Source organism: Lithobates pipiens, unplaced genomic scaffold, assembly GCF_037356315.1.
Source record: "Lithobates pipiens isolate NorthernLeopardFrog02 unplaced genomic scaffold, aLitPip1_a1.2 Scaffold_25, whole genome shotgun sequence".
In the NCBI taxonomy this organism is placed as follows: domain Eukaryota; kingdom Metazoa; phylum Chordata; class Amphibia; order Anura; family Ranidae; genus Lithobates; species Lithobates pipiens.
The window spans coordinates 129,510,607-129,654,785 of NW_027507787.1; the positions used below are offsets into that span (position 1 = coordinate 129,510,607).

General features: G+C 43.4%; 1 protein-coding gene across 2 annotated transcripts; it reads left to right on the plus strand.

Annotated features, from left to right (window-relative positions):
- The first annotated feature begins 31,571 nt into the window (after positions 1-31,571).
- Positions 31,572-95,066, plus strand: GPRIN2 (G protein regulated inducer of neurite outgrowth 2). Of its 2 annotated transcripts, XM_077454869.1 has the most exons (4): positions 31,572-31,774; positions 72,744-72,962; positions 89,949-90,144; positions 92,336-95,066. In XM_077454869.1, the coding sequence occupies exon 4, from the start codon at positions 92,358-92,360 to the stop codon at positions 94,173-94,175; it is 1,818 nt and encodes a 605-aa protein (XP_077310995.1). In that variant the 5' UTR covers positions 31,572-31,774; positions 72,744-72,962; positions 89,949-90,144; positions 92,336-92,357; the 3' UTR covers positions 94,176-95,066. The 2 variants fall into 2 exon arrangements, with proteins under 2 accessions (XP_077310995.1, XP_077310993.1); XM_077454867.1 differs by lacking the exon at positions 89,949-90,144.
- Positions 95,067-144,179: the final 49,113 nt, after the last annotated feature.

A 144,179-nucleotide genomic window follows, 5' to 3' on the forward strand; every position in this document is an offset into this window, starting at 1 on the left:
ATAAGCACTATGTCATCTGCGAACAGACTTATTTTATCTATTTGCCCAATTTTTATACCAGATAGTTTTGTGTCAGATCGTATACGTTCTGCTAGAGGTTCGATGGCTAAATTAAATATTAAAGGAGATAAGGGGCAACCTTGTCGTGTTCCATTCCAGATGCCAAAGGGCCTAGACATCATATCATTTGTGTATACTCTCGCTGAGGGGCCCTTATACAGTGCAAAAATTTCCGATAAAATATTTCCACGAAAGCCAAATTTTAAAAGCACTGACTGTAAATAGCCCCAATGGACCCTATCAAACGCCTTCTCTGCATCCAAAGAAAGGAGCAGAGAAGGCGTTTGATGTCTCTCAGTGAAGTGTATAATATCAATGAGACGTCTTGTTGCATCTGAAGATTGTCGACCTTTAGTAAAGCCAGATTGATCTTTGTGAATGAGGTCTGGTATGTAGTTCATCAGTCGATTCGCTATTGCTTTGGCGTATATTTTGATGTCAATGTTCAATAATGAAATCGGTCTGAAATTTTGGGGAGCATTGGGATCTTTGCCTGGTTTCGGCAGTGTTATGATCAAGGCCTGAAGCATCTCAGCCGGAAATTCTGATTTGGATGCCGCTTCGTTAAAAAGTGAGCATAAGTGGGGAGCCAGTATATCTCGAAGTAATTTATAGTATTCTCCTATCATTCCATCTGGGCCCGGAGATTTATTGTTGGGCAGGGAGTCTATAGTTCTAGCAATTTCTTCCACTGAAAATGGGACGTTAAGATCAGAGATTTGATCAGTAGTTAATGATGGGAGACTAATAGTATCTAAGAAATCACTTATTATCTTTGGGGTAGGTGTGGAAGTTTGAGAATCATCTTTAAGATTGTAAAGGGAGCTATAATAACAGCTTAAATGCATTCGCTATGTCTTGGGGGTCTTGCAATTTTTCTCTAGTAATAGGGTGGTAGAGATATGGAATCTTTGATTTGGAATATCTGCCTTTGATCCGAAGTGCCATGTTTTTTCCTGCTTTGTTGCTAGTATGGTAATATTTAGCTTTAAGTTTTCTAGTATGTTTTTCAAATGTATCCAATAAAGTCGTTCTGAGTTCCTGTCGTAATATTTGTAGTTTAGTTTTCAGTTGTTGTGATGGGTGAGATTGGTTTTGGGAATCTAATGTTTTAATGTCAGCAGTAAGTTTCTCAATGAGTTTCGTTTTATTTTTGGTTTACAACCATTTTAATAATCATAAAAGAAACATTATATATATATATATATATATATATATTGCGATACTGAGCCGGCTCCCTCAGTATGTTGGACCAGCGCTGCCTTAATTGGACTTTGGACCGTCTTACCCCAAATTTATGCTCGAGTGTTCACAACTGTTGTTATGATTTGGTCCTTTCGCAAATTGGGATGGGTGTACGGACCGTTTTCCCATCATAATACTCCCTCTGCAAGATCTCCACCATTTCATTAAAGGCCATGTTGGTGGCCTTAAATCTCCTCCTCCTGGATCCAGAAGTTTGGGCTTTAGGCTTTTCTCCTCACTTGATGAGAAATTGCCAACCATCTGTGTCTCCGCCAAATTGATCTTACTGTGCACCGAAGAGAGAAGGGGCGGGGAATATTCGTGAAAAAGAACGTCAGTGGCGGGCGACGCGGGCAGAGTTTGACATATGCGCAGTGTATATAAAGCTAACACGCATCTGTCGTACGTACCATCTGTGTGTGGAGGATGAATGAACAGAAGTGGCGAGCGTGCTAAACAAAGGTAAAATTTGAACTTGGCCCATCACAGTGGCCTATACTGGTTCAAGATTGAGGTCTATATTGGGATAAGATAATGAGAGTTTAGGCTGACATTAATGTTTTTGTCTTTTTTATTGTCTTACAGCAAAGATGAATCCGCTTAAGGACCCAGAATTCATGGGCAGTTTCAAAGACACATACAGGGAGATGAGGAATTTGTGGGAGGTGAAACACAGCTTATATTATAATAAACAAGCTAGGAGGTCATCGCTGGAGAAACTGGAATTTGTGAAGACTCGGGTCCCCGAAGAAAACATGGCGTTTTTGGAAAATAAAATTGGGATCTTGAGGAACATGTATAAGAAGGAGCATAATAAGATCCAGAAATCACTCTGATCAGGAGCATCAGCAGTGCAAGTGTATGTCCCCAGGCTGTGGTACTTCAACAAACTGTGGTTTCTGGATGACCAGACTGAAGCCAGGGAATCTCTTTCGACCCTTCCCTGCAGGCTTCCCTCCACCCTTCCCTCAACCCCAGCAGAGGCTGATGAAAACAACCTGGGCCTTCCATCCTGGAAGAAGTGAAGCCAGATATATTTATTGACATATTTATTGTCCTAATATTAATGATGTTAACTAGATGTTATAATTGATTACAAATCAATGATTTTAACCAAAAAATTAGGTATATATATCACTAGACAGTACCCTGTTTCCCTGAAAATCAGATCTAGCGTGATTGTCGGTGATGACTGCAATATAAGCCCTACCCCCAAATAAGCCCTACCATGTTTTCCCGAAAATAAGCCCTACTCTGAAAATAAGACCTACAAGGACTTTAGGGCTTATTTAGGGGGTAGGGTTTATATTGCAGCCATCACTAACAATCACACTAGGTCTTATTTTTGGGAAAACAGGGTAGTGGCCAAAAATGTTTGGGACCAGCTTGAAAAATGCTGGTGTCAGAATACTAGTCTTTTCTATTTATTAACATTCAATTTGCAAGTCATGAGCTGAAAATTGTGTGTGATTTATGAGCAAAACCTACAACTATGTCCCTTTTTTATACACAGGATGAGCTCAGCCAGGAGGAGGGTCTGGAAAGCGTTAGCCAGGAGGAGGCCGTGCCTAGTGTCAGCCAGGAGAAGGCCGTGCCCAGTGCCAGCCAGGAGGAGGCCGTGCCCAGTGTCAGCCAGTAGGAGCCTCCCCTCTGCCTTACCACCAAAAGGCCCAGGAAGGGAACAATGACGGAGGAGGCAGCACTGGGCCTCATTAGGGAAGCCAGCCATTTCCTCAGGAGCCCCCCCCCCAAAGCTGAAGAGGCCTATGGCTGCTATCTAGCCACCAGGTTGCTCGAATTGGAGAAGGGCCAACGTCTCCTCTTTGAGGGATTTTTTTTCTGTTGCCCTTCAGAAGGGGTTGAGGGGCCAGTTGACTGAGCCACATACATGAGCTGACTCATCCTCCTCCTCCTGCCACAAGTCCACCACCAGAGTCACAGCCTCCAGGGAAGACTGCGGGGAAGAGAAAAAAGTGATGGCCTGGGTTAAGTCTGGTCTGACAGAAGATGCAGGCTGTTGTAGTACCACAAACTGGGGACAGATATGTCATCTGCTGCTGGTCCTGATCTCTGACATTCCTAATTGCACATAGACGCAAAACAAAACACTTCATGATTTTCTCATAAGCTGATCCCAGACATAAATATGCCAGAACTATACCGAGAATTTCCCAGAAGACCGGCTGCTACAAATATACAACTCTACAACTGCAATGTGTGTAATTTCCCTATATGTGGTGAACACTTTATTCTCCCACGTATGGAGTAACCACTATCACATTAAAATGTACCTGAACTGTAACACTGACTACTGTGTCTACATCCTCAAATGCCCATGCGCACTCACGTTGGTGTAAAAAAAGTCTTATAAATTGCTATAATAAAATAAGCTTTCAATTAAGATTGTGAGACGAATTTCCTTAATTATTTCTGAGTCAGCTTAAATCAAAATGTGTGTTTTACTGTACACACCAAAGTAGAAAAAAAATACTAACAAAAATAGTATAATGATACAAAAGAATGTGTTGCTTCATATATAATTAAAGTTCTAGTATAATTTGTTCATTCGTTTCAAAGAATTCTTAGCATTAGACCATGTGCTCATGGAATCTAAAATGGCTGAATAACCCTTTGTATGCTGAAGAGAAGCTGTAGAAAGTCTGTGTGCTGCTGAAGATGGATGGATGTAATCAGAGCTGTGTGTAGGTGATCAAGAGATCGTCTTCAAACAAACTTTTGCTTATTATGAACTCAAAACTTCTAAGAAATACACACACCCCTCTTCCTATTAACATCACCTCCCCTTTTGTTTCTCAAAAGGGTGAGGGCTAAGGAGTGGATACCTGAGCTTTTCAACATCTGGTACCATTCATAGTATAAGCTGCCCATTCATCTCACAGGAAATAGGGGAAGGGACCTTGCAGTAGAATTTACCAAACTCAGAAACTTAATATGAATCTACAGAAATCATACACTTTCCATATATATATATATATATATATATATATATATATATATATATATATATATATATATATATATATATATATATATATATATATATATATATATATATATATATATATATATATATATATATATATATATTTTACAATATCCATATAAATCCTGACAATTTCTAGATTTTACCAATCCAGTTCATAATGCCACCATCTGGAGATTATTAATTCAAAGTCTGTCATTCACACAATTTATAATAGGGAAATATTCACTCTGTATATTAAAGCCAATTTAAATTTTAGATATTAAGAATATAACAGTTGGCAAAACAACCGCCCTTTTAAAAGGAGGTTTCAAAAACACAGAGTCAACATTAGACTCGCCCTGTCTAAAACAGAGAAGGATATGCAAATAGATCTCAATAAACCAGTGGCAGTGCATTTTGTCAAACGCAGACATCAAATACACGAAATAAGGGGCATAGTCATTGAACGCGTCCAACAGCCCATTAGAGGCGGTGAGCATGACTGTCAACTGCTACAACGTGAAGCCTATTGGATCCATACCCTGGGCATGGTCCATTCTGGAGGACTCAATGCCAACCTATCATTTGCATGCTTCTTAAATGAGAGATAGCTGACCTGTGTTCTTGACTTGAATAATGATCAAACTAATTTCCTTTGACCATGGAGTTTCCTTCCTGTTGTCCTCTTTCTCTTTCCTTTTTTCTTTTAATTTTTTTCTGTCTGTCTGGGAGATGGCCTGATGACAAACTTATGGCAACTAATTATGGGATTACTTTTTAAATGCTGTAATCATTTCACTTGTCTTTTCCTGCATATAATGAATCTTGAGATTCATTTTGAACGTAGTAAAATAGGTCTCTTGCATCCAGGTTCTCCCTCCCCTCTTTTTTTCCCTCCCTATTCCCCCTTCCCCCTTTCCTCCCTCCTCCCCTCCTCTATTCACCCCTCCCCCACTTCTCTTCTTCCCCCTCCCCCCTAATTTTCCTCCTCCTTCTCTTCTTCTTCCCCTTTCTTATCTTCAAATTTTTTCCTCTTTTCACTCTTTAGTATTTATTTTTATTTTTTTCTTCTTTCCTTTTCTTTTTTTTTCTTTATCTTTTCTTTTTCTCTTTTCTCATTTCTTTTTTTCTCTCCCTTTCTTTTTTTTTAATTCTTACTTCTATTGTTTATTGATTAATATTTTTTTTTCATTTGTATTTATTTTTTGTTTTTATTTATTTATTATCACTTATTTCTTATCACCGTCATGGATATCTCTATTCTTTTCTTCTCTCTACATCCTCCTCCTTTTCTTGACCTGGTTTACTAACCTATATTTATTCATACCTCTCTTTGTGTTCTTTTACTCCTTGGTCCCAGTCTTTTTCTTCCTTTCATGTTTCTCTCTCTTTCTTTTGTCTGTTTTCACTTCCTGTTTGCCTCTCCTTTTTCTACCGCAGCTTTGACGGCTGTGTTTCTTTCCACTCAGTCACGTCCCTCACTTCTCTTCCCACTTCCCTTGATTGGACGCAATCTGTCTCTATGACATCAGTGGCCCCAGCACTGCAGCGTCCCTCATTACTTGGCTACTGCTGGCGCATCGAGAATGCATGGTTGGCGATGGCTGTTGTAATCCAAGCTGGCCTGCAAGCATTGATCCCCACACTGGCACTGATCTGGGTCTGGCCAGGGTTTGCCGATGTCACACGTTTCCATGGCATCGGTGGCCCCAGCACTGCAGTGTCCCACATTGGGCATGCACGCCCACCGATCGTCCTGCAACTATTGATCCCTGCACTATATCCAGATCATGCACTGTATACAGATGCTCTCTAGCAACAGGTCCGTTCTCACAGTGACTTATGCCATGTACACACGGTCAGACTTTCCAGCAGAAAAAGTCAGACGGAATCATTTCATCAGATATTCCGATCGTGTGTGGGCTTCAGCGGATTTTTTTATCAAATTCTGACGGACCTAGAAATAGAACATGTTTTAAATCTTTCAGACGGAATCAATTTCTATTGGGAAAACCGTTCTGTTGTATGCTGTTCCGACAGACCAAAAATGACGCAAGGGCAGCTATTGGCCACTGGCTATTGAACTTCCTTTTTCTAGTCCCATCCTTCATGTTGTACGTCACCGGGTTCTAAACCATCGGACTTTGGTGTGATCGTGTGTAGGCAAGTCCGTTTCAGCGGAAAAACCATCAGAGTTTATTCTGACGGAAAAAATGGTCGTGTGTACACGTCATCAGGATCCACATCAAGTCCATCATGACAATACACAGTTAGTGATAGTATGTTATTTGGTAACCCCCCTCTTCTCATATGTTTTTTTTCTCAAATCTGTGATATTGTGCTAATTTTTTTGAGTCTTTTGGCGGGATTTGTGAAATACCTGTCTGGGGGCATGAGGAGTTTTGGTTTTCTTTCTTTTATGATTGTTTGATGGTTATTTAAATTCTTTTCACTGTTACCCCACATTTATCACATGCCTGATGAAGGGGTCCTGCTTGACTCCAAAACTTTAATTTTTTTTTTAAAAGGCACTCTCCTTATGTTGTGATCATGTAATAAACTATGGACGCTACTTTGTGTCGATTCAAAGTGTGCTGGCAAATATCTACTTTGTGACTTGAGCCAGTATCCAGCTAGTTGTTGCTGCAGCACCCACATTTTGAGAGCTTATCCAGGAACGTGTGTGATGGGAATATGAAGTATCATATCATAAACAGACAGTCTCTTAAGGATTTAAACATTTAGTAGTCATAACAGCTTGAGGAAGATTTTGCAAAATAATGCAGCACAGACAAGTAAATCAAAGTGAAACATCAAAAATATTTCAGTGAAAATTATCCCCCCCCCCCAAAGAAAAATACTTGCTCTAAAACACATCTGTTTTGCAAAAAAATAACAAGCAAATTACAAAGAGAAAATACTTGGTACAAACTCTTTAAGGGCACTCAAATGTACTCCAGTTTCCCCAAGCAATACATCATAATATTACACTCACTCATCTTCACTCCTTCGTTATTTCTATCAGATCTTGACTCACATCTTTTGCTACACCACACCCCCAGAACACATGCTCACTGTCTTCTACACCCCCCATAATTCATTCTTGGACAAATATCAGACACATACAAATCCCTCCTTTTCATAAATAGCCTTGTAGCTAGACATTCATTCAAACTCATCCATACTATCTGGCTCTGCACATCTGTCACCCCTTACACACTCATTTTCTTCCATACTTCCACAGCCACTGATGCATTAACTCCCTTAAGGTTACACACATACTCCTCCTTTATCAATAATGCATTAACAAAAACACTCTCACATTCGGAAAACCCAACCCACCATTACATTCACTTCTACACACATATTCTCTCTTGACTCTTTCCATTTTTGACCCCCATAAAAAATAAACAATAACTTATTAATTTTTACTCAATCTTATCTCCCCAAGAGGGTGGATATTGCTTGTATACAAAATTAAAGGTAAGATTACTGCCTTGACTACTAAAACGTTCTCATAAATTGACAATTTTCTTAGACACCAAGACCTCAACTTTTGGCTCTTTTCTCCCGCTTCATTCCAGTACACTTCCCCTTTCATTCCATGGTCAAACACAATACCCCAAATCCTCACTCCATCCTCAACCTTCCCATTCTGATCATCCACGCATTCCACTTGTCTCCCATACACACCCAAACTACACTTATTCCAATTCACGCTCATTCCCGCAAATACACAAAAAATAGACAAAAGTAACTTCACCCTTCTTACGCCCACCACCGACTGACACACTACCACCATGTCATCCATATAACCTAAACATTTCACAGTTTTCCCCCCACTCCCAGGCACCAAACAGCCCCCCGCCAGCTCATCCCTCTGTATCATCCTTAACAGCAGATCAATAAAACAAATAAAGAGAATAGGGGTCAGGGGGCAACCCAGACTTAACCAAAAAAGCCCACTAACCATCTCACATTAACCAGAACCTGACTACTGATAATGAGCTGCTGTGGTATGCCCATCCACTTCAAAACCTCCCACAAAAAGCCATGATTCTCTTTATTATATGCCTTCTCTAGGTCAAATGATGTCAGAATAATAAAACTATTCCTACCTTTACAACGATTTATTATATCCCTAACTAAAATTAAATTCTCCCAGATCATTCAACCTGGCACTGCACAGGTCTGCGTCTCACTAACCATCCTACTAATGACCTTAGATAATCTTGCCGCCACCAATTTTGCAAAGACCTTGTAGTCTGAATTTAACAAGGAGATATGCCTCCAATTTTCGAATATCCTTCCTATCCCCCTTCTTATAAATTAATTCCTGCTCCAGGTGTTTTACTCTCGCTATAAAAAAAATTTTGTTTTCTCTTTCAGTCAATACCTCTTTAATCCTCTTCCTAACATGGTCATGTCAAAGCCCATATTCCTAAATGAATATAATGTAGCCAACCTGACTTGTAACCTAGAATATATCCTTTTCTCACTGCTACTTTTATCCCTACTCTTTGTTTGAAAAAAATAATGGAAAATTCCTATCAAAATACTTACCGTAATTTTCCTTTCCTGATTGACTCCATGGCAGCAACGTGTGGGTTAAGTCCCGCCTCCACTACCCTATAGGACACTACTCCCATAAATCTTTGCTCCCTGCCCCTGGCCGTGTTCAGTAACTAGCCTACTCCAGCCATTTGGGAGGGAACTCCTGCTGCCATGGAGTCCATCAGGAAAGGAAAATTACGGTAAGTATTTTGATAGGAATTTTCCATTTTCCTGACAGACTCCATGGCAGCAACGTGTGGGAAATAACTCGCCAAACACACCCGGGTGGGAAAATGCTGAACAAAAGATTTATTTAACACTGTCGGCCGACAGGACTTTCAAACCAAAATCAACAGAGGATAAAGATGCTGGCTCAACACAATAGTGAGACATGAAGGTATGAATTGAAGACCAGGAGGCCGCTCTGCAGATTACATCAGGCGCAACATGACGCGAAGCCGCCCATGAGGTTGAGAGACTTCTGGTAGAGTGAGCTGTAACTGCCTCAGGAGGAGCCAAGCCCTTCTCTCTATAAGCCCATTGGATTGCCTGGACCACCCAAGCAGCGATGGATCTTACGGAGGCCTTAGCGCCTCTATTTTTCCCGTTAAATAGCACGAAGAGGAAGTCAGATTGATGAAAAGAAGCTGTAACATCCAGATATTGTTTTAGAGTAACTCCTAAATCGAGTGGATGTGGATCCGGACTTCCAGCAGAATTTTAGGTAGGAAGAGTGATTTCCTGGTTTTCATGGAAAACAGAGGTAACCTTGGGATTTGTCCCCAACATCGGAATTAGGACTACCCTATCTGGAAAGAAGGTGAGAAAAGGTTCCTTTGCGCCTAGAGACTGAATTTCGGAGATTCTCTTAGCCGAAGTTATGGCTACCAGAAAAGAGGTTTTGAGGGTTAATTCTCTGATTGAGAGCGTTTTGTCAAGTTGAGAGAAGAAATCGAGAACCAATGGAAGGTCCCATTTGAGGAATCTAGGCTTCCTTTGTGGCCTAAGCCTGACTGCTCCTTTGAAGAATTGTTGGACCAAGGGATGATTGGCCCATGCGACTCCAGAAAAAGCTGAAATTGCTGAAACCTGGACCCGGAGAGAACTAACCGAAAGGGAGATATCCAACCCTGATTGTAAAAAGCTTAAAATGTCCCGGACTGTCAGGGTATTACAGGAACTGGACCTTGAAGACAAGTGATCTACAAACTTCGCCCAAATTCTCTCATATACCCGGTTAGTACTACTTCTTCGAGCACTAAGAAGAGTGGGAATGACTTCTTCAGGACAGCCTAAAGCCTTCAACCGTCCCCTTTCAAAAACCAAGCCTTTAGGCGCAGGTGATCCGGGCAAGGATGTAATCTCGACCCTTGAGACAGAAGGTCTGGCCTGGATGGTAAAGGAATTGGATCCCTGACACTGAGGAGCATCAGAAGCGGAAACCAGGGTCTGTTGGGCCAATAAGGGATTATGGCTATCACTTCTGCTGTCTCTGACCTGAGTCTCCTCAGGAACTGATGAATGATAGGAGTTGGAGGAAAGGCATAGGCCCTGTGGAACCACCATTTCTCCGTCAAGGCATCCACCCCGTAGGCTTGAGGATCCCTGTACCTTGAATAATACTTCTCCAGTTTTTGTTGCAGGGAGAGGCAAACAGGTCGACTTCTGGGGAGAGCCCCATTGTCAGGATCCAGTTGAACACTTCCTGGTGAAGAGACCACTCGTTGTTGTCCAGAAGAATCCGGGAAAGAAAGTCTGCCTGAACGTTCTGAATCCCCGGGACATAGGTTGCTGTCAGATCCTTCAGGTTCCTCTGAGCCCAGGTCATGATCGGTTCCGCCTCCTGGAGAAGGGATAGACTTCGGGTACCCCCTTGCCTTCTTATGTACGCTACTGCTGTGGTATTGTCTAGTCTGAGTAAGACCGAGGCTCCAGAAATCCGATGCCGAAAGGCTAGCAGAGCTTGAAAGGCTGCCCTCAACTCCAGGATGTTTGACACCGTCCCTCTGGAGGGAAGAATCCAGGTGCCCTGAGCCACTTCCGCCAGACAGTGGGCGCCCCAGCCTCTGTTGCTGGCATCCGTTGTTATGGTGACCCATGAGATGGGGTGAATGGAATGGCAGTTGCAGAGATTTTCCCGTTGGAGCCACCACGGAAGGGAATTCCTCATGGATAGGGTGATCCAAATCAGCTGGGTTTTTCTGCCTGACCATTGATGAAGGAAACCCTTCTGAAAGGGCCTCATCCTCCACTGTGCCCACCTCACCATCGGAATTGTCGCTACCATAGTGCCTTTAATTTTCAGGTACTGGAGAGCCTGGAGATGAGAGGCAGAGAGGGCTGGACGGATTCTGTCCCTGACCACTGACAACTTCTCTTCTGGTAATGAGATGGTGCCTCTGACAGTGTTGAATAGGGCCCCTAAGAACTCCAGCCGCTGAGATGGGACCAGCTGGCTCTTCTCCAAGTTCAAGATCCACCCGAACTACTGTAGGGTGGAGATGACCTGCTTTCTGTGTACCAGAAGTTGATCCTTGTCTTGAGCCAACAACAGAAGGTCGTCTAGGTAGTGATGTAGACGAATCCCTTTGGTTCTCAGAAGAGCTACCACTGCCAACAGTACTTTTGAAAATACACGAGGAGAAGTTGATAGCCCGAAGGGAAGGCATGTAAATTGAGAATGGTTTTCGCCCACGGAGAAGCGGAGATGCTGCTGGTAATTTTCTGCAACTGGGACATGAAAATAGGCGTCCTTGAGGTCTATGGAGACCATCCAATCCCTTGCTTGAACAGATTGTTGAATTGTGGATAATTACTCCATCTTGAATTTTTCTTTTTTGATAAAACTGTTCAAGTGAGTTAGATCTATGACCGGCCTCCAGGCCCCGCACTTTTTCTGGACCATAAACAAAGGAGAGTAGATTCCCATGCCTCGCTGAATGACTGGAACATGGATAATGGCGCCTTGAGCCAACAAAGATTCCACGTAGGCTAGAAGAATTAGCCTTTTTTCGTCTGAAGCCGGAAGAGAGGTGGGGACCCATCTGAGCCTGGGAGATTCCTTGAAGGTCCAAACATGACCTGAGGAGACAGTCTTGACGGTCCAGAAGTTTTGAATCGAGGCCGCCCAGACATGGCGAAAGTGGAAAAGACGAGGCCCCCACCTGCCCTGTCTGAGAGGGCCCAACCTCAAAAGGATTTAGTCGGTTCCTTTTCTCCCTTTAAATCACTCTTTGTAGATTTTTTAAAAGAGGATTGTCTTGATTTCCAGGACCTGGAAAACTCACGGCCCGGTCTGTAACTGCGAGTTTCCCTGGCTCGTTCCTGGTACTGTCTCTTTGGAAAAGACCTTCTCTGGGCTTGCAAACGCCGGTCCTGGGGAAGGAACCCCGACTTCCCACCAGTGGCTCGGGTAATAGCCTCATCCAACTTATTGCCAAAAAGGGAGGACCCTTCAAAGGGGATACAGCACCATACTTGTTTTGAGGCTGGGTCCGCCAGCCAAGGGCGGAGCCACAGAGCCTGTTTGGCCGTAACAGAAGAAAGCATCACCCGAGCCACCAGGCGTATGATGTCGATAGAGGCCTCCCCAAGAAAGGCGGAGGCCAGCCTAAGTTCTTGGATAGGCGAGCTTTTAGCCCTATCTTCAGAGATATTTCTAAGCGTCTCATCTACACTATCCGTCCATATCTCCATTGCTTTGGACATAGCGGCCAGAGCTAGCGCTGGCTTACAGGCCATTCCTGCTGTGAGATACACTCTCTTCAAATCGCATCAATCTGTCTATCCAGAACATCCTTAAAAGACACAGTATCCTCTAAGGGAAGTGTGACATGTTTCACCAGCCTCATGACTGCTGCGTCTACCAACAGCGCTGATTTCAAATGCTTCACCTCTTCTTCATTGAAAGGATAGAGTTTCGAAACCTTTGATAGCATGGAATTTTTCTTTTCCACCTTGCCCCATTCATCTGTGATAATCTCACCTAGCTCAGAGATAAAAGGAAAATTAATCCGTTCCTTCTTTAATTGCTTAAAGAATTTTCTCTGTTTGGAAGGAGCAGCCACAGAATCTTCCCAGTTCAGTGTCTCTCTAACAGCTCTGACCAGAGGAGGAAGTAGAGCGAAATCAAAACCCACACAGGGATCACTTTCATCAGAGTCACTGTCAGATATGGCAGCTGAGGGGTGGCTATGCGCAGAGGATTCCCAAGTATCCTGCAGCTGAGTCTCCCTTCCTGGAGAAAGTGGCGGCTCTGCGGGGGGAACATAGGACTGGCCCTCAATATCTCTGAGGGACTGCTTAACAACTTTTTCCACCAGGGTTTTAAGTTGTTGATCCGCGTCACCCCTTTCATTGGAAGCCTTGGCGTAGCAAGGATCGCACAAAGATTTTCCTGCCGGTACAAGAGCTCTGCACCCCCAACAGGCACTAGCTGAGTGACTAGATTGAGTCCTCGAGGAGTGCGACCGTTCCTCACTACGGTGTCCTGATCCTGAGGAGGAACCATAATGCTTTGATTTGGAAGAGGAGTGCCGGTGATGCGATTTGGAGGAGTCGCTCCCTCTGTGAGATCTGCGATGCTGTTCTGACCTGGAAGGGCTGAAACAAGAACAAGACAAGAAACCACAAGAGACAGGACATCAGGACAGAGCTAACAGATAAATACCCCTCCCCCACCAGACCTTCAGGTGATCATTAAAAATACCTTTTATGAGAGGGCTGGCCACAAACAGGCGGTAAAGAATCCATGTCCTCAGCGATATCCATATGCGCTGAAAAGATGACAAGGGATCAGTGCAAGGACAGGGAAAGGATAGCCACCCTGTCCCAGAATGCCACTTACCAGTAGATGCAACACAGAGGCAGGGGGAAGTCACCGCAACAGCCCGCAAGCATTCCCAAAGCTTACAGACTAATTCCCCGTTTAAACAGCCCGCCCCTCTGATGTCACCGCCATGCCTGTGCGCATGCGCGAAATAGCAATGCGCGAAACCAAGCCTCGATCTCAACCGCATTCGCGCATGCGCAGTACTGTCGAAAAAACGCAAACCGGGAAGTAGAACGGCGGCTGGAACGCGGAAGAACCAGCCACCATGCCTGCACATACAAACAAACAGAAAAAACGAAGACAGATAAAAGATACAAAAACTGCTGCCATAATGAACTTATAGAACCTCTCACCACTCCCACCATGATCGATCACACGGCCGAAGATAAGGTAAGATGACACCGGACTTTCCAGGGGGCAAAAACAGGTCGCCTGCTAATAGCTGGCTATCCGACCAATGCGCAGCCTGCCTGCCAGTGGCCAGGACATGGGCTTCTTCACAGCGCCTCTTCCACTGCCCACTCCATACCCTGCTAATAGCTAGGGCTTAGCGGAGTAATGCGACTTTCCAGACCCAGAGTCGCAGACCGGCCAACCTCGATCGTGGGAATGATAAATCTTCAGGTAGAAAGACCACCTCTGGGTCCTTCGGAGGAGGACAAAAAAAGAACACGGCCAGGGGCAGGGAGCAAAGATTTATGGGAGTAGTGTCCTATAGGGTAGTGGAGGCGGGACTTAACCCACACGTTGCTGCCAATGGAGTCTGTCAGGAAAATTACATTTTCCTTCGTTGATTAATACTTAATGCTTAATACTATCCCCCATACTCAAATCATACACTTCCACATGGTCTGAAAAAATTATCGGCCTGTGCTTAACATTAGCACATTTGAATCAGAAAACAAACATAAATCAATTCTGGATTTGGTGCGCTCACTCTCTGAAAAAAAAAGTAAAATACGGATTGCCCCATTCAGCATGGTGCTACCTACATCTAACTTAGTCTCTGCTACTCTTGTCTTTCACAAAACAGATCATATTAAAATCACCCATTATCACACTAGGTCTCCTTCCCACTACACGTCATTTCAAAACTTCAAAAAACAAAAGACGTTCCTGTCTATTCACAGGGGAATATAAATGAAAAAGTCTAAACATCTGGTTAAACAAAGCTAAATAAATCTGCCATAATTAATCTTCCTGGTACTAACACAACATGTGACATAATGCATATATTTCTATTTGTAATGATAATGCCTTCCTGTTGTCCCCAACTGCCGACCATATGTAATCCACCACCCACTCCGGAGGCTTGGGTGGTCGATTAAAAAAAACACGCTGCAGACAGGTGATGTCTCCTCCATTGACCCTTAAATCCTCAAAAACCGCACTCTGGCTAGCAGGAGACTCAAAACTCCTCACATTGAGGGACACCGGCTTGATGCTCATTCACATGAAGATGTGCATCATTCACCCCCCTTCCTATCACTTAAGCCATAAAACTGACATACATTCCTCAGGGCCACAATGCTTTCATCATCAAGAAGATCCTGACAAAGGATGATCTGAACACCCCCCCCCCCCCCCCCCCGGTTCGGTTCGCACCAGAACCTGCAAAAAGACCTAAAATTTACATGACCTTTAGAACCCTATTAAAGTCTATGGGACTCGAACGTTCAAAACGAAAAGTGCTAATTTTAAAGGCTAATATGTAAGTTATTGGGACCTGGGTCCTGCCCCATGGGACATGTATCAATGCAAAAAAAAGTTTTAAAAATTGCCATTTTTTCTGGAGCAGTGATTTTAATAATGCTTAAAGTGAAACAATAAAAGTGTAATATTCCTTTAAATTTCATACCTGGGTGGTGTGTATAGTATGTCCACAAAGGTTCACATGTTTCCCGTGCTTAGAACTGTCCCTGCACAAAGTCTCTTTTCTGCAGGAGAAAAAGTAATTTAAAAGCACTCACGGCTATAATGAATTGTCGGCTCCCCGTAATACAGATAACATTCATTGAAAGTCATTGATATAAATAAAAAAAAAGGAATGGGGTTCCCCCAGGTCTGGTATGGATTTTAAGGGGAACTCCACGCCAATTTTTTTTTTTTATGGCGTAGAGTTCCCCCTAAAAATCCATACCAGGCCCTTTATCCGAGCACGCAACCTGGCAGGCCGCGGAAAAAAGGGGGCGAGAGAGTGCCCCACCTCCAGAACCGCACCAGGCCACATGCCCTCAACATTGGGAGGATGCTTTGGGGGTATGTGACCCCTCAAAGCACCATGTCCCCATGTTGATGGGGACAAGGGCTTCATTGAAAGTCATTGATAAAAAAAAAGCGTGGGGTTCCCCCAAATTCAATTACCAGGCCCTTTAGGTCTGGTATGGATATTAAGTGGAACCCTGCATCAAATTTTTTAAAAAAATGACGTGGGGTTCCCCCCAAATATCCATACTAGACCCTTTATCCGAGCACACAACTCCTCCTCCTGAACTGTACCAGGCCACATCCCCTCAACATTGGGAGGATTCTTTGGGGGTCTGCCCTTTACAGGCATACTATAGACACCCCCCAGGTATGAAATTTAAAGGAATATTACACTTTTATTGTTCCACTTTAAGCATTATTAAAATCACTGCTCCCGAAAAAACTGAAGTTTTTAAAACTTTTTTTTGCATTGGCACATGTGCCCTGGGTCAAGACTCAGGTCCCCAAACACTTTTTATGACAATAACTTGCATATAAGCCTTTAAAATTAGCACTTTAGATTTTTCCATAGACTTTTACAGGATGTTCCACGCCATTTCGAAATTTGCCGCAAACACCCCAAACTGTTCACTGTTCGGTGAACAGGTGAACAGGCAATGTTCGAGTCGAACTCGAAGCTCATCCCTACTCCTGTGTGTACTCACTGGCATTATCTGTGCAAGGTTCCAACCTCCAACTCCAACTTCTAACTGGCATTTGCTTTTGCTGAAAAAGGGTTGCATTTCCTCTCTGAAAAAAGTTCTCATTCCCCCCCCCCCCCCCCCGGTACAGGTTGGCATAGGATGGGGCACATTTGGTCCCCATCATTACCCCCTGCACCTGGAGGTAGTGGGAATGCCCAAACAGGAAGATATTGTTGGATAAAATGATTCTAAGCAAATAAAGGATACATCTATTGTATGGTTACATAGGCACATTGTAGGTGAGGTTGAAAAAAGACACCAGTCCATCAAGTCCAACCTATGTGTGTGATTATATGTCAATATTACATTGTATAGCCCTGTATAGCCCTGTATGTTGCGGTCGTTCAGGTGCTTATCGAATAGTTTCTTAAAACTATTGATGCCCCTACTGAGATCACTGCCTGTGGAAGGGAATTCCACATCCTTGCCGCTCTTAGTAAAGAACCCTCTACGTAGTTTAAGGTTAAACCTCTTTTCTTCTAATTTTAATGATTGGCCACGAGTTTTGTTAAACTCCCTTTGCGAAAAAGTTTTAGCCCTATTGTGGGGTCAGCAGTATGGTATTTTTATATTGAAATCATATCTCCTCTCAAGGGTCTCTTCTCTAGAGAAAAAAAGTTCAGTGCTTGCAACCTTTCCTCATAACTAATATCCTCCATACCCTTTATTAGCTTTGTTACCCTTCTTTGTACTCGCTCCATTTCCAGAACATCCTTCCTGAGGACTGGTGCCCAGAACTGGACAGCATACTCTAGGTGCGGCCAAACCAACGTCTTGTAGAGCGGGAGAACTATCGTTTTATCTCTGGAATTAATCCCCTTTTTAATGCATGCCAATATTCTGTTTTCGTTGTTAGCAGCAGCTTGGCATTACATGCCATTGTTGAGTCTATCATCTGCTAGGACCCCCAGGTCCTTTTCCATCCTAGATTCTCCCAGAGGTTCTCCCCCCAGTGTATAGATTGCATTCATATTTTTGCCACCAAAATGCATTATTTTACATTTTTCTACATTGAACCTCATTTGCCATGTAGTTGCCCACCCCATTAATTTGTTCAGAAATGTTTGCAAGGTTTCCACATCTTGTGGAGAAGTGATTGCCCTTAATAGCTTAGTATCGTCAGAGATTGAACTGTTTACCCCATCCTCCTCGGTCATTTACGAAAAAATTAAACAGGATTGGTCCCAGCACAGAACCCTGGGGGACCCCACCACCCACCCCTGACTATTCTGAGTACTCCCCATTTATCACCACCCTCTGAACTTGTAGCCAGCCCTTGTAGCCAGTTTTCAATCCATGTACTCACCCTATGGTCCATGCCAACGGACCTTATTTTGTACAGTAAACGTTTATGGGGAACTGTGTCAAATGCTTTTGCAAAATCCAGGTACACCATGTCAACTGGCCTTCCTTTATCTAGATGGCAACTCACCTCCTCGTAGAAGGTTAATAGATTGGTTTGGCAAGAACAATTCTTCATGAATCCATGCTGATTACTGTTAATGATACCGTTCTCATTACTAAAATCTTGTACATAGTCCTGTATCATCCCCTCAAGAGTTTACATACTATTGATGTTAGGCTAACTGGTCTGTAATTCCCAGGGATGTATTTTGGGCCCTTTTTAAATACTACATTGGCTTTTCTCATATCGCCTGGTACCATTCCAGTCGGTAGAAATTATAAACAATGGTCTGGCAATTACTTGACTGAGTTCCCTAAGTGCCCTCGGGTGCAAGCCATCTGGTCCCGATGATTTATTAATGTTAAGTTTCCCAAGTCTAATTTTAATTCTGTCTTCTGTTAACCATGGAGGTGCTTCCTGTGATGTGCGATGAGGATAAATACTGCCGTTTTGGTTACTGAAGCCCCCCGATTCCCTCATAAAGACTGAGGAGAAGAATAAAATGCAATACCTTCGCCATCTCCCTATCCTTTGTAACCAGATGTCCTTCCTCATTCTTTATGGGGCCAATATGGTCTGTCCTCCCTTTTTTACGATTTTGTTTTGTTCTCCTCCGCTATGTGTCTTTCATGTTCTATCTTAGCCAACATTTCTTGTTGCATTCTTTATAAAGTCTGAATGCTTATGCTGATCCCTCAACCTTGTATTTTTTGAAGGCCTTCTCCTTTACTTTTATATGCATTTTTACATTGGAGTTAAGCCATCCAGGACTTTTGTTCACTCTTTTAAATTTATTACCCAATGGGATGCATTGGCTAATGCCTTTAATATTTAATATGCTCTTAAAGCAAACCCATCTCTCCTCCGTGTTCTTTGTTCCCAAGATTTTATCCCAATTTATCCTATCCTTTTCCTCAATTTAGCTCCCAAGTCCCTAAAATCATTCTTTAGGACACTCCATCTGCCTCTGACTTTGTCATTGGTGCCACCGTGCACCATGACAACTGGGTCTTCTCTAGCCCCTCCCAGTAATCTGTCCACCAGATCTGTGATGTGCCGAACCTGAGTGCCCTGTAGACAACATACTGTTCGGAGCTTCAAGTCTTTTTTACAGATTGGACTCTCTAAGAATTGAGTCCCCTACCACCAGAATCTTTCTTTCCTTTCCCTTCACTACCCCCCCCCCCCCCCCGCTCTCCCTCAGCTCCAGCAGTGCTGGTCGATGACTGGTTTCTCCAATGTCACTCAATGGAGCATACTTATCGGGATGCTCCAGCCCTGGATCAGCCTCCCTAGCACTTCCCTCTCTACCCTTCCTACCTGTAACCCATCTACTCTTTCCTAGTGCCTGCACCTGTTTGTCTCCACCTGTACTGGCACCTGCCATGTACGTTCCTGGCTCTCCTTTAGTATGGAGGGACTTCTCAGTGCTGACAGTTGCTTCTCCAGATTCAGAACCTGGGCTTCCAGAGAAACAATGCGCTTACATTTTGCACAGCAGTATTTCTCCTCGATCGGATGATCAAGGAATGCATACATGCCGCAAGATGTACAACGAGTCCCCTCTGCACACCCACCGGGCATCGTACCTATTAAATTTAATGAGGATTTGGGATTATATCCTGTCCAAATGACCTAACAACTAGCTTCCTGAGTTACTCAACAAGACAATACACAGGTGCTCAACAAGACAATACACAGGCACTCGCAGACCTACGTGCACTCACAGAACTATGTGCACTCACAAACCTACGTGTACCCCCAAAATTACTTGCACTCGCAGACCCACGTACACTCGCAGACCTACGTGCACTCACAATACACAAGTACACAATACACTAACGATCTACATACACTACTCAAACACTCAGGTACACACAATACACAGGTACAATGACCCCTGTTATAACCTCCTGTTTTCAACTCTAGATTTTAACTCACCACTTAGTCTGGTTCCACTAACTTTGGTTTTTATCTTTCCACTTAGTCCAGTTCCATTGGACAGAGTTCCAGCAGACTCAAAGATGAGCAGGCTCACAATGAGTTCTACACGGTTACAAAGGCCTGTGACCAATTAACCACTCCCCTTAATTAGTAGGCTGAAGGAAGCAAAGAAAAAAAGCAGTTTAAAAAGTGTCAGAAAAGGTGTTAAAAAGCTACAAGGAAAAGCCCCAAAAAGAACCTATGAATGCAACCAGCAATCCCCAGCAATCAAAAAGCAAGACTTGTTCATTCTCCACTCAAGGTCCCCACTGTTTAGCTTCCAACCAGCAGTCTGGCCAAGGTCTAGAGGTTCGATCTTGTTCATAGATGAAGCCCTCCACAATAGACACATGTGAGGTACTGTTCTATCTGGAAAGCCGAGCAGGGAAAGCTAAAGCTATTCACAAAAGAAAGAGTCAAAGCAATCACAAAGGAAAATGCAGACACACATCATGAAGTGGCACTTTTAACCACTTGCCCACCAGCTGCCGTACTTAAACAGTGGCAGGATGGCTCTCCTGCGCAGACCGACATACCTGAACGTCGGTCTGTGCATGTGAGATTGCGAGCGCGCCTTTCCACCCATTGCACGCCACAGGATCTGCCATTGTAAACAAGGGGGATCCCCATTCTGACAGGGGACATCTCAGAGATCTGCTGTTCCCAGTGATCAGCAACAGTTATCTCTGTCATGACCCTGACAGCCCATCCCTCTTACAGTTAGAACTCGCTGAGGGTACACATTTAGCCCCTTGCTCGCCCCCTAGTGTTAACCTCTTCCCTGCCAGTGTCATTTATACCCTAATCAGTGCATTTTTATAGCACTGATCAATGTAATAATTTCACTGGTCCCCAAAAAGTCTAATTTGGGGTCAGATTTGTCCACAGCAATGTCGCAGTCCCGCTAAAAATTGCAGATCACAGCCATTACCAGTAAATACAATAAAAAATAAATAAGAGTCCCTAAAACTACCCCATAGTTTGTAGACGTGTCCCCTCTGCACACCCACCGGGCATCGTACCTATTGCAAAAAAAAAAAACTATCAATATATGCCTATTGCGATTTTTTTTTTTTTTTTGCCAAAAATATGTAGAAGAATACATATTGGCCTAAATTGATGAATATATTTGTTTTTTTATATATTTTTTTGGATATGTATTATGGCAGAAAGTAAAAAAAAAATGTTTTTTTTTTCAAAATAGTTTTTTTTTGTTTATAGCGCAAAAAATTCAAAAAACGCAGAGGTGATCAAATACCACCAAAAGAAAGCTCTATTTGTGGGAAAAAAAGAACATCAATTTTGTCAGTTAAAGTGAAGCAGTGTCGTATCGCAAAAAATGGCCTGGTCATTAAGGGAGCAAATCCTTCCGTTTCTGAAGTGGTTAAAGTAACACGCAGCTGGTGCAACAAGCCACATGACTAGTGATGAGACCTTCTTCACAAACATTGATTACAGTGCAAAAGACAAAGTTTTCCTAGCAAACGTGAAAAGCATCATATCGGAAGGTAAAGGCCAGGGCTTCCTGAACTGCATTACACCACAAGGAGACAAGTAGAGTATCCTTGTAAAGAAAGTGCTATATGTTCCAGAACTAGAAGGCAGCCTTCTATCTGTGAAAAGTCTTGCAAACAACCTTTGTCTCACAGTTTAGTTCTGGGGTGACGAATGCACAATTCACAATGATAAGCGAAGCCTCGTGAAAGGAAAACTGGATGATCACCTATAGAGGCTCATCATCACAGACCAGCAAGCCAATATAGTCTCCAAAGACATACACAGCAAATGTATTCACTTATGGCACAGAAGTCCAGAAGCTATGCAGGACATTATAAAGTGAGGCTTATCAGAAGATTTGACAATAATGCCTTGCAAAGTGCGCAGAAAATGCAAGTGCTGTATTTAAACAAAAGCCACATGTGTTCCCCTTCCATAGGCATCTCAAAGAAAAACCACCCACCAGAAAAAAAATCATGTCAAAATTGGCATAAATTGCTGCCACACAGATCTCTGTTGTGACAGCGTGGCCTCTCGTTATAAGTTTCACCCAAGGGTTATGGACCTTGCTGTATACACTGGTGCACAGTCATGTTGGAACAGGAAGGGGCCACCCCCAAACTGTTCCCACAAAGTTGGGAGCAGCAAATTGTGCAAAATGTCTTGGTATACTGATGCCTTAAGAGTACCCTTCACTGAAACTAAGGAGCAAGCCCAACCCCTGGAAAACAACCCCACACCATAATCCCTCCTCCACAAAATGATTTGGAGCAGTGCACAAAGCAAGGTCCATAAAGACATAATGAGTGAGTTTGAGGTGAAGGAACTTGACTGGCCTGCACAGAATCCTGACCTCAACTCAATTGAACTGATAGACCACCTTTGGGATGAATTAGAGCGGAGTTTGTGAGCCAGGCCTTCTCAGCCACATGAGTACCTGACCTCTCAAATGCACTTCTGGAAGAATGGTCAAACATTCCCACAGACACACTCCTAAACCTTATGGACAGCCTTCCCAGAAGAGTTGAAGCTGTTATAGCTGCAAATGGTGGGCCATCTCAATATTGAACCCTACGTACTTGCTAAGGTGCTGACGTCAAGGTTGGCCAGGGTCATTTTGACTCTGGTAGACATTGATCAAACAGGCTTTATGCCGGGTATGTCAACTGATACAAATCTTAGAAGGTTATTCACACATATAAATTTGGGGGACGCAGACTTTATGGAGAAAATCATTGTCTCTATTGTCTCCGTCGATTGGCAATACATGCATAAGGTGTTGGAGACCATGGGATTTGGCCCTGATTTCTGTCAGTGGATTGCACTGCTATACAGTGCCCCAAGGACGGCGATCAGGTTGGGTAACATGGTTTCGGAATACTTTGAAATAGGGAGGGGAACTAGACAGGGGTGTCCGCTCTCCCCTTTCTTTTTTCATTAATGATGAAGCCTATAGCTAGAGCCCCCAGGCAGTCTCCAGAAGTGGGGGCGATCCGGGTGGGGAGTGTAGATGAATGTATAGCTTTATACGCTGACGACTTGCTCCTGTTCCTGAAAGACCCGGGGCCATCGCTTAGGGCGGCATTAACGGTTCTGGACAAATTTGCTGTTTTCTCTGGGCTCAAGGCAAACTGGAGCAAGTCGTCAATTTTGCCGCTAGAGTCCAGAGCAGATAGCCAGAAGGACAACACCCTTCCACTCCAATGGGTCTCCTCAATCACATATCTTGGGGTTAAAGTAACAGCAAATATCTAGGATTATATGTCGCTCAATCTTCTCCCATTAATAGCTAGACTCAAGCAAATTACAATGACCTGGAAGAATCTTCCCTTCTCTGTAATGGGACAGGTCAGCCTTATAAAAATGAAATTTCTCTCAGTAATCCTATATTTCCTGTGCCACTCCCCGTTATGGGTCCCAAAGTTGTTTTTTAAATCCCTGGATGGCATCATAGAGACATTTATATGGTCACGGTAGTCACCACGCATAAGCATAAAAACGTTACAAGAACCACGGGACAAGGGGGACTAGCGTTGCCCGACTGGTAGAAATATTATCTGGCAGGACAGATGGTGTTTGCCAGGAAATGGCTGACGGCGGAGGACGATGACTCCACTACAGTTGTTGAAGCAGCTATATTGGGGTCATATGAAAGCTTGAGATTGGCTCTGTACAGGGGTCTGAAATCCTGCCTACCCTTAACAAAATCAATAAAAGCTACAATTAAGGCTTGGGAAACTACCACCACTCTGATGTTGCCTAGTTATATGGGGGTCACACCCTCAGCCCCAATATGGATGAACCCGAAGCTCCCACATTTTTTTACACATCCCGATCCCATGATATGGGCATGTAGGGGTATTAAGGTCCTAAATGACATTACTAGAGAGGGGGAACTCTGTACCTTTGATCAGTTGAAAGCCAGACACGACCTACCCAACACCTATTTTTTTGGCTATTTGCAGTTGCGTCATGCTTTTCAAACAGAGTTCTCTAGCCTACGAATAGAATGTTTACCATCTGCTTTGGAGTCTCTTCTGACTTCGGAGGACCCGGCTAAACCTCTTTCAACCATCTATAAATCTCTTTTTAAAAAGACCGCCCCTGGAATATCCAAGTGTAGAGAAAGATGGGAGAGTGAGATCACTGACATACAAGGAGAAGATTGGGATGACATGTGGGATCACCCATTTAAACACCTGGTGTCGGCAAGGGATCACCTGATACAATTCAAATTTTTACACCGTGTATACTTCCCCCCTGCCAGGTTGGCACATATGTACCCTTCTGCCAACAGTCATTGTTGGAGGTGCGATTACACCCCAGCCGGTGCAGAGCATATTTTCTGAAGCTGTTCGCTGATACAAACATTCTGGTCCAGTATTACGGACTGTCTGGCTGAGGTACTTAGTATCCCCATACCCAAAACTCCCAGAGTTTGTCTGATTGGCCTAGTGGAGGAAATAGTTCCCTCCCGGGCACACCGCACATTCCTGAACATTGGTTTCTTCTATGGAGAAAAGGCTATACTATTGAAATGGAAGAAGGCGTAGGTGCCTACTTTGTCTTTCTGGAAAAGCTTAATTAATAAGGTCCTTCCTCTGTACAAAGCAACATATAGGTCCAGAGGCTGTGAGAAGAAATTCAGCAAAGTTTGGCAGGCCAGGCTAGACTCCCCAGCTACAGAGGGCTAAAACAAGAATAAGATATAGAGGTGCATGATTACTTTCTGTGTATATTCTGTGACTTCATGACATATATGGGTTCTTGCACATGACCATTCTGCAGCAGGCATTTCACCTGCCAGTGATAGGGTTGTCAGTGCAAGGTACAAACAGAATATCTATAACACCACTAGGTACACTCATCCAAATAGCGTTATACTCAAGGCAAGGAACAGGGTGGGGTGGGGGGGGAGGGAGGGAGGGGGGAAGGGGAGGGGGTAAGTTGAACTATGTTAGTTCTTTTTCTCCACTGGTCTAGTGGAAGTTTGCTCACAAGGGGCTATGTTTGTCTGTATAGTTCATACTGTACTGTTTGAATGTATGTTTGTACTATATTGTCTTGAAAATGAATAGTGAATAATGAAACAGATTTAAAAAAAATAAAAATATATTGAATCCTACAGACTAAGACTGGAATACCATTAAAGTTCATGTGCGTTTAAAGGCAGGTGTTCCAATGCTTTTGGTAATATAGTCAGGGCTCAAGTCCTGCGGGAACGCATGGGAACGGAGTTCCTGTACTTTTTCCACAACGGGAACTCAGTTCCTGTTAGCAGCCACGTCCTGCATATGTCTGAGTAACTGGTTGCTAGGCTGAGCAGCGCCTCCGAGAGAGAGCAGCCAGCCACAGACACCACACCAGATAGAGCCACACTTACTGCTGGTAAGGATCCAGCCTGTGCCCACTGCCCAGTCAGTGCCAGACAGTCCCGGGGCCGCCGCCGACTACTCCCGCAGCCGCTGTAGCACATTGCCAGCAGTGCAGCCCAACTCTGATCTGCCAGACTTCTCCAGTTCAACTTCTCCTCTCCTGAGGTGAGCCTCTGAGTTCTCCCGCCCACGAGGTCCACCGCGAGTTTGCCGCCCACCAAAGTCATTGACAAACTTCCAGGTAGTGTGTTACAAACACTTTGTTAGCTCCCCCTCCGTTCTGCTGCTGTCCCCCTCCAGTTTTCCTCCGTGTCCCCCTCCATTCTGCTGTCCCCCTCCATTCTGCTACTGTCCCCCTCCATTATGCTACTGTCCCCCTCTAGTTTTCCTCCATGTCCCCCTTCGTTCTGCTGTCCCCCTCCGTTCTGCTGTCCCCCTCCGTTCTGCTGTCCCCCTCCATTCTTGTGGTGATTATTCTGTTAGTTTGACAAGTTAACTTATTTTGTTTTTGTAAACTGGCACTTTACAATAAATGTTGCACTGTATTTTCTGTGAAATATATATGCATACGAGCGTATCATTTTTTATTTTATTTTTTGGTGGGAAAGTGGATCTTGGGTGGGAGTTCCCACATTTTTTTCCCCAGGACTTGACCCCTGAATATAGTCTATATTCTATGAGGCATTATGAGTCTTTTGACAATGTCACTTTTTTCCTAAAGCTTTTGGAAAAGAAAATGAAAACTTATTATTTTTTTTATTGTATTTTTTACAAAAAGTTGTAAATTTATAAGATATTTCTAAAACACAGCATAAATATAGCAAGAATTACACCCCAAAATATATTCTGCTACTCCTCCTGAGTATGGCAATACCACATATGTGATACTTTTTAACAGCCTAGCTAAATAAAGGGTTAACAAAGATTTTCTGTGGTTGAAGTAGAGTAGTTTTCCACAGAGGAGAGTATTATTAGTCCAGGAAGGAGGCAGAGATATGGTCAGCAACAGACAAAGGAATTGTCCAGGCAGCAGGCAGGAACATGGTCCATAAAAAAGTCCTCGGTCATTACAGGAAGCAGGCTAAGCTATGGTCAGCACAGCCAAAGTATTGGTCCAGACAGCAGGCAGAAACATGGTCCATAAAAAAGTCCTGGGTCATTGCAAGCAGCAGGCAGAGATATGGTCGGCACAGCCAAAGTATGGGTCTAGGCGGCAGGCAGGAACATCAAGCTTAGATCCTCAGTCAGGAAAGAATGGGTACAGTGGTAGAGGCTTCTTCCCATTTAAACCTCTTCGGGGTCTCTAGACCCTCATTTGGGGATTGCAAAACCAGGAGAAAACCAAACACTGGTTTTCTCTACTCAGAACACTATTCTAAACCCCCGTTACACATGTGAGGGGCTTTGTTATCTTGCCTAAAAACATGGTCAGTGCAGGTGGAAGGCAGACACATGGTTTAGAAACAATCCAGACGGCAAGCAGAGGCATTGTCAGTAAACAGGCCAGGGTCAGTTAAGGTGGAAGGTAGAAATGTGGTTCAGAAGCAATCCTGATGGCAAGCAGAGGCATTGTCAATAAACAGTCCAGGGTAAGTTAACATTGAGGGTAGAGGCATGGTCAATCGAGGTAGCAGGCAAATGATCAGCGCAGGTATTAGAAATGAGAAAATGCCAGGCTGTTAAAAAAAAGGGGAACTAATAGTTTCTGCTAACTCCCCCTGCATATATCCAACATTTATTTTTTTTGATTGCTGTCTGATTCTGTGGGTGGAGTGTTTTATGGAAAATGTTGCTCATGAACACTTCTCACACAATCAGATAAAATGCTTCCTGGTGGAGATCCTTGCTGGTAGATCAGGACAGTGACAATTTCTTCCATAAAATTGAGGAAGGTGCTGGGTCTTTCTGTTGACTTTTGATAGACAACATACTCATTATAAATGGCCAAATGGAAGAAACAATTTGCAACTTTTTTATCCCAGTAGAGGAACTTTCTACTTGATAAATAAGGCTGTAGCATCTGATCATTTAAATCCCTTGCTCCCCCCCTATGAACTGGTTATAATCGTGGATACACTCAGGCATTTGGATGGGACCATGTTAGGCATTAGAGGGATAAGAGAGGTGTATTCATCCTGTCCACCATCCACAATGACACCTCAGTGGAAATTTACAGAACATGAGGTCTAGGGCTGCCATCTCATCCCTTTAAAAAAGAGACACATATTAATTACATAGGTTCTGTGGCTGATTAAGGTGGTAATTTAACTCACTCAGTGCCATAGCTGCAATAAATTAGCCTCAGAACCTGTGTAATTCATATGTGTTCGAGTTTAAAGGGATGAGATAGCAACCCTAGACCGCGTCTATCATGAATTTCCGCAGAGGTGTCATTGCAGATGGTGGACAGGATGTACACATCTCTCTTATCCATCCACTTCATGGCCAACACTTTCTTGTTTCTCAGACTTGCTGATTCCCCCCCTTCTAGCCTTATGGTGACCAGACTTTGTGGGAAGCCCTTCCTGTTTTTTCGGGTGATACCGCATGCCAAGTTTTTTTCATGGTTCAGGTGGCAGAAAAGGGGCAGACTTCTTTAAGTAGTTATCAAGGTAGATATGATAACCTTTTTTGAACAGTGGGAATGCCAAGTTACAGACAGTTTTTCCGCTTGTGCCAATGGAGGTTGGCCACTCAGGAGGCTGGAGCTGGAAGTCTTTGCCTTTGTACATGCGGAAGGCATGTACATATCCTTTGGCTCTTTCACAAAGCTTGTTGAGTCCCAAGCCATACCTGGCCCTTTTACTGGGAATGTATTGCTTGAATTGCAGCCAGCCAGTGAAGTAGAGAAGGGATTCGTCCACACAAATGTTTTGGTCAGGGACATAAAGGTCAGAAAATCATTTATTAGTGGACGGATTTTATATAGTTTTGTCATAGTGGGGATGAAATCAGGGAGGGCACTGTGAGTTATCATTGAAATGCAGGAATCGCATGATCATATCATAGCGTGACCTGGACATTACAGCAGAATAAATTGGCATGTGATGGATGGGGTGGGTGGACCAATAGGCATGCAATTCATTTTTCTTGTAAGCCCCATGTTAAACTTAAGACACAAAAACAATTTAAACTCCTCCACTGTGAGATGGCTCCAATGAAACAGACAGGCATAGGACGAATTGGAGTTGTTTGCAATATATTGCTCTGCAAAAAGGTTAGTCTGGTCCATGATGTATTGAAGTAAATAGCCAGGGAAAAACAAACAAAAAAATCTATTTTGGAAAAATTGTCAGTATTGACCTGCACACCTGACTGTGTGGTGAAGGGGGTGGTTGTAGCTGACCTTGAGCTAGAAGGCAGCCATAATGGGTTTTATAATTGAGCCCTGATTATTTGGGTCTGGTGTGATATTCCAGTGCTGGTACTGGGCCTTTCATCCTTGGCTCTAGCGCCATTGGTGTGGGCGCCTTTGGGGTGTATGGTGCTACTGGTGGTTGTCTGGTCTTCTGAGCATGATCCACTACTTCCTAATGGCTCGTATTGACAATCAGAAATGGATGGTGAGGGCTCCCTGCTGCTCTCATCCAACATACTAAGGATTGTATATGCCTCCTCACTAATAAATTATCTTTTGGACATGACGGCTGATTGAGGATGTATGACGGGTAAACTGCTGATGGACGGCTGTGATGGGTACACTGCTGATGGGTGGCAGCGATATTGGCTCTGTGACGGGTGCACAGATTAAGCAGCACTGATGGCTGCACTGACAGGTCTACTGATGGCTGCACTAATGGACTGCACTGACAGATTCACTGATGGCTACACTGATGAGGTGCACTGACAGGTTTACTGATGAGCTGCACTGACAGATCTACTGATGTCTACATTCACGGGTCCAATGATGATCTGCACTGATCAGTCCACTGATGGCTGCACTGATGGGCTGCACTGACAGGTCCACTGATGGCTGCATTAATGGCCTACATTGACAGATGCACTGGTGTCTGCACTGACAGATCCACTGGTGTTTGCACAGATGGGCTGCACTGACGGGTTCTATTTATTTGGGGGGAAGTGTGGTGCACAGTAGTGTAGGTGTTAAATGGTCAACCCACTGTTCCCAGGTTCTCTTCCTCACACGGGAACCGCTGTTTGTATAAAGTTGTGACCAGCTGTGCTTGGACACAGCCAATCATGTGGTAAAGAGCCAATTTCATTGGCTCTTTACCATAAGTGGGGAAGCGATGTGTCCGAGGGACATAGCTCATCCCGTATCACTGTGCTGCACGCCCCACCGGGGGCGCATGTGAGCAGCTCGATGTGAAGAACGTCATATCATGTCCAGCCAGAATGGTAAATCTACAAACTATTTAAAGGGGTTGTAAAGGTAAATGTTTTTTCAGCCCCCTCGAAAGTCATGCGCTCGTCCCCCGACGTCCTTTCCACCGTTCAGCCTGGCCGCTGATTGGCTGGAGTGGATGGATGGAAAGCAGCACAGCCATTGGCTGCCGCTGCTGTCAATCACATCCACTGATGCGGAGTGCAGGGGGGCGGGGCGGTGTGATACAGTGAGCGGCTATAGCCGCCAGCTGTATCACGGGAGCGCGCCTGCAGATGCTTCTCACCATGCGAGGGAGCTCGCATGAACGTGAGAAGCACCTGCGGGAGGAAGCAGAGACAGCCGCCGAGGGACCCCAGAAGAGCAGGTTCGGGGCCACTCTGTGCAAAACGAGCTGCACAGTGGAGGTAAGTATAACATGTTTGTTATTTAAAAAAACAAAAAATATTCACTTTACAATCCCTTAACACTGTCAGGGGTGCTTACAATAGTCAGCTTTTATTTATTCATGTTAAACCTTTATCTCAAAAGAAAAAACGGTACCTGTAACTGCTTATAAAGTATTAGCTGAGGTTTGGCTTAAATTTGCTAGTATGTTTAACACCTTCCCGGATGGCCTATAGCAGAATGATGGCCAGGTAGGAAGATATTAAATATACTAACAAATTGAAGCCAAACCCCAGCTAATACTTTATAAGCAAATACAGCTACAGTTTTTTTCTTTTAGGATAAAGGTTTTTACATGAATAAATAATAGCTGACTATTATAAGCACCCCTGACAGTGTTAAATAGTTTGTCTTATTCTTGTAACTGGTGCATTTGTTCTTTTGAAAAACAACAGCCACATTTTGTATGAGCAGGCTGCTTGTTCAAGTTGATCTACGTATCTTGCTATAGCTGGCAACACTGATCACTATATTCTGTCAGTGAGGAAAGCTCCCCACTGTCAGAATACAAAGGCTCAGCAGGCATTGAGTGTGTGGTCGGGAGAATCGGCTCATTTTGTATACTGTATAGCCAGCCTTACTGGCTGAATCACAAGATGAAAATAGAAAGAAAGCCTAGAAAAGAAAACAAATGCAGCCATCCCTGCTTCAGGTCCGATTTCAGCCTGAATTTTGGGCTGAATTTGGATCTGAAACGTATCACAAGACGCACAGAACTCATGTGGACCGGCTCCACAGAAAGCTGGTCTCAATCTCCTTACATACAAATTGGATGCGGAGGAAACCCACATCCAATTCACAATAGTGTGAGCCCAACCTTGTTTAACTGGTATTGACAGACTGAAATAAAAAATGTTGGCAAAACAAATTAGAAAACATCAGTATGCCCTAACATTAATGAGTATTCATGAAGCACTAGCAAGGCTTATTATACAATTTTGTTTTTTCAATAGAGCTTACGGCATATCAGTTTATTTTGCACTAGAAAATAAAATGATACATTCATAATAATAATAATTTTGAAACAAAAATAATAATAATAATGATAAAAAAATAAAAAATTAGAGAAATTAATGAAACACGATTATGACATAAATAGAACTCTGTAATATTGTAAATAATCAAACATGTTCCAACTACTCAAATTCAACAATCGATTAAAGTAATTGAAAAGAGCTTGCATGTGTCAATGTTTTGTATTTTAATGTGATAATGTAATGTGTGTAATTGCTGTCTTCTAATTTTTTAGACTGCCAAACTAGTGTCTCCCTGACCTCCACTTTATGCTCGTCCGCATTTGTCTTTATTCCACGCTCCTCCCTGTAATCAGCTGAGACTGCAGCTTATCTCCCCTCTCCTCCTCCTCTAACACCATCTTGTCCCCTGTAACACAAAGGGTGGGAGAGAGGAGGAGGGACAGGGGACACCTGTGGAGGTACTCTGCCTGATGTCCATTCCTTATCTCCTCCTGGTTCACCAGGACAAAATCAGTCACATCAACATCACTCAACCTGTCACAGAGAACATCCTCATCTACAAAGACATTCAGCATCTCTGATGTGGCAGGCTCTGCGGTTTCTTCAATAAAACTCAAGGTAAGAACTATCATTTCTATAATATAGAGGTCATGTAGTCAATCACACTTTCATAATATTTGATTTTGTAAATTCAATATTTCAAAAATTGTTAATATAATTTGCATTTACTCTGCACTTTATTTTACATACTTCTAAGGGTGATGAGAAATATTTTATTACAAATCTTTTCCTGCTCGTTCACACTGAGAATAGCAAAATAAATCTTTACATGTATAATAAAAATCCGGCACTTATTACAGTAATCAGCCTTTTAAATTAATACTAGACATTTTTATATTAGATTTCACAATGCAAACTAGGCAGCCGCGGTGTGTTATTTATTTCATATATAAATGCATCATCCCTGAAATATACACCTATATACATTCATACACACAGATTACTTGCTCTAGCAATAGTGGAAAGAAATTAGAGGAAAGTGCAATAAACAAAATACAGATCCCCTGATATTGCTCTGCAAATTTTTTTCTTTGCTTCTTTTACTATGAGCAAAAGTTCATTAATATTAGGTGGTAAGTTAGTTTGTTAAGATGTACATAAAAGAACTCTGAGACCTGTACAGGCTCAGCACTGCCCAAGGCTTAAAGTAAACCTGACATGAGAGTAACGTAGGTAACTTCTTTCTGAAAATATTAGCTGCCTGACCATTATACTAACCCTTAACTTTAATACTTTTGAAGTCAATGATAGAGAATCACGATACATATACAGATCAGGAAAATTGATAAAAAAGACAGGTGTCCTCTTCTGCATACTTGATTTAGATCATCATTTAATATAGTTGAAGCAGCAGTGTGCAACGGGCATTTTCAAAATGAGTTCAACAATGGAAGCTTTCATGACGGAATTTTGTGAAGTTTTGGTAATGTACAGGAATGCAATGCAAACATATAGCTTTTTATTGAGTCATTTAGCTCATTATGCCTGGTCTGACCAAGTGTCAGAAGCACACACTCAGGAAGAGTTAAAAATTAGAATTAAAGCAGTATTTAACCCAAAACCAATATTGTAATATATTGCAGCTTACCAGCCCTTAGATGTGGTGGCTGTATTAGTTTTATTTTATTTAGGCTTTTTGTTCCCTTTCTGTTTTTAACTGGTGATCTGGCCAGTAACAAACTTGCCATATTAGAGTACCAACAGCCGTGGCCAAAAATTTTGAGAATGGCACAAATATTAATTTTCACAAAGTCTGCTGCCTCAGTTTTTATGATGGAAATTTGCATATACTCCAGAATGTTATGCAGAACGATGAGATGAATTGCAGTTAATTGCAAAGACCCTCTTTTGCCATGAAAATGAAGTTAATCACATAAAAAAACACTTCCACTGCATCTGTAAAGAAGGCTTCAGAGCGGCCAAGAAAGTCCGGCAAGCACCAGGGCCTTCTCCTACAGGTGATTCAGCTGCGGGATCGGGGGCATCACCAGTGCAGAGCTTGCTCAGGAATTGCAGAAGGCAGATGTGAGTGCATCTACACGCACAGTGAGGAGAAGACTTTTGGAAGATGGCCTGGTGTCAAGAAAGGCAGCAAAGAAGCCACTTCTCTCCAGGAAAAACATCCAGGACAGACTGATATTCTGCAAAAGGTGCAGGGATTGGACTGCTAAAGACTGAGGTAAAGTCATTTTCTGTGATGAATCCTCTTTTCCATTGTTTGGGGCATTCGGAAACAAAACCTTGTCAGGAGAATAAAAGGTGAGTGTTATCATCAGTCCTATGTCATGCCAACAGTAAAGCATCCTAAGACCATCCATGTGTGGGGTTTCTTCTCAGCCAAGAGAGTGGTCTCACTCAAATTTTTTCCTAAGAACACAGCCATGAATAAAGAATGGTATAAACACATCCTTCAAGAGCAACTTCTCTCAACCGTCCTAGAACACTATGGTGATGAACAATGCCTTTTCCAGCATGATGGAGCACCTTGCCATAAAACAAAAGTTGATAACTAAGTGGCTTGGGGAACAAAACAACATTGACATTTTCGGTCCATGGCCAGGAAACTCCCCAATCCCATTGAGAACTTGTACTCATCCTCAAGAGGTGGGTAAACAAAAAAAAAAGACTCACAAATTCTGACAATTTTTTTTTTTTCATCCTAATCCTTTGAATTTTTTCATCACAACAATCAGAAACATTTGTTATTTGACCCAAAACACCATTAGGATAATTATGAACATGATTTGTTTTTTACTTCTGGATGGCCAGCTTTAAAGTTATAATGTTTCTTGAGCACTCCCCATCCCTTCCTGTGCCTCAGTATTGATTGCTATGTTCATCCAACCAGTTTAAAGGATATGTAGGTGCACTTACTGTATATTTAATTCACTGCAACAGGTGCCATTTCCTTATTTTAAAACTTAACGACTACCATTTTACATAACTGTGTTATATTTCAAAGATGCCAAGGGAAAAATATATTGCCTTGCTAAAGATCTGTGTACTAAAAGTACACTTATCCTTAAGCAGGAATAGTGAGGTGCAGGAGGCTGCAGGTCAATCATTAATTATTGAGTTTTGGGGCTACCAGAGAAATCAGGGAGAACCTGGGAGGTTGGTGCCTTTTCCTTTATTCAGGGTGCCACTTTGCATTGTTTTTATTATAAAGCAGTTTTCAATTATAATAAGCATTCTGGTAAATGTCATTATAGAAATGAAGAAAAATGACATATTAATGTAAATGTAGCTTATGGTAAGCTTAAAACATATACTATTATACTATAATTTTAATATAAGTGGACAGGAAGGTTTACTTTACATGCATGCTGTATGAGCAGCTGAGCAAATCTGATATCCTTCTGGCTTAAAGAGACTTTCTGGCTCCCCTGAGCTAGTGCTTTCCCTCAGCTGTATCTGACCTTCTTACAACTGGCTAAGCTGACAATCACCTGATAGCTTTGTACAGAATTCCCCGCGGCTCAGCCTTCACTGCCAGTTTCTACAGTTCTTCTGGCTCAGTGTAATACCATCTCCTCTGTGTAAGGAATTGGGTTATTTTCTGAACTGAGGCTTGCACAGGAAATTCATAGGAATCTATAACAAATAAAAAAATCTGTCTCTGCTCATTAGGATGTAGGCAAACATCAGTAAAAAAAAAGACAACGAAGAGATGTTCACCTTGTGTTATTAAAGGAAAACTCTGCTGACTAATATTTTTATTTAAGTTAATCACATAATCCTTTCAGTTTAAAAAAAAAAAGATTTTTTTTTCAGAATACACACTATTAAAGTCGCATACAAATAATATATTAAATAAATAAAATTGGAAATATTCTCCTCAGTATGTTATACTTTAGCGAGATTTAACCTGAAATAAAGCAATTGTTATCCCATGAACAAAGAGGGGCTTTCTTTTCTATGTTTCCTGCATTAGTTAAAGATGGAGCGTGGTTCCTATTTTCTCCCAATGACCACGAATTGGGATGGGAACAGATAATGTATCATTCTGGGTATCTTATTTACGAAATCAGAAAACTTTTAGTTCATTTTATTTAGTGATTTTTATATTTGTGTTTTTGTACTTTTTTGTGTGAATGTTAGGACTCATTCATACAGGTGCATATTGTTTTTGTTTATCATAAGCACAGTTTATTTTAGATTTTTTTTACCTCTGTATGATATTACCTTCACTGAAGCTGTGATTTGTACACTTAATTATTTGGTTAGTTCACTACGGATGTGTTTGACTACAGGGCCTCACGGAAAGTTAATACCAGTGGCCTGGGAGGTTTATTCATGAGAAGAAAAAATGTAACAGTCTCCGAGATAAACGCTCAATGGGATATTGCATTCTTTGAACAAGGATTTTAGGATTTATCCTGGATAAAATGCTACCGAGGAGTCTACGATGGGAGATTAGTCCTCAAAAGGGGGAAATGCAATTTGGACGAATGGTTCAAGTATTTTAATGAGGCCAGTTTGGGCTTTTTTTAAAAATGTAAAGGATAGAAAAATGCAGAAATTTAGATTACAGATTTAGATACAGAAGTTAAAGAGAAATTACTCCCTTTTAGAGATAGGGAATAATATAAAGAAAGATCTACGAATTTAAAAAAGACTCTAGAAAATGAAGAAAGTTAACAAAAAATTAAAAAGAAAAAACAATATTATAGAGACATGGGGGATTATCAGACTGGAAAAGTGTTCGAATGGCAAAATAAAATAGCATTAGAACTTCAAGTAGCAAATAATCCTTTACCAGGGCGAGACCCTAACAAAAGTGTCAACACATTAGAGCAGGTTCAAGTACCCCCGGACCGGTGCAGGACAGGGACCTCTACCAGAGAACCCCAAGAACTGGGAATGGTTCCAATCGCCATTCTCCTATTCACACCCTAGAAATAGGAGGCTGCAATCTAGGAGTTCCCCACCCAGATCCCCATTCACCCCATGGGATAATGGAGGAGATTCTTCCTTTACATATAGTGAAAAGGGTAAATGACAGTACAATATCCCTGTAGGGAATAGGTATGACCCCCTTGATGGTGGGAATTATGGACATGCCCAGCATCAGGGAGGAACTCAATATGGACCGCATGGAGGCCCTCGGAGACCTCAAGATGGTCCTAGACCATGGGGCCACTCTAATGATCAACAACGCATTAAGGGCCTTACAGACAGGGGAACCATTATCAGTCTAATAATGATCATTTCTCATATAGAGACCCTGGGGTGCAGGGCTATGGGGATTACCCCCGCCCTAACCCACGGGGGAGACTCAATAACTAATCCTACATACAGGGTAATGGTTTCAGATCTTCAGGCATGCAGAGAACCAGAGCAGGACAATTTCAATATGGGGTTTTTTTTTTCCAACAAGGACAAAACAGGGGAATGACAAGCCAAAAAGAGGGACCAGAGGGGGGAGGAGAATGCGAGAGAAAAAGAAAAAAGTGAATAACTGGCGAGGGTATTTTTAATTTGAGTACTATTTTAGATAAGGGCTTAAAATTTGCTCACCCTAAGGGTTTAAACAAGTTCCAGACCTTTATGGATATCCATAAATACATGAGAAAAGTAAATATTAAATGTTATTTTCTGTCCAATCCCATTAAGGAAGGTAGACTGGCATCAACAGAAATTCAAAGATCTCATTTGTCGAATGCCTCTCTATTTAACCCCCCAGGTGGAATAGTATTTTCTGTAAGAGTATTTAGGGACGTTGTCCTTAGAGATCTAGACAGGGTTCAAGTTAAGAATATTAAAATGCAGGCCCACCTGAAAAAAAGATTACAACAATTATGTGACCGTAAGGATCTAGTTGTTAGACCTGCGGACAAAGGGGGGGGGGGGGGGTATTGTTGTGTTGGACAAAAGTGCTTATGTAACTGAAATAGAGAATATTTTAAGTGACAGAGAAACTTAAGTTCCATTGAGAAGTGACCCTGGTAATTCTCTCTAGAGTCTCTAGAGCATCTCTGGCCGGTGTGTTTTAAACAAGAAGGAATCTTTATTTCTTGTTCCTGCTGCTCAGAGAACACCTGGGATGTACTACTTGCACACAATTCATGTTTCCAAGAGTCCAAAGTTTGATAAAATTGAATTGTAGTACAATAGAGCCAACACGTTTTGGGGGCCTAACACACTCCCCCTTCATCAGGGCTACAAAACAAATACAAATACAAAGGTCATGAATCTAAAAATAAAAGGTCATAAAAATATGATAATACATGATAATTATATTTTTGTATAATAATTTTTTATATTTATTATTTATCTTTAGAGTTATGGTTCTGTATTTGTACTTGTTTTGTAGCCCCGATGAAGGGAGATGTTTGCCCCCGAAATGCATTGGTTCTATTTTGCTATGAATCTATTTTATCATTAAACTACTTTGGACTCTTGGATGTTTGGTGTCTCGTTGGATTTTATGTGTGAAAATTCTCAACTCCAGGTTCTTTTCCTTTTTTCTGAGGGTAGTCCCTATCTTGTGGAGTGTTGCCAAACAGGAGCCAGTGTACCCAGTGACAATTTCAGTGACCCTAAAGAATCTGAATCTAACACCCTGTTTTTGTGTTTAAAAACCTGGCAGAAATGTAACTCCTTTCCATTTTATCTAAAAGTAAACAAAAGAAGAAGCTGATGTTAGGCTTTAAAGCTGAGGGAAGATAATGCAGAAATTAGTCCATTGCCTATAATGGTATAATGGCACAGATCTTTCTGTCATCATACCTTTGTGTCCAGTTTTGTATGCTCTTAACACTACAAAATATGCAGTACAACTATTTTGAGAGTGGGACTAAAGATTGAAGTAGGCAGATTGATCCACTTAGAAATCAGGAAGCAAGTGATTAGAATCTGTATATAAGTTTGTTCAGAACAGCATGATGTAAGACTAATGCCGCGTACACACGATCAAACAATCGGGTGGAAAAGTTCGGCAAACTGAAGTCCGCCGGACAATCCCCCCGTGTGTAGCCTCCGGCATACTTCTTTGACCCGAAAGTACGGCGGACTTAGAAAGTAGTTTTGCACACCAATCTTCCCGCCGGACTCGCATTTCGGCGGACAATCTGGCCGTGTGTGTGCCAGTCCGCCGTACTTTTGAAATGAGTGGACTTTTCCTGCCCGGAGAAAAGTCCGCTCATTTCGAGCGGGTCTCTAGGTAGGCGGGGCCAGCACGCCCCCCCCCCCCCAAAGCACCTTGTCCCCATGTTGACGAGGACAAGGGCCTCTTCCCGACAACCCTGGCCGTTGTCGGGGTCTGCGGGTGGGGGGCTTATCGGAATCCGGAAGCCCCCTTTAATAAGGGGGCCCCCGGATACCGGCTCCCCACCCTATGTGAATGAGTATGGGGTACAATGTACCCCTACCCATTCACCTGTAAAATAAAGTACAAAAAAAAACACAACACACAAGATAAAATAGTTTATTGCACAGCTCCGGGGGTCTTCCGTCTTCGGGGGGGTCTTCTCGCCGGACTCCTCCGCTATCTTCTTGTAGCTCTTTTGCTAGCGGAGGCTTTCTTCCTCGCCGCTGCTCTTCTTCCGACTTTGGGGGTCTTGTCCCCCTCTTCAGTTCTTCTGCCGGGCCACCGCGCCTTCTTATAGCTCTTTTACAGGCGGTGGCCCGGTCTTCTGTCGCCCGGTCTGTCGAAGACGGAAGACCCCCGGAGCTGTGCAATAAACTATTTTATCTTGTGTGTTGTATTTTTTTTTTTACTTTTTGTACTTTTGTACTTTTTTTTGTACTTTATTTTTTTGTACTTTATTTTACAGGTGAATGGGTAGGGATACATTGTACCCATACTCATTCACATAGGGTGGGGGGCCGGTATCCGGGGGCCCCCTTATTAAAGGGGGCTCCCAGATTCCGATAAGCCCCCCGCCCGCAGACCCCGACAACCAACGGCCAGGGTTGTCGGGAAGAGGCCCTTGTCCTCATCAACATGCGGACAAGGTGCTTTGTTGAGGGCATGCAGCCTGGTACAGCTCAGGAGGGGGGTCGCTCGCTCATCCCCTCCCTTTCCTGGCTGACCGGGTAGCGTGCTCGGACAAGGGTCTGATGTGGACCTGGGGGGACCCCCACGCCGATTTTTTTTCGGTGTTGGGGTTCCCCTTTAAGTCCATACCAGGTGGCGGGGCCAGCGACGTCTCCTTCGCGGGCCCCGCCTACCTGGAGACGTGCTCAAAATGAGCGGACTTTCCTCCGCGTGTGTGGGCGAGTCCGTTCATTTCAAAAGTACGGCGGATAGTACGGCGGACTTAGTGCGCCGTATTAGTCCGCTGAAAAAGTGCAGTGTGTGGGCAAGTAGCCCGTTCGGAAAGTCCGACGGACAGTCTGGCGGGAAGTCCGCCAGACTAAGTACGTCGGATAGTCCGCTACGTATGTACAGTGGTGTGAAAAAGTGTTTGCCCCCTTCCTCATTTCCTGTTCCTTTGCATGTTTGTCACACTTAAGTGTTTCGGAACATCAAACCAATTTAAACAATAGTCAAGGACAACACAAGTAAACACAAAATGCAATTTGTAAATGAAGGTGTTTATTATTAAAGGTGAAAAAAAATCCAAACCATCATGGCCCTGTGTGAAAAAGTGATTGCCCCCTAAACCTAATAACTGGTTGGGCCACCCTTAGCAGCAACAACTGCAACCAAGCGTTTGCGATAACGTGCAATGAGGCTTTTACAGCATCCTGGAGGAATTTTGGCCCACTCATCTTTGCAGAATTGTCCTAATTCAGTTACATTAGAGGGTTTTCGAGCATGAACGGCCTTTTTAAGGTCATACCACAACATCTCAATAGGATTCAGGTCAGGACTTTGGCTAGGCCACTCCAAAGTCTTCATTTTGTTTTTCTTCAGCCATTCAGTGGTGGACTTGCTGGTGTGTTTAGGATCATTGTCCTGCTGCAGAACCCAAGTTCGTTTCAGCTTGAGTACACGAACAGATGGTCGGACATTCTCCTTCAGGATCTCTTGGTAGACAGCAGAATTCATAGTTCCTTTTATCACGGCAAGTCTTCCAGGTCCTGAAGCAGCAAAACAGCCCCAGACCATCACACTACCACCACCATATTTTACTGTTGGTATAATGTTCTTTTTATGAAATGCAGTGTTCCTTCTACGCCAGATATACTTGGACACACACCTTCCAAAGAGTTCCACTTTTGTCTCATCGGTCCACAGAATGTTGTCCCAAAAGTCTTGGGGATCATCAAGATGTGTTGTGGAGAAATTGAGACGAGCTTTGATGTTCTTTTTGCTCAGCAGTGGTTTTCTCCTTGGAACTCTGCCATGCAGGCCATTTTTGCCCAGTCTTTTCCTGATGGTGGAGGCATGAACGCTGACCTTAACTGAGGCAAGTGAGGCCTGCAGTTCCTTGGACGTTGTTGTGGGGTCTTTTGTGACCTCTTGGATGAGTCGTCGCTGCGCTCTTGGGGTAATTTTGGGCGGCCGGCCACTCCTGGGAAGGTTCACCACTGTTCCATGTCTTCGCCATTTGTGGATAATGGCTCTCACTGTGGTTCGCTGTATTCCCAAAGCTTTGGAAATGGCTTTATAACCCTTTCCAGACTGATAGATCTCAATTACTTTCTTTCTCAATTGTTCCTGAATTTCTTTGGGTCTCGGCATGATGTGTAGCTTTTAAGGATCTTCTGGTGGACCTTACTGTGTCAAGCAGCTCCTATTTAAGTGATGCCTTGATTGTGAACAGGTGTGGCAATAATCAGGCCTGGGTGTGGCTAGAGAAATTGAACTCAGGTGTGGACAACCACAGTTATAGTATGTTTTAACAAGGGGGGCAATCACTTTTTCACACAGGGACATGATGGTTTGGATTTTTTTTCACCTTTAATAATAAACACCTTCATTTACAAATTGCATTTTGTGTTTACTTGTGTTGTCCTTGACTATTGTTTAAATTGGTTTGATGTTCCGAAACACTTAAGTGTGACAAACATGCAAAGGAACAGGAAATGAGGAAGGGGGCAAACACTTTTTCACACCACTGTACGCGGCATAAGTTTACAAAAATCTTTACAATGTACATAAGCTAGAAAGGATTTTTCCCCAGTTAGGAATGGTTCACACCAAAACATAATAATATATATAAAAAAGTGCAGAGCAACAAAATAATCAATATATTCAAACAATCGATGTGACCATTACATGAATATTATATTATATAATGCCAATGTTCCATCCACTAAATAGACATACTGTATAACATAAGTGCAGCATAAATAAATGAAAATTGATTGATATAATAAAATTATCAATCTAACTATTAATGAAATGTTATTGTATACTACTTTATTCAATAGAAGTCATTTATATATCACCGAAAAGTGTCTGTGTGATTATTTAAAACTACAATTTATCCAAACTAGTGCAAATGATTTGCACTGCCGACCAGACCACTCAAGCAGAGAGGAGCTTGGTGACCACAATGGAGGTACAGGGGGACACAAGACGAGTACAGGCTCCTTAACAACCACCCGCTGGCGTCCTTAACAGCCAATGAAAAGGCGATTGTTAAAGCGGAGTTCCACCCAAAAATTGAACTTCCACTTTAAGGGAAGGTGACCCCCTGGCATGCCATATTTGGTATGTAATTTTTTGGGGGGGGAGTGGATACCCTTATAGAGGGTTCCAGCTCCCACTTCCTCCCAAAGCACTGCAGTACCGGAAGGGAAATCACCTCTCCCCCCTCCCTCTTGGCTATCATCTGGGACACGTCACAGGTCCCAGATTATTTCCTGGCCAGTCACAGCATGCCGCGCGTCTCGTGCATGCACAGTGCGTGCCTGGCTATAAAGCCAAATTTACAAGTAGTCCTTCTTTATTGCACTCTGTTTGATCCTCTGGGATGGTGGGTCAGCAGGCCCAGACCGCAAACTACTGGTAGATCGCAATCTACAGGTTACTGACCGCAGCTTTATACAATTCACAAACTGTTAACTGATGCCAACACCTTATCAATTCACCAGACACACAGACCTTTCCATCCAATTCACAAATAAAGTCTAGATCCCCTAATAAAACTGTCAGGCCGCGTACACACGCGGGGACTGTTCGCTCAACTTTGTCCGTCAAACAGTTTCAGCGGACAGTCCGCTCAAAATTAGCATGGACGGACTTGCCCACACACGACGAACGAACAGTCCGCTGAAACCGTGCGCGATGACGTGAACGGCACGTACTACGGGACGAAAAATACGACGTCCTATACACTGCAATGCAAACTTCGGCGTGTAAATCCTTTCTGAGCATGCGCGGAACTTCGTTTGACGAACAAGCCTACACACGAGGGGACTGTTCGCTGAAACTTTGTTTCAGCGGACAGTTTTTCGGAATTTCCGAAAAACTTTGTTCAGCAGACTGTCCGCTGAAACTGTCCGCTGAAAGCCCACACACGAGCGGACTGTCCACCGAAACACTGTTCAGCGGACAAAGTTGAGCGAACAGTCCCCGCGTGTGTACGCGGCCTCACCCTCCCAAGCTGAGTAATTCCGGGAACTAACAAATACCAGTCATAAATAGCTCAGTTGGAGGAGATGGTCAATACACATATCTGCAGACAGGTTAGCAGTTATTATAAGCCTGAAACTTCAGCATATTTCATAACTTTTGAAATAACAATAGCACAGCTGGAAAATGGAAATATTTACCTCCCTCAGTTAATTTATAGTGTTTTGAGCCCAAACACCACCAACCTAGTAGTACAGGAAGCAGAACCAGCCCAATTCATCTCCTATGTAAGCTAAGCATCTGAATCATCTCTATAATTATTTTGAAGCTACATTCAAGCTGGACAATAATCGAATTTTGGACGACTGTACCCAGTAGGTACACAGAGGTATGAGTACCTATAGAAAACTGTCTCTGGGATATAGTCATAATCATTGTGACATCCCAGAAACAACTCCTTAAATGCTTAATTAATCAGATGGCCTCTGTCAACACCCCTTTGATCCCATATAAAAAAGGAATGCCAGGACAATGACAGCTCTCATGTACCATCAACCAAGGAACATCTGTCAAGTTATGAGAGCCAATAACACCTTGCTCATTGACTGAACTCTGCTAAAACTAAGGACATTGCAAGTATTCTTCCTTTTTCAACTTTTTTTTATTTGTCTGTTGCTTTATTGTCTCCTTATTGCTTGTAACACCCTTTTTCTGTAAATATTTTATTTGGACCATTTTTTTTGCCTTTTCATTATAAAACCGTATTTTAAAAAGTGTTAACCTTGTCTCAAAATACGCTATGCAAGCTAAGAAGAATCCCTGTATCTTGAAGAGTGCTACTGGATAGTATAAATCCTCTAAATATACCTGTTTGTGGTGACTGTGTGTCAAGTCGCTTAAAGGGTTAATAGCTTAATTATTTTAACCCAGTGACAATCACTTTCAGGCTGCTAGCACCTAGATTGGGCCCCGCAAGCTGGAAAATCTTTGCGCAGGGTATAACTGAAAGTGGCATTGTTACGTAAGTGACAGCGCGGTGTAAGATTGGGCAGTTCTGTGTCACAAGTTGATGAGAAGGGCAGGGATCTGATACCCGCATTCGTCACACCCTCTAGTGATGCATCCTAGAATTCTATTCGCTTTCCCCACTCCTGGTCACACTGTTTATTTTGCAATCATCTGAAATAAATACCCCCAATCCTTTCCTATGTAGTGCTTACCAACACTGTACCCTCAGGCTGGGTTCTCACATAATACTGATGTGGCTCCCAGCAGGTGTCCTGTGTGTCCTGGTTCACCATTTTAGGTCCGATTTCAGCCCCAATATTGCAATCGTGTGCATTGCATGGCAATCATGGATTTAAGTCAGGTGGTGAGGAGGCAACATACTGTCTCCTTACCACCTGTTAAACAGACTGGGATCGCTTTTTTGAGAGGAGCGTCAGTACCTGCTGCACTTGTGAGTAAGCCGCTTTCAGAAAGTGAACCAAACTCGCAGAAGTCCACAGAGAGTCGGTCAAAATCTCCTGCTGTTGCAAATTGGATGCAGAGAACCTGCATCCAAATCGCAATGGTGTGAACCCAGCCTAAATTTTTTACTCTCTCAAGGGATTCTTTTTTCCTTAGGTGCATTATTTTACATTTAGAAATATTGAACTGCAGTTTCCACTTCTGACCAATCTTACAACAATGCCAAATCATGTTCCATGTTACAGACACATCCAGGGATATCAAACCTATTACACACTTTTGAGCAAAAAGACATATCTTACCAACAAACATTTAGTTATATCACTTACATATAGATTAAATAGAACAGGACCTAGTGCAGTGCCTTGTGGTACACCACTAATGACTGGTCTCTGTTCTGAATGAACCCCATTTACAACCACACTCTGGTTACTATTCTTTAGCCCACTGCATATGCACTGAACCACCAGTCCTAGCTTGTACAAGGGTCCTAGCTTGTACAACTTTTTTTATTAGATCATTCTGTGAAACTGTATTAAATGCCTTGCTGAAATGAAGATTTGCTATGTCTACAGCACCGCCCTGGTTCAAAACATTGGCAATAGTTTAAAAAATTCAATCAAATTAGGTTGACATCATCTGCCCTCAGTAAAGCCATGCTGCTTTGGGTCATAGTTACATAGTTACATATAGTTACATAGTTACATAGTTACGTAGTAGGTTCAGTGCTGGGACCCTTACTTTTTAACATCTTTATAAATGATATTGGGTCTGGGATCAAAAGTAACATTTCTGTCTTTGCAGATGACACCAAGATATGCAGTGGAATAACGTCCTTACAGGATGTCTCCAATTTACAAGCCGACCTCAATGCTCTGTCTAATTGGGTGACTGTGTGGCAGATGAGGTTTAATGCTGATAAATGTAAAGTTATGCACTTGGGGGCTAAGAATATGCATGCATCATACATGCTAGGGGGAGTACAACTGGGGGAATCCATAGTGGAGAAGGATCTGGGGGTTTTGGTAGATAATAAGCTCAATAACAACATGCAATGCCAAGCTGCTGTTTCCAAAGCGAGCAAAGTCCTTTCTTGTATTAAGAGAGGTATGGACTCCAGAGAGAGAGATATCATTTTGCTTAAAGGCACCTATTTAAATAGGTGAAAAAAGTGAATAATGTGCATAACTGACACTACAAGCAAGTGAATGCAAAAGTTCATGAAATGTTTAAGAACAGTCCCAAAAATTATTCGCTCTGGAGCGTCCAAGGCTAAATTGCAAGTCCGCAGATGGCATTCAGGGTGAATTATCCTGCTACGCTCTCCGCCCTTGGTGACTCTTGGAACTGAATTGTAAGCAAGTAGAAAGAATAAGTACCCTTACCAGATGGGTTGGACACATCCACCTTATAGTAGTGTGTCTTGCCAGCTTATGGGGGGGCTCCAGCCACTCACTCCAGTACACCGACCCGATGTGTCTTCCTCTCAGGGTTCCTCACGGTCCACGGACAGGAAAGGTGAATGGAACCTCCGCGCCACACACTACGATCGAACTCGATGCCAGACGTCCCGTAGGGGTTCACCATAAAAGAAATAGAGCATAGAAGACGCTTCGCATTGGGGAAATACAACCAATGATGGTTTATTGAAAAAAAAATTTAATGAACAGAACTAAAAATATAAAATCACGTGATACATAAAAAATAGCAATGTGGGGAGCAGACAACTGCTATCCCTATGCGTTTCGACCTCAAAGTCTTCAACAGGGGCATAGCCTGACTCCCCCACATTGCTGCAATATATAGACTGAATACACAATTAGAAAAACAAAGGCTCATGGGAAAAGTCCACCCCCAAAGTTAACCCCATATATGCTCACACTATGTTAAGAACGCGAACACACAGGACTCAGAATGCTTCTCAACATACTTGGATCACATGCCTAAAGACACAGCACGGCACACGGTACCTGTCATTGGTATGGCACTCTTACACAATCAACTCCAGGCTCAGATGGATTCAAATTCCCGCACTTCCTGCGTTCCAGCTAAAACCGGAAGCTTGTAATTTAGCCTTGGACGCTCCAGAGCGAATAATTTTTGGGACTGTTCTTAAACATTTCATGAACTTTTGCATTCACTTGCTTGTAGTGTCAGTTATGCACATTATTCACTTTTTTCACCTATTTAAATAGGTGCCTTTAAGCGCAGCACTAATTGTATTTATGTTATGTGAACTTGGTTTGTTTGCGTGCTAGCAGCTGGGCTGTGTTTGTCACAGAATTTTTTTAGTTTTATTCTTTTCACTTGTTCTTGTTTGAATTAGCGCGGTGTTTTCTTTTTGTTTTGCAGATATAATTTTGCCCCTGTACAAATCATTAGTAAGACCTCACCCGGAATATGCAGTTCAGTTTTGGACACCAGTTCTCAAAAAGGATATCGGGGAACTGGAGAAAGTGCAGAGAAGGGCAACCAAACTGATAAGAGGCTTGGAGGAGCTCAGCTGTGAGGAGAGATTAGAGGAACTAAATGTATTCACTCTTGAGAAGAGGAGAATAAGGGGGGACATGATCAACATGTCCATATATATGTCCATATATTTAACTTAGTGTTGAGTTATCCTCTGTACGGTCAACCCAGAGGACATGAGGGCACTCTTTACGTCTAGAGGAAAAGAGATTTCATCTTCAAGTACGGAAAGGTTTCTTCACAGTTAGAACTGTGAAAATGTGGAATAGACTCCCACCAGAGGTGGTTCTGGCCAGCTCAGTAGATTGCTTTAAGAAAGGCCTGGATACTTTCCTGAATGTACATAATATAACTGGGTACTAACATAGGTAAAGTTGATCCAGGGAAAATCCGATTGCCTCTTGGGGTATCAGGAAGGAATTTTTTTCCCCCTGCTGTAGCAAATTGGAGCATGCTCTGCTGGGGTTTATTTAGCCTTCCTCTGGATCAATTGTGGGCATAAAATTGGGTATATTGGATTGTACAATTATTTTTTATTTTATTTATTTGTTTTTAAGGTTGAACTGGATGGACTTGTGTCTTTTTTCTACCTGACTAACTATGTAACTATGTAACTATGTGAGGTTGAAAAAATACACAAGTCCATCAATTCCAAACTATGTGTGTGATTATATGTCAGTATTACATTGTATATTCCTGTATGTTGTGGTCCTTCAGGTGCTTATCTAACAGTTTTTTTGAAATTATCAATGCCCCCCACTGAGATCAGCACCTGTGGAATGGAATTCCACATCTTTTCCGCTCTTACAGTAAAGAACTCTCTACGTAGTTTAAGGTTAAACCTCTTTTCTTCTAATTTTAATGAGTGGCCAAGTGTCCTTTTAAACTCCCTTCCGAAAAAAGTTTTATCCCTATTGTGGGGTCACCAGTACAGTATTTCTAAATTGAAGTCATATCCCTCTCACGCGTCTCTTCTCTAGAGAGATTAAGGTTAGTGCTTGCAACCTTTCTTCACAACTAATATCCTCCAGACCCTTTATTAGCTTAGTTGCCCCTCTTTGTACTCGCTCCATTTCCAGTACATCCTTCCTGAGGACTGGTGCCCAGAACTGGACAGCATACTCTAGGTACGGCCAGACCAGAGTCTTGTAGAGCGGGAGAATTATCATTTTATCTCTGGAGTTGATCCCCTTTTTAATGCATGCCAATATTCTGTTTGCTTTGCTTTATTATCAGCAGCTTGGCATTGCATGCCATTGCTGAGCCTATCATCTACTAGGACCCCCAGGTCCTTTTCCATCCTAGATTCCCCCAGAGGTTCTCCCCCCAGTGTATAGAGTGCATTCATATTTTTTGCCACCCAAATGCATTATTTTACATTTTTCTAAATTAAACCTCATTTACCATGTAGTTGCCCACCCCATTAATTTGTTCAGATATTTTTGCAATATTTCCACATCCTGCGGAGAAGTTATTGCCCTGCTTAGCTTAGTATCGCCCGCAAATACAGATAAAGAGATTGAACTGTTTACCCCCATCTTTCAGGTCGTTTATGAACAAAATAAATATGATTGGTCCCCGCACAGAACCCTGGGGGTCCCCACTACTTAAATCTGACCATTCCGGGTACTCCCCATTTATCACCACCCTCTGAACTCGCCCTTGTAGCCAGTAAAGGTTTATGGGGAACTGTGTCAAATGCTTTTGCACAATTCAGATACACCACATCTACAGGCCTTCCTTTATCTAGATGGTTACTTACCTCCTCATAGAAGGTTAATAGATTGGTTTGGTAACAACAATTCTTCATGAATTCATGCTGATTACTGCTAATGATACCATTCTTGTTACTAAAATCTTGTATATGGTCCCTCCAAGAGCTTGCTTACTATTGATGTTAGGTTAACTGGTCTGTAATTCCCAGAGATGTATTTCAGGACCTTTTTAAATATTAGTGCTACATTGGCTTTTCTCCAATCGCCTCGTACCATTCCAGTCAGTAGACTGTCAGTAAAAAATAGGAACAATGGTCTGGAAATTACTTGACTGAGTTCCCTAAGTACAAGCCATCTGGTCCCGGTGATTTATTAATGTTAAGTTTCCCAAGTCTAATTTTAATTCTGTCCTCTCTTAACCATGGTGGTGCTTCCTGTGCTGTGTCATAAGGATAAACACTGCAGTTTTGGTTACTGAAGCCCCCCCCCCAATTTCCTTGTGAAGACTGAGGAGAAGAATAAATTCAACACCTTCGCCATCTCCCCATTCTTTGTAACCAGACGTCCTTCCTCTTTTTCTATGGGGCCATTATGGTCGGTCCTCCCTTTTTTACTGTTTACATACTTAAAGAATTTATTGTGATCTTTTTTGCTCTCCTCCTCTGTGTCTTTCATGTTCCATCTTAGCAGCACCCTTACATTTCTTGTTGCATTCTTTATAAAGTCTGAATGCTGATGATGATCGCTCAACCATGTATTTTATGAAGGCCTTCTCCTTTGCTTTTATATGCATTTTTACATTGGAGTTAAGCCATCCAGGACTTTTTTTCTCTCTTTTAAATGTATTATCCAATGGGATGCATTGGCTAATGCCCTTATTTAATATGCTCTAAAAGCAAGCCCATCTCTCCTCTGTGTTCTTTGTTTCTAAGATTTTATCCCGATTCATGCCTTCTAACAAGGGAAGTTGGCTCTTTTTAAATTCAGTGTCTTTGTATTCTCCTTATGTTTCCTATTTGTGTGATTTATACTGAAGCCAATTAAGCTGTGATTGCTGTTTCCTAAATTTCCCTGTATTTCCACATCAGTGATCAGGTCTTTATTGTTGGTAAGCAGTAGATCCAGTAACGCTTTATTTCTAGTTTGTGCATCTACCATCTGAACCATGAAATTGTCGTGCAAGACATTAAGGAACGAAGTTGTAAGACCTCATCTGGAATGTGCAGTTCAGTTTTGGGCACCAGTTCTCAAAAAGGATATGGGGAACTGGAGAAAGTGCAGAGATGGACAACCAAACTGATAATTGGCATGGAGGAGCTCAGCTATGAGGCAAGATTAATGGAAGCTGGCGAACAACTGACCTGTTGGACGGGACTGTTGCAAAACGTTGTCTGCAAGCCGTTGATCAACAAATCGGATGCAGCCACTGATCAGTGCATCACTGCCACCTTAGTCAGGTTCTAACTGCTTAAGACACCTAAGCCCTTGTACACATGGTCGGAGAATCCATCAGAATGTGTCCTATCGGAACGTGTTGTCGGATAATCCGACTGTGTGAGGTATGCATCGGACTGATTCCATCGGAATATCCGTCGGACCCAATTTTCCAACATGTTGGAAATATTTCCCGACCATCTGGTTCGATCGGACATACTCCAATCATGTGTAGAGAATTTTGATCGGACCAAGTGCCACGTATGCTCAGATCAAATTCCTACATCAAAGCTATTGGCTACTAGCCTGAACGTAGTCCCATCATAATGAAATTACGTCATCACATTCTGAATGATCGGATTTTTCGACAACTTAGTCCGACTGTGTGTATGCAACAGTTTCGGACAAGATCCGACGGACAAAATCCGACGGATTTGGTTGTCGAAATCTCCGACCATGTGTACAGGGGCTAATAGATGTCTTGGTGAGTGAAATGTTCACTTTGCTGAATGTTCATTGAGCCAGTGGGAAATCAACAATCCTCAGATATAGTGCATCTATCCCATTGAAGTCTATGGGAGACAATTCTTGTAATGTTTTTAGGCATCTTTTTAAATCAAATTTGCAAGCTTTTTGTAACAAAAAGGCCCTGGTAGTTGGGCAATGCCATGATGTACATGTACCAATGCAAAGAAAAACTGTTTAGCAGGGTGCATGTATTTTAATAGGGCTACATTTTTTTGACTAACATGCTCAGAGGATGCCTGTGAAGTGGCACACCTGTGGCATATACTACAGCAAGAGTAACATTAAATATAAAAAAATATATATTGCCGTTAAATAACAGTTCCATGCTAAATTCTGTTTGTAAACTAAATGGCTGGGGGATCAGGGGAGACATCATTGCCTACATATGGTCAGTGGTGGCCCATCCATGGATAGCCTCTATCCATGCGTCTGGCACCCTGATCTACATACAGGGGCACTGGATCATGGATTCCAAGGGTTTGAAGAACGTAATTAGAGTCAGAGGCTCTAATAGGCTTCAATAAAGGGTGGGCTCGGGAAGCAGAGCCCTGCTCTCCGAGCCCACCCAGTTGTGTGACGATAGTGAATGAATCTTCACTATTTTCACACTAAACCTCCTCCGTGCCAGTCGGGGAGCGGGTCTGAAATCCGTTTCCAGATTGGCCATAACTTCAGCCAATCTTATTGGATGACTAGGAGAAGGAGAAGGGGGAGGAGAGAGGACACGCATGGCGGAAGCCATGAAGGAAAGGACACCGGAGCCGATGCTCCCAGCCCGGCACCATTATTTGGTCTTTGTGAAAGTTAGAGAGTCTACAAGCTGTGGTGCAAATCATAAAAAATTGATTACACCTACAGTGGTGGCCTATCTCATTTCTTGCAACCCAAACAAGCCAGGAAACTACAAATACCCCCCAAATGACTATTTTTTTTTGAAAGTAGACATTCCAAGGTATTTAGTAAGATGCATGGTGAGGTTTTTGATGTTGTAATTACTGATGACACGTGACACTGATAACAGATGGTGTGTGGCACTGGGGACAGGTGGCACTGGGGACAGGTAGCATTGGGGCAGATGGCACTGACAGGTGGCACTGGGGACAGATGGCACTGATAAGTAGCACTGGGGACAGATAGCGCTGATGGGTGACACAGGGGACAGTCGGCACTTATAGGTGGCACTGGGCACAGATGGCACTGATGGGTGGCACTGGGGACAGTTGGAACTGATAGGTGGCACTGGGGACAGATGGCACTGACAGGTGGCACTGAGGACAGATGACACTGACAGATGGCACTGTGGGCACTGTGTTGTGTGATTTTTTCACTCACACTGCAGCAGGAAGCTCTTCCTTCTCACACGCGGTCTCTGTGTAAGGAGGGAGAGCCGGCAATGAGAGATGATTTCATATGTTTACATATGAGATCATCTCTGATTGGACACTCAGATTGAGTGCTAAATGGCTGATGTGATTGGCCATTTAGCACGATCTGTGATTGGCTGTGTCCAAGGGACACGGGCAACACAGAATTTAGGGACGCCCTCCAGACAATTGAGCGCCGGGCTGTAGCTGTCTTTCGGCTATTGCGCGGGTGCAAAGTGATTAAGAAATCAATAAACAAAAAATCATATGTATCATATATTTCATATGTGGTTTTTATTTTTAATTAGAGTCTGTTTATGGGCACTTGTGTATGCTGTTGTCCATTTTTTCTTTAAGTTGTTTTGGCCAAGCACACAGTTAATAAAAATTTTCAATATAAAACTATTGAAACAAGCCCGTGGGTTGACAGCTGGAAGCTGTCATTTAGTGATAATAGTAATACTGCCACTGAATGGATAATCTCCAGCTGGAGCAGCTGGAGGTTGGAGCGAATTTGCAAAATCTTACCAATTAGTTTGCCCTTTTGGCATTAACTTCGATTTTTTATTTAATTTTTTTCCATCACAAAAACAAGATTCTTCCATTCACAAAACCATTAGACAAGCAACAAAACATTACCACTACAGTACACACAGGCAGATGTATACACTATGCATATCACATTTGAAGTTTGCTTAGGAATATTCCACATTAACCAACTATCCAGTGGCAAATACTTAGCTTTTTCACTAAACAACACCCTTTATTTTTTTCTGACCTAACTGAAGGGTCTACCATGCACAATTCATGCCATACCCATTTCATGCCAGTGATTTCATATAAAATAATATTTTTTAATAGTATCTCTCTGTACGTATGTCATTTTTTCAAATGCTACTTTTTATTTATTTATACAGTAGATACAGCAGATCACCTAGTTCTGTGCCACATTTGCTAGATTTTGCAGAATCCCTCCATCTAATAGAATAGAGGAATTCTGTGTTCTATATGCTCAGTGAAGGATAAAGAATTATATTAGGGGAAAGAGAAATAGGTAGAAGATTCTGAACTCTGAAATATCATCCAAATCCTCTTTCCATTTAACTTTAGATCTAAAGGGGGGGTGGTTACCCCAAAATGTATTTAATAAATGGACGTATAAGAATGATATCAGGCCTTTAGTGTAATTTTAATCATTGTATTTATCTCAAGTTCAATAACCACTGGTCCACGGTTCTGAATATTGATTAAAAAATAATTCTTATGAAGACTGAACTCCACCTGTAACTGCTGAAATTATTTAAATTGATTCCCTGAATAAAATTGTGTGATCATTGTTAAAGCCATTGTCTTTCAACCATGAAAACCTTGCAATTTCATGATCACAAGAAGTGATTTCCACCGTGTCAGTTCGACAGAAGCAATTGACTTCTGTCGAAAAGGGACGGCTACACACTGATTAAAATTTTGCTCAGTGTATATCCAGCTTTAGAGGGTAGAGACAAACTGTTTAACACTGACAGGGGTGCTTATGATGGTCAGCTTTTATTAATTTATGTAAAACCTTTATTCCAAATGTTGCTATAAATGCCCATTCTAAAATAAAAATTGGATTTTCACAGATACTTCACGGACTCCAATATATTTTTTAAAATCTTAATTTATTGTTTTCAAAATTTTCATTAAAAAAATTGCACTTCTATACCATTCACAAAATCCTCTTGTACATAAAAAAATACTTTTGCTATATCTACCTACATTGTATGCTTATCCTGCTTCCCTATCATCCCCTTTTGCTTAATAACCTCACACAACCATTATATTTATGAATATTTATCCCAAACCCTACTGTGGTTGTCTTTGCTCCAGTTCGTTCATGTCATATCCTTTGTGGCCCTTAAGGTCATGACCCTCTAATCTACATGTAGAGTGAGTAGGACCATTGGTATATAAAAGTAAATGTACCCTAATTTTAACAAACGTGACATGATTATATGCATAGCTGATCTAAATTAGGCACCAGCCGTTCAATCTCAAAAAAAGGCAGAAGATTGCATGACCATGTCCAAGACCCATGCTTGACTGTGATCACAATATTGGTCACAATAATGGTCCAGTGTGCTGTGTCATAACGCAAAATCGCATCTGCATCATAAAAGGGAATAGAATGGTCCTGGGGAGAAGGCCACTCCCGGGGGAACCACACCCTATCAGCTGCCCAAAATATACTGCCCTGCCTAGAGGTAGTGCTGGATACATGAAGCAATCCACTCCTCCATGCCCCCTTATCATGGAATTGTACATTCCTTTCCCCTGAGCCAATGAACAGGAGGCAATCCGTGGACATGCATCTTTCCTCACCCAACCTAGAGACTATATGAACCAGTGCCATCTGCCATCAAAATAATATGTCACTCAAACCTAAATCCTAGCTCTGGGAAACTTTCAAATTCTTCCTTAGTGGTGGGGCTGCACCTCCACTGCAAGGGCTAAATGATCATTTAGATCCAGAGGGCATGGAAAAGAAGATTTACTTAGCCAATTCTACATTCTTCCATGCTTCTAGGCGCTCCACCGGTCTAAGGTCCTGACATCATTAAGACCAATGCAGAGTCCATTAGAGCTGGCAATTAGGGATGATCCAGATGTTCAAGTCGAACATAGAACAAACAATGGGGCGCTCGTGCCACGTTCGCTCGCTGCGGAGCGCCCCATATTGTACTGCGAGAGTGCATTGATGGCCACTGATTGGCCAAAGCATGCACCTAACCTGCATGCTTTGGCAAATCACAGCTTGATGTGCTGTGAGAGCCATGATTGGCCAAAGGCAGGGTGCCTTTGGCCAATCATGGCTCAGGGGCTAAGTCCACGCCTCACACTATATAAGGCTGCAGTTTACATGGCGGGTGTATATAGTGAATGACTGAAGATTAGGCAGGTAGTTAGTGTAGTGTGCAGTCAGTCAGTGTAGTGTGTATATGTATATGTGTGTATATATATATATATTTACAGTTCAGAGTATACAGTATAGTGAAGTTAGTGTAGTATATATAATACAGTTCAGATTATATAGTGTAGTATATATAATACAGTTCAGGGTATATAGTCTGCCGTATAGTATATATAATACAGTTTAGAGTATAGAGTGCAGTCCGTACAGTATATATATATATATATCATACAGTTCAGAGTATATAGTGTGGTCCCTATAGCAAATATAATAAAGTTCAGAGTATATAGTACTATGTGGCAGATGAGGTTTAATAAATGTAAATTTATGCACTTAGGGGCTAAGAATATGCATGCATCATACATACTAGGGGGAGTACAACTGGGGGAATCAGTGGTGGAGAAGGATCTGGAGGTTTTGGTAGATCATAAGCTCAGTAATAGCATGCAATGCCAAGTTGCGGTTTCCAAAGCGAGCAAAGTCTTTTCTTGTATTAAGAGAAGTATGGACTCCAGAGAGAGAGATATCATTTTGCCCCTGTACAAATCATTAGTAAGACCTCATCTGGAATATGCATTTCAGTTTTGGGCACCAGTTCTCAAAAAGGATATCGGGGAACTGGAGAAAGTGCAGAGAAAGTGCAGAGAAGGGCGACCAAACTGATAAGAGGCATGGAGGAGCTCGGCTATGAGGAAAGATTAGAGGAACTGAATTTATTCACTCTTGAGAAGAGGAGAATAAGGGGGGATATGATCAATATGTTCAAATATATAAGTCCATATAGTGAACTTGGTATTGAGTTATTCACTTTACGCTCAATACTGAGGACAAGGGGGAACGCTTTACATCTAGAGAAAAAGAGATTTAAGAAACAGCCCCAAAGCATGATGTTGCCACCCCCATGCTTCACTGTAGGTATGGTGTTCTTTGGTTGCAACTCTGCATTCTCTCTCCTCCAAACACGACGAGTTTTGTTTCTACCAAACAGTTCTACTTTGGTTTCATCATTTGGTTTCATCTGACCATATGACATTCTCCTAATCTTCTTCTGGATCATCCAAATTTTCTCTAGCAAACCTCAGACGGACCCGGACATGTACTGGCTTAAGCAGGGGGACACATCTGGCACTACAGGATCTGAGTCCCTGGTGGCGTAGTTTGCTACTAATGGTAGCCTTTGTTACGTTGGTCCCAGCTCTCTGCAGGTCATTTACTAGGTCCCCCCCGTGTGGTTCTGGGATTTTTGCTCACTGTTCTTGTGATCATTTTGACCCCATGGGGTGAGATCTTGCGTGGAGCCCCAGATCGAGGGAGATTATCAGTAGTCTTGTATGCATTCCATTTTCTAATTATTGCTCCCACAGTTTATTTCTTCACACCAAGCTGCTTGCCTATTGCAGATTCAGTCTTCCCAGCCTGATGCAGACCTACAATTTTGTTTCTGGTGTCCTTCGACAGCTCTTTGGTCTTCATCATAGTAGAGTTTGGAGTGTGACTGTTTGAGGTTGTGGACAGGTGTCTTTTATACTGATAACAAGTTCAAACACGTGCCATTAATACAGGTAATGAGTGGAGGACGGAGAAGCCTCTTAACCAGTTCCCAACCGGCGCATGAAGATGTACGTCGGCAGAATGGCACGGGCAGGCAAACTGGCATACAGGTACGTCCAGCTGAATTTGCGGCCCTGCCATCACGTGCTCGCCGCCGACGGCGCGCACGCGCTGGTCGGGACCCCCGTAAGTCTGGTCGCGGGTCCCGCGGACTCGATCGCCACGGGGTTACCCGCAATCTCTCACGAGGAAGGAGAACAGGGAGATGCCATTGTAAACAGCATCTCCCCGTTCTGTCTAGCAACAAGTGGCACTGATCTCTGCTTCCTGTGATTGTAGCAGAGATCAGTGTTCACTAACACACAGCCCAGCTCCCCACAGTTAGTAACACGCCCTTAGGACACACTTAAACCCTATACTGCCACCCCCTGGTTAACCCCTTCACTGCCAGTGTCATTTACACAGGAATCAGTGCATTTGTATAGCACTGATTGCTGTATAACGGACAATGGTTCCAAAAATGTGTCAAAAATGTCCGATGTGTCCGCCATAATGTCGCATTCACAATAAAAATCGCTGATCATCGCCATTACTAGTAAAGAAAATTATTAATAAAAATGCCATAAAACTATCCACTATTTTAAACACTATAAATTGTGCGCAAACAAATCAATAATCGCTTATTGCGATTTTTTTTACCAAAAATATGTAGAAGAATACGTATTGGCCTAAACAGAGGAAAAAATGTTTTTTTATATATTTTTGGGGGATATTTATTATAGCAAAAAGTAAAAAATAATGATTTTTTTTCAAAATTGTTGCTATTTTTTTGTTTATAGCACAAAAAATAAAAACCGCAGGGGTGATCAAATACCACTAAAAGAAAGCTCTATTTGTGAGAAAAAAAGGATGTCAATTTTGTTTGGGAGCCACGTCGCACGACCATGCAATTGGCAGTTAAATCGACGCAGTGCCGAAACGGAAAAAGTGGTCTGGTCTTTAGCCAGCAAAATGGTCCGGTCTGAAAGTGGTTAAAAAAAAGATACAGGTCTGTGAGAGCCAGAAATCTTGCTTGTTTGTAGGTGACCAAATACTTATTTTCCACCATAATTTGCAAATAAATTCTTTCAAAAATCAGACAATGTGATTGTCTGGATTTGTTTCCACATTTTGTCTCTCATAGTTGAGGTATAACTATGATGAAAATTGCAGACCTCTCTTATCTTTTTAAGTGGGAGAACTTGCACAATTGGTGGCTGACTAATTACTTTTTGGCCCCACTATAGCTACATAAGGAAACTGAGACCAAACAATGTATTTATCATCAAAGTGATATTTATTTACAGTAAACACTCACCAATAAACATAGCAACCAATGAAAAATAAACCACTCCATCAAACTAGAACAAAAATAACTAATCAACCTATTAACTACAATACAAGGGACTATATAATAATAACAATAATAACTACAATAACAGGGATGCAAGGAAGGGAAACATAACTGGGTACAAGAGCAGGGAGCAGGCAGAGGGGTGCAGGATGGATCAGGATACAGGAAGCACAAGGCTCTAGTAGCAAGGGGGCAATCAACAGGATAGTGACGCTCTGGGAGAAGGGAGGAGCAGCCTAAAGCCTCATGTACACTGCTGCTGCTAAACTGAACTCTCATGTTATCTTACCAGTACATGTACACAGGGTCATTTATAGTAATTTCTAGGAAGTTGAGTTTAGAGGCTTTTTTTGGAATGCAAAAAAAAAGCTGAGTTTAGAGGCATTTCAAGCGCCAAACGCTTCTAAACGCGGTAACTCGCACTTAGCCGCTTTTCGTTTACTGGCGTTTTTCATTTTTGGCTATTTCGGAAAAAAAAACCCCCAAAAAAGTCATAGCCAGTCAAAGCCAGAGCCGTGATCTGCACATGGGGGGGGGCGTGATCCGTGAGTGTGGGGGGGGGGGGGCGATGGGCACAAGTGGCTGCGTTTAATGGGCAGGTGGCTGCATATGATGGGCACAAGTGGCTTCATTTGATAGGCACAAGTGGCGGAGGGCTGCCTGTGATCTCCTGAGATACCTGTGTGATACCTGGGTGATTACAGAACGGCTGAGTTTTAAAAGTGAAAAGTTAAAAAGACCATTTAATTACATGTAAATAATAAGCACTGGCGCTTTTTTAACTCAGTTTTTTTTACATACATTTTGGCACATTCTTTAAATGTGTATTTTGGCCCTTTTTTTATTGCTCATTTTGGCATTATTTACACGCATGTTGATGCTTTTTTTTAACACGCCATTTTTTGTTAACGTGCATCTGGCCATGGGTTTTTTTATTGTGCATTTTGCTGCTTTTTTAAACACACATTTTGGCTCTTTAGCACACATTTTGGCACAGGTGTTTGGCACAGGTTATTTTAACATGCATTTTGGTGTGGTTTGTAACGCACATTTTGGTGCTTCTTTTAGCATGTAGTGTGACACTTTTTTAACGTGCATTTTGATTTGCTTTTTATGTGCATTTTGGCAAACAGCAAATGCTAGCCACTTTTCGGGTGTCATTAACAATTGTCACCGGAATCATATCATGCATTTTGCTTCTGGAATACACACAAAAACGCAGGAAAAAAAGCGCCAAAATGCACATAAAAAGTTGCTAAAATGCATTTTAAAAAACCAAGACAAAATGTGTGTTGAAAAAAGCAGCAAAAAGTGCATCAAAAAGGCCCAAAAAGCCAAATTGAAAATGTTTTGGGCATTGAGCATTGTGCATTTTTTCAATGCGCATTTTGGCACGTTGGCAGTGTAATTCTCAAATGACAAAATGTGTTGCAAAATGCATGTCTGCTAACTGCATTTGGCGTGCCATTATAATGAATACCACCCAAAAGCACATTACATATTTTGACACAATTTTACAGCAAATTGGAATTGTGGCAAAAGTTGCACAATTCTGCATTGCTCAGATGTGAATGGGTCCTAAAAGAAAATACATTATAATTATACTGTGTGTGTGTGTTTATTTACATCAATCTTTAAGCTTGCTGTTGATAATATTGGGAAGAAAGAAGCCTCCTTCCTCAAATCACAGCAGCTTCTCTCCCATATTCTCCACCTCTGAACTGGAGAATCTGGGACAGAGATATTTTACAGAGATGGCCAGTGAGATCTTCCGATCTCACCTTCATCAACTGGTCATCTGTGTAAAAGTGAATGACAGAAGGGTGTGTCATGTGATGAGAAGTGAAGAACATGTTCTCCACGCTTCATCTCAGCTTCATAAACTGGCACACCTGAGAGATCAGCTGTGATCATCAGGATCTCGACTCGTCTCTGTTTGATAAACGCACACCATATATAATACAGTGTATTGAAGTGGTTAAAGGGAACCCTGTGACAGAATTCGGGAAAAAAATGTTGTGGGGTCCCCCCCCCCCGAAAATCCATACCAGGCCCTTTGGGTCTGGAATAGATTTTAAGGGGAACTCCACGCGAAAATGTAAAAAAAAACAGCATTGGGTCCCCCTTAAAATCCATACCAGGCCCTTTGGGTCTGGCATAGATTTTAAGGGGAATTCTATGCCAAAATGTTAAAAATTGGGGCGTGGCCCCCTTAAAATCCATACCAGACCCTTATCCGAGCATGCAGCCTGGAGGTCAGGATAAGGGGGGACAAGGGAGCTCCCCCCTGAACCATACGAAGCCACATGCCCTCAACATGGGGAGGGTGATTTGGAGTGCCCCAAAGCACCTTGTCCCCATGTTGATGGGGACAAGAGCCTCTTCCTGACAACCCTGGCTGGTGGTTGTCGGGGTCTGGAGACAGGGGGCTTATCGGAATCTAGAAGCCCCCTTTAACAAGCGGGCCCCCAAGATTCCACCCCCCCAATGTGAATGAGTATCAGGTACATTGTACCCCTACCCATTCACCAAAAAAAGTGCCAAAAAGTAAAAAAACCACAATAGGCAGTTTTTGACAATTCCTTCATTAAAAAAAAAAAAAAAAGTGTCCATCCATCTTCAATCACTGCTGTCTCTTGGCTTTGACAGCTGTTATATAGGCAAGGGGCGGAACCACCTGGTGACTTAACTGAAGGACCCTGCCCCCTTCTAACATCATGTGACATCAGAGGCAGTGTGGTTATCTGGTTATGTCATCGGGTGGCCCCGCCCTTGCCTATATAAGAGCTGTCAAAGCAAAAAGGCAGCAATCGCCAGGAGGCCTCACATGGAGGAGGAGTTTTTTTTCATTTTTTTCTATTTTCCGGGTCATTTGGCTTCCGGCTCAATGTAAAAAAAATGTCGGCTAAAAAAAAATTGTGAAAAAAAACATAGTGGGATCCCCACCCCAGGTCCATACCAGGCCCTTGGGTGTAGTATGGATTCGGAGGGGACCACATGCCCTCAACATGGGGGGGATGGGTGCTTTGGGGAATGGGGGGCTCTGCTCTGTGCCCCCCACCCCAAAGCACCTTGCCCCCATGTTGATGGGGACAAGGGCCTCTTCCCGACAACCCTTGCCCTGTGGTTGTTGGGGTGTCTGCGGGTGGGGGGCTTATTGGAATCTGAAAGCCCCCTTTAACAAGGGGACCCCCAAGATCCCAGCCTCCCCCCTATGTAAATGAGTACGGGGTACATTATACCCCTACCTATTCAATAAAACAAAAGTAGTGTAGTGTTCAAAAATACAGTAGACAGTTTTTGACAAGTCTTTTATTAAAAATCTTCTTCTTCTCCACTTCTTCCTCCGGTCTTCCTCCATCTTCTCCTGCATCTTCATCCTCCAGTCTTCTCCTTCTTCCACCTGCTTCTTCTTCTGTCTTCTTTGTCCGGTGTTCTTCTTCCTCTGCCGCCGCTTCCCCCGACAACTCAAATCCGATGCTGCGTCCCGCTGATCTGTCGGCGCTGATGTCTTGCATTTCTTAAATAACGATGGGGGCGTGGCAATTGGATTACATCATCCGGAGGCCATGCCCCCTTGTGACGTCATGGGCCCATCATGCCCCAGGCGGTGACGTCACAAGGGGTTGTGGCCTCTGGATGACATAATCCTATTGCCACGCCACGCAGAGCCCTCCTGCCCCAAAACACCCATCCCCCGTGTTAAGGGTATGCGGCCTGATATGGCTCAGGAGGGGGGGGGCGCTTGCTCGTCCCTTCCCTTTCCTGACCCGCCAGGCTGCATGCTCGAATAAGGGTCCGGTATGGATTTTGGGGGGACCCCCATGTCATTTAAAAAAAAAAATTGGTGTGTGTGGGAGTCCCCTCCGAATCCATACTAGACCCAAGGGCCTGGTATGGACCTGGGGTGGGGATCCCACTATGTATTTTTTTCACAATTTTTTTTTTTACATTGAGCCGGAAGCCAGCTGACAGCTGATGACGCATCGGTTGTTAAGGACACAGCGGCTGGCTTCCCGGCCTCCTCCTTAGCAACCAGCTATATACAGTTTAAAAAAAGGAATAAAAAACCTGCAAAACGCAAATCGTGGCAAAATCGCATCAAAATCACAGTAAAAACGCGGTACTTAAGTTTTGGATGCAGGTCCATTGATTTCTATAACATGCAAAATGCTGCATTTTGTGGGAAAAAAGTCCCCGACCCTTTCCAAGAACGCAGAGGAACAAAAATGCATTGTGAGCATGTTCCATAGGAACCCATGTTAAAAAAAAATATTAATTAAAAACCCATTAGTGTGAATCGAGCCTTAACAAGCAGTTAAGGCTTGCAGTGTGAACACAGCCCCATTGCAAGTAGTAATTTTCAGAATTTCTGTGTTGGGCTTGAATTATGCAATATTGCACTAACAAGATCATAGTTCATGTCAAAAAATAAATGTTTGGTTTCAAATCCATCACCCTTAATGTATTTAAAGACATACAGTGTAAAATTATACCATTTTCCTGGTATAGACCCAAATGCCATATAACCCATCAACTCATATGCTCAGGGTCAGTTAAAAATTAAAAGATTTATTTAACCCAGGTAAAAATGTTGCCTTCAGCTGATATATCCACCTATTTTCACTCATTTTAATTTGCATTGATCCCAATTCCCTTCACCTGGATCGGAGTGTACTGTTCAATGCATGAAGTCTCACACATGATGGATCATAATTATGATAACTTGGGCAACATTACCAGATGGTGAGTATAGATCACCATTCTCTATGATTATAAATCCTGCTTCGTTTTCCCTATACAGAAAGAACCACAGTTGCAGGTAAGCATATAACCTACTGTATATTGGCTGGTCAAAGACCAGAGCACTTTTTGCGATTCGGCACTGCGTCGCTTTAACCGACAAACAAAACTGATGTCCTTTTTTTTCCCCACAAATAGAGCTTTCTTTTGGTGGTATTGGATCACCTCTGCGGTTTTTATTTTTTGCACTATAAGCAAAAAAAGCGACAATTTTGAAAAAAAAAAATATTTTTTACTTTTTGCTATAATAAATATCCCCAAAAAATATATAGAAACATTTTTTGGGGATATTTATTATAGCAAAGTTATAGCGTCTGCAATATAGGGGATAGTTTTATGGCATTTTTATTAATATTTTTTTTTTACTAGTAATGGTGACGATCATGACTGCACCTAATGGCGGACACATGGAACAATTTTTACACATTTTTGAGACCATTCACATTTACACAGCTATCAGTGCGATTAAAAATGCATTGATTTCTGTGTAAATGTGACCGGCAGTGCAGGGGCTAACCACTAGGTGGCAGTGTAGGGGTTAAGTGTGTAAGTGGGTCCTAGGGAGTAATTCTAACTGTGTAAGGGAGGGGCTACGTGGGACACATCAGTGATCACCGCTTCCGATTACAGGGAGCTGTGATCAGTGACAGTGTCACTAGGCAGAACGGGGAAATGCTTGCTTACATTAGCATTTCCTCATTTTTCCTCTCTGTGAGACGATCGCAGGTATCCCCATGGACATCGAGTCCACGGGACCCACTACTCACTGAGCAGGTGTCAGGTGCGCTCCCAGTCTCAGCGCGATTGTGCACCCGCAGCATGACTATCGCGAGCGTGCTGTGTCCCTGGGACACAGCACGACCCTGATCTCGCTAAAGAGGCGATGATGCAGCTTTTTATCCATGTGATCGACTGTATCCAATTATAGCCTATCACATGTAAACATGGAAGTACCGGTTCCGGAATACTATCCTCACTTCACACTGACTTTTTAGCAAAAATTTTTTAAAAACAGCGGTGATTAAATACCACCAAAAGAAAGCTCTATTTGAGGGAAAAATTCATTTTGATAATAAATGTATTTGGGTACAGCGTTGCATGACCACGCAATTGTGATTCAAAGGTTGACAGAGCTGAAAGCTGAAAATTGGCCTGGGCAGGAAGGGGGTGAAAGTAGGCAAGTGGTTAAAGACATTCTAGTCTTAGTCCATAGGGTTCAATATTGAGTTGTCCCACCCTTTACAGCTATAACGGTTTCAACTCTTCTGGGATGGCTGTCCGCAAGGTTTAGGAGTGTGTGTATGGGAATGTTTGACCATTCTTCCAGAAGCACATTTGCGAGGTCAGGCAGTGATGATGGACGAGAAGACCACTGCTCTTAATTCCTCCCAAAGGTGTTATTTCGGATTGAGGTTAGGACTTTGTGCAGGCCGGTCAAGTTCCTTCACCTCAAACTCACTCATTTATGTCTTTATGGACCTTGCTTTGTGCACTGGTCCAAATCATTTGGTGGAGGGAGGGATCATGGTGTGGTATTGTTTTTCCGGGGTTGGGCTTGTCCCCTTAGTTGCAGTGAAGGGAACTTTAAAGCTGTGAACATTTCAAGATATTTTGGACAATTTCATGCTCCCAACTTTGTGGGAACAGTTTGGGGATGGTCCCTTCCTGTTCCAGCATGACTGCGCACCAGTGCGCAAAGCAAGGTCCATAAAGACATGGATGAGTCCTCACTTCAACCTGATAGAACACCTATGGGATTAATTAGAGCGGAGACTGTGAGCCAGGCCTTCTTGTCCATCACCAGTGTCTGATCTTACAAATGCGCTTCTGAAAGAATGGTGGACTATTCCCATAGACACACTCCTAAACCTTGTGGTCAGCCTTCCCAGAAGATTTGAAGCTGTTATAGCTGCAAAGAGTGGGCCAAAACAATATTGAACCCTATGGACTAAGACTGGGATGCCAATAAAGTTCATGTGCGTGTAAAGGCAGGTGTCCCAGTACATTTGACAATATGATGTATCTTTATGGTGTGTCTTTATGCATTTTAGGTAAAGCATAGAAGGTCGGAATTTTCAGCTGCTCCACCTCAGTTCTTAACCACTTGCTTACTGGGCACTTAAACCCCCCTCAGTCCCAGACCAATTTTCAGCTTTCAGCGCTGATGCACTTTGAATGACAATTGCGCGGTCATACAACACTGTACCCAAATGAAATTTTTATCATTTTTTTCCCACAAATAGAGCTTTCTTTTGGTGGTATTTAATCACAGCTGGGAGTTTTATTTTTTGCTAAACAAACAAAAAAAGAAAAAAAAAGAAAAAAAAATCATGTTTAATAGTTTGTTATAAAATTTTGCAAACAGGTCATTTTTCTCCTTCATTGAAGTGCGCTGATGAGGCAGCACTGATAGGCTGCACTGGTGGGCACTGATAGGCTGCACTGGTGGGCACTGATAGGCTGCATTGGTGGGCACTGATAGGCTGTACTGGTGGGCACTGATAGGCATAGTTAAGGCAGCACTAATAGGCACAGATAAGGCGGCACCGATGGGCACAGATAAGGCGGCACTGATGGGCAAAGACGGGCACAGATAAGATGGCACGGATGGGTGGCACAGATGGGTGGCATGGATGGGTGGCACTAAGGGGCACTGATAGGTACCACTGATAGATGGGACTGATGGGCACTGATAGGTGGCACTGATAGGTGGCTCTGATAGGTGGCACTGCTGGGCACTGATGGGCGGCACTGCTGGGCACTGATGGGCACTGATGGGCGGCACGGATATGTGGCACTGGGGTGCAGCACCTTTGTTGAGGCAGACTGTGGGCACTGCTGGGTGGCACTGTGGGCACTGCTGGGTGGCACTGCTGGGTGGCACTGTGGGCACTGCTGGATGGCACTGTGGGCACTGCTGGGTGGTACTGTGGGCACTGCTGGGTGGCACTGACAGGGGGGACACATTTTTTATTCAGGCAGGCAAAGCAGGGGGCAGGTGGGCACTGGCAGGGCTGGCCGTGATCGGGACTAATGTCCCGATCATGGCCGCCGGTGATCGGCTTTTTTTTTCCTCCTCGCGCTGTCAGCGCGAGGAGGAAAAATATCCGTTATATCACATGATCAGCTGTCATTGGCTGACAGCTGATCACGTGATAAGGGGTCAGGATCGACCCCTTGCACGGATCGGTTATCAGGCGAGTCTCGTAGACTCGGAGATCACAGAGCGCGCCGCGCGCGCCCCTCAGGGGGCGCGCAGGCCGCTCGTGCGCGGGACTACATCAATAGACGTAGTCCCGGAAAAGGAGATCCGCGCTGTAGCCGTCATTCGGCTATAGCGCCGGGTCTCAAGTGGTTAATTAACAATTTCCCATGTCTCTTTTACTCTTAGACTTAAGTCTGCAAGTTTGGTCATTACTTCATAATTTTCTGAAATTCCAAGAGCACTGCCACCGAAACTTCTCCATGCCCATCATTATTGATCAGAATTTGGTTACACATCTTTTCATAATGATAATTATCTATTAACACTACATTCCTATCTTTATGGGAGGGCTTTATTTTTATCTTTTCGTCTTTAACTTTTTTTGTGTTGGTATCTCATCAGAGATCTGCCACAAAATAATACAAATCTAAGTCACTCTAATCTCATCCTCGTATTCACTTTCATTTAGTAGTTACACTAATTCTTTGAGGTCCTTAAAATCCCATCTACTATATTGGGCCCACATTTGCTCTTCTTCTAGTATCTCTATGTCTCCCATATCTTTTCCAGTTTACAGTTTTAATTCCTTTACATAGACAACTGACTCTTAGTATGTGGATATTTTGATACTTGATTTAGCATTTGTATTTTATTGCAGAAAAATTATGAAAATGGAGGAATAATTTCACATACATGTCCTTGAATACTGTAAGGGTGATGAATTTGTGTGTATTGCAATGAGGTTAAATCTAATTACTGTAGGAAAGCATTATATAAATGAGAATGGTAGGAAAGCAGGATAAGCATACAATGTAGTGATATTTACCATAATGTACTTTTTATGTACAAGAGGATTTTATAAATAACATAGAAGAGCACTTGTTTTTTTGTTTTTGTTTTTTAATTGATTTGACAATAAATTAACATTTTAAAGAATATATTTGTGTCCATGAAATACCTATGGGAAATTCTGTTGTCTTGTTTTGTTTAGAACTGGTATTATATTTATATGGGGAAGAACAATATTTGATGAGAATCTAACCATACATATCTGCTTTGTTGCTGTAAACTCTTAAAAAGTGTTAGCAGTGTTAGCTGGAGGAGAATCTAAATTTGCTAGTACATTCAACATTAACCTCTCCCCTGATTCACAATGCTGCTGCCCACAGCCTTTTGGAACAAGACACAGGTCCCAGAATGCAGTGGAACCATTCATAAAGCGCAGCATGGCTCACACATGCACAATGAAAAGCCGTCTGTTGAGCTGTAAGGAGTCACTGCCAGCTTCCCACACTAAAGCTACCAGCGCTGGGGATCCCAAGACTGATGGAGAACCAGCTTGGGTGAGGACAGCGCTGGATCCTTGGACAGGTACGTGTCCTTTTATTAAAAGTCAGCAGCTACAGTATTTGTAGCTACTGACTTTTAATTTTTGTTCCTAGGGTGAAGATCCTCTTTAAGTATTTTTAACTATTGGAAGCCTTATGCCACGTACACATGATCAGACTATCCGGCGGACTTAGTCTGGTGGACAAACCGCCGGAAAGTCCGCATGACTTTCCGAACAAGCGGACCTGTCCACACACGACTGAACTTTTCCGGTGGACTAGATCTGCCGGACTATGGCGTGAGTCCGCCATACTTTTGAAATGAACGGACTTGTCCACACATGGAGGAAAGTCCGTTCATTCTGAACGCGGCTCCAGGTAGCCGGGACTAGCGAAAGAAGTCAATGTCTCCGCTTTCGGCAGCGTGATTGACACGTCGCTGGCCCCGTCACCTGGCCGCTCACTCGTCCCCACCCCCTTTCCTGACCGGCCGGGTAGCGTGCTCAGATAAGGGTCTGATATGGACCTGGGGGGGACCCCCACACCGTTTTTTTGGCGTAGGGCTTCCCCTTTAAGTCCGTACCAGGTGACCAGGCCAGCAACATGTCAATCTCACCACCAAAGGCGGCAACAATGACCTGCGCTAGTCTCGTCTACCTGGAGCCGTGTTCAAAATGAATGGACTTTTCTCCATGTGCGGGAAAGTCTGTTCATTTCAAAAGTCCGGAGGACTAGCACACAGATGGCCGGATTGTAGTCCGGCGGACAATTTTTGAGTCAAAACGACTTTCTAAGTTCCTGAGCCCACACACGGGTGGATTATCCGGCGGACTCTGGTCCGCCGGACCAAGTGTGCCGGATAGTTTGATCGTGTGTACGGGGCATTCCACTTTACTGTTGCTTATGTGTTTGTTTTTTTGTAATATCTCTTCTCTAAATATTTCCTGCAGTTTTTTTCTTTTTCTTCACATTAAAACAAATTTAAAATTAATTAAGCTTATTCTCTAAATGCTGTGAAAGTGGCAAATGAACCTCAACTGCGCACATTCTGCATCATGTAAAAAAGGAAAAAAAACAAAAAAAGCTGCTCCCTATAAAAGTGAAATTAAAAAAACACCTTAATAGATAGTAACAGTAATTTAGGGGCGCTCTAAATAAATATTCTAAACGTGAAAAATTAATCAAACCATATCAATAACCAAAATGACATCGATACAAAATATTGGAACCGTGATCTAATCACCATACAAATAAAGCATAATGAAAACACATAAAATACAATAAGTACTAGTGAACAACCAATCACGTAAAAAGTCCCAATAAACGTGTCTCTAAATGGAAAAATCTTGAATGATCCAAGTGCAGAAACAAATGTTATAAATTGTAGTATAGCAGCAGATCCAAAGGGCTTGCGACTCCCTCCACCAAGAAAACAGCAATACACCACTCATGAAGATACAAGTGCAAACTGCTTACCAGATTTGTTTGACCACCTTAATTCAAAAGTAAGTCAAACAGCGCCTGTACAGGTAATGCCAGCTCATATGGATGCTGGTGGAAATAACAATGGATAATACGTCCCCCTTCACAGACTCAGGCGGTATATGAAAAAATACAAAAGGATCCATAGCGTAATACTGATTTTAATAAAAAATTTAAAAACAGACAGCAAAATGGCTCCTTACGTGGTCGTGTGCCTGACCCAGCACTGGGGCTGCTCGCCTTGAAAGAAAAAAATGCGTTCCAAACGATCAGCGCGTTCCTTCCGCAATCGCTGGTATAGCGTGCGTTCCAAGACGTCAGACTGACAGCCGGAAGTGGCGTCAGAAAAAAAAGTCATATATACCGCCATATAACGTCATATATACCGCCTGAGTCTGTGAAGGGGGACGTATTATCCATTGTTATTTCCACCAGCATCCATATGAGCAGGCATTACCTGTACAGGCGCTGTTTGACTTACTTTTTAATTAAAGGGGTCAAACAAATCTGGTAAGCAGTTTGCACTTCACGAGTGGTGTATTGCTGTTTTCTTGGTGGAGGGAGTCGCAAGCCCTTTGGATCTGCTGCTATACCACAATTTATAACATTTGTTTCTGCACTTGGATCATTCAAGATTTTTCCATTTAGAGACACGTTTATTGGGACTTTTTACGTGATTGGTTGTTCACTAGTCCTTATTGTATTTTATGTGTTTTCATTATGCTTTATTTGTATGGTGATTAGATCACGGTTCCAATATTTTGTATCAATGTCATTTTGGTTATTGATATGGTTTGATAAATTTTTCACGTTTAGAATATTTATTTAGAGCGCCCCTAAATTACTGTTACTATCTATTAAGGTGTTTTTTTAATTTCACTTTTATAGGGAGCAGCTTTTTTTGTTTTTTTCCTTTTTTACATGATGCAGAATGTGCGCAGCTGAGGTTCATTTGCCACTTTCACAGCATTTAGAGAATAAGCTTAATTAATTTTAAATTTCTTTTAATGTGAAGAAAAAGAAAAAAACTGCAGGAAATATTTAGAGAAGAGATATTACAAAAAAACAAACACATAAGCAACAGTAAATAGATCACGGTTCCAATATTTTGTATCAATGTCATTTTGGTTATTGATATGGTTTTATAAATTTTTCACGTTTAGAATATTTATTTAGAGCGCCCCTAAATTACTGTTATTCTCTAAATGCTCTAACTACAAGTGTAAGAATTTTGCCTCTGTGAAGAGCTACTATCTATAGTGTAAATTTAGCTGCATTCCTGTCTGGGTGTGGCAGTGGGTGATACAGAGCTGTTTTAAAGGTCCAAATTGCAATTTTGGTAAAACATGTTGTTGTGGGTTAACTGCTCAGGTGACAATCACTATCAATCTGATTGTTGTCCCACAAGTTGAAAAATATGTGGGCCGGGTGAGAGCATAATCATTAGAAGGATGCTTTTCTCTTTAAAGCTGTTGTCTGGGAACAGTTTTTTTTTAAATAAAATGTTGTGAGGTTCTTTTAGCAGCCCCTGCTTCCATGAACACCCCTTGCTAACTGCCACAGCAGCAGCAGCATTTTTTGTAGTTTGGGTGACATGTCTCCTCAACATCCTGTTATGTATTAGTGTTCACACTGAATTAAATGGTTAGTAAATGTTTTATAAACAGGGCAAATTTTGACCACAGTATTAAAGAGGACTAACTAGTCTACCCAAGAATCTATCAACACTGTAAACTAATGGTTCAATCCAGGGAACATTTTTAAAAAATGTTCTGGAAACACATTTTAATTTACCCATCCATGATGCACTTATCTCTAAATTCTTTCAACAATTGCAACACAATCACCAGTATAACATTGATATAATTTTCTGTTTTTCATTTCTAAGATTATAAAGCAAATCATTTCTAATCCAGTGTTTACCAAAAGCCTTTTTGCTCTGTAATTTTAACTTTCTGTTATATAAGTAGATTGAGGATTAAAGAGAGTTATTAAATAGTGAATTTGAGATTAGTTTTTAATATGTGTACAAAGAAAAGTATTCTTATAAGATCTAGTTTGGTGCTGTTATTTGCAGCCTGCCATAGTCTTTAAAACCTGCAGACAATTAAGCTCTGTGCAGTCTGATCAAGCATCCTAAAAAACAGGGAAACTATTTTTGTCTTATAGTAATATATTAGTCAATACGCCACTCTTGCATACTAAAAGATTGATCACAGGCAAAAAGTTTGAAAGAGAACCTGTCATTTTATCCAAAATCAAAATTCCCATGAGCTTACAGTATACATACAGTTAACATACTTGTATGATACCTGTAAATATGCCCCTTCTGTAGACTTTGAAATGCCCAAGTGTGTTGTTGGGTGCTCCATCTTAGATGTGACATGAGTAGCCCTAGCAGACTCACAACTGTCATTCTATGGTATTCTCCTTTGCTCCTCCCCTGGTAGCTACATAAGAGATTATGTAGGGAGGTGAATGGATGGGCAGAGGAGCTTTGCCAGCACAGAGGAATTACCTCCTAAAGAGGTTAGTGATTGTGGTGAAGTTTCACTTCAATCACGTCATAGGAAGTTAAAAAATATATATATATATATTTTTGCTGGCACATGATTATATGATAGAAATCAGCAGAGCGTCACCTCTTTCCTTAGGCGATGGGACAAATTCCCTTGAAAAGTGCAACTTACTTTGTCAATTGAACAGGCTATTTGCCCTTAGTAAAATCAACACATTTGTACATATGTATGTATTATGCTAAGCATTATTGTTACTTATAGGTTATTTTTGGCATAAATATGTCAGGTTAAAATTTATTTAGGCAGATGTTTGTTCAGGGGCACCTTCATGAATTTCAAATTGGGGCCAGCATGTGGGTCTTGTGCAGTCGCTGTATGCCAATTGCCATGAATGGAACTGCTTGCACCAAGGACGTGCGATAAGGTCAGTGACTGGCAAGGCACTGGCTAGTATCAGCGCCAGATACACACAGGTTACATACGCCACGATCGTTTGAGCGAGAGCAATGATTCTAACACTAGACTTCCTTTGTAACTCTAAACGTGTAATCTGTAAAAAAAAATTAAAGTGTTGCCTATGGAGATTTTTAAGTACTGAAGTTTGGGGCCATTCCACGAGTGTGTGCAATTTTAAAGCATGACATGTTAGGTATCTATTTACTTGGCGTAACATGATCTTTCACATTATAGAAAAAAATCTTTTTTTATATTAATGAAACCGTTTTGTTCCCAAATAAACACATTTGAAAAATTGCTGCGTAAATACCATGTAACATAAAAAGTTGCAACTACCACCATTTTATTCCCTAGGGTGTCTGCTAAAATATATATATATCATTTTTAGGGGTTCTGAGTAATTTTCTAGACAATAAATTTTGATTATTACATGTAGTTGAGAGGTGTCAGAATTGGCCTGGGTGGCAAGGGGTTAATTACCATCATTCTTATACAAATAATTATTATATATTGTTTTTAAGGTAATTTACTATATTTTCAAAATCTGTACTCAAGTAGATGGCTTAACAGACAAATTATTGAAGTTCGAAATTATAACTTTTAACCTATAATTTCACAATAAATAGATAAATAATAAATGATTATATTATAACATATAGCATAATAATATATGATTTTGCTTGGCTATAACAGTACCTTTTCAACAGCAGCAGATTCTCATTCTCACTCTTAACTGTGTGAGAAAAGCATGGGCTTGTAGGTAAAACTTATACACATAAACACGTTTTTTCCTTGTAGTTAAAAGGGCTGGGCTGGAAGAGAGCATTTGTCTTTTAGACACATGCCCCTTCTATGACATTGCAGTGAGAGGCGTGACTCCACTGCAGCATTTTTATTGGACAGCAGCGTCCAATGGTGGTTTACCTTTGGTCCAAGTCTCCAAGCTGTCCATTGAGCTCAATGACTCTGACAAGAAGTGAGCAGAGGCACTGTGAGCTCACCCTCCGGGTCTGTTGCAAACAGAGTGTGCCAGCTTGTATTTAAACTGGCCGCTCTGTATGTAGCTTCTAGCAGGCTGCACAATGAACCCCATATCTCCAGAACCATAGGTCGTAGGAGCCCAACATTTTTTATCAGTGGTGGGGTAGGACTTAGGCTTAGGTTTTTTTATGCCTCATCTGCCTTCCCTGACTGCACATCCCTGGCTTGCACGCAGATATATGGGAACATCTGTGCATCCCCTGTAGGCAAAGGGGGTCCTCACACTGGTGTATGCAATAATACACCCTGTTTGAATGCCTTAATGCTAATGACTAACTGCATCATTTATGTACCTAATCTGTAATCCGATCTGTGTATTAATGAATTCTTTCATGATTTCTTTCAGTTCTACTCAGCAGAGCTTTTAGTTTGCTTCTAGAGAGAACTGCAGCATCTTTCAAGTCATCTTTTGATGTGCAACCTACATGAAAACAGGAGACTTTGGTGGCAGCATATCAACGATGTGACAAATTACTGAAAGATTGGGCATGCTGGATTCGATGCTAATAGGGTGTGCATTATAAGAAGTTGTTTTTATGTGGCGGAGTTGGAACCTGGTAGTCTGGTAATTTGTTTTTTTCCTAGAACAATCATTATTATTTTATAAAAACAAATGTTTATTGATCAAGCTTCCCTTTAGTGCAATTCATTTCTAAACAAATACAGTTTTTTCATTAAAGTAATTGTTATATTTTACCATTGCATTGTTATGTGTATGGCTAGCATCTGTATGAGAAGAAGAAAAGTGCAGTCTCTGCATTTCCATAAAAATATACTTCATAGCCAAACATTTGCAGATACCTGACAATCACACCTTTATGAGTTGGTTAAACATATCTTTCCAAGGTCCCCCTTTTGAAATTTTATTGACCTCCACTTTTATGGGAAGGCTGTGCCTGTGGGAATATCTGGCCATTCAGACAAATGAGCATTTGTGAGGTTAGGTATTGATGTTGGACTAAAAGACCTGGCTAACAATTGGTGATCCAATTTATCCCAATTGTTCATTAGGGTTGAGGTAAAGGCTTTGTGCAGGCCACTTATGTTCTGCCACACCATATTCTTCAAACCATGTCTTTATGGACCTTGCTTTGTATACAAGGTCACAGTCATGCTGGAACAGAAAAGAGCCTTCCTCAAATTTTTAAAATCAAAAGGATCCTTGCAAGCAGCTAAAGAAGAAAATATAGATACCTATTGGGATCTAGCTGCTAGCACTTATCACAGTCCCAAACTAATGTGCAAGAAAAATAAAAATGAATAAATGTGCCGTGCTATTTATCCCCCACATGAAACAAATTCATTTAATGAATACAAATATGATTATCATTGAAAAATGCTCAATTTCATATAGCCATCTTCAAACCTAACAGAGAATCAACAGGTGCAAAAAGAATCAAATGTGCCAACATTTAAATGAGTAAATCCATAAAAATGATTATATAATACAAAATAAATAATAATGCAGTCCCATCAGTGATAAGCAAATCAATTTATCAATGATGCCATGCTTGCTTGCACCTATATCTCCTTGTGCTTCTCACTATGTTCACTTAGTGTTCCATTTATGTGCCAATGTATTAAATCACTTGTGCTCCCCAATCAGATGTGTTCTCACCTGATGATGTGTGACCTTACATTTAAGTTCGGTCAGATATTGCTTTTTAGTCCTTCCAGGACCAGAGCAGCGGATGTCCATTTTGCCTCCTTAATGCCGCCACTATATCTCCTCAAATTTCGGCATTCCTTTCCTTATATTTATGGCTCTGATACTGGTATGATTTGAGGAGATATATCGGCGGCATTAAGGATGAGAAACAGACATCTGCTGCTCTGACCCTGGAAGTACTAAAAAGCGATATTTGACCGAACTTAAAGTGAAGTTCTGCCGGAAAAAAAAAATGAAGTCAGCAGCTACAAAAAGTATAACTGCTGACTTTTAATAATCAGACACTCACCTGTCCTATGGTCCAGGGATGCAGGCATACGAAGCCCCACTCCTCTCCACGATGCCTGCTACTCTCAATTTGGGGTCTCTGTGGGGTCGTCGAGCTACAACCCTCGAAGCTCTTTTTTTTTTATGTTCTTGGCAGGTCAAGCTCTGCCTCACCTGCCTCCCCTGACTGCATGTCCCTGGTATCAACAGTCTCTCTCAGGTTCAAAAGACTCAATATGAAAGGAAAATCTAATTCAACAAGGTGAATTAAGAACAAATCCAATTGTTTTAGTAGTCCCAAATCGAACAAATGCCGATACCAAGGGGTGTGGACACTTTAGTATGAAGACACAATGTTTGTGAACCTCCAAGATTTGGCAGAAGAATCCATTCCAAAGCTGTGGCTCAGTACACACATTTGTGCCCTGTGTGGATCTAGTAAGCAGCCAATTTTTATAACTTTTGAGCACGGTAGTGTCTTCATACTAAAGTGTCCATACAGCATCTGTTTGATTTAGGACTCCTAAAACAATTTGTTTTGTTCTTAATTCAGCTCATTCGCCTTGTTAAATTTGATTTTGCTTTCATATTGAACCTGAGAGAGACTGTTGATACGGGTTTACTCCTTTGCTTACTCTTTTGCTTTTGCAGTTTTTGATTAATTGCATTGTTTATACCTATTTATTGTGCATACACAGTCTTTAGATCATTTGCAGATTCTCATGTGTCACAGGTCAATCTAGACCACTCACTTGTTTTCATTTTGTTTCAGTGTATTCACATTGGGTAACATAATTTGTGCATTATATATATTTCTTTTAATATATATCATTGTGGGTTTTCTCACTCCTAAGGCCGCGTACACACGCGGGGACTGTTCGCCCAACTTTGTCCGCTGAACAGTGTTTCGGCGGACAGTCCGCCCGTGTGTGGGCTTTCAGCGGACAGTTTCAGCGAACAGTTTGCTGAACAAGGTTTTTCGGAATTTCCGAAAAACTGTCCGCTGAAACTTGGTTTCAGCGAACAGTCCCCTCGTGTGTAGGCTTGTTCGTCAAACTAAGTTCCGCGCATGCTCAGAAAGGATTTACATGCCGAAAGTTGTAATGCAGTGTATAGGACGTTGTATTTTCCGTCCCGTCGTACGTGCCGTTCACGTCATCGCGCACGGTTTCAGCAAACTGTTCGTTCGTCGTGTGTGGGCAAGTCCGTCCATGCTAATTTTGAGCGGACTGTTTGCTGAAACTGTTTGACGGACAAAGTTGAGCGAACAGTCCCCGCGTGTGTACGCGGCCTTACTCGTTTAAATATTGTCACATTTTATTATTTTTGCACATTGTGATTCTGTTAGGTTTGAAGATGGTTATATGAGCACTTATCAATGATATTCATATTTAAATTTATTAACATTAATTTGTTTCATGTGGGGGATAAATAGCACAGCACATTTATTTAGTTTTTATTTAACTTCCTCAAACGTTTGCCACTAGGTTGGAAGCACACAACTGTTTAAGATGTCTTTGTATGTTGTAGCATTAACAGTACCTTTCAATGAAAACAGCTAAACACGATGATTTAGGGGAGATTCATATACTTTTACCACATAGTGTATCTCTCCAAGTAGGCCTTTTACAGTTGATGCCTGCAATTCCACCTAACTCTGTGAAGGCCTCTATGGGAAAAGACAATTACAAGGATTAAGCAGGATTTTCAGCAGCTTTCTGTACAAAAACAGTATAGAGATCATACTAATTTTAAATATGATTTAAATTATAAAATGACCTTTGAAACAATGTTCTACTTTATATATTTTTTGAGAAAGTGGATTTTCCTTTAAGCTGACAATTTTCATATTTAGTGAATCTTAAAGTGCAGCTAAAGCCAAAAACAAAATGTAATAAAATACAGCTTAAAGGCTCTGTTTCAAATGCTGTTTTATGCATTGACATACTTCCTTAGAGTCTGTCCTAGCAGTATGGTCACCCGCTGACTTGGCATCATCCCCAGTCAGCTTGACTCTGCAAGCGACACACAAGTTGAATCCAGCTCAATTTTACTTGAGCTATTTGCAGTGCTTGGATGCTTTTACAGTCTTCAGAAGTGTAAAAAGGCAATGACTTTTCTAAGCCCTGTCTCTGTAAATAAATAACACTGACTGAAGGAACATGGAAGAAACATGATGGCCTTGACCTTGGTGTCTTGATAACTGAAACAGTCCTTGGTGTATCAAGTCACGTCTCCATGGGTGGCATGCATAACCGCTTTGAAATTGAAGTGAAAATGTTGATCTGAATGTATTTTGGATGACTCTAGCCCCAGGAGGCTCGTCTCTCAACCTAGGAACTGGAAGTTGCTCCCTTTTAAAGACTGGGGTAGAAGGTTTGGATGACTTTTTTAGGCCGCTGACTGTTAGCAGGATTCCTAATGTGTTGCTTGAGCTGTTGCCATGTCAGTTTGGATTATGGTAGATAGATATGCAACTGAACTGCAGCTTAGAAAGTCTTCTTTGCAGTAATGAGGAGTCAAAGTCTAGTATTTTACAGTTGCCAGATGTAGTTTCCTTGATTAACGGACCAGCCTGAGGTTGCAGCTGGCTCACTATGAGTGAAGCTGGGTATGCACATACTGAATTTCTGTAATGTTTACCTCTGTCTGTTCAGCAGAAGCGGGTCGTTAGTTATTTGATTCCATTCGAAGTGTAGGAAGATTAATTCTTTCAGTCTCTTTTTAAATGTAAAATAATGAATTCTCTAGCAATCTTGGCAATTCTTCTTGTGGTTTCTACTGTGGCAGCACATATGTACAGGGTGTAAGACAGTACTTCTCCCCTTTACACTAAACATGTCAAAGTACTCTGAAATGGCAAACAAAAGACTGCTTTGGTCATCTTAAATAGCATACATCTGGACAGATTTCCCTGGTTGTCACGAGGAAACACTTTCACCAGACATATTCTAGCACTGTTGTGACATAGCTCACTATATTTAGATATAGAGGTGATTGCTCACTGCTGTCCCCACCATGATATGACACAAGTTTAAGGCAGGGCATAGACTATGCAATTTTCTTGCTTGATTCCCCCATCAACACAGGTCAGTGATGGGGGAATCCTTCCCGCAGAGCTATTGCATGATCCAGGTGCTGACAATAATCACATGCTAATAATCTGACATGCTGGATTGATGGATTGACTTGGGTACACTCAGCCTGCATATAGATGGAGCGAATCTCAGTTGGTCCCTGCTGAACCCACTGAGATTCAATCCATTTATGGCGGTCTTAAGATGATCAGTGGAAATAGAGTTTTGTTAAATGGGGCCTTGATGTAAGGCTGGGACATGCCTGTCCCTGTCACATTCTAAGCAGTTAACTATAGGCTTGCAGTCTCTGGTGAAGTGTTCTGTGGATGCACAACATCTGATGCAAATGTCATGGTTCCTTAAAAACTTCTTGCACTCTTCAAATGGCGTTGAACACTTTCTAAGAGGATATGGTTTGTCGTGAATGAGATAGCAGGAGTTTGGCTTTTTTGGCTTTTTTTTACTGTTGCTGCTGAGAGTGGGTGTAACTCATGTCTTTTCTAAGGGGGACATCACTTCTAGGGTCTATGTATTTAGTGTTCAGGTTTTCACTTTTGTAACTATTCACATTCAGCTCCAAATAAATCTGCTTTAATCTCTCCCATTAGAGATTAAGGACTTCATCTGGTTTGTGTTTATGAGCAGTTTTATGTCTCATAACACAGTCTAATGACTGAGGCCCTCGCCATCTGATTACAAAATCAAGTTCTTGCATGGGTTTGATGAGGTTCAGCTTGGGCTGCTTAAAGAGGGTCTTTGAGATCGGGATATTTATGCAGGCCATACAAGGGTCAAATTCCAAACAAATTTTCTTTCGAAAATCAGAAATGTCATGATCCGATGATGCCACCATTGATTTTGAAATGTCTACACCAGTAGGTGACACTTGTCAGAAACCATGAAATCAGACCAAGACAGAAGTACAGTTAAATCACACTTGTTTAATAATAAAAGTAAATAGAACAAACGTAGTCAAAATATAGCCAGAGTTCAGAAACCGGAACGGATAGTCAGACAAACCTAACGTAAGGAAGCCGGGGATGAGCGTAGTAAAACAACAAGCAGTATCTTGAGCCAGAAGGGATGTCAGCCAAGCAAGTCATATAAGAGGAATGCAGGAGATAGTCTCTGTGATGTTGACTAAGAAGAAGGCAGAGATCCTCTGGGCTGGATGGCTTAAGTAGGTAGGACTGACAAGCAAGATATCATCAACAGCTGAGTAACTTTGGAGAGATAGGAGCTGGCAATTAGCCAACAGCTGAGTGGCCAGCTCAGAGAAGGAAGGGCTGAGCCCAGCCCTGACAGCCCTGTAGTGTTAGTTTGTATTCTATGGTAATGTAAGGAGAGGGAGTGTTTGTCTTTCCTCACTGTGCACTCATTTGTGTTCCATGATGGTAAAGACATGTTCTGATATTTCTCCATGACAGTAAAGTATTCTCTGCATCCAAGAAGCTTCCTTGCATGATGTCAATACCCTGCTAATAGGTTATGCACCCAGAGACTGGAAAGAGAGTTCTGCAATTCAGTGAGTACAGTGAATCAGTGAGTACTATATACAAGTTGGTTAAAGATGGCAAGTGGTTCAGATGTGATGTTTGCAATTGCAAAGCTGAACAATGCCAATTACCAGCTGTGGAATTTTAATCTAGAAATTATTCTAACCAAGGATGACTTGTGCCAAGTGCTGAATACAGACAGACCCACAAACGGAGGATTGGAACAGGAAAAATAGGCAGGCAAAAGCAACCATAAGATTACTAGTAGAAGATGACCAGCTTATCCACATAAGAAAAGAGAAAACGACCAAAGGTATGTGGACTTCATTGCAGAAACTGAATGAGCATTCAAGCCTAAACAACAAGCTTTTTCTACTAAGAAAGCTGTATAAGATAAGACTAGAAAAAGGCCAGCATATGTATGACCAAATTAAAGACGTGCTAGAAATCAAAGAGCATCTACCATCGGAGAAGACATCAAAGGTAACTATATTGTTGCCCTGCTCCACTGCAGCCTTCCAGAGATATATACTGTTCTTATTAATGCTTTAGAAACCAGACTCAAGCAGGAACTGACACTGGAATATGTCAAAGGGAAATACATCAATGAATATGACAGAAGGAAAGAAAATATACACCATGATGACAAAGCTATTAAGATGTACAAAGGAACAAAGCACAACAAAGAAAGTAGAGCCTGTTTTTGCTGTAAAAGGACCGGTCACTTAAAAAAGGAATGTTTTATCTGGAAAGCCGAGCAGCGAATAATATGCAGTGACAATGGTGGAAAATACATAAGCAAAGAAGTGGCCTCATACCTGAAGAGACAAAGAATAATAGATCAGACAACCACACCATACACTCCTGAACAAAAGGATGTAGCAAAAAGGACAATGTAATGTCTTCTTAGACGATGATGTCTTCTTAAACGAAACACGTCAGGACGAGCCAGGACGAGGGTCACTCTGATAGGGATGTCTGATGTAAAGGGGCACTCTGATGGCCACACCTGATGTAGAGGGGCAATCTGATGGCCACACCTAATGTAAAGTAGCACTCTGATGGGCACACCTGATGTGATGGGGACCAGTGGCGGAACTACCACCATAGCGACCCGTGCGGTCGCTATGGGGCCCGCAGCTGAGAAGGGCCCGGTGAGCGGGCGGCGGGTGAGCCGCCGAGCTGCCTATCCGCTCAGCTCTCGTACAGTCACACTGACTGTACGAGCGGGCGGAGGCGGCGGCGGGGGGGGCGTGGCGGGGAAGCTGCCAGCGGGGAGGCTTGGTGGGTGGCCAATCAGCGAGTGGCGGGGCAGAGAGATGACATCTTCTCTCACCGCCCAGCGCCCGCCCTGCGAACTGCCAGCTCCACCCTCACTCACTGTGCTGGCAGCAGAGAGATTACATCATCTCTCTGCTGCCTGAATCTCTCTGCCAGCTCCACCCTCACTCACTGTGCTGGCAGCAGAGAGATTACATCATCTCTCTGCTGCCTGAATCTCTCTGCCAGCTCCACCCTCACTCACTGTGCTGGCAGCAGAGAGATTACATCATCTCTCTGCTGCCTGAATCTCTCTGCTGCCTGACTCAGACGTGACAATCCCATTCCCCACCTTAAAAGGAAAGTGACAATCCACAACTTGTGGTAGGTGATGTGGCAAGTGGACAATCTGCAATGGGTGGCAGGTGACGTGGCAAGTGGACAATCTGCAACTTGTGGCAGGTGACGTGGCAAATGGACAATCCGCAACAGGTGGCAGGTGACGTGGCAAGTGAACAATACGCAATGGGTGGCAGGTGACGTGGCAAGTGAACAATACGCAATGGGTGGCAGGTGACGTGGCAAGTGGACAATCCGCAACTTGTGGCAGGTGACGTGGCAAGTGGACAATACGCAATGGGTGGCAGGTGACGTGGCAAGTGGACAATCCACAATGGGTGGCAGGTGATGTGGCAAGTGGACAATCCGCAACTTGTGGCAGGTGACGTGGCAAGTGGACAATCCGCAATGTGTGGCAGGTGACGTGGCAAATGGACAATCCACAATGGGTGGCAGGTGACGTGGCAAGTGGACAATCCACAACGTGTGGCAGGTGACGTGGCAAACAGACAATCCGCAACGGGTGGCAGGTGACGTGGCAAGTGGACAATTTGCAATGTGTGGCAGGTGACGTGGCAAGTGGACAATCTGCACCTGGTGGCAGGTGACACACTCGGGGCTTCCACTGATTCTGCATTATGGTGAGTTGAACTATAACAATGTAATAATAGAAATAATGTGTTTCAATCATCCTTACACCATAACACAAATGGTGCCGTGACAATTGAAGCGCCAACATCAGCCATTGCCCCAATAAATTGCCCCCCCAAAAAAGTATTTTTTATCAGTGCCCCTCCCGAGACTAGACTCTGGATCCGCCCCTGGATGAGGGGGGGGGGGGGCCCATACAACATTTTGCTATGGGGCCCTGTGATTTCTAGTTACGCCCCTGATGGGGACACGTAATGTAAGGGGGCACTCTGATGGCCACACCTAATGTAAAGTAGCACTCTGATGGCCACACCTGATGTGATGGGGACACCTGATGTAAGGGGGCACTCTGATGGCGACACCTAATGTAAGTGAGCACTCTAATGCGGACACCCAATGTAAAGGGTCACTGTGATAGGGAACCATATATAATGGAGACAAATGATGTAAGGGGGCACAGTGATGGGAGACACCAGATGTAAGGGAGCCTTCTGATGCAGAAATCTGATGTAGGAGGGGGACACCTGTTGTGGAGGGCACTCTGACAGAAATACCTGATGTAAGGTGGCACTTTGATTGGAAAACATTACTTAAGGGGGCACTCTGATGGGGACACTTGATATAAGGGGGTACTCTGATGGTGGAAACGGATTCATGTGGGTAGTCTGATAAAGGCATTTAATGTAATAAATTACTGTAAGGGGGAACACTAATGGGGACATTTACTTTTGCATAGTTTTACCAGGGTGTGTGCAGGAAACAGTAACAAAAATGTCAGAGTGCATGGTTTGGTCCAAAAAACTAAAGTAGACTCGTACAATCTTGCTGAGTCATAGGACAAGCTTGGGATTCGGATCTCGGCCAGAAGAAAATTTTAGTGACCGGACCTCCTTGAATTTTAATTCAATACCCCTGACCTAGGAGATAAAATGCTAACAAAAGTTAACATATATTAACATCTAATATAGTTGTATTTAGTCTTAAAATGCTGGTCATTAATTTATGAATATATTCTTGTTCTCTCTATATTGTTATCTGCTCAGGAGTTTTGAAAACAAATTATGATTTGTATCTAGAGATCCAGTCAGGAATGTGTACTCTGTTTTCTGCAAGCTGAACTACTTTATGATAGGGTAATAGAGTCAGTCTGATGCTATTAGCCAGGATGGATACCTGCTTAAGGGTTCTAATGACTTAATCCTGGAAACTGGAATGTTATATGAAAGTTATTAAAACACCAGACTTGGATGCGTATTCCCTTATTGGCTTAGGTCCTGTTAGTGGGGTTGGTGATAGGCATCATTAACAAATTCCTTAGTTATCTGCTAGGTAATGTTACAACAGAGTGGATAATGGCTATTTCTGAGTTGAAATAGCAGTTCTTGTGAAGCTTTCATACCCTTGGAGAAATGTTTACTCATGGGGTTATGTTCTTGGAGGGAGTCACTGTTGGCTCTGTGTTTCCTATTTAACCACTTGCTTACTGGGCACTTAAACCCCCCTCCTATCCACACCAATTTTCAGCTTTCAGCACTGTTGCGCTTTGAATGACAATTGCACGGTCATGCAACGCTGTAACCAAATGAAATTTTTAGATTTTTTTTCCCACAAATAGAGCTTTATTTTGGTGGTATTTGATCACCTCTGCATTTTTTTATTTTATTAAAAAGACCGAATTAAAAAAAAAAAATGTTGTTTTAAAATTTTATAACAGGTAATTTTTGTCTGTCATTGATGTATGCTAATGAGGCGGCACTGATGGACATCGATAGGTGGCACTGATGGGCACTGATGGGTGGCAATGATGGGCACTGATGGGTGGCAGTGATGGGCACTGATCGATTAAACTGATAGGCAGCACTTCTAGGTGGCACTGATTGGCACCACTAGTGGGCATTGATAGGTGGCACTTGTGGGCATCAATAGGTGGCACTTGTGGGCATCAATAGGTGGCACTTGTGGGCATCGATAAGTTGCACTTGTGGGCATTGATAGGTGGCACTTGTGGGCACTGTTGGTCAGTTTAAATGAGGCATGGTTGCCTCTTCCTCTTAGGGACTGATGTCCCTTTAAGATAAGCCGGTGATCGGCTTCTTTTTCTCCTCCGCTGTCAGCATGAGTGCTTTTGTTTACATCATGCGAACAGCTGTCATTGGCTGACAGCTGATCACATGGTAAGGGGCTGGGACCGGCCCCTTACTCAGATCGGTGATCATCCGAGTCTCAGTGGCTCAGTGATCACAGTGCACGCAAGGAGCGCGCTCAGGGGAGCCCGTCACATGACGGCCTCCCGGAAATTCACATCCGCGCTGTGGCCGTCATTCGGCCATAGCGCGGATGTCAGGTAGCTAAAAAATATTTCATTATAATCACAATATCTCTATAGACCCAGTCTGTCTGACAGTATGATCACTGATGACTTGGGACCATCTACAGGCAGCTCAACTCTTCAATAAGCCACAGAATTTGAATCCAACACAATTTTACCTCCAGTATTTGCAGTACAGAGGATGTTTTTTAGTCTTTAGAAGTGTAGAAGACAACAGCTTTGCTAAGGCTGCTTTCACACCGAGGCGCTTTACAGGTGATACAGTGCTAAACATAGCGCCTGCATAGTGCCTGTAAAGAGCCTCTCCTGTCTCTCCAGTGTGAAATCCCAAGTGCTTTCACACTGAAGCGGTGAGCTGGCAGGATGTCCAAAAAAGTCCTGCAAGCCACATCTTTGCAGAACTGTAGGAGTAGGGTATAAGCCAATCCTAAAGCGCCCCTGCCCATTGAAATCAATGGCCCGAACCGCCGGCATAGCGCCGCTTTGCAGACTGTTTTATCCCTTTTTCGGCCGCTAGCAGATAAAAACCTCTGCAAAAACAACAGTAAAGAATAGAATAAAAATAGCGGGTCTTTACTGCCGAAGCCCCCCAATGCCCCAGTGTGAAAGTAGTCTCAGCCTAGTCTCTTTGAATAACTATCACTGACTGTGTGGACATGGTTGAAATAACCAGCACTAGAAAGGAGGAGAGGATAGAGGGGAGATAGATTCATACAGTAAATCCAAAACTGCCACTAGATGTCAGCATACTGCAAAACCGTAATAACCTGATGCAGTTCAATGCAAGACATAAAATATACAGTAAGTGCGACAGGACATCAATCATATTTGCATTGGTTAAAAAAAAATTATGTTAAAGCCCCTTGAATAAAGTTATTTTTTGGCATTAGTTTGCCATAAAATGATCTACTCCTCATCTCACAACAATGAACAAACACAATGTGCTTAATTTGATAACACAGTGACAATTCTAATTTCTTGTGTTTTTTTGAACACACCTATTAACCCCCCTGGCAGTATTCCCGAGTGTGGTCTGGGCTGCATTTTTAGTACCAAAAGCAGTAACCCTGAGCCACACTCGGGATGCATTGCAGGATCCAGGAAGAGATTAGTACCTTGACCCCAGGATCCTGCGATGTCCTCCCCGCACTGTGTGCAAGCCGTCCTCCGCTCGATCTATCACGGAGCCAAGCTCCATTCCATGCGAGCGTTGTGACGCACGGGGATGGAGAACAGCGCCAAATTCAAAAAGTAAAACACACAATACATAGACAGTATACTGTAAGCTTACAGATTACATTACTGTATCAATTTATTATTCATCTCTTTTGTCCCTAGTGGTCTGTCCAGTGCCCTGCATGCAGTTTTATATTATAAATACTGTTCTTTCTGCCTGGAAACTGGAGATTGTCCATAGCAACCAAAACTGTCCCTTTACATCAAAAGTGGTTTTAGACCAGCTAGAAAACAGCGATAATAAATTAGAATCACCTGCAGAATTGAGCGATAGTGATTTGTGGGGAAATCCATCATTAAAGTAATGATAGCGACAATTCTGCAACTGAGAAAATTTCTGTGTTTTTGATTTGATTACATTATTGAATCATTTTTATTATTATTATATTATTATTTGTTACAATTATTTATAGTTATTTATTATATTATAATTTATGATTTTGTTTTTCAAACATTATTTAAGTGATTAAGATTTAAGTGAGTTATTCCTAAGAATTATAGGTCTACAATATAAAACGCCAAATTTCCATGCAAAATAATTGTACCACTTTCAGCATCAAAAATCTGAAATAATCATACCGCCAGGGAGGTTAAACATTCACAGTGCTGGAGGAAAAAGTAAGTTAATCCATAGACTAATTACTTCAAAAAAAGCAAATTGAAGTCAGTAGTTTGGACACCTGGAGCCCAATTAATAAAATGAGTTTGGAGGTGTGGTTTAGAGCTACTTTGATTAATAAAAGACAGTCAAACATTTTAAAATTGTTTATAAGAAGCATAGGCTGATGTGAACCATGCCTTGCAAAAAGCAGCTCTCTGAAGATGTACCATCAAGCGTAGTTAACCACTTCCCGACCAGCGCGCGCCGATGTACGTCGGCAGAATGGCACGGACAGGCAAATGGGCATACAGGTACGACCTTTAAGTTTGTCGCTGTGCCATCGTGCACGCGCCGGTCGGGACCTCCATGAGTCCGATCGCGGGTCACGTGGACTCGATCACCGTGGGGATACCCGCGATCGTCTCACGGGGTGGAAGAACGGGGAGATGCTAAAGTAAACTCGCGATTTTTATTAATAAAATTATTAATAAAAATGCCATAAAACTATCCCCTATTTTGTAAAGCTATAACTTTTGTGAAAACCAGTCAATAATTGCTGCAATTGTGATTTTTTTTTTCCAAAAATATGTAGAAGAATACATATCGGCCTAAACTGAGGAAAAATAATGTTTTTTATAAATTTTTGGGGGATATTTATTATAGCAAAACGTAAAAAAAAATGAGTTTTTTTCAAAATTGTCGCTCTTTTTTTGTTGATAGCGCAAAAAATAAAAACGGAAAAAAGGAAGTCAATTTTGTTTGGGAGCCACGTCGCATGACCGTGCAATTGTCAGTTAAAGCGATGCAGTGCCGAATCGCAAAAAGTGGTCTGGTCTTTGGCCAGCAAAATTATGCGGTCTGAAAGTGGTTAATCTGCATAAGGCTGGAATGGGGTATAAAACAATCTTAAGGTGTTTAGACATCTATCAGTCAACAGTTAGACAAATTGTCTATAAATGGAGACATTTTAGTACTGTGGCTACTCTTCCTAGAAGTAGGCATCCAGCCAAGATGACTACCAAGGCACAATGCGGAATCCTCAATGAAGTAAAGAAGAATCCACAAGTAACAGCTAAAGACTTGAGGACGTCACTGGAACTGGCAAACATCCATGTTCATAAGAATACCATACATACATCTTTAAACAGGCAGGTCTACACTCACTTACACTCGACTATAAAGACGTGCCCCATGGTACACTTAAACTGCTTACCACAGTGAACCCTACTTCTGTACACAGTCATCTATGGAGACTTCTGTGCTTACACTGAAGCAAATCTTTCCAGACCACAAGTGAACCACACCCGGGACCACCTCTTCCAAGTGGTCCCAAGCACAGTACACTTACTGGTTAAGTGTCAGTGTGAGTGCACCATACGGAATACTGAGGAATACCTAGGGTTTCCTAGAGCCTGTCTAAGCTTGCCTTAAGAAGAAAGTTGATTTCTCTTTCAATAATGTTTTATTAAAGCTTTGAAAGGATACAGAGCATAACCTTAATAAACTCCCTTAAGAACTGGTTCTGTCCAGCTCAGTAGACTATTTAAAAAAGGCCTGGATTCATTCCTAAATGCACATAATATAACTGGATACTAACATTTATAGGTAAAGTTGATCCAGGGAATATCCAATTGCTTCTTGTGGGATCAGAATGGAAATTTTGCAAATTGGATCATGCTTTATTAGAGGTTTTCTTTGCCCTCCTCTAGATCAACTGTCGGTATAGGATAGTGTATATGGAAGTTTTGTGTGTGTGTGTGTGTGTGTGTGTGTATGTGTTTTTTTCTATGTTGGTTGGACTAGTGTTTTTTTTCAACCAGATTAACTACAGTCAGGTCCATAAATATTGGGAAATTTACACTAATATACAAACTGTTGTAATTCCTACACCGTTCACCTGATTTGGATGTAAATACCCTCAAAATTAAAGCTGAAAGTCTGCAGTTAAAGCACATCTTGTTCCTTTCATTTCAAATCCATTGTGGTGGTGTATAGAGCCAAAAAGATTAGAATTGTGTCGATGTCCCAATATTAATGGACCTGACTGTAGGTAACTATATAACCTTATGCAGATATATATGTGAGATCAGCATATCAGTGAGTTCCTAAAGAGTATCCATCAAACATCAAATAAAAGAAGAGTAATGCCGCGTACACACGACTGGACTTTCCAGCAGACTAGGTCCGATGGTCTTCCCGACGGACTTTCGTTGAAGTTCCAACGGACTTTCCAAACGAATGGACTTGGCCTCACATGAACGAACTAATGCCCTGTACACGTGGTCGGACTTTGCAATGGAAAATGTACAATTGGATCATGTTGTTGGAAAATCGTGTGTGGGCTCCCTCAGAGTTTTTTGGTCTGAGTTTCTGACACACAAAGTTTGAGAGCTGGATCTAAAATTTTCCGACAACAAAATCCAATCGTTTAAATTCCGATCGTGTGTAGACAATTCCGACAGACAAAGTGGCATGCATGCCCAGAATAAATTACGAGACTAAAGCAATTGGCTACTACTCTCTTTATAGTCCCGTCGTACGTGGTTTACGCCACCTCGTTCTAAACGATCGCATTTTCCGACAACTTTGTGCAACCGTGTGTATGCAAGACAAGTTTGGGCCAAAATCCATCAGAAAAAATCAGATGGATTTTTTCGTCGGAATGTCCGACCGTGTGTAGAGGGCATAAGTCCGCTCGAAAGTCTGTTCATTTTGAACGTGATGACGTAAGACAGGACTAAAAAAGGAAGTTCAATAGCCAGTAGCCAATAGCTTCCCTTGCGACGTATTTGGTCCGTCGGACCAGCATACAGACGAACGTTCTTCCTGATAGGAATTGAGTCCATCGGGCAGATTTGAAACATGTTCTATTTCTAGGTCCGTCTGATTTTTTTTAACGAAAAATGATCGGATTAGCCCACACACAATTGGATTGTCTGACCGACTGATTCCGTCGGACCTAGTCTGCCGGAAAGTCCAGTCGCGTGTATTCGGCATAACTGGAAAGCAGAGCGATAGAATACGCACAGTACATATTACTATAACATAAACAGCAAAAAAAAAAAGTGAGGAGCACTCATAGATTTGATAAGAATGTTGGGCCTGCTATGCAGAAAACAAAGAACTATTTAACTCCCCTGGCAATATTCCCGAGTCTGGCTCGGGGTGAAAATTCAGTACCATTACCGGTAACCCCAAGCCAGACTCAGGATCCCATGAATACAGGATGAGTATACTTACCTTATCCCCTGGATCCAGTGATATCCCCCTGCTGTGTGAGCAGCCTGATCTATCACAGAGCCGAGCTCCATTCCCTGCGAGCGTTGCGCCGCACGGGTACGGAGAACGGCGCCAAATTCTAAAAGTAAAACACACACGTTACATACAGTATCATGTAATCTTACAGATTACATTGCTGTATGTAATTATTTCACATCTCCTTTGTCTCTAGTGGTCTGCCCAGTATCCTACATGTAGTTTTATATTATAAAAACAGTTTTTTCTGCCTAGAAACTGGAGATTGTCCATAGCAACCAAAACTGTCCCTTTACATCAAAAGTGGTTTTAGACCGGCTAAAAAACAGCGATGATAAATTAGAATCACTCACAGAATTGAGAGATAGTAATTTGTGGGGAGATCCCTCATCAAATACTGAAAAGCAATGACAGCGACAATTCTGTAACTGAGCAAATTTCAGTGTTTTTGATTTGATTGCATTATTGAATAATTTTTATTATTATATTATTATTTGGTATAATTTTTTATAGTTATTTATTATATTTTAATTTATGATTTTGTTTTTCAAATTTTATCATACCCGGGATGTCTACTAGACTCTGGTTTGGACAGATTTAAGTGAGTTATCCCTAAGAATTACAGGCCTACAATATAAAACGCCAAATTTCCATGCAAAATAATTGTACCCCTTTCAGCACCAAAAATCTGAAATAATCATACCGCCAGGGAGGTTAAGCAGGGGCCTCCAGAGTAGGAGAGCTGAAGAGAACGGGAGCAGAATTTTTTTTAGAAAAAGCAGAAAGGAATTTAGGGACACTCTAGACAGAATCCTAGGGTCTCAATGCCTATAACTGTGCATAGCGAACATTAGGCATAGAAGGGTGGGTATATCAAATCCATGGAATCCAGGTCTTTAAAAAAAATCTTGTGTGTGACTAGAGAAGAATGCTGATGAGCTTTTATCTGGGGAAGAAAGTTGATTTCAATGTCAAATTCACTCAAAGCTCTCATGATAATGCCTCTAAATTGTTCCAGCAAAGTTAGAACCCATTTTTAAACGTTTGCAAATAGCAGAAATATGGTAAACAAAAATTGACATTTATAGTTTGTATCTAAACGTATTATATTGGCAAGCTTGCAGGATGCGTTATAATTGTACATTTCATTGCCCTTAAAGTAACCCATATTGTCACATCACATGTCCTGTTACTTTACTGTAGCCTTTTGCCCTATAGCTTTAGTAAATAATCACCTTGCATCTGTTCAGTATATTGTGAACGAGCGCAACCACTGTAAAACAGTGGTTCAAAATTCTTTGTATTATTTAATAAGATTAACGAGCTTATGTAATTTAACTTTCTGTGTTTATGTTGCATTAAATTAAATAGGTCACATCTAAAGTTACAAGACATGCAGGGGAGGAGGAGGAACAAATTTGTTGCTTTCATAGAACGAATTAATGAGATCAACAGACTTAGGATCAGTCTTACAAGCCAACATAAGCTTAGCCAAAAATAGTATGCATTAATTCTATATCTCCTCATGTAATCCTTCTTCCAGTCTCCAAACACATCTTTACAAATGGTGAGTTGTGTCTTTTGTTCCTGATGCTCTGTGAAAAGCTTTTTCAAGTTTTAACTGTTATACTAATGACCATATACTATATGCATATATAATAACTAAATGCTACAATGAGTGGTGTATAACAGCTTATACCATTCTCATATTACATTTTGTATTACTGTATATGTAATATATGTGATATATTATATTATATTATATTTAACACTGTATCCTGGCCTAGGCCGACAAGGCCCATGCCTAGGGCAGCACTTTGCAGGGGGGCAGCACGGACAGAGTCCCCGCCAGCTTGCGCTACACTGTTAGCGCCAGTCTCATGGGGTGCACTGGACTGAGAGCAAATTAGTCTAGCGCCCCCATACATCGGCCGTACTGCTTCCAGTATGCGGGTGGCTGGCATTCCACAAACCTTCCTCACTGTGCTATATGTTTTCTGCTGCACCATTGGCATGGTAGTATCTTCTTAGTCCTCTCCATAAAATTATCAGAAATTTGTGCTTAAAGTAGAACTATAGGCAACATTTTGGACAGAATAAGGGAGGGTTATAGCCCCTGTCAGTTTATTTTTTACCATACCTGTCCCATTGAAGAGATTTCCCTTCACTTCCTGCCCAATAGCCAAGCAGGAAGTGAGAAGAAACCTATGCAAATGAAGGGAATCCATTGCCCTCCCCAGGCCCTCAGAACTAGTGTCCCCAGTCGAAAATTTAAGGGTGGGTCTTAAACAGCAAGGGGTGTGGCATTGACAGGAAGGGGTGGGTTATATTTAAATTAGGGAGTGCACGAGTTTAGTCAGGCCTAGGGCAGCACAAAACTTAAATACACTACTGATTATATTACATTGTCACAGAGTAGACTATTCAGTACCCTCCAAAAAATGTTGTTATTAAGAACCACTATAGGATCAAAACTAAGATTAAACCATAAATGCAAAATTGTCTTAATTTTGCGCTTGTTTATTCCATTATCCTAAAGTCAGAATTTATTTTTTATTTTGGAAAAAATGTAGAATGGTTAGAAACCCCCTATTTGTATTGCTGGGTGTATACCTGCTGGGGAGATTTATCTTCTCTATTTGTCCTAGTGGCTATTGTTTTCAATACAGAAAGTGATGATAAATCCTCTGTATACAAGGATATATCCCCTCGCTGTGGAAAGGGCTTCCCTTATTAGCTATTGTGTCTCTTAGACAGGATGTGAAGAGAAATCTCTCCAATGGGGCACAAAGCAAGCATTTACCACTCTCCTATTCAAAACTTTAAAAAAAGTTTTGGATTTACATACACTTTATACATATTAGAAGGCAACAATATTGTTTTTGTTTGTATCAAACATGATGCAGGAGCCAGCTTATGGCCAGTAAGTGCCCGTTCACACAGGGGCGACGTGACTTGCAGCGCGTCTCACAGACGCGACCTGCACACGATTTCAGCGGCGACTTGCAAAATGACTTCTGTATAGAAGTCAATGCAAGTCGCCTGAAGTCGCCCCGAAAATACTACAGGAACCTTTTTCTAAGTCGGAGCGACTTGAGTCGCTCCTATTAGAACGGTTCCGTAGTACAGAACGGAGCGCGACTTGTCAGGCGGCTAAGTCGCCTGACAAGTCGCGGTAGTGTGAACCGGCACTAACACTATAGGGTGTATATAAAAGTGCTTGCACATTTGCTCTTTGCAAATAGGGCAAAGAATTAATATTATTAGACTACTTCCTGTACTGGTTACATTTTTATTTTCAAGAATTTAAAACTAAAAATATTGCATTTTGCCACTAGATGGTTATAAATATCTTGGAAATTATTATGATATTTATGAAATCTAATGGGTAGTTGTGTTACTTCCATTATAAATCAATGAAAAACAATCAACATTGGATATTCAACATTAAAAAACATTCAACTAGCCCAGGAAATAGACTAATAACATTTGTCCCATCTGCACAGAATGTACATGCATTTTTACTTGCAGAATTGTTATTCCAATTATAAATACACCCTCGAGCAATCCTTTGACAAGTGCAGAGGTTCTGCCTGCCCAAAGCTGATATTTTTTATCTCTGTAGATGCTGTTAGGTTAAATTCCTCATAGATGTGTCTGATGCTACCATAAAAAGTATTACTTCTTATCTAAAATATGTGTATGAAATAAACAGCTAAGGCTCCAGTTAATAAAATTGTGTCTTTTTTCTTATACAGGTCCAAAATAACTCTATTTATCATGACAAATAACATTCATAACCTTTCCACTCATTCCTGCCAGGAAGAATTGAACTTAATGTACATTGAGAAGACTATTCCTGGCAGTTATTCATTGTCAAAAAGTTCTTCAGTTCTGCCCTGTATTAGCCTCGAAGGCTTACAGACAAAACCAGAAATGCATAAAAGCCTTAACAGCATTCGTTGTGTGCCCAAGTGCAATGAGAACAGTATTCAGCAGTCACACAGCTCCAACTTGTCATCTACCCAAGACTCAGCAGTTGTTGAGTGTTCTATGAAAACAAGCTGCAATCATCTTTCTGTAGACAAAGCAGAGGAGAAGATGCAGCAGAAGAATCACTACCTTTCTGCAGACTCCTCTCTAGCTGCCACAGAGCCTGAGATCACACGCAGCTTTGTCAGATACGACGTTTCTGAAAATATTTCTCTGCTAGGGCGCTCACAAATGTCAATGTATGAAGCTGAAAGCCTTGAAAAGCTGGACACCCCAAACACGATTGTCCAGAAGAGCTATTCAGATTACTGCTGTGGCCGTAGAAGTTCAGTGCCTCATTCTGTCAAAGTGCACAATAAAATCAGTGCCACATATTCAAATCTATCCTCATCTGGCAGTATCTCTGGTTCTGGCAGCGACAGGACTTGTAATCTCAGCAACGTAACACAAGACTCTGGAATAGTTCACTCTTTATCAAATATTCAGAACAACCTAACTGATGACACTTCTCCTGATAAAGATCACAACATTCCATTGTGCCATTTGGACAGCAGTTCCATTCAGCACAATATAACAGTTTATGCAGTGCCAGGGACATATCAACATGGCATTTTAGGACCAAGGAACTCTGGAAATGGTTTTCCAAACAATGGACACATATACAGTCAGTCACACTACAATATACCTGGGGTAATGTCTTGTGATAATATATCTGAAACTAAACTCCATCCCGAAGCTATGATTTTTCACAACAGTTGTTCAGTGCATTGCTGCAGGAGCCATGAACCTATGATAAAACCAGATGACACTGTTGCTGCATATTGCCACTCTATGCCCATACCATCTGTTCAACTCTCAACTGGACTAGGACATTCAGTTGGCGATCCAAGCTCACTGAATACTCAGTCCCAATTGTGCTCCCATTTGACACTTTCTGATAAGATTGCCTTTCCAAAACTAGTGTCATCTGTCAGTGAATCTGGACTCGATGCTAGAAAGCTAATAAGATGTGGACAACTTACATTTCCTCAAGCTCTTGTGTCAATTGAAGAGCTGCATCAAAATAGTTCAGTAAAGGGGAACAATGAATTTCTCCTTAAAACCATGGACAATTCACAAGATGGCTTGGAATTTAATTTGGGTGCAAAGATGAAAGATAACTGGACAATGACGTCTATGAATTATTTATCACCAGAGCAAAGACTCCCACTTAGCTGCAAAGATGCTGAAGTACAAACTATTATTATTATGGAAAATAAATCAGTGTCAACCATTCCTTGCCTTCAAACCACTGGACATTCCCACTTACATCCTGAGGTTGGACTAGGGTTTAACCTGCAATGTCCACAGACCCCTGTACGGGAGGTACGGTGGGATGATGAAGGAATGACATGGGAAGTCTATGGAGCTGCAGTAGACCCTGAAGTCCTAGGCTTAGCCATTCAGAAGCATTTAGAGATCCAAATTGAACAGCATTTGCAGCCTTCTGAACTGTCAGGTGAAATTGAACAGCCCGCTAAAGAGAAGAGGAGGTCATTTAGAACTGTAATCCATTCTCTAACACAATCGAATTGTTGTGTGAGGACAAACTCAACATCTGAGTGATAATTAAAAGCCTACATATCCATTGTTAACTGTGTGATGTCACTATACAAAATGTAACACAAATATACATTAATTATACAATATTTAATCTATACCGGGTGCAATCACTTATGCAGAGTTGAAATGTCAGCAATATCCTTCGTTTTATCTAGTAGTACAGGTTTTTGATAAAGCAATCAACTTCAAATTTTTTAATCATAAGAAGATTCTGTTGACCAATCCTTTTTTTCTAAGACAGAATTTTAGATCTTGCCTTTTATTCCAGTCTTTCAGTATTATTTGTAATGTGGATTTTGTTTGGAAAAATGCCTGTTTTTTGTGAAGGAATTGATTTAAAAAAAAAAGAAAATTTGATCTATAGGGAAAGTACAGACTACTCCTACTTCATTGAGTTGACACTTATTCATATGTTAGCAAATATACTGTTTATATTTATTGTAAGTATACGCATTAATAATACTCATGCAATTTTGTATGACATTTGTGCTTTAATAAAATTCTACAATATTGCCAATTCTGTAGTTTACAAAATAAAATTTAAAAATAGAAAAATTCATTTGTTCATAATTAGGAGCACACAAATATGCATACCAACAATACAATAGAAAAATGTAGGATAGATATAAACTAGCAACCCAAGACAGGCTCAACTATGAGTTCACATAGATTTATCATTCACAGACCTTTCCAAAGTGGCTTGGAAAGAGAATCATGTATCTATAGAATCCTTAACCACTTCAATACCAGGCACTTAAACACCTTCCTGCCCAGACCAATTTTGAGCTTTCAGCGCTGTCACACTTTGAATGACAATTACTCAGTCATGCTACACTGTACCCAAATGAAATTTTTATCATTTTTTTCCCACAAATAGAGCTTTCTTTTGGTGGTATTTGATCACCTCTGCGGTTTTTATTTTTTGCTAAACAAATAAAAAAATACCGAAAATTTTGAAAAAAAAAAATGTTTTTTTTTGTTTCAGTTTCAAAACTTTGCAAATAAGTAAGTTTTCTCCTTCACTGATGGGCAATGATGGGGTTACACTGTGGGCAATGATAAGGCGGCACTGATGGGCACTGATGAGGTGGCACCAATGAAGTGGCACTGATGAGGTGGCATTGATGGACACCGATATGTGGCACTGATAGGCGGCACTGATGGGTGGTACTGATGGGCGACACGGATGGGCACTGATAGGTGGCACAAATTGGCACTGATAGCTGGCCCGGATTGGCATGGATGGGCATTGATAGGTGGCACAGGTGGGCATGGGTTAGTCGGCACAGGTGGGCATGGGTAGGCGGCACAAGTGGGCATGGGTAGGCGGCACAGGTGGGCATGGATGGGCACTGATAGGTGGCATGGATGGGCACTGATAGGCGGCACAGATGGGAACTGATAGGCGGCATTGTATTATAATATATTGTACTAATGGATGCCAATCAGTGCCAATCAATAATGCATGCCAATCAGTGATGCCCATTGTGGGCACTGATTGGCATCCATTATGGGCACTGATTGGCATCCATTGTGGCACTGACTGGAATCCCTGGTGGTCTAGGGTGGCATACCTTGTCCTGGGCATCCCTGGTGGTCTGGTGGCGTCCCTGGTGGTCCAGTGTGGGCATCCTCGGGGGGGCTGTGCTGATAATCGATCAGCACAGACCCCCTGTCAGAGGAGCAGCCGATCGGCTCTCCTCTACTCGCGTCTGACAGACGCGAGTGAGGAAAAGCCGATCACCGGCTTTTCCTATTTACACTGTGATCAGCCGTGATTGGACACGGCTGATCACGTGGTAAAGAGTCTCCGTCGGAGACTCTTTACCACGTCTCCGTCTCCGTCGGAGACTCTTTACCGAGATCGTAGTTGCCGGGTGTCAGACTGACACCCCGCAACAACGATCGCCGCGATGCACGCCCCGGGGGCGCGCAGCGGCTCATAATCCTGATCATGTCATATGACGTCCGGTCAGGATTATGCAACCACTTTGCCGCCGTCTATTTGTTATAGGGTGGGCGGCAAGTGGTTAAACTGAAATTATCAGCACAAGAGTCTCATACAGCTGTTTTTGTAGGTAGAAGCAGAATATATAGATTTGTATAAGCAGATCATAGACACCCATCATTTCTACTTGTTGCCATACAAAATTATATTCTTGATATTGTTGAGTGTGTGCGTGTGTATATATATATATATATATATATATATATATATATATATATATATATAATTATAGCCATTTTTTTTAGTTTGGATGAATTTGGAAAGTTTTTACTGCTACCTGTATCCATGTTGAGTAGGTTCACTTACTCTATTTTTCATCTGACCACTGTCAATATGAAAAAGTGATGAAAAATCTATTATTTTAGAAACATCAAATCAAGTACTGATGGCAAACTTTTTAACAGGAACACCTGTAACAAAGACAGCTGACTAAAAGGGGAAATCCCTTCACTTTGTAGAGATGTCCACTTACATCCTATTCCTAGGATAGAGAGTGAAGGGGAATCTACAAACCTAACCAGAGACTACAAAAAATAAATGGACGGATTGTATACTATCCCTTTTCTATTCAAAACTAGAAAAAACATTTTTGGCTATACCTTTACTTAAAATATCTTTAAAGAAGTGATCAGGAAATGCTTTTGTTCATGAAACATGACAGCGTTGGGGTATTTAAAAAAAAATGTTTTATTGTGGTCTCTATAAATCCCGGCTCATAGGTAGATATTTCTATTGAATAACATATGTATTGTACCAAAGTGACAATGATGGACAGAAACAGCATAACCTATACTGTATGATATCCTGTCTACAAAAGTTGTAACTACTAAATAAAAAAATAAATAAAAAAAGCAAAAAAGATGATCCAGCGCCTGCCAAGAGTGACAACACTGAGGGATGAGCTAGAAAATGACATACCTGTGGACCTTGGCTGTTAGGAATTACTTCTGGGAAGAAGTGACACATAAAAAGCTGCAAAAAGAAGTTCCACAAAAGTCCAAGTGTTGGTAGTCTTAATATAATATCCATATAATTTATATGGTTATTATGAGTGAAGTTAAAGCACCTGTCAGACTCTCAACTTTCTTAAACTATAACCTGTTTCACGGAATTTGAAATTAAAGCCTCGTACACACGATCGGATTTTCCAATGGGAATTGTGTGATGACAGGTTGTTGGCGGAAAATCTGACCGTTTGTATGCTCCATTAGGCAAATGTTGTCGGATTTTCCACAGACAAATGTTGGATGGTAGGCTTATAAATTTTCCGCGGACAAATGTCTGTTGTCAGATTTTCCGAGCATGTGTACACAAGTTTAGCAGACAAAAGTCCAAAGTACAAACACGCATGCTTGGAAGCAAGGACGAGCCAGAAGCGGTCAGTCTTGTAAACTAGCTTTCGTAATGGAGAATTAACATTCACGAGGTGGCGAATTATGAAACCTCTTCTTCTTTAATGGGATAATAATGAAGCTGCTTTGCTGGTGATACTGATAGAGTTATTGCAAACACAATTTCAAAGGTTTTTTTTTTTTCTAGTGATATCAAGAATAATATTATTATGCTTGTTATTTTTTTTTTTTTTTTTTTTTTTGGTGCAAGTTACCATAACACCATTATCCCATAGTTTTTAAGACCAAAGATACAACTATGTTGGTGTGTCTTGTTAATTTTACATTGTATTTTTTAAATGTAACTACCTACTCCCAAACTGTCATTTGAAGTAAAACATTGAAGCCAAAATTGCTGTCTTAATTCCAGTTTGGAGAGATTCACCCTTCTTTTTCTAATGTTGACCATTATAGTTGAAACAGAAAGTGAGGGAAAATCCAAAATGTTAGAGTTGTCCCAAACATAAGAGATGAAGTGGAATCTTTTAATGGGGACACTTGTTTCGGAATGACTGTCTAAGAGGAGTATTCTTATTACTTTGGGAGATTTCCACTAACTTTCCTTTGTGGACAAGAAACAAAGGAAAATTTCCCCAATGGTAAACAGACATACAGCAAAAAAATAACCTGACAAGGGTTTTCACCCTTTTCTGCTTTGTCCAAAACTAAAAACAAATATTTTTACTTAAAATTTTACTTTACGTGATATTTAGGGGGTGGGAAATTCCACACCAGTATGTGTCACTACTGGCTGCCTCCTCCTAATTTTAAGTTCCTGTGTCCCCCGCGCTCCGGCCGCCATGTTCAGTGTCCACTGTCCAACGCCCTGTGATTGGGCGTATGGGGGTCATGTGAGGTGTAGGGCTGGCCTATCTGCGATTGTGGTTGCTCCTGAAGTCCCGCCTCTGCATACGCCCAATCACAGTGCACGATACACTAAACATGATGACCAGAGCACGGGAGAGACAAGCAAAAATTTGAGCAGCTGCTGTCTTCTCCTCCTCCTATCCTCCGGACCGATGCAGGCCAGGACAAGAAGGTGAATGAGACTCCCTTGTGAGAGTCGTTTTACTGGCCCGGGGGGGGGGGGCTGAGAGAGAGAGAGATTGACTGTAGGCAGGGCAGTATAGTAAAAAGAAAAAAAGGATACCGGTGCCCAAAATATATATTACATAAAGGTGTGCTGCAGTCAAACGAAACCCCCTAATTAGGGTTAAAAAATTTAGTAGAATATGCACTGCTCTAACTACCAAAAATATCTAATTATGTGTATATATTTTTTACCACTGTGTTTCAATACAATATATATGTGCACAACTATAATAATACTACCAGTGCTAATCATCAAAAAAATTAACAATAATGCCTCGTATACACGATCAAACTATCTGGCGGACTTGGTCCGGCAGACTCTGGTCCACCAGACAATCCGCCCGTGTGTGGGCTCTGGCTGACTTTTTTTCCCCAAAAGTCTGGCGGACTTAGAAAGTAGTTTTGACTCAAAAATTGTCCGCTGGACTGTGAGTTTGGCAGACAATCCGGCCGCGTGTGTGCTAGTCCGCTGGACTTTTGAAATGAACGGACTTTCCCGCACACGGAAGAAAGTCCGTTCATTTTGAATGCAGCTCCAGGTAGCTGGGACTAGCGAAGGAAGTCAATGTAGCCGCCTTCGGCAGCGAGATTGACATGTCGCTGGCCTCGTTACCGGGTATGGACTTAAAGGGGAAGCCCTATGCCGAAAAAACGTTGTGGGGTCCCCCCAGGTCCATATCAGACCCTTATCCAAGCACCCTACCCGGCCGGTCAGGAAAGGGGGTGGGGGCGAGCGAGCGCCCCCTGTCCTGAGCTGTACCAGGCCGCGTGCCCTCAACATGGGGGGGTGCCACCGCAAAGCACTTTGTCCCCATGTTGATGAGGACAAGGGCCTCTTCCCGACAACCCTGGCCGTTGAGAAAATTTGAGAGAGAGGGATCAAATCATTAAGGATACGACATCCCAGTAATTATCAAAAAATGAAGGAAAAGGGGGGGCCAGAAAAAGGGCTGGGGGATCACCAACCCAGGGACTTTTGGGGTATCAAATCACAAAATTGACAATTGAAATAGATAAAAGGTATAATTTTATTTACATTTTACAAAATCAGTAACACAACTTTATTGTTGCATTCATAAAACTAATCTTGCACGGTACAGCGTGGGAAAACATTCCAGAATTACCCAACTTTGTCCATGAAGAGAAAGAAAAAAGCTGCGATTTTCAACATGTTTCGCTCAATTTGAGCTTCTTCAGGAAATGTAAGCAGCCAATAATTGACACTATAACAACAGAGGTATGCGATGAGTAAGTATTTGATTAGTCAATGCAATCAGATAGAGTAAATATATAGAAAATGCAATTAAAGAATAAATTAATCTCTTGGAAAAGGTAATGTAATTATTGGTGAATGAGCACATAAATTCAGTTATAATTACAAATTTTGTATATTACAGGTACATGAAAGTAAGATCTCACCAAATTCGCCAGGACTCCCCGTATCGATACTATATTCATATGATGTCATTGAAAATCAATTAAATTTGAATATAAGCCTTAATAGCTCATGATCAGAGAGGGCGTGTCGCCATTTGGGGTCTGCAGAGAGGAACATTAGGTGGTAAGTAATTAAATAATATTTGCCAGGATAGAGATCCAAGGGAAATCCAAATGAAATAAATAAATAAAATAAAATGAATAAGTAAATAAGGAATCGGTATTAGTTACCTGAAAAGGTTAATTGAATCAATGCAAATACCAGACATTCATGGTAGCATCAAGTTGTGTGTCACTGACATGGTATTTGCATTGATTCAATTAACCTTTTCAGGTAACTAATACCGATTCCTTATTTACTTATTCATTTTATTTTATTTATTTATTTCATTTGGATTTCCCTTGGATCTCTATCCTGGCAAATATTATTTAATTACTTACCACCTAATGTTCCTCTCTGCAGACCCCAAATGGCGACACGCCCTCTCTGGTCATGAGCTATTAAGGCTTATATTCAAATTTAATTGATTTTAAATGACATCATATGAATATAGTATCGATACGGGGAGTCCTGGCGAATTTGGTGACATCTTACTTTCATGTACCTGTAATATACTAAATTTGTAATTATAACTGAATTTATGTGCTCATTCACCAATAATTACATTACCTTTTACAAGAGATTAATTTATTCTTTAATTGCATTTTCTATATATTTACTCTATATGATTGCATTGACTAATCAAATACTTACTCATCGCATACCTCTGTTGTTATAGTGTCAATTATTGGCTGCTTAAATTTCCTGAAGAAGCTCAAATTGAGCGAAACATTTTGAAAATCGCAGCTTTTTTCTTTCCCTTCATGGACAAAGTTGGGTAATTCTGGAATGTTTTCCCATGCTGTACCGTGCAAGATTAGTTTTATGAATGTAACAATAAAGTTGTGTTACTGATTTTGTAAAATGTAAATAAAATTATACATTTTATCTATTTCAATTGTCAATTTTGTGATTTGATACCCCAAAAGTCCCGGGGTTGGTGATCCCCAGCCTCTTTTCTGGCCCCCCCCCTTTTTCCTTCATTTTTTGAACCCTGGCCGTTGGTTGTCGGGGTCTGCGGGCAGGGGGCTTATCGGAATCCGGGAGCCCCTTTAATAAGGGGGCCCCCAGATACTTGCCCCCACCCTATGTGAATGAGTATGGGGTACAATGTACCCCTACCCATTCACCTGTGAAAAAAATGTAAATAAAACACAACACACGAGGGTTAAAAATAATTTATTGCACAGCTCCGGGGGTCTTCTTCCGTCTTGGGGGGTCTTCCCGCCGGACTCCTCCGCTATCTTCTGCTAGCTCTTTTACTAGCGGAGGAGCCCGGTTTCTTCTTCATCGCCAACCGGGGGTCTTCTTCCGACTTCGGGGGTCTTGTCCTCCTCTTCGGGGGTCTTGTCCCCCTCTCCGGGTTCTTCTTGCCAGGCCTTCGCTTTCTTCCTTTAACTCTTTTACTAGCGGTGGCCCGGTCTTCTGACGTCGTCGCCTCTTCTTCCGACTTCGGGGGTCTTGTCACCCTCTTCAGTTCTTCTTGCCGGGCCTCTACTTTCTTCTTCCAGCTCTTTTACTAGCGGTGGCCTAGTCTTACTTTTACTTCATGTTTCACTATCATAAGGGGACTGACAAGCCTGAAGAAGAAAGAACCCTGATTAGGAAATAAGCATGCAAACTCACTGATTAAATTTGAGGTTATGACTAGTAAGAATGTATCTGTTCCTCAAGCAGGCTGAATATGAAAGGGTGCATCCATGCAGTGTTGGAAAACAGAGAAGTGCTCATTGGGCCAATGGCAGTGTGTGCTGGCACATGCATCTGTGCAGTTGCTAATGAAGTGGGGGCATGTGGGGGAGGTGGTGAGAGCAGAGAAAGAAGATGGGGGCCAGATGCAGTGGTTAGAGTGGGGATTGGGATGCAGGTGTAATGCAGAAGGAGGAGAAGGAGAGAGGGGTCAGCTAATGGGCTTGTGTGGGGTTGGCATGAAGGTGCAGTGGAGGGGTTGTTTTAGACATATTGTTGAAAAGGGGAGTGCAGGCATAGTGGTGATGGGGAGTGGGGACAAGTGCACTGGTGGTAAAGGGGGAGGATTGGTTAAGGCTGTATTCGCACCTGAGTGTTTTCAGCTTGTAAAACGTCCATCTCAGAAGTTCCAAAATGCCCAAAAAGCCACCTGTTTACATATGAGCATTTTGTTGCCTGAGGCCGGGTTTACACTGGTACGACAAACGCTCCGACATTGGGAGCTCCTGTCGCATGACGTGTGAAAATCAATGATTCATTATGGGAGCCGTCTTAACTGGTCCGACACAAGTCAGTCCGACTTTGAAAATGCTCCCTGTACTACTTTGGTCCGACTATGATCCTACTTCAGCCCATTGACTATCATTGATGTAGGATCAAATTTGGATCCTTGTCCTAACTGTCCGACTTTGGTATCTGTGTTATTTCCTGTCCCCTGCTGTAGCCCCTCCCATTGTGTGCTAGTTTTGATTGGTCAAAAGACAAGTTGTACTATCTGAAAAGTTTTCGTCAGATTATAAGCGTTTTTGGCCCCATAGACTTCAATAGAAACACCTGACTTGAGCAGAAATATGTTCATAAAACGCTTGAAAATACTCAAATAGCATCTCTACAACCATTCATTTCCTCTCACTCTTCTCTACCTAGTGCAAAACAAAAATGCCTGAAGCTGTGAAAACGCTTTTAATACGCTTCAAAAATGCTTTGAAAAAAGCTTGTAAAAAAGCTGCAAAAAAAAGCTTTAAAAAGCACCCGAAAAATGCCTGAAAACTATATGCTTAGGTGTGAATGCAGCCTTAAGCTGTAACTCTAGGCCAGTGATGGCGAACCTTGGCACTCCAGATGTTTTGGAACTACATTTCCCATGATGCTCTGGTACCTTGCATTGTAGTGGAGCATCATGGGCAATGTAGTTCCAAAACATCTGGGGTGCCAAGGTTCGCCATCACTGCTCTAGGCCAAGGATTATAATGCCTGTGTGATTTTGGTAACATACTTCCTGTCTATGGGTGTCCCCCCTCTGGATGGAGGAACAAAAAAGACACACCTTTGAACAGCACCATTGTCAATTTGAGGAGAAGGCGGTGTTAAGCCAGCCATAGATGGAGCGATTTTCTTTCCTGCAATCACAGGTTGCAGGAAAGAAAACCACGTGCTTCCCTCATCAACACAGTCAGCATTGATGGGGGAATCTCTCCCACTTAGCCATTGTGTTCTGGTTGGGGGGGAGCTGTCCCCATTGTGAGAACACAGTGTAATAGCCGCTAGCTATAATTGCATGTAAAATTCGACAGACTGGTTGTACCTAAGGTAAGTAATCAACTTGAGTACAATCAGCCTGTCCATACATGGTTTGAATCTCGGCCAGTCCCTGCTGAAAAAGCCGAGACGCAGATTTGCATGCATTTAAATAACAAATAAAAGCGGAACTCAAGCTAACACTTTTTAAGGAGTTACAGTAACAGAATTTACATAAATATATACGGTAAAATAAATGCAGCCACCACATCTAAAAAATGGTAAGCTGCAATACAATACAACTTTGTTTTTGGATTTATTACTATTTTACATTAACAGACACATAGGGGTCAATTCACTAAGAGTTAAATATCATATAGGTGTAGCATTTTGGACAAGGTGTCTGTCATGTACAAATTTAGTTTTTTGCCTCAGAAAAGTAAAGGGGTTCTGAGGGTTAATTATGTAGGTTTAACTTTGACATCAGTTTGGCTTGGTTGTGTTAGAGTTCTGCCTGTTCATGTGTGCAGTTAAGTGCACATGACAGGCTCAGAACCAGGCCTGGTTGGACGCTTTGGGTATCAACGTTCTCCGGCGCCTGGCCCCGCTGAGTAGTCTGGGGAAGGGTACTTAAGATGTTGAAGTCACATGTTCCGGGTTCGTTCGTGAGGCCATAGCTGCCTGTTCCTGAGTCTGGACCGGGGTAGCCCCGCGAGGGGGCTCCGCAACATGGTTCGGTGACTAAACCCAATAGGCTCACCTGGCCTGGGGTAGGGATCCGTCTGTTTCCGAGTCTCAGAACTGGCTGGTCCAAGGCACAGTAACTGAGGGAGGATTCAAGGCATCTGGGTGTGCTCTCGGCTTGGAGGGGCACCGCAGCTCGTGTAAGCAACCGGTGGAGGACTCTTCGGAGGAGGGCCAACAAGCTGGCATCCCAAGAAGTGCCTGGTTGCTGGGTTGTGAAGGACACTAATGAATCCATGCTTTTCCAGTACTGCCAAGGAGACAGAGAATGTTCCAAGTACTGAGGAAAAGGTTCCTGTTCACTTTTTGTTACCAATTATTCAAGGTCAGAGATTTCACAAGTTCCGGATCAAAGTGCTGACTGCCATAATCTCTGGCTAGAGATTTGTTCAGCCTTGAAGCACCCAGCTGCGAGTGGCTACTCTCTGGGTGATATTAGAGACTTTCTGATGATTAGCAGTTCAAGGTCCCTGAGTTTCTTCACCCTTGCCCCCATACGTTCCCATACGAGACTGTGTTTGTTGGATGTTACCCCTGCAAATAAAAACCTTTCTAAAGGACTTTTATGGTGTCAGTGTCCAAAGTTGTTGGGTACTAACCCTGGGAAACCCTAGACGTGGAAGAACAAGCCAAGCGGAGGTAACCAGTAAGCCAAAAAGTTAAGGCCGCCCTACCAAGGGTTATGGTCATAGGTTACATTTTTTATAATGCAGTATTTAACGTGTGTTTTTGCACGTTATTTTGATGCAGTCCAGACCTCCAGCTGCAGCATAAAGCGATACGTTTAGCAGTGGTATTCCTACCACTGCTAAATTTGACAGTTCAGTGCAGGGCTGCAGGTTGCTAAGGTGCCGGCGCTGGCAGGTGTCCTAACAACTATGACTCATCCCTGTTGTCAGGGAGACTCCTCACTGACAGCAAAATGTCAGAACATGTCAAAACAATCGACAGTAAAATATTTTTAAAAAAGGTACGTTGTCCTCCCCAATCCATACCAGACCCTTCAGGTCTGGTATGGATTTTGGGGGGTCCTCAAGCCAAAAGTAAAAAGAATGGCATTAAGGCCCTTCCCAAAATCCATACCAGACCCCTATCCGAGCATGCAGGCCAGGAAAGAGGGAGGACAAGTGTGCACCCCCCTGCTAAACCATACCCTCAACATTGGGGTGGTGGTTTTCTAGAGGGGGTCCTGGCAAAGCACCTTGCCCCTATGTTGATCGGGACAAGGGCCTCTTCCCCACAACCCTGGCCAAGTGTTTTTGGGGGTGTGACTTATCAGGAACTGAAAGCCCCTTTTACCAAGGGGGCCCCTAGATCCCAGCCCCCTTATGTTAATAAGTATGTAGTGCAGAGTACCTCTACTCATTCTGCATAAAATGATTAATGTAAATAAAAACAGTACACTGCTTTATTTGATTAAAAATTTAAAAACTGTCCCTTGATGTAGAGCCATCATCAGTCATGATAAACACCACCCGCTGCCTGCAGAGAAAAAAAAAATCGCTGTCCGTCCGCATCCAATAATTGGCTCCCATCAAATGACACAACACTTCCCCTCACCACTTAAGAAGATGAGAGAGACAAGTCAATGAAGTCACAGGGCAGGGCCACTGGGGACTAGGGATGGACGAACTTCCGACGGGATGTTTCGCGAATGCAGAACGCGAACGCGGCCGATAGTTCGCGAACCGTAACGTTCGCGGCGGGCCCCATTGACTTCAATGAGAGGCGAACTTTACAAACCTACAGGTCAAATTTGCAGCCACAAAATAATTACTAGCTGTGCACACATAGTCCCACCACATGGCCAATGACATAACACATGTATGAGGTGAATCTGGGATCGACAACTACAAGCATTCTTTTTTTAGATGTGAAATTGTGACAATTCAGGACTGTGGAGCGCATGAAGGCAATGGAGGAGAGGGAAGGTCAGGGTAGGCAAAGAAGAGGGTGCAGGAGATGATCACCATAAGCGTGACATACAGCAATGACACCTGCACCATGATAGAGTGATCTGACACCAGCACCGTGATAGAGAGCACTGACATCAGCAGCGTGACATACAGCAATGACACCCGCACCGTGATAGAGTGATCTGACACCAGCACCGTGATAGAGAGCACTGACATCAGCAGCGTGACATAAAGCACTGACACCAGCACCGTGATATACAGCACTGACACCTGCATCGTAAGCAGCCCCAGGAGTAAGTCAGCATAGCATAGGGATGGTGGGAGCCCCTCATAATGAGCATAGCGCAGGGATGGTGGGAGCCCCTCATAATATGCACAGCAGAGGTACAGCCCCAGGAGTAAGTCAGCAGCATAACACAGGGATGGTGGGAGCCCCTCATAATAAGCAGCCCCAGGAGGAAGTCAGCATAGCACAGGGATGGTGGGAGCCCCTCATAATGAGCATAGCACAGGGATGGTGGGAGCCCCTCATAATATGCACAGCATAGGTACAGCCCCAGGAGGAAGTCAGCACAGCACAGGGATGGTGGGAGCCCCTCGTAATAAGCAGCCCCAGGAGGAAGTCAGCATAGCACAGGGATGGTGGGAGCCCCTCATAATGAGCATAGCACAGGGATGGTGGGAGCCCCTCATAATATGCACAGCAGAGGTACAGCCCCAGGAGGAAGTCAGCACAGCACAGGGATGGTGGGAGCCCCTCATAATAAGCAGCCCCAGGAGGAAGTCAGCACAGCACAGGGATGGTGGGAGCCCCTCATAATGAGCATAGCACAGGGATGGTGGAAGCCCCTCATAATATGCACAGCAGAGGTACAGCCCCAGGAGGAAGTCAGCACAGCACAGGGATGGTGGGAGTCTGGGTCTATCACACCAGTTACAATACTTTTTTTTTGGATTGCATTTGTCACTCTATGTAGTATCGCTGCAGAACCGCTCAGCAGTCACAATGCTGCACAGTGGAAACGCACTATACTATGCTTTCTATATGTGCAAGTATTTTATACGTGTATTACACAACTATATACTGCACACCAAATAGTTCACCCTTACCAGTCCTTATAAGGACCTTTGTGGAACTAGTAGGTTGTGATTAGCAGACTGTACCTCAGTCCCTATACTGATAAAGGACTGCTGCAGAATAGGGCAGCAGTCAGCAGTAGTGCACCTCAACCCTATATATTGTGGACCTATACCAGTCCTTAAGGATTAGCAGACTGTACCTCACTCAATCCTATATACTTTAGTACGCTATACCTTACCAGTCCTTATAAGGACCTTTGTGGAACTAGTAGGTTGTGATTAGCAGACTGTACCTCAGTCCCTATACTCATAAAGGACTACTGCAGCAGAAGGGCAGCAGTCAAGTATAATATTCTTTCTATATTTGGAAGACAGATTATTATACGTGTACAACCCTATTACCATACCAGTCCTGAAAAGGACCTTTGTGGACCTAATAGTAACAGCTACTGATTAAACTGACTGTCCCTCATTGTCACACACAGCTTCCTGTCTGTCCCTATTTAAACTGACAAAACACAGGCTGCTGCAACAATAACTTGAATAGCATTCAAAACTATATCCTGTACTACTACACCATACCAGTCCTGAAAAGGACTTTTGTGGACCTAATAGTAACAGCTAATGATTAAACTGACTGTCCCTCTCTGCAACACACAGCGTCATATCTGTCCCTCTCTCAGCACTAGGGATGAGCTTCGTGTTCGAGTCGAACGTACGTTCGACTCGAACATTGGCTGTTCGTGCGTTCGGCGAATTCCGAACGTTTTGGCCGTTCGCGTCAAAATTCGAGTGACGCGCGCGCGGACCATAATGCACTGCGTTGGCGCAGTGCATTGCTGCCCGATGATTGGCCAAGCATGTACTGTGACCCCGCATGCTTGGCCAATCGCAGCGCCGGCAGCGAGGAGAGCCATGATTGGCCACAGGCATCCTGCCTGTGGCCAATCATAGCTCAGGCTGTGTAGTGCACGCCCCACACTATATAAGGCCGCCTTTGAGGCGGCCTCGTGTAGTGTGTTACTTAGCATCTGAAGCAGTGGGTGTTCTGTGTACCTTCAACACAGTACACACCAATCGTTTTTGGCTGATTTCCTATCTTGCTGCTGTGTAGTGGTTGTTGTCTGTGCCCTGACTGCAGTATACACCACTATATTCACCTCACCTATATAGCTAGTGATCTAGCTTTAACCACTTAACAACTGCCCATTGCCGATTAACGGCTTCAGGGGGGTTGTTTAACTCTGAGAGGCCGTTAATTAACGGCCTCCCAGAATTCTGCTCTCGCGTGCCCCGAGGTGTGCGCACTCGAGAGCATCCGTGACCGCCGGGTCGCATCACGGATCACGGTAAACGGCCGCTCATAGCGGCCGTTTACCACGTGATTGCTCCGTTAAATGACGGAGTGATCACTTGGAAACAAACCGGCGTCATGTTATGACGCCTGTTCCTCCCTCCCCTCTCTGTACCGATCGGTACAGCGGAGGGGAAAGAGATCGGTGTCAGCAGCGATGTGGGCTGCATCTGCAGTGCCCACATCGCTGCTCACCGAATTTAACCCCTCAATTCCCTGCCAATACTCTGCAATACCAGTGCATACTCTGCAGTACCCTGCCATTACTCTGCAGTACCCCCCATTACTCTGCAGTAACCCCCATTACTCTGCAGTACCCCCCAATACTCTGCAGTACCCGCCATTACTCTGCAGTACCCGCCATTACTCTGCAGTACCCCCAATACTCTGCAGTACCCCCAATACTCTGCAGTACCCTGCCATTACTCTGCAGTGCAGTACCCTGCCATTACTCTGCAGTACCCCCCATTACTCTGCAGTAACCCCCATTACTCTGCAGTACCCCCAATACTCTGCAGTACCCTGCCATTACTCTGTAGTACCCCCCAATACTCTGCAGTACCCTGCTATTACTCTGTAGTACCCCGCCAATACCCCGCCAATACTCTGTAATACCCTGCCATAAATTGCCATACCCAGCCATACTCAGAGATACCCAGCCATACTCGGTGATACCCTGAAATACCCAGCCATAGACGCCCCCCACCCCTCACCGCCCTCCGGTGCTTCTACCAACTCGCCAGTACGATCAAAGCCAGAATCTTTTTTTTATTTTTTATTTCAGGCTTCCCAGCCTAGAGGTGAGATGTGGGGTCATATTGACCCCCCAGATTTCACTGTAAAGAGGACCTGTCACCCCATATTCCTATTACAAGGGATGTTTACATTTCTTGTAATAGGAATAAAAGTGATCAAAAATATATTTTTGGGGGAAAAAATGTCAAACTAAAATAAATAAAGTAAAATGAACAATAAAAAAATAAAATAAAAATTAAAGCGCCCATGTCCCCATGTGCTCGCATGTGCCACACATGTGAGGTATCGCCGAGAATGTTAGAGCGAGAGCAATAATTCTAGTCCTAGACCTTCTCTGCAACTCAAAACATGTAACCAGTAAAAAAAAAAAATTTAAGTGTCGCCTATGGGGATTTTTTAAGTAGCGACGTTTGGCGCCATTCCACGGGCATGTGCAATTTTGAAGAGTGACATGTTTGATATCTATTTACTCAGCATAACTTCATCTTTCACTTTATGCAAACATTGGGCTAACAAGTGGTTAATAATAGAGCTTGCAGTCAGTAGTGTTAGGAGATAGTGCGTGCTGTCTGCGTGCTCTGTACCCAGTACATACCGCTATAATATAGGGCAGGCCCCTACTTTCAAACATCCAACTTACAAACATCTCCTACTTGCAAACGCAAGGAGAGAGCAGCAAGTGAGATGAAAAAAGATGGACGACAAAACAAATTATACAGGGGTGATAACCCTTCCCTATGTTTTCCAAAAAGCTTAAAGATAGTTTTTTTGACTGGAGCTACACTTTAAAAATGTACCGGTTGAAAATGACAAACAGATTCAACTTACCGCAAGCAGTTTTAAATGGTGTTATTTCTGTTTAATGTCATTTTGTGCAGGGACTGTTCTAAACACGGGAAACACGTGGCACTTCACAGGCATACTACAGACACCCCCCAGGCACCATATTTAAAGGAATATTTCACTTTTTTTTTTCACTTTAATCGTCATTAAAATCAGTGCTCCCGCCAAAACGGCAGTTTTTAAAACTTTTTTTTGCAGTGACCCATGTCCCCTGAGACAGGAGGCAGGTCCCCAAACCCTTTTTAGGACACTATCTTGCATATTAGCCATTAAAATTAGCACTTTCCAATTCGAACGTTCGAGTCCCATAGACTTCAATGGGGTTCTAACGTTCGTACCGAACGCGGGGGTCGTTCGCAAGTTCTGGTGCGAACCGAACCGGGGGGTGTTTGGCTCATCCCTACTCAGCACTGACAAAAGACAATCTGCTGTAACAATGACTTGAATAGCAGTGCCTCAAACCTATATCCTGAACTACACCTATACCATACCAGTCCTTAAAAGAACTTTTGTGGACCTAATAGCTACCGATTTGGGTCACTGCAGTCTCTCCCTGCTCCGCACAGCAACCTCTCCCTATAGTGACAAACGAAAGAATGTAAAATGGCCGCCGGATCGGGTCTATTTATAAGTTAGGGGGAATGTTCAAGTGTCCATGTGCTGTAATGTCTCAATTGGCTGTCCTGTACCCCATGATGGATGTGTCATCATAGGTCAAAGTTCTTTTACACAGTAAACACGTAAGTCCGCTGGGCGAACAGCGGCAATAGTCCGCCGATCAGGCGGACCGCGAACAGCCGAAATTCACTGCGAACCGACCGCCGGGCGAACAGTTCGGCCATCCCTACTGGGGACATCTTTACCTGGGGGTGGAGTCAACAACATCATAAGGGGACATTATTACCCATGAATGATCAATGAAGATAGAGGGTGGTCCCACCCCTTGTGAAAACATTGACCCTGCCCCCAACATTGACCCTGCCCCCTCATTTACTTAAGCAGCGGAGGAAAGTGATGTGTCTTTCAGCAAGAGCCAAGCTTCGGAAATGGCAGGTTTCTTTTCTTTATCCAGGCGACAGGCAGTGTTCATTATGACTTACTATAGATCTACATTGGAGGATATTTAAAAAAAAAAAATTAATAAAACACTAACTAGTTATTTTTTGGTGAATGAGTAAGCTGACTATGTACACTACTCTACTGGTCGACCATGGGACGGTGGCCAGTAGATCACAAATACAGTGACTTGAAAAAGTATTCATACCTCTTAAAATTTTTCCACATTTTGTCATGTTACAACCAAAAACGTAAATGTATTTTATTGGGATTTTATGAGATAGACCAACACAAAGTGGCACATAATTGTAAAGTGGAAGGAAAAGGATAAATGGTTTTACATTTTTTTACAAATATATATCTGAAAAGTGTGGCGTGCATTTGTATTCAGCCCCTTTACTCTGATACCCCTAAAGTGGAACCAATTGCCTTCTGAAGTCAGCTTATTAGTAAATTGAGTCCACCTGTGTGTAATTTAATCTCAGTATAAATAAAGCTATTCTGTGAAGTCCTCAGAGGTTTGTTAGAGAACCTTAGGGAACAAACAGCATCATGAAGGCCAAGGAACACATCAGACAGGTCAGGGATAAAGTTGTTGAGAAGTTTAAAGCAGGGTTAGGTTATAAAAAAAATATCCCAAGCTTTTAACAGCTCACGGAGCACTGTTCAATTCATCATACAAAAATGGAAAGAGTACAGCACAACTGCAAGCCTACTAAGACATGGCCGTCCGCCTAAACTGACAGGCCAGGCAAGGAGAGCCATAGTTGAAAGAAAGCCATAAGAAGTCCCATTTGTAGTCTCCGAGAAGCCATATGGGGGACACAGCAAACATGTGGAAGAAGGTGCTCTGGTCAGATAAGACCAAAATTTTACTTTTTGGCCTAAAAGCAAAATGCTATGTGTGGCGGAAAAATAACACTGCACATCACCTTGAACACACCATCATACATGGCTGTATCATGTTTTGGGGATTCTTTTCTTCAGCTGGTCAGAGTTGATGGGAAGATGGATGGAGCCAAATACAGTACAATCTTAGAAGAAAACATGCTACAGTCTGCAAAAGACTTGAGATGGGGGTGGAGGTTCACCTTCCAGCAGGATAACGACCCTAAACATGGAATGGTTTCGATCAAAATCCAATCTGACAGAGCTTGAGCTATTTTGCAAAGAAAAATGGGCAAAAATGTCACTCTTTAGATGTGCAAAGCTAGTAGAGACATACCCAAAAGACTTGCAGCTTTAATTGTAAAACAAGGACACACTTACTCTTTCCCTCCATCTATTGTGTATCACCACTGCGCTAAACAAAACACTATAAACTAAGCCGCCACTTTAAAAAAACAAAATGTGTACAATATTCCTTATCTAAACAATAGAAAAAGCAGCGCTGAATATAAATCCACACCAGTGAATTCAAAAATATTAAAGATGATAGACCCAGTCCAGTGAACATGAATTACTAAATGTTACTACACTGTGCAAGCCCTGCCCCGAGCATACAGAAAATAGAGAAAATTAATTAATAGTTTGTATCGAAATTAATTAACACAAATTATTATATAGTGCATATCACCAGATGAATAGTGATAACAAATATATACGATCTGTTGAAAAAAATATCCTGTGACTAAATATTATTCAACACTAAAAAATTAATAAACAAGTAACGAGAATCAAATGAATTGTTTCAAGTTCTATCAAACAATGTCCACTTCCTAAAAACATTGTTACCAACACCACTGTGAAAAGCTCCTGAGAATATAATGTATCCCAGTAAAATCATAGTCCATACGTTGAATCTTCAGATCATAATCCAAATAATGGAATAGTGAAAAAAACGTTTAACCAGTGTCTCTTGAATAAACAGCAGATTACATCTACACTCCTCCACCACACCGCTCTAGATGTGACTCCTCTCCCCTTATGTGAATACACTCACCCGCTGTATATGCCTCACACTTTTGTGTTTGGCTGGATGTGCTTTTTCCCCTTTACAGGGTTTAAATGGGGTATCCAGGTTTCCACTCCAGAATGCAGGGCTAGTACCATGGCTGTTCTCATAGACGCCACGGATGTTTCCATAGGTGTCACGGCTGTTCCCATAGATACTCTCATGCAACAAAGAAAAGATTTGCTTCCATAGCGTGATACAGTATAAAACTTTTTAATCACACATAAAAATCTCTCACATTGCACTCACATCAAAGGATGAATAAACACGCCAAATATAAAAATTCACAGCACTCTTGAGTAACCCATACTGAAGCATAGGTGGTCACGGCGGACCCAGGATATGCGGGAATAATGGATAGTCTCTCACCGCTCCTTAACTGTACCGCCGCTTTACAGGGATCAATGTAAGATGTTCAGCATCCTATATGTATCTCTCTCATTCGCCTAGTAGCCAAAATCCGACATGTTTCGTCATAAAATTGACTTAATCATGGACCTGGTCACTAGGCAAGACAAACTGACTTATATTTTCCCCAAACTGCTCTCAATGGGCGGTGTATAATCACCACACATGCGCATCACCTGTGTCCCCAATTCCATCAATGCTTCAGTTCACACTGCTCATTAATACAGAGTCAATCCATGATGCAATCTAACAAGCTTTTAAAGATTATGTATAAATATCATTCCAACAATCTAAAACTCAATTGCACAAAAGTAAAAGTAGATTAATACTCTATACAGATATTGTTAGTGAATAGTAGCGGAGAATTTCCACAAAGGGAGTCGCTCTTAACATATCAATCTGCATCAGCATGCGCAGTAGGGAACCGGGAAATGAAGCCGAAAGGCTCCATTTCCTGATTCCCATACCCAAGATGGCGGCGGCAGGACCCGACAGGCGACCTAGAGATCGGCTTCGGGTGCCGACATCGCGGGCGCGCTGGACAGGTAAGTGTCACTATTTTAAAAGTCAGCAGCTGCGGTATTTGTAGCTGCTGGCTTTAAAAAAAAAAAAAAACGCGGAGTCCCGGTGGACTCCCGCTTTAAAAACCATTTATCATTTTCCTTCTACTTCACAATTATATGCCACTTTGTGTTGGTCTATCACATAAAATCCCAATAAAATACATTTAGGTTTTTAGTTTTTAGTAACATGACAAAATGAGGAAAATTTCAAGGGGTATGAATGTTTTTTCAAGGCACTGCAGATCCCTGTCTTGCCGAACAAAGGATATCCTCTAAAGGTGTCAAACCACGCAAGTGCGCGACCAGCCAACCCAAGGCTGCAGAGGCAGACCCCCCCCCCCCCCCCGCAGGTGCACAGTCAGCTAATTCTAGGCTGCCCCCGCCCCCCCCAGGTGCGCGGTCAGCCAATCCTAGACTGCAGAAGCAGCCCCGCAGCTGCATGTATGCAAAGGGGCGGGCGCTGCCTCCAGAATAGCTCAGAGGGGTTTTGGGCTCTACCTTAACACGCCTGAGCTTTTACTCGTGTGAATTTTGACCCTTGGATCTCCTCCCCGTTCACATCACTCATTCCTGCAACTTTGCAGGAACGTGGTTAAGATTAGGGATGAGCCGAACACCCCCCTGTTCGGTTCGCACCAGAACCTGCGAACAGACCTAAACTTTGTGTGAACTTTAGAACCCTATTAAAGTCTATGGGACTCGAACGTTCACAATCTAAAGTGCTAATTTTAAAGGGTAATATGCAAGTTACTGTCCTAAAAAGTGTTTGGGGACCTGGGTCCTGCCCCAGGGGACATGGATCAATGCAAAAAAAAGTTTTAAAAACGGCAGTTTTTTCAGGAGCAGTGATTTTAATAATGATTAAAGTGAAACAATAAAAGTGTAATATTCCTTAAAATTTTGTAGCTGGGGGGTATCTATAGTATGCCTGTGAAGGGGCGCATGTTTCTGGTGCTTAGAACTGTCCCTGCACAAAGTGTCATTTGTGCAGGAAAAAAAGTCTTTTAAAATCACTTGCGGCAGTATATTGTCGGCTCCCCGTAATACAGAGAACATTCAATGAGTGTTCTCTGTATTAGCCGACAATTCATTCATTCATTCATTGATAAAAAAAAAAAGAGTGAGGGTTCCCCTAAATTCAATTACCAGGCCCTTCAGGTCTGATATGGATATTAAGGGGAACCCTGCATCAAATTAAAAAAAAAAATTGACGTGGGGGTCCCCTTAAAAATCCATACCAGACCCTTTATCCGACCACGCAACCTGGCAGGCCGCAGGAAAAGAGGGGGGACGAGAGAGCGGCCCCCCTCCCTCCTGAACCATACCAGGCCACATACCCTCAACATTGGGAGGATGCTTTGGGGGTCTGTGACCCCTCAAAGCACCTTGTCCCCATGTTGATGAGGACAAGGGCCTCATCCTCACAACCCTGGCCGGTGGTTGTGAGGGTCTGCGCACTCTGTGCACTTCCCTACATACTTCTAACTTCTGTACACTACCCTACATACTACTGGCCTCTGTACACCGCTCTACATTCTACTGACTTCTGTACTCTGCCCTATATCTTACTGACCTCTGTACTCTGCCCTATATCATACTGACCTCTATATACTGCCCTACATACTACTGACCTCTGTACACTGCCCTGCATCCTACTGATTTCTGTACACTGCGCTACATACTACTGACTTCTGTTCACTTCACTACATACTACTGACCTCTGTACACTGCCCCACATACTATTGATCTCCCTACACTGCCCCACATACTACTGACCTCTATACACTGCCCCACATACTATTGACCTCTGTATACTGCCCTACATACTACAGACCTCTGTTCACTTCCCTACAACCTACTGACCTCTGTTCACTGCCCTACATACTACTGACCTCTGTTTACTGCCCTACATACTACTGACCTATGTACGCTGCCCTACATACTACTGACCTCTGTTCAATGCCCGACATACTACTGACCTCTGTTCACTGCCCTACATACTACTTACATTCGGGGCCAGACTGGCCTACCGGGATACCAGGAAATTTCCCAGTAGGCCGGCTGCCCTGGGCCGTTTTAAGCCCACCCTCTGTCCTCCAGCTCCTCCTCTTGTATGGCACAGAGCTGGGTCTGTGTGTGTAAGTTGGTGCTGTAACAAGGTCCCACCCCCTTAGACCGGCTCGTTTGATAGTCTTCTAGATGAAAAACTGATTGAAGCAGTGTTCTGTCTATCACACAAGCTGGTCTAGGGGGGCGGGACCTTGTTACAGTGCTGCCTTATACACACAGACCCAGCTCTGCCATACATCGGCTGCTGGGTGAAATCTAGGAAATGGTGAGGATGCAATTGGTGTGCAGTAGGCACAGAGGCTGCAATGGCTGGCACACAGAGGCTGCAATGGCTGGCACACAGAGGCTGCAATGGCTGGCACACAGAGGCTGCAATGGTGGGCACACAGAGGCTCCAATGGCTGGCACACAGACATAGGCTGCAATGGCTGACACACAGAGGCTGCAATGGCAGGCACACAGAGGCTGCAATGGCTGGAACACAGAGGCTCCAATGGCTGGCACACAGACAGAGGCTGCAATGGTTGACACACAGAGGCTGCAATGGTTGACACACAGAGGCTGCAATGGCGAGCACACAGAGGCTGCAATGGTGGGCACATGGAGACTGCAATGGCTGGCACACAGAGGCTGCAATGGTGGGCACATAGAGGCTGCAATGGTGGGCACATGGAGGCTGCAATGGCTGGCACACAGAGGCTGCAATGGCTGGCACACAGAGGCTGCAATGGTGGGCACACAGAGGCTGCATTGGTGGGCATGGTGAGGCTGCATTGGTGGGCACAATGAGGCTTCATTGATGGGCACAGCAAGGCTGCATTTATGGGCACAGTGAGGTTGCAATTATGGGCACAGTGAGGCTGCAATGATGGGCACAGTGAGGCTGAATTGATGTTCACCATAATGCTACATTTGATGGGCACCATAAAGCTGCATTTGATGGGCACAGTGAGGCTGAAATGATGGGCACAGTGAGACTACATTGATGGGCACAGTGAGGCTGCATTTTATGGGCACTGATGAGGCTGCATTGATCTCTTGTACCATGTCTGCAGTCTCTGGCCATCTCTTGTACCATGTCCTCGGTCTCTAGCCATCTCTTGTGTTATGTCCTCAGTCTCTAGCCATCTCTTTTATCATGTCTTCAGTCTCTAACCATCTCTTGTATCATATCCTCAGTCTCTAACCATCTCTTGTACCATGTTTGCAACCTTTGACCATCTCTTGTCTTCTCTGACACCTCTGACACCTACTGTATCATGTCTGCAGCCTCTGAAATTTACTGTATAATGCTTGCAGTCTCTGACCATCTCTTGTATCATGTCTGCAACATCTGACCATCTCTTATATCATGTCCTCAGTCTCTAGTTATCTCTTGTATCATGTCCTCAGTCTCTAGCCATCTCTAGTATCATGTCTTCAGTCTCTAGCCATCTCTTGTACCATCTCCTCAATCTCTAGCCATCTCTTGTATCATGTCCTTGGTCTCTAGCCATCTCTTGTGTCATGTCCTCAGTCTCTAGTCATCTCTTTTATCATGTCTTCAGTCTCTAACCATCTCTTGTATCATATCCTCAGTCTCTAACCATCTCTTGTACCATGTTTGCAATCTTTGACCATCTCTTGTCTTATATCATGTCTGCAGTCTCTGAGGGGGGAGTCTGGAGAGGAGTCAAGAGTGGGAGTGCTGCCAGGATAGGGGTCATGGGAAAAGTAAAATGTGAGGACTGTGGAGAGGAGACTATAAGATAAAACCAGAGTTACCAACCTGGAGCCATCTAACTGAGCCCTGCACGGTGTACCTGAGAGGAGGTCAGTGACAGCGCTGCCAGGCAAGTCTGAGGGGGGAGTGAATACAATAATATAAGGGGGCACTGATATAAAGGTTTCCCCCTTATATCAGTAACCCCCCCCCCCCATTCTTTCAGTGGAAGGTAGTCTCTGGATATCTATCTATCTATCTATCTATCTATCTATCTATCTATATATATATATATATATATATATATATATACAGTGGGGCAAAGAAGTATTTAGTCAGCCACCAATTGTGCAAGTTCTCCTACTTAAAAAGATGAGAGAGGCCTGTAATTGTCATCATATGTATACCTCAACTATGATAGACAAAATGTGGAAACAAATCCAGACAATCACATTGTCTGATTTTTTAAAGAAATTATTTGCAAAATATGGTGGAAAATAGGTATTTTGTCAATATCAAAAGTTCTTCTCAATACTTTGTTATAAATCCTTTGTTGGCAATGACAGAGGTCAAACATTTTCTGTAAGTCTTCACAAGGTCTTCACACACTTTTGCTGGTATGTTGGCCCATTCCTCCATGCAGATCTCCTCTAGAGCAGTGATGTTTTGGGGCTGTTACTGGGCAACACAGACTTTCAACTCCCTCCAAAGATTTTCTATGGGGTTGAGATCTGGAGACTGGCTAGGCCACTCCAGGACCTTGAAATGCTTTTTATGAAGCCACTCCTTCGTTGCCCAGGCGGTGTGTTTGGGATCATTGTTTCATCTTCAATGCCTTTGCTGATGGGAGGAGGTTTGCACGCAAAATCTCACGATACATGACCCCATTCATTCTTTCATGTACACGGATCAGTCGTCCTGTTCCCTTTGCAGAGAAACAGCCCGAAAGCATGATGTTGCCATCCCCATGCTTCACAGTAGGTATGGTGTTCTTTGGTATCAACTCAGCATTCTCTCTCCTCCAAACACGACGAGTTGTGTTTCTACCAAACAGTTCTACTTTAGTTTAATCTGACCATAAGACATTCTCCCAATCCTCTTCTGGATCATCCAAATGCTCTCTAGCAAACCTGAGACGGGCCTGGCTTAAGCAGGGGGACACGTCTGCCACTGCAGGATCTGAGTCCCTGGTGGCGTATCGTGTTACTGATGGTAGCCTTTGTTACGTTGGTCCCAGCTCTCTGCAGGTCATTCACTAGGTCCCCCCGTGTGATTCTGGGATTTTTGCTCACCGTTCTTGTGATAATTTTGACCCCCACGGGGTGAGATCTTGTGTGGAGCCCCAGATCGAGGGAGATTATCAATGTCAGACTTATATGTCTTCCATTTTCTAATTATTGCTCCCACAGTTGATTTCTTCACACCAAGCTGCTTGCCTATTGCAGATTCAGTCTTCCCAGCCTGGTGCAGGTCTATTATTATTATTATTTTTTTTATTCTTTTATTAAGTTTTCAGTGCAAGACATACACAGTAAACAATACACTCTTATAATATTTTCGGACATACATTTCATTTCCATGTAGAAACAGTAAAGATATGCAACCGTATGCTGAGAATTTTCAAACACAAATACAATGTACATAAGCGCTGATCCGCGTGGACGTACCATGCTGTCCTTATTAAGAGAACTGGCAACCAGGGGGTCCTAAGTGTCCTAATGACACCCCCCCCCCCCCTGAGAGCAACATTACAGATCAGCCGTTCGATATCTGCGTGGTCTATGCAGGTCCACAAAGACACCGCGGGCCTACATAGATGTGGCTTGGTGGAGCAGAAAAGACAGACCAAGAAAAGAGAGAGAAACAAAGAGGAGGAAGAGGAAAAGGGGAGAGGAGAGAGAGAGAAAAAACAAAAAAACAAAGGGGGGGGGACAGGAGTGGGCATCAGGAGGGACCCCACAGGGGGACACCGACTCCATCCATATAAGGTGGCCAAGGGCCCGTGTCCAATTTCCCAGACAAGCGCACTAACATAGGCATCAGGCGGGCACCAGGTCGGCCGCAGATGCAACCTCACGCAGGTATGCCTGGGTGCCAGTGAAATATCTCCAGGGTCTCCACTTCTCACAGAACTTTTCCTCTGTATTATAGAGAGTGGCGGTCAGTTCCTCCATCCGGAGAACATAATTAACTTTAGAATACCATAAAGTCTTCGTAGGGGGCTGGGGTTGCCACCACATCGCCGGGATGCATATGCAGTTCAGTAGTTGCATTGTCAAAGTCTGTTTATATTTCCGGATGGGCCGGTCCGTCAGATGAAGAAGGCACGCGGCAGGGTTTCCCCGAAGATCTACCGACGTAAGCTGCTTAATTGTCTCTACCACATCCATCCAGAACGTCTCTAGCACAGGACATGTCCTGAAGATGTGGATCATGGACCCCGTCGCGGACCGACATCACCAACACTCGTCCAAGATTGAGTCATTCATCTTATGTAGTAGATATGGAACCCTATACCAACGGGATACTATTTTGTAGCCAGAAATAGTTTGCGAGGGAGGCCTTGTGCATCAATGATAGAATCTTCCCTACCTGTTGAGGAGTAAAGTGTAGTCCCAAGTCCTTTTCCCACTGACGGATGAACACTGGGGGGGGGCCCGTCATCCATTGAGGTCAATAGATTGTACAGTAGAGACAGAGTATGTCCTATAGGCTCAGTCTTATGGCAGATGGTCTCGAACGAGGTCATGTCCCTCGGCTTGTAGGGGGCCCGCCGAACCGCCAATAGGAAATGACGAAGCTGGTAAGCTCTGAAAACGTCGAGTGGTGGCTCTGCCAGCCCCCCCCCCCACCGCCTGTAGACTCGGGAATGTCCCGGAGGGCCACACCTCCCCTAGTCTGTGCCTGCCCATTCCCACCAGCCGTCGAAGTCTAGCGTAAGTGAACCCTGGGGGAAAGTTGGGATTCCCGTTTATCGGGGTCATGGGGGAGGGAAGAGGTGAGAGATCGGTGGTGCGGAATAGCCTCCTTGTCACGGACAATGTTGCTCCAATAAGCGGGTGGTCCCGCATGTCTTTTGGCAAGGGCGTCAGGAGCCACGGGGAGGTCAACAGAGGGAGAGACGCGTCTTCAATTTCCATCTCCACTCACTGTTTGTGTGATTTATTACAGTGCCAGTCCACGACTCTGGTCAGAAGGGTCGTCCTATAGTACCTACGCATGTCGGGTAGACCCACGCCTCCCCGGGCCTTGGGTCTGGTAAGGGTCTGTAACTTAGTCCTAGGTTGTCTCTGCGCCCATATAAATTTCCTAAGGAGGGACTTCAACTGCATAAAAAATTTCGGAGGGACACAGATCGGTAGGGCCTGATAGACATATAGAATCCTCGGCAGTGCCATCATTTTAAAGGCGTTGCAGCGCCCAAACCAAGTCAATAACAGGAAGTGCCACCCCTCTAGGTCTATTCTTAATTTCCGTAACAGAGGAACATAATTGTGCAGATACAACTGGTCCGCGGTGAGATTAATGCCCAGGTATCTAATGGAGTCAGCTGCCCAGTGGAATGCAAAAGCCGAGCGCAGGCCCTGGGCCTCGACCTCCGGGACAGAAACATTTAAAACCACGGACTTGGCGCAATTGACCTTATAGTTTGAGAGTGCCCCATACACTCGCAGCGCCTCCAAGATATTCGGGAGGGAGACGGTGGGGTTGGAGATGAAAAAAATAAGATCGTCCGCGTAGGCCGCAAGCTTGTGATGATCTGAAGATGTGGAAAGCCCGTTATATTGTGGTTTTTGCGTACATGACACATGAAGGGTTCCAGCGTCAGGATAAAGATTAAACCCCTGCCGTGTCCCGTTAGTGATCAAAAAGTAGTCCGAGCGCCAGTCGTTCCCCCGTACCGCCGCCGAAGGTTTAGAATACAACGCCGATATCCAACTCTGCATGCTGGGACCTAGACCCACATGTGCCAGGGTAGCCTGCAAAAAATGCCAGGCCACCCTGTCAAAGGCCTTTTCTGCATCCGTGGAGAGAAGGAAAAAAGGCCTCCCCTCCCCACGGACAGCATGAATCAGATTAAGAACTCGGGTCGTATTATCCCGTGCCTCCCGCATGGGGACAAACCCCAATTGATCAAGATGTATCAAGCTTGGGATATGTGGCACTAATCTGTTCGAAAGTATCTTAGCAAAACGTTTCAGATCCACATTCAAAAGTGCAATTGGGCGGAAATTCCCGCATTGTGAGAGGTCTTTCCCCTCCTTAGGTATTAATGATATGAATGCCCGTAGCGAGTCAGCCTGCATATCACCCCCCTCCTTCCCTGTATTAAATGCCTTAAGAAAGTGCCGTGTCAGTAGCTCTGTGTAAGTACGGTAGTAAGTCAAGGTGAAGCCATCAGGCCCCGGTGCCTTCCGTGATTCCATTTGGACCAGGGGCAACTGGAATTCTTCAACTGTAATGTCCGCTTCCAAGGAGTCGCGGACCTCTACAGACAAAGTAGGTATGCCGGAAGCCCTGATGTATTCCCCCGCTGCCGCTTTCCTAGACGCTATTGTCTCTGTGTCTGCCCCCGGTTGGAGGTTGTAAAGTTTATGATAGTAACGAAGGAATTCCTGCGCTATTTCTATTGACGTGTTGGCTCTGGAGCCCTGTCTAGTGGTGATAAATGGAATGAAGGTGCGCATGCCTCGGACCCCGCAGGGCCCTCGCTAACATCGCTCCAGGCTTGTTGGAAAATTCAAAGAACGAACGTTTCACCCAGGCAAGGCGTTGGACCGTCTTCTGATACAGCAGGTCTTGCAGCCTCCCCCTGGCACTAACTAGTGCTTCCAGGTGAGATGCTGCAAGGGATCTCTTGTGGAGGAGTTCGAGCGAGCGCACCTCCCACACCAACGCTTCAATCTGCCTGGCTCTCTCTCACTTTCTCTGCGACACAATTCAGATCAATGTCCCTCTCACCACACACTTGTGGGCCTCCCAGACACACGAGGGGCTGAGGGCTGGATCCACATTTTTCCCTGAAGTAGAGCCTGAGCGCCTCTCCCACCTCCCTTCGGACCTCAGGGTCTTGCAGGAGGGATTCATTAAGCCTCCACGTGGGGGGTGAGCGGGCGTCCAAATCCCAGGTCAGCGTCAAGTGGATTGGGCATGGTCAGAAAAAGAGATGTGGTCAATTTGAGCCGAGGTTACCCTGGGGGAGATCCCTATGTTGGAGTTGGAAGAAGTCGATCCTGGAGTAAGTACGGTGAACCGAGGAAAAGTACGTAAAGTCCTTCTCCTCCGGATTCAGGACCCTCCAGGGATCGACCAGATTCGAACCATGCAGTTCCACCTTCAGGTTTTTAAGGCATGAGTACGTGAGGTGAGATGCTCCTTCTCGACACGTCCAGCAGTGGTTCTTGGGCATAATTGAAGTCCCCCCCCCACCAGAAGGACCCCCTCGCCAACTTCCATGAGTATAGGGGTCAGGGTTCTCATGAAATCTAAATGACCCGCGTTCGGGAAGTATACGTTCAGCATAGTTATAATGTTGTTCCTGATCCTGCCCTTGACCAGCAAGTAGCGACCCAGCGGATCTGCTCTCATCTCCAGTAAGGTCCATGGCACTGATTTCGCTATTAAGATGCTGACCCCTTTGGATTTTGAAATAGGGGAGGGAGCATGGTACACTGTAGGAAAGCCTTGGTTGCCAAGCCTGGGGACCGCTTGCTGCCTAAAGTACGTCTCTTGTAAGAACGCGATCTGGGTGTTGGACTTTTTAAGGTCGGAGAGGAGCCTGGACCTCTTCTCGGGGGTGGAAAGGCCCCGTACATTCGAGGGCGCATGCGCGAGGTCTGGCATGGCGGACGTGTCTTGCTAAGGCTCCGCACTCACCGCCGCCGCTTCGGGACCTAATCGCTGAACCAAGCCCGCAATCCTCATCCTATTGCATCGTACCTCACCCCCGCCAGCCCTGGCATCCAGTGGAATGGTGCTGACGGGCCATAGAGGGAAGAATAAGCCTAAACCCATCAAGGAAGCCCTCGCCCGCGCCTCGTCTAAAATGGCGGCGAAGGCCCTTGCAGCTCAGCAGGTGTCCTCCGCCCCCAGCCGAGAAACCTCAGACAGCGACGAAGACCGGGAGGTGAGCACACATGACCCCACAGAAACACCCCCGCTACCGTCCGGGATGATTCCCAGCGATTTCCTCAAACATATGGAGACCATGCTGCAGAAGGCCCTGAACGCCACATCGGAGCAGATCACAGACCGGCTCTCGAGAGAGATACGCGATATAGGCCAGCGCACTGCGGCCTTAGAATCCAGGGTAGACGATATCGAATTTGCTCTACAGGAACAAGCCCAGGAACAAATAGCTCTCACGTTGGGAGGATGCTGAGAACCGCTCCCGCAGAGCCAACTTGAGGGTAAGGGGCATACCTGAGACCGTGGATGATGTTCAGTCCTTTGTGATGGCCATGTTCCAAGAATTAGCCCCGGGCATACCCATTGAACGCCTAGAATTCGACAGGGTTCACAGAGCCCTCACTCGACGACAGGCAGACGGTCCACCCAGAGACATTATTGTTCGGCTACATTTTTTTCGCACAAAAGAACAGCTTCTTAATGCAGCCCGCAACAAGGATTCCCTGCAATTCCAAGGGCACGCGTATCAATTGTTTTCTGACCTGGCTCCCCTCACTATTACCAAACGCCGAGCCATGAAGCCTCAGATACAGATTCTACTCCACCATCAATTGAAATATACCTGGAGATTCCCGTTCGCTATACAGTTCTCCTATCAAGGACAACAGCACACCTGTTCATCTCCGGAGTCCTTACAGCGCCTCTTGGAAGGCCTCCATCTTACCCACCCGGACTCGCATACTGAGTCAAACTTGCCTCGTACACCGGCTCGCTCGGCGGCTCATCCTTATTCGGCCACACCGCTTCGTAACTTACCAGGTCCTGTATCAGTTCGCAAAGGAACCCCTGCCAGGATGTCGGATGGTATAATCTCCACTCCTAAATCTCGCCCTCCACGCTGAACTGGTTACTCAGGTGCCCTTGACCTTTCTCATGTTATTTTTCTAAAGTCTTTTCATGTCCCCTTGTGAGATCTTTTAGGATTTGGACATCCGTGCGGAAGACAACAACTGACCTCTGTCCCGGAGGCCATCTTCCACCGAATCCTACTTGTTAGCTGTTCCGTATGTACTCTCTTTCTTTGTCCCATAGTTTGTTTTTTTTTTCTCAGTATTATTTTTCCCCAGATTTCTTCGATATCGGTAGCCCCGGATTTGCAAAGATATGCTGACACCTTGCACTTGCTTCATGGCCGTTTGATGTAACTTGGTAATGTTTTTGTTTTTTATGCCTACATGTTTTAATTTTAATTTTAATTAGTGCAGAAAGATGTCAGATTTCTCACTGACCTATCTTATGCAACCCTGTCCCCCCTTACCCACCTTTTCCTCCCCTTTTCACTTGTCCCTTTTCCTTGCTTTCACCTCCTTCCCCCCATCTCTACCCTGATTTGCCCTCCTTCTCATCCTTGTCTACCCCACCCTTACCCTCCTTATTACTTGAAAGCCTCTGCGATATGGCTCTACAAAGATATTATTCTTCAGTCTAAATGTATCCCTACTGCTTTCTGTGATACTGCTAACTGGATTAGGTCCTCATGTTTTATTCTTGTTTCCTTTTTATTTGTTTGTTCTTATTTAAATATCTGCTTGGTTTAGCAAATTGTTTTGTTCACGCACTATTGTTACCCCTGCGGCAGCGGTGAGCGGTCACTGCTCCCCCCTCACTTAATGCACTTTCTCCCGGGCAACCTGTTTGGGGCCCTGGGGTTTGAGCATTGCCTTGCCGAGCAAGCCACCTTGGTATTTGACGGCTTTTGTTATTTTAAGGTTTGCCCTGCAGACAGAATTTCTTTTTTCTTCTCCTTCTTTCCCCCCTCTATCTCTTCTTTCTCCTTTCTTTTGTTCCCTTTCGGTCGGTCGACTCTCACATTCTATACGCTATCTTATAATTTCTCCCACCCTAACCATAGATGGCCCCCCTGAATATATTATCTTTAAATGTTAAGGGTCTTAATATCCCTAACAAGAGGGTTAAGGCTTTTCGAAATTTCCACTCCCTGAACGCTGGGATAGTAGCCCTCCAGGAAACGCATTTTGCGTTATCCCAAACCCCCAAATATTTTAGCCCCCACTACCCTCAAGTCTTTACTGCTTCGGCGGCTACTAAACATAGGGGTGTATTGATAGCGTTTCATCGCTCTTTGCCTTTCACACCCACTACGGAAATTAAAGACCCTGAGGGTCGTTACATTATTTTAGTTGGTCTACTCCAGGATTCCGAAGTCACACTAGTCTCCTATTATGCCCCAAATGGCAATCCTAACCCTTTTTTTTCACATCTCCTACAGGTTATTCAAACTCACTGCAAAGGCACGCTTTTTGTCTGTGGCGATTCCAACCTAACCCTGCATCCCCACCTAGACAAATCACCATACACACCAGAAGGTCACTCCCTCTCGGCTCAGCTTAGGAAGCAGTTTCACATGGCATCCCTCCTAGATACTTGGAGGGAATGTAATCCCCTGAAAAGGAATTATACGTTCTATTCGCATCCTCACAAATCGTTCTCTAGGATTGATCACATTTTGACCCCGGTGGCCTCCTTCCCAGTCGTGCTCAAATCCAGTATATGTCCGATTCCCTGGTCTGACCACTGCGCTGTTATCACTACTATTACTTCGTTGGTTCCCAGAATTCAGAATGGGTCCTGGTGTATGAATGAGGCGCATCTTACTAATCAAACTTACTGCCTTGATATTCGTGTTGCTATAACTGATTACTTACGCCACAACGCTACCACAGACATATCCCCGGTTCTCCTCTGGGAAGCACATAAGCCGGTAATTCGGGGCAGCTGCATCTCTTTAGCCACACACATAAAAAGAGACCGTCAACGTAGGCAGCAACAGTTGGAGGAGGAGTACCACCTACACTTCCTCCAGTTCCAAGACTCGCCCACGGAACCCCATAGACTTATTCTTGAAAAAACCAAACTAGAACTAGACCTTCTATTAGCCGAGTCGGCAGACAAAGTCCTTCGTAGGGCTAATCATACATTATACATCAAGGCAAACAAACCTGATACCTTCCTGGCCCTACGCCTTCGTCAGCCCGATAAGATTCATAAACCAATTAGACTCAAAGTCACCAAGAATTCCTATACTAGTAACCCTGTTAAAATATTAGCTGAATTTCGTGAAAAGTTGGCTGACTTATACTCAGACAAAATTCAGTTCTCTCAACAGCTAGCTGAATCCCTATTCCAAAATCTGTCTATACCCGAACTATCCCTTTCAGATAGGGACTCCATTGATGCTCCGATTACATCGGAGGAAGTCCTGTTGGCTATAAAATCTCTCAAACCCAATAAACGTCCGGGCCCCGACGGACTACCCAGTAACTACTATAAAAAAATTTTGGACGTACTAGCCCCCTTATTAACAAACTCATTTAACGCCCTATTAAAGCAGCAGGTCCTAGGTAGGGATTCCCTGATGGCCACGATAGCTATGATCCCCAAGCCCAACACAGACACCACCCTATGGTCTAACTTTCGCCCCATATCCCTACTCAATGTAGATATAAAAATCCTAGCCAAAGTCCTTGCCTTGCGCCTTAACCTGATTATAGGTAAATTGACTCATAAAGACCAGGTGGGGTTTATCCCCCGTAGACAGGCTAGTGACAACATACGCCGAGTCGTCCTACTACAACATCTTGCGAAAGCACGATCAATTCCTATGCACCTTTTATCCCTGGATATCAGAAAAGCGTTTGATATAAAGTTCTCCTGGCCTTATCTGCACTTCATTTTGAAACGCTGGGGTTTTGGCCCCCATTTCCTTCAATGGATTATGTCCCTATATGCTGACCCCCAGGCTTCAGTGAAATACTCAGGGTTTAGTTCCCAAAACTTCCCAATACGTAGAGGGACGCGGCAGGGCTGCCCCTTGTCACCGCAACTCTTTGCCTTAGCAATTGAACCCCTGGCTGCGCTTATTAGAGCTCACCCGGATATTAAGGGCTTAGACGTAGCCTCTACCAACCAGAAATTATGCCTTTTCGCAGATGATGCTTTACTGTTTGTTACCTCCCCGCATATCACTATCCCCAACTTGCTTGACCTCCTTGATAAATTTTCTAAAGTATCCGGCCTGGAAGTTAACCAGGCAAAGTCCAGGGCCCTTAACGTAACACTACCTAGCGACACTATGGCACTTCTCAAGACTAATTTTCCATTCCAATGGTCTAGCCTTTCTATTCCTTACTTAGGCATTAAACTTACTAGTGACCCCGCAGATCTATTTCGCGCTAACTACCTCCCAATGCTGAAGCACCTCTCATCCTTACTCCAGGATTGGCGTCCCCTTTGCATCTCTTGGATGGGGCGTATTACTGCTGTCAAGATGTCTTTGCTCCCCAAGCTTCTATATCTATATAGAGTTCTCCCCATTCCAGTACCCTCTTATTTTCATCGCATAATCCAAAGCCGGGTTTTTACTTATATATGGGGCCCCATAAAACCTAGGATCTCTAGATCCACCTTGCTCCGCCACTAAGGGGCCGGAGGCTTAGGCATACCTCATTTCCAACATTACTATCACGCGGCCCAGCTTGCCCAGTTGGCACTTTACCACGCCACGGTTGAAGTTCCTATCTGGGTGAGTCTAGAGGCGGTAGATCTTTACCCTATATCCCTAACTAACCTTCTCTGGCTCCCCCCTACTGCTCGAGGCCCCGTCTCCAATCCCCTCACCTCTGACTCTATCAAGCTGTGGGATAGGTTGTGTAAGACATTTCGGTTGATCTCCCCACACTCCCCCTTACTATCTTATATTGGTCACCCTAAATTCCATCCTGCCTACGCTTCTTCTTTCTCATTCCGAGTGTGGGTACAGTCAGATCTAACTCGTATATGTGACCTGGTGGCGGGTGACTCAATCAAATCGTTCTCCTCCCTGCAGGCCCAAAAACAATTACCAAACAGTGAATATTTTCGATACCTTCAAATTTCACACTTTGTAAAGCAGACTATTGGCCTGACAAGAGGAAGAGGTATGTACACAATATTTGAAAATATTTGTAACTCTGACCCGCACGCCCCAGGTACCATATCACAACTATATGCGCATCTTACCTCCCAACCCTCGACGCTCCCGACGTATGCGCAGTGTTGGTCTAGGGACCTCGGCCTGAACTTGGAGGAGCACGACTGGTCTGACATTTGGCTACATACTAAGATCTCCTCACAAAATATTGTGGCCCTGGAAGCGAGTTATAAAGTTCTCATGCGTTGGTACCTTGTGCCAGATAGAATAGCAAAATTTTTACCCTCCTACTCCCCAAACTGCTTTCGCGGCTGTGCCGAGAGGGGTACACATCTACACATCTGGTGGACATGCCCTGTGGTGAAACGTTTCTGGTCTGAAATCTTTTTGATCTTATCTACTTTGTTTGATATCACAATAGACCCTGACCCGGCTTTAGCCCTCCTTAATTTTTATCCAAGCTTGTATACCAAGACAAAGATACGTCTCGCTCTGCAGGTCACCACAGCAGCCAAACAAACAATAGCCAAAGCCTGGAAAACTCCCACCCTACGCCTGACCGAAACTAAAAACAGGATTACGCAGGCAATGATACATAGCAAAATTGAGGCGACCATTCAAGATACTGTCCCCCGACACTCTAAAATCTGGCGTCCTTGGACTGAACATTTTTTACCTCCGCATTTTGACCGGCATTTATTGGACCCATGACAACATTTTTCCCTGTCATAACGATTAACAGCTGGGTTAAAGCTATTTAGTGGAAGTCGACCGACCGAAATTCTCGCTTATCTGCTTTTTTCTTCCCCCTTCCCCCCTCTATTCTCTTCTCTTTTCCTTCCGTTCCTTCTTACTACCCCTTTTTTCCAGTCTCCTCATCTTTTCCTCTTTTTTTCTCTTCTGCTTCTGTGCCTTGTACTTCACTATCCACCCTCTTAATGTACTCAATTGTGATATTCGTTCACCCTGGAGGTGATCTTGGATAACACTAGTTAAATAGTGAATGTTCTGTGGCTTTTTGAATGCATAGAACTAGGTTTTTTGCACTTTTTTGTACTATAATGTCCTAGACTGTTTGCATGTTGCATATATATGTCTATATGCTTTGGCCTCTAGGCGTGTGTTTCATGGGTTTCAACCAACTGTATTCATATTGATACCTTGACAATCTTATTGTAACCTGCCATGTTTTGGAGTACATTTTGTTATTGTCTTCCTGTATTATGTACAAGACGAAATGTTGTTGCCTATGTACTTTATGTTTTCTTTGTTAATAAAAAATTTTTGAACCCGAAAGGCCCCGTACATTCAAGGAGGTGAATTTAATCCCCTGTGGGGTCCGCCCGCTGTGGGATCCGTCGTTGATGATATGTTGTTGCGAAAAGGACCGGGGGGAGCTCGGTAGGGGGCGGGTAGAAAACAAAGGGGGGAGAGGGGGGAGACGGAGTGTAGGTAAAGGAGAAGAAAAGAGAAAGAAAAGAGTGAGAGAATGAGAAAGGTTGGCACCAAAGAAGTGCAGTTGCAAGTGCTACCGCACGGGCGCCTTACTAAGTCACTAGTGTTCACGCGCAAGTTAGTGCAACCTATAGATGGAACGTGAAAGACTGGCTCAGTCAAGAAGTTGGGAGACGTGCGGGCCAGTCCAAACCACCATGTTAAACAAATATAGTAAATAAAACCAGATACCAACATTAACCAAAACAACTATGCCCAGAGGGAATAACCACCCCTGCCTATCATACCATACACCCAGGGGAACGGGGGGTCGGCTCAGCAAAAATCAACCCCCTATAGACCCAATCCTCTTCTAGTTCCCGGGCAAGCAAGTGATCCTCGTCCCTCCCTCCCCACCGGCGACCGGGTGACCTGCTGCCCGCGGCTTCCCAAGTTGAACATACAAAGTGTCGCCAGTGGGGACGGAACGTGGGGCACCACTCCCATATTCCGAGTCGAGGGGCCCCCTCCCACCACCTCCAGACAAGATCCGGGCAGAGTACCTCGGGTAACCTGCTATCGGCCCAAACCCCAGATATGGCCCGGTCACACATCACACAAAAAAGTCCCCACCTCCCCCCTCAAGGTCTGAAACAAGTTCCATCTGTTAAAACAGGACCCCTGCTCTAAATGGGAGGCAAGTAAAGTTCACTTATCACGGGTAGCATTCCTCCAGCTGGATAGGTCAAGGTTCGGGGGAGGCGAAGTCAGCCCTAGGTTCCTGCCTAGATCTGGAACGTTGGCGTCTTCTGCTAAGTCTCTGGGGTCTGGGCGGCAGCATCAAAGGGTTATCCGACAAGGGTAGACAGTCCAACTCATTTGGGACGGGGGTCTCGGGTACCCTCAAGAAAGCAAACAGGTCCGGGAGTTGATCTGGCCACCGCAAAATGTAAGATGCATTGTCCTTAAGGACGATCAGATGAAAGGGGTGACCCCACTTGTATGTGGCCCCTACGCACCTGATGGCATCCAACAGTGGACACAATGCTCCTCGCATCCGCAATGTAATACGGGACAGGTCCGGGAACACTTGCACCGTGGCACAGTAGAAGTCTATCTGACCTTTTGTCCAGGCCTAGCACAGGATCTCCTCCTTATCGGAATAAAAATGCACTCTGGCAAGCACATCCCTTGGGGCTGCAGAGTCTCTGCCTCTGGGGCTCTGCACGCGATGGACCCGGTCCAGTTCCAGCTCCTCCGTCGGGGGTTTGTCACGGAACGTGTTTAAAATGGCCGTCACTGTAGCTTTCAGGTCCCTACCCGTGGTTGCCTCCGGTAGGCCACAGATTCTCACATTGTTCCATCGTCGTCCACGGACAGCTGCAAGGAGATCAAGCGTCGTGTATGGGACAGCTGGGTGTTCTCCAGTGCAAGTACCCTAGCTTCAAGGGAACCTGTAACATGCTCCACAGCGGTCACCCATGTATCAACAGAGTCTATGTGCTGCTTAAATTCATTAATCTCTCTAGACAGGGTACTCACAATGGTAGCTGTGGATTCAGTGATGTCCTGCTTTGTAGGGAGAAGTGCCATGAGCTCTTTCCAGGCCTCCGCTGGCGGTTGCCCCAGTGAGGTGGATCCAGGCACCATTCGCAGTCCGTCGGAGCTCAAGATGTCCGGGGAGGGGATCGGGGAGTCCGCGCTCGATTACGGTGAGCGTTGTCCCGGCTGCGCCTGCTGCGATCCCTTCTTCTTGCCATGGGCTGTCGATGCTGCGGATATGCGCGGCAGCGCCATGTTGGCGGCTGCGGCCTGTGGCAGAGCGGCCGGATTGCGGAGGATTGCGATATCTGTGTGTCTGCGGGCGGTCGATGTCCCGGGAGCGGGATCTACCTCTGACATAGACTGGTCCGTGGATTTGTCGGCTGTATGCGGTGGTCGGCCCGGTCCCAGCACGGAGCTCCCTAAAAGCACGTCTCTACAGTGCCATAGTCAAGCCACACCCCCTATTATTTTGTTTATAGTGTCCTTAGATAGCTCTTTGGTCTTCACCATAGTGGAGTTTGGAGTGTGACTGTTTGAGGTTGTGGACAGGTGTCTTTTATACTGATAACAAGTTCAAACAGGTGCCATTAATACAGGTAATGAGTAGAGTACAGAGGAAAACTCTTAAAGAAGAAGATACAGGTCTGTGAGAGTCAGAAATCTTGCTTGTTTGTAGGTGACCAAATACTTATTTTCCACCATAATTTGCAAATAAATTCTTTCAAAACCAGACAATGTGATTGTCTGGATTTGTTTCCACATTTTGTCTCTCATAGTTGAGGTATACCTATGATGACAATTACAGGCCTCTCTCATCTTTTTAAGTCGGAGAACTTGTACAATTGGTGGCTGACTAAATACTTTTTTGCCCCACTGTATATGTATATATATATATATATATATATATATATATATATATATATATATATATATATATATATATATATATATATGTGTATGTATGGTGTACATCAGGGGTAGGCAACCTTTCAGATGTGGACAACATAGAAGAGATCAAAGATCACCGCCGGGTGTGGCACTTGAAAAAAAAAAACTCGTAAGCCTCAATAAAAAATAAAACAACATAAAGAAAAGTTAGAAAGATGTAATTAAATAAATGTCACTGTAAAAATATAAACTCGGTCTATCTTAACGTTTTGCTTCCATGAAAAACCCTGCATTAATTTTCATTCACAATTTTGTTTTGTCTTTGGAGTAATTGGTCACCCCCACAAGTCTAATGCTGGAGTTCATCATGAAAGCAGAACATTTTGCCTGGCTGTATGCTCTTATTTCTGAGCAATGTAAGCAGGGCCAGACTGGGAATAAAAACCAGCCCTGGAAAAAATGTCATACCAGCCTCATAGCATTATTATACCAGCCCAACGTCAAAACCATCATAACACCATTATTTCCTTGTTCGTGAAAACCATGCATTTTAAAACACATTTGAAGAGTGTAAAAGTCTGGCCCTGAAAGGTTGCCTACCCCTGATGTACACCATACTCATTTACATAGGAGTGGCATCTGGGGGTCCCCTGGTTAAAGATGGCTTCCAATAAGTCCTGGGTAGTGGAAAAGAGGCCCTTGCCCTCATCAACATGGACATAAGGTGTTGTGCCAGGGAAGCGCTCATGTTGAAGGCATGTGGCTTTGTATGGTTTGGGGGAGGTGCACACTCATTCCCCCCTTTCCTGGCCTGCTGCTGCTTTGCTCCTCACAAGCCTTTATACTGATACAGATCCCCGTCCAATAAGTCTTAACCTCAGGACCTTTAGTGACACACAAGGGGTTAACCTTAGTCACTCTGATAATCCCCGCCCCTTCACACAACCCGATGCTTCTTATCTCCCTGTTGCCGTATGCCACTCCAGCTTTGACAAAGCGCAGGCGCGCGAAACATGTAAGCAAGAAAGTCGGCATGGCAACCCTTCCTATCTCGGAGCCCTCCACGTGACAAACAGCCGCTCGGACAAGCGGCGTTACACGCAGTGCGGTGCGCTCCAAGCCTCCCATTACGCCACGCGGATGCCACCTTGTGTCCAATTTGGATACACACCATCCAGCATGCACTGCACCTCCGCCCTAGAGCCGAACACATCATACGGAGCAGAACTAAACACCTCCCCTCCACTCCACAGGCTCGGCACGGCGGCGCCCCAGCCCAACAGATCATCCATAAAGTGAGTGACTTTTGGAACACAGTTCCATCCATTTGCACTGGCTCATATATATTTTTTGTTTACCCTTCTTTATGAGAGAGGATTGTTTACAGTCACCAAGTTACCAGGTGCAGGGAACTGTTAGCAGTGCAGTCTTGTCTTTGTTCTTATCATCTCAAAGTCACAACTGAGAGACTCGAGGGGTACTTATCACCAAGCATCTGTCATTTTTTACGATTGATGGACTTTATGCTTTCCAGATCCTAGGAGGATCAGATGTCTTTGTTTCGTTTTATATTTAATAAATGACTTTTTAAGTGTTTTTTTCATATTACACCACGAGTTTCTTTGATGCGCTGTTTTTTGATCATTTATTTTCTGTATTCATTTCCACCAAGTCCAAAGTGGGTTCGCAGCTGCACATGGAGACCAACTACAGGACATCTACCTAAATAACGAGTATCCTATTATATAGATAAACCTTTTTTTGATTGATGTTGCATGGCCTGCTGGTCTGCATGCTCAGATAAGGGTCTTATATGAATTTTGGAAAGGACCTAACACCATTTTAAATTTTTTGGGCGTGAGGCCCCCAACCCCCTTTCCCTCAAAATCAATACCAGACCCAATTTGACTGGGACCCAACATACATTTTTAAAACATTTTTGTCTCTTTAATTTAAAGGGATTGTAAAGTGAATTTAAAAATAAAAAAAAAATAACAAACATGTTATACTTACCTCCACTGTGCAGCTCGTTTTGCACAGAGTGGCCCCGAACCTGCTCTTCTGGGGTCCCTCGGCGGCTGTCTCGGCTTCCTCCTGCAGGTGCTTCTCATGTTCATGCGAGGGAGCTCGCATGGTGAGAAGGATCTGCGGGCACCCTCCCGTGATACACGGCCCGGCCCCCCGGTGCTCCGCATCAGTGGATGTGATTGACAGCAGCGCGAGCCAATGGCTGCTCTTCTTTCCATCCATCCACTCCAGCCAATCAGCGGCCAGGCTGAACGGTGGAAAGGACGTCGGGTGACAATTGCGGGACTTTCGAGGGGTGAGGTAAGTAACGGGGGGGCTGGGGGTGCCGGGACTGTCAGATGTTTTTTCACCTTAATGCATAGAATGCATTAAGGTGAAAAAACATTTACCTTTACAACCCCTTTAAACTCTGCTGTGAGTGGGGAATCCCCGTGATTTATTTAACAAATATTTTTGTTTACTTTTTGTGCATTGACTTTTAGGCATGTTTATGCAATATATTCCAACTGTGTTTTTATTTTTGTGATAAATACTGCAATGAATTGACATTTTCCATATCCTATGCAATTTTTGGGTTAAATGTATCACATGACCCAAATATTGCATATGACATCTTTTAGTGAACTGAAACCCATAATCTCTAAAAAACACAAACATTTTTTTATAAACTTCCAACCCCCATGTACACACTAATATGAACTTACAATGAATCATTTGGTGTACCTACATATCAAAAACCAATGATTGCATTAGGTATCACTACACAAGCCAGAGTGAGGGTAATTATTCTAGTTCCATCTATATTAACCACTTCAATACCAGACACTTTTACCGCCTTCCTGCCTAATTTTGAATCACAATTACTCAGACATGCGGCACTGTACCCAAACTATTTTTTTTTTTGGAGACACATAGAGCTTTCTTTTTTATTTTTTGCAATATAAGCACAGAAAGACCGCTTACTTTTGCAAATAAGTAGATTTTCTTGATAAATTTAGGCCAAAACTTTTCTTTCACTCATGGTTAGTGTTTGCTTGAAGCTATTTATTCTCAATCAACTGTGTTTACTCTTTTTTAAATCATAATGGTAGCAGAACCTATACCCAAATTACCCTGATCAAAAGTTTACATACCCCAATTCTTAATATCATGTTGCCCCCTTTAACATCAATGACAGCTTGAAGTCTTTTGTAGTATTTGTGGATGAGGCTCTTTATCTTCTCAGATGGTAAAGCTGCCCATTCCTCTTGGCAAAAAGCCTCCAGTTCCTGTAAATTCTTGGGCTGTCTTGCATAAACTGCACGTTTGAGATCTTGCCAGAGTGGCTCAATGATATTGAGGTCAGGAGACTGAGATGGCCACTCCAGAACCTTCACTTTATTCTGTTGTAGCCAATGACATCTCGACTTGGCCTTGTGTTTTGGATCATTGTCATGTTACATAGTTACATAGTAGGTGAGGTTGAAAAAAGACACAAGTCCAACAAATGTGTGTGATTATATGTCAGTATTACATTGTATAGCCCTGTATGTTGTGGTCTTTCAGGTGCTTATCTAATAGTTTTTTTAAACTATTAATGCTCCCCGCTGAGACCGCGGCCACATGCTTGCCGCTCTTAGGCCGCGTACACACGCGCGGACTGTTCGCCCAACCTTGTTCGGCAAACAGTTTCGGCAAACAGTCCGCTCAAAATTTGCATGAGCGGACTTGCCCACACACGAGCGGACTGTTTCAGCGAACTGTTTGCCAAACAGTTGGCTCAACTTTTGAAATGAACGGACTCGCCCACGTAAGGAGGAGGCAAATCCGCCCATTTCGAGCGCGTGTACAGGTAGGCGGGGCCCGCGAAGGAGACGTCGCGGGCTCCGCCGCCTGGAATGGGCTTAAAGGGGAACCCCAACGCCGAAAAAAATCGGCGTGGGGGTTCCCCCAAAGTCCACACCAGACCCTTGTCCGAGCACGCTACCCGGCCGGCCAGGAAAGGGGGGCGAGCGAGCGCGCCCCCCCTCCTGAGCCGTACCAGGCCGCGTGCCCTCAACATGGGGGGGTGCCTTGGGGAAGGGGGGGCCGCGCGGCCCCCCCACCCCAAAGCACCTTGTCCCCATGTTGATGAGGACAAGGGCCTCTTCCCGACAACCCTGGCCGTTGGTTGTCGGGGTCTGCGGGCGGGGGGCTTATCGGAATCCGGGAGCCCCCTTTAAGAATGGGGCGGGGTCACATGGTATATGTCACATGGGTTGGTCACATGGGTTGATGTCACATGGGGACTATGACATCGTAAGGGGGCGGGGTCACCATGTGACCAACCCATGTGACATATACCATGTGACCCCGCCCCATTGTCACTATATAAGTGACCGCACAGCGCGGCTCTGGCATTCCGGCCGGAGGGAGCGACGTGTCAACATCTCCTGGAGAAGAACAAGAAGAACAAGAAGAAGAACACGAACGGAAGTCGGCGGCGACAGCGGCGACAGAAGACCGGGCCACCGCCTGTAAAAGAGCTACAAGAAGGCGCGGTGGCCCGGCAGAAGAACCGAAGGCGGCAACAGAAGAACGGAAGGCAGCGGCGACAGAAGACCGGGCCACCGCCTGCAAAAGAGCTACAAGAAGGCGCGGTGGCCCGGCAGAAGAACCGAAGAGGGGGACAAGACCTCCGAAGTCGGGAGAAGAGGCCGGCGGCGGGGAGGAAGAAAGCCGGACTCCTCCGCTAGCAAAAGAGCTACAAGAAGATAGCGGAGGAGTCCGGCAAGAAGACCCCCGAAGACGGAAGACCCCCGGAGCTGTGTAATAAAATATTTTATCTCGTGTGTTGTGTTTTTTTTTTGGTACTTTTATTTTACAGTTGAATGGGTAGGGGTACATTGTACCCCATACTCATTCACATAGGGTGGGGGGCCGGTATCCGGGGGCCCCCTTATTAAAGGGGGCTCCCGGATTCCGATAAGCCCCCCGCCCGCAGACCCCGACAACCAACGGCCAGGGTTGTCGGGAAGAGGCCCTTGTCCTCATCAACATGGGGACAAGGTGCTTTGGGGTGGGGGGGCCGCGCGGCCCCCCCTTCCCCAAGGCACCCCCCATGTTGAGGGCACGCGGCCTGGTACGGCTCAGGAGGGGGGGGGCGCTCGCTCGCCCCCCTTTCCTGGCCGGCCGGGTAGCGTGCTCGGACAAGGGTCTGTTGTGGACTTGGGGGGCACCCCCACGCCGATTTTTTTCGCCGTTGGGGTTCCCCTTTAAGTCCATACCAGGCGGCGGGGCCCGCGATGTCTCCGTCGCGTGCTCCGCCTACCTGGATACCCGCTTGAAATGAGCAGACTTTTCTCCGGGCGGGAAAAGTCCGCTCATTTCGAAAGTACAGCGGACTGGCACACACACGGGCGGACTGTCCGCTCAAACCAAGTTTGGACGGACAATCTTACGGAAATTCCGTAAGACTTTGTTCGTCAGACTGTCTGCTGAAAAAGTCCGCTGAAGCCCACACACGAGCGGACTGTCCGCTCAAATGTGTTTCGGCGGACTAAGTTGGGCAGACAGTCCGCCCGTGTGTACGCGGCCTAATTTGACATGAGTGGGCACATGTCTTATTAAACTCCCTTCTGCAAAAAAAGTTGTATCACTATTGTGGGGTCACCAGTACGGTATTTGTAAATTTAAATCATATCCCCTCTTAAGTGTCTCTTCTCCAGAGAGAATAAGTTCAGTGCTCGCAAGCTTTCCTCATAACTAATATCCTCCAGACCGTTTATTCGCTTTGTTGCCCTTCTTTGTACTCACTCCATTTCCAGTACATCCTTCCTGAGGACTGGCACCCAGAACTGGACAGCATACTCTAGGTGCTAGCCAGACCAGAGTCTTGTAGAGCAGGAGAATTATCGTTTTATCTCTGGAGTTGATCCCCTTTTTAATGCATGTCAATATTTTGTTTGCTTTGTTAGCAGCAGCTTGGCATTGCATACCATTGTTGAGCCTATCATCTACTAGGACCCCCAGGTCCTTTTCCATCGTAGATTCCCCCAGAGATTCTCCCCCCAGTTTTTTTAGATTGCATTCATATTTTTGCCACCCAAATGCATTATTTTACATGTTTCTACATTAGACCTCATTTTCCATATAATTGCCCACCCCATTAATTTGTTCAGACCTTTTTGCAAGGTTTCCACATCCTGCGGAGAAGTTATTGCCCTGCTTAGCTTAGTATTATCCCCAAATACAGAGATTGAACTGTTTGCCCCATCCTCCAGGTTGTTTATGAACAAAATAAATAGGATTGGTCCCAGCACGTAACCCTGGGGAACCCCACTACCCACCCCTGACCATTCTGAGTGCTCCCCATTCATCACCACCTTCTGAACTCACCCTTGTAGCCAGTTTTCAATCCATGTACTCACCCTACAATCCATGCCAACGGACCTCATTTTGTACAGTAAATGTTAATGAGGAACTGTGTTGAATGCTTTTGCAAAATCCAGATACACCACATCTATGGGCCCTACTTTATCTAGATGGCAAATCACCTCCTCATAGAAGGTTAATAGATTGGTTTGGCAAGAACGATTCTTCATGAATCCATGCTGATTACTGCTAATGATACCGTTCTCATTACTAAAATCTTGCATATAGTCCCTTATCATCCCCTCCAAGAGCTTTCATACTATTGATGTTTCACTAACTGGTCTGTAATTCCCAGGGATGTATTTTGGACCCATTCTAAATATTGGTGTTGCATTGGCTTTTCTCCAATCAGCTGGTAACATTCCAGTCAGTAGACTGTCAGCAAAAATTAGGAACAATGGTCTGGCAATTACTTGAGTACCCTCAGATGCAAGCCATCTGTTCCCGGTGATTTATTAATGTTACATTTCCCAAATCTAATTTTAATTCTGTCCTTTGTCATGGAGGTGCTTCCTGTGATGTGTTATAAGGATAAGCACTGTAGTTTTGGTTACTGATGCCCCCTTGTGAAGACTGAGGAGAATAATAAATTCAATACCTTTGCCATCTCCCCATCCTTTGTAAGCAGACGTCCTTCCTCATTCTTTATAGAGCCAATATGGTCTGCCCTTCCTTTTTTACTGTTTATATACTTAACCACTTCAGCCCCGGACCAATTTTCAGCCTAAGGACCAGAGGTCTTTTTACAATTTCGCACTGCACTGCTTTAACTGGTAATTGCGCGGTCATGCAATGTTGTACCCAAACAAAATTTGCGTCCTTTTCTTCCCACAAATAGAGCTTTCTTTTGATGGTATTTGATTGCCTCTGCAATTTTAATTTTTTGCGATATAAATGGAAAAAGACCGAAAATTTTGAGAAAAAAAGATATTTTCTACTTTTTGTTATAAGAGAAATCGAATAAACTCAATTTTAGTCATACATTTAGGGCAAAATTTATTCAGCCACATGTCTTTAGTAAAAAAAATGTCAATAATTATTGGTTTGCGCAAAAGTTATAGCGTCTACAAACTAGAGTACATTTTCTGGAATTTACACAGCTTTTAATTTACGACTGCCTATCTAATTTCTTGAGGTGCTAAAATGGCACGGCAGTACAAACACCCCCAAATGACCCCATTTTGGAAAGTAGACACCCCAAGGAAATTGCTGAGGGGCATGTTGAGGCCATTGAATATTTTTTTTTTGTCCCAAGTGATTGAATAATGACACAAAAAAAAAAAGCTTACAAAAAGTTGTCACTAAATGATATATTGCTCACATATGCCATAGTTATATGTAGAATTGCACCCCAAAATATATTCTGCTGCTTCTCCTGAGTACGGGGATACTACATATGTGGGACTTTTTGGGAGTCTAACCGCGTACGGCACCCCGAAAACCAATCACTGCCTTCAGGGTTTCTAAGGGTGCAAATTTTTGATTTCACTCCTCACTACCTATCACAGTTTCGAAGACCATAAAATGCCAAAATAGCACAAACCCCCCCAAATGACCCCATTTTGGAAAGTAGACACCCCAAGCTATTTACTGAGAGGCATGTTGAGTTCATGAAATATTTTATATTTTGCCACAAGTTGCATGAATATTACAATTTTTTTTTTCCACAAAGTTGTCACTAAATGATATATTGCTCACACATGCTATGGGCATAAGTCAAATTACACCCCAAAATAAATTCTGCTGCTTCTCTCGAGTACGGGGATACCACATGTGGGGGACTTATTGGGAGCCTAGCCACGTACGGGATCCCGAAAACCAAGCACTGCCTTCCGGATTTAAATATAAAACGCTACCAAAAAAAAACTGTTAGCGATCGCAGGGATCAGGCCTGACTCTGCGATCGCTGCAGTTATGTGTTTAGTGTTTTGTAAGTGACAGTGATCGATACTGCACTTGGGTGGGCTGGGCGGAGGGGCAAAACGCAGGTGCTAGCAGGTATCTGGGCTGATCCTGCTAACAATGCGTTTTTTTGGAACCCTAAACTGCTGGGGACGCTAGTATAGACCTGATCAGTCAGATATTGATCTGTTCAGATTCTATACCATTACGAGAGGTTTATGCTTTGTGCGTGGGTGTTAGCGGTACTGGCACTAACCTAGCGCTGCCTGGGGCAATGCAGACCCTGACCCTAAAACCTAATTGATATCACCCGCCGGGTGGTCAGGGGGTTAAACCTTTATTGGGTAATAAATGGTGGGTGCCCTGATGCTATAAAAAGCAAACTAACCAGAGTCACCCATAACACTTATACGTGATCACTGGTGAAAGGGTTAACTAGGGGCAATCAGGGGGTTCAAATTTTTATTAGGTAATATATGGGGGTCCCTGGCGCTATATAAAAACATGACGGGGAACCTAAATAACTAACTGGCTAACCAGCGTCACCAGTGACACTTATACTGTGATCGCTGGTAAAAGGGTTAACTAGGGGCAATCAGGGGGTTAAAACCATTATTGGGTAGTATATGGGGGTACCTAGCGTGAACCTGGCGTGAACCTAAAAAAATAACTAGCTACCTAGCGACACCAGTGACACTAATGCAGCGATCAGAAAAATGATCGCTTAGTGACACTGGCAAAAGGGGGTGAAAGGGTTAACTAGGGGCAATCAGGGGGTTAAAACCATTATTGGGTAGTATATCGGGGTACCTAGTGCTATAAAAACCTGGCGGTGAACCTAAAAAAAAAACTAGCTATCTAGCGACACTAGCGACACTAATGCAGCGATCATAAAAATGATCGCTTAGTGACACTGGCAAAAGGGGGTGAAAGGGTTAACTAGGGGCAATCAGGGGGTTAAAACCATTATTGGGTAGTATATCAGGGTACCTAGCGCTATAAAAACCTAGCTTTGAACTTAAAAAAATAACTAGCTACCTAGCGACACTAATGCAGCGATCAGAAAAATGATTGCTTAGTGACACTGGCAAAAGGGGGTGAAAGGGTTAACTCTAGGGGCAATCAGGGGGTTAAACCTTTATTGGGGGGTGGTAGGGGGCTACCCTGGACCTAACACTAACTGCCCTGACAGTTTTTACTGTCACAACTGACACTGAATGCAGTGATCAGTAAATAAATGATCACTGCAATCAGTGACACTGTGACTGGGGGGGAGGGGCGATTGGGGGGGTGATCGGGGGGGTTGTATGCCTGTGTGTGCCTACATGTTAGTGTAGTGTTGGTGCACACTTACTGTGTCCTCTCCTCGTAGTCCAGTCAAAAAGACCGCCCCGAGGAGAATGACATCACTTCCTCCCTGCCTGTGTTTACTATACATAGTGGGAGGAAGCTTCTCATTCGCCAGGAGTGATCGAGAGGGGATGGCCAGAAACCAACGGCCATCCCCTCATCCCAGATCGCTCCTGCAGCAAAACGGACCGCTGTATCCAGCGGGAGGGGGTCCGATCGGACCCCCCACCCGCTGGAAGGCAAGCACGTACATGTACGTGCTTGTGCCTGTACATGCCATTGTGATGACGTACATTGGCATGCGGCGGTCCTTAAGTGGTTAAAGACTTTCTTGGGATTTTTTTTGCTCTCCTCTGCTATTTGTCTTTTGTGTTCTATCTTAGCCACCCTAATTGCACCCTTACATTTCTTGTTGCATTCTTAATAAAGTCGGAATGCTGATGATGATCCCTCAACCTTGTATTTTTTGAAGGCCTTCTCCTTTAATTTTATATGCATTTTTACATTGGAGTTAAGTCATCCAGGACTTTTGTTGGAATGTCCATGTATGTCCCATGTGCAACTTCCTGGCTGATGAATGTAAATGTTCCTCCGGTATTTTTTGATAACATATTGCATTCATCTTATTAAAATTTTGACCAAATTTCCTGTGCCTTTGTAGCTCACACATCCCCAAAACATCAGCGATCCACCTCTATGTTTCACAGTAGGAATGGTGTACCTTTCATCATAGGCCTTGTTGACTCCTCTCCAAAGGTAGCGTTTATGATTGTGGCCAAAAAGCTAAATTTTCTCGGCCCGAACAGCTAGAGTACGAGTGAATGGCCAGACGCCTTCCCAATCTCCAATGGAACCCGTCAAGGATGCCCCCTATCACCCATTATATTCATTCTCCCTCTAGAACCTCTCCTTAACTGTATTAGAGCGAACCAAGACATTAAGAGTATCAAGATCCACCAAAGACAGTACAAATTATCTGCCTTTGCAGACGACCTACTACTTTTCCTAACTGATCTTCTCACGACTAGCCCCACCCTTCTCAAAACCTTACAACATTTTAAATTACTTTCTAATCTCCAAATCAACTTCTCGAAATCCATGGCCCTCAATGTTACCCTCCCACAGGCTCTCTGTGAGCAGTGTCAAACCAATTTTCCCTTTATTTGGCAGAAACGTACACTCACATATTTAGGGGTCCAGTTGACGAGGGACGCTGTTGACCTATACGCTACGAACTACCTACCGATTTTGCAAGCCATCACTAATGACCTGAAAAAGTGGTCCGGAGGACTTTTCTCCTGGTTTGGTAGAACAGCTATTCTCAAGATGAACATCCTTCCGAGGGTTTTATATCTACTTCAAATGGTCCCGATTGCACTGCCCAAAGCCTTCTTCTCATCCTACCACAGGGTCTGCACTGACTTCATCTGGGGGAGGTCTAGACCAAGGATAAGCTTCTCCAAACTCACTGCTCCCAAGACTGATGGGGGCCTAGGCATACCGGATATTCAGAAATACAAGCTTGCCTGCCATTTAACCAGAAATATCAACTGGAACGTTCACCACCAGACGAAAGACTGGGTGCACTTAGAGGACTCTATTTTGCCCATCCCAATAGCCCAAAATCCTTGGATAGCCCAAGCTAATATCCAGTCAACCTCCAAGACA

Bases quoted from the DNA above. Each gene is read 5' to 3' on its own strand.
- GPRIN2 (XM_077454867.1), top strand. From the start codon at position 72,934: ATGTGGCGGAGTTGGAACCTGGTAGTCTG. The intron at 72,963-92,335 runs GTAATTTGTTTT...TTTCTTATACAG, and splicing joins AGTTGGAACCTGGTAGTCTG to GTCCAAAATAACTCTATTTA.